Here is a 144,179-nt window from a genome sequence, read left to right as displayed (position 1 = left end):
TGTATATAATTTTTCTCCTTTGTTTTCTTCCCTTCTCCTACCTTAGAGATGGCTACCATTAGGTACAAATAGATATATATGTAAAAATATTCTGTGCATAATTCTATTTATTAGGTCTTTCTTTGGATACAGACAACATCTTTCCTCATATGTTCTTTGTAGGTAATTTGAGTATTTAAAATAGTCAAAATGACTTATTCACTCAAAAGTCATTCTTAAAACAATATTGGTGTTATTGTATATACCATTCTCTTGGTTATGCTTATTTCACTATTCATTATTTTATGCAAGTCTTTCCATATATACACACTCACACACACAAATATATAAATATATGTATATGAATACATATATTTTATACATTTTAGGTATCTTTTAATAATGAGACTAAGAATTCATGTATATTTATTATATTGTTTCTATGCTTATGAGAGTACAGGATTTTGCTACTCTGTATACTCTAAGCATCAGAAATATTGACCATAGAACTTGCTTGTTGTCCAGTCATTTCTGACTCTTTCAGTAATTTCAGGGAGAAGGGAAGACAAAAAAATCTTATTTTCTGATTTCCAGTCAATAATGCCACTCATTAAATACTAACTTCATAAAGAAATAATGCTACTTATTTTTTAAAAAAATTGATCTTTGTTGCTTAGCCTTCATATAGACATAGACTCAGCATAAGAAAGCTATTCATTTATTAGACAAAAATTACAGCATATCAAATGGAATAAGGATAGAGGTAATGGAGTATGAATATCTATTCACACTATTAAACCAATATGAGGATGTTTCACAAGTAATTACTGGTAACATTTCAAATCTCTATTAAAAGACAGTTTACAACATTTGATTAAAGAATAAATTGATCAAAAATAAAAATGGCAAGAAAGTTTTAGAGAGAAACATCAATGTGCCAGGAGCTAAAAAATGGATGATTCTGCATCAACTGATTTTAGTAGTTTCTAGGAAAGATCAAACACCAATTGGGCTATTATTTTAAACTATTTAAATTGTATTTACTTTAGAGTGTTATCAGTTGCTCATTTAAAGGGTATGAATAGCTGTTTGGAATTCTTGTTATAAATTCCCAGTCTTCAATAGATTAAAAGGAAATTGAATTTTACTGTAAAAATTCAGGCGTTTCATAAGTTATAGTTAATTTTAAATGATATACCAATATGTAACCTTATCAAGATGTGGACAGAAAGATAAACTGATGTTTTGTATCTCTGAGTGGATAGAGAGGTTCTCATTAACATATATTTTTTAAGTAGAAATAGATTAGGTAATTAATTGCATTTTACTATGTACAATAAACACATTACAGATTCAGTTTTTAATTAGTCTACTTATTATTCACCTATCAGGATAGAATTATCACCTTAATAATCAACTCCTAACAAGCACCTACATGTTTAAAACATTGAATTATATACTATAAGAAGACAGTTAATTAAGCATTAACTCCTCTAAGCTTGATCTCACATATAAAATGAGGATGCTGCATTAGATGACTTCTAATGTCACTTCACGGTGTATAATAAGTTGTCCTGGAAAAGTAAGTCAAGGATCCTTGGCTTGAATCATCTTAGTTGTGCTACCTGAGGAAAGACATTGAATTTTATGAGTCCCAGTTTTAATCTTGGTCAATAGTGGTAAAAGAAGTTAATCTACCTACATCTAAGAATTGTTAAGAGCATTAAATGGCATAATGTGTATCTAAGACCTATATCAAAATATTATCCAACTACGAGTGATAATAGTTGTGACTCAATGTCAATTCACAAAAACCTAACAAGGGATTTCTGTATACCATTAGCCAATTTTACTGCTTCTTTACTAGATAATAAATAAGGTATATCAATGGTATACCCAGATAACAGATAAGTTTTAAAGCAGATAAAGAAGCCAAATGTTTGAACAGACTTTTGGGATAGAATGACAAGTGGACATAAGGAATTTGAAACGTTGTTGGTGGAAATGTACATGAAACCACAGAATTAATGTATGAATAATTCAAATTTTATGAAGACTTTAAAAAATTAGATCAGTTGGTGTTTTGCTATTACTGTTGTTACTTTGGATTGTTTAAGAAATTTGGGTTTGATCTGCTTCTGAGAGCCAAAATGGCAGAGTAAAAAGGTACTTACTTTCACCCTCCCCTGTCAATCTCTGAAAACCCAAAAAATATCACTCCAGAAAAAAAAAAAACCTGAAGCAGCTGAACTAGAAGAAAGACTGGGAATAGCAGTACAGCAGCCCAGTAAATTGGTTTCCCAGTGCCTCAGCAAAAATAAGGGAAACAGCACTACAAGGGCCCCAGGCGTGATAAGCACCCTGCAGCATTCATCTGAAAAGCTGAAGAAAGCAACCTACAGTCTTCCTAAAGTCCCAGCCTTCCTGATTCCAACCCAACAATAGGTAAGCTGTCAGAACCCTACAGCCTCCAACTATCAACCAGGAGAAGATCCTGAAGCCTGGGTGGTAAGCAGGCAAACACACCTGGACCTTCAAGTGCCTCAATGAGGGCAGGGGAATGGTGGAAACCAGCTCAGAAAAGCATCAGGTGCCTGCACTCTACCACAAAGGAATCTCCTAGTGCATCAGCAGAAAGGAGGAGCACTGCAGGGGCCCCAGCAGATAAACACCCTGCAGCACCATCTAAAAGGAGCTGAAGAAAGCTAAAGGAAAGGAAAAGCAGGCAACCTAGAATTGCCTGAAAGTTCCAGCCTTGCTGATTCCAGCCCAACATGAGGTAAGCTGCCAAAACTACAGCCTCCAATTGCCAACATAAGAGGCCCCAGCACACAAAGCCAGTGACCAAGACCTAGGCTCCCAACACAAGAAGCTTGGGTCATGCCCTCTTTCCAGCAGGAGAGCTCAATCTCTTTAAAGGCCAGGGAATAAAGAAACACCATGAGTAAAAAGAAACATACCATAGATTCATATTATGAGAAGAGTGAAGATCAAGACAGAAATTCTGAAGAGGACAACATTGTCAACAAACCCACATCTGCAACACAAAAGGGAATATGAACTGGTCTGAAGCCCAAAAAGCCTTCTTAGAAGAGCTCAAGAAGGATTTTAAAAGTCAAATGAGAGAGGTAGAAGAGTCCTTCAAAAATACAATTGGCCAATTGGAAAAAAAAATACACTGAAGAAAACAAGTCCCTAAAAAACACAATTGGATTGAAGAAGGAAGTACAAAAACTAACAGAAGAAAACAATCTGTTAAAAACTAGAATTGGACAAATGGAAACTAATGACTCTATGAGAGAGCAAGAATCAGTCAAACAGAAACAAAAAAGTGAAAAAATAGATGAAAATGGAAAATACCTCATTAAAAAAAGACCTGGAAAATCGATTCAGGAGAGACAATTTAAAAATTATTGGACTACCTGAAAATCATGATGAAAAAAAGAGCCTGGACAGTATCTTTCAGGAAATCATAAAGGAAAACTGCCCTGAAGTCCTAGAACCAGAAGGAAAATAACCATAGAAAGAAGAACCACTCACCACCTGAAAGAGATCCCAAATTGACAATGCCAAGGAATATAATAGCAAAATTCCAAAATTACCAGATGAAAGAGAAGGTGCTGCAAGCAGCCAGAAAGAAACAATTTAAATATCATGGAACCACAGTCAGGATTACACAGGACCTTGCAGCTTCTACATTAAAAGACCACAGGGCATGGAACATGATATTCCATAAGGCAAAGGAGCTTGGATGCAGCCAAGGATCAATTACCCAGCAAAAATGAGCATGATTTTTCAAGGAGGAGATGGATATTCAATGAAATAGGAGACTTCCAAACTTTCCTGATAAAAAGACCAGAGCTCAACAAAAAATTTGATCTTCAAGTACAAGACTCAAGAAGGACATAAAAAGGTAAATGGGACAGAAAGATACAATATGTTGTTAATAAGGGGCTGTTTACCTACAAGGGAATATGACACTTGCAACCTTGAGAACTGTATTGTTATTACACCATGTTAAAGGAGTATACATAAAGGGGTGGATATTAGTTGACTTTGATGTAATGATAAAAAAAAATCTAATCAAGTGGGTTAAATGGATCCAAATAAGTGGATTCAATCTGATCTTAGAAAATGTACTGAGAAAGGAGGAGGCAGACAAGGGTAAATTACATTACAGGAAAAGACAAAAATCCTATTACAGCAGAGGGAAAGAAGGGGGTGAGCATTGTTTGAACCTTACTCTCATCAGATTTGGCTCAAGAAGGGAATAACATAATCAGTTAGGTATAGAAATCTAACTTGCCCTATAGGCAGTAGGAGGGAAAAGGGAAAAAAAGGGAGGGGGAAAGAAGGGAGGGAAAAGCAGAGGTAAAGGGGAAGAAAAGGGAAAGGGATAAAAAGGGAGGAGGACTGAAAGGCGGTGGTCAAAAGCAAAACACTAGTGAAGGGGGGAAAGGAAAGGAGAAAGAAAAGCATAAAAGGGGGAAAGGATGGAGAAAAAGACACAGATAGTAATCATAACTGTGAATGTGAATGGGATGAACTCTCCCATAAAACGGAAACAGATTGCAGAATGGATTAAAAACCATAATCCTACAATATGTTGTTTACAGGAAACACATTTGAAAAAGAGTGACACATACAGGGTAAAGGTAAAAGGCTGGAGCAGAATATATTATGCTTCAGCTGAAGTAAAAAAAGCAGGGGTAGCAATCCTGATCTCAGACAAAGCAAAAGCAAAAATAGATCTAATCAAAAGAGATAAGGAAGGAAACTACATCCTGCTAAAAGGCACCATAGACAATGAAGTAATATCATTACTAAACATATATGCACCAAATGGTATAGCATCCAAATTCTTACAGGAGAAGTTCAGGGAGTTACAGGAAGAAATAGACAGCAAAACTATACTAGTGGGGTGAACCTCCCCCTCTCTGCACTAGAAATCTAACCACAAAATAAACAAGAAAGAAGTTAAGGAGGTGAATAGAACATTAGAAAAGTTAGGTATGATAGACCTCTGGAGAAAACTGAATGGGGATAGAAAGGAATATATTTTTTTCTCAGTACATGGCACATACACAAAAATTGACCATGTACTAGGGCATAAAAACCTCACAATCCAATGCAGAAAGGCAGAAATATTAAATGCATCCTTTTCAGATCATGATGCAATAAAAATTATATGAAATAAAGGGCCATGGAAAGATAGACTAAAAAATAATTGGAAACTAAATAATCTAATCCTAAAAAATGATTGGGTCAAACAACAAATCATAGAAACAATCAATAATTTCATTCAAGAGAATGACAATAATGAGACAACATACCAAAACTTATGGGATGCAGTGAAAGCAGTTCTTAGGGGAAGTTTTATATCTCTAAATGCTTACATAAATAAAATAGAAAAAGAGGAGATCAATGAATTGGGCATACAACTAAAAAACTAGAAAAAGAACAAATTAAAAATCCTCAACTAAACACAAATTAGAAATATTGAAAACCAAAGGAAAAATTAAAAAATTGAAATTAAGAAAACTATTGAACTAATAAATAAAACTAAGAGCTGGTTTTATGAAAAAACAATAAAATAGATAAACCTTTTTGGTTAATTTTAAAAAAAGAAAAAGAAAACCAAATTACTAGTATCAAGAATGAAAAGGGTGAAGCTACCACCAAGGAAGAGGAAATTAAAACAATAATTAGGAATTATTTTGCCCAACTATATGCCAACAAATTTGACAATCTTAGTGAAATGGATACATATTTACAAAAATATAAATTGCCCAGATTAACAGAAGAGGAAGTAAAATACTTAAATAACCCCATCTCAGAAAAAGAAATTGAACAAGCCATTGATGAACTCCCTAGGAAAAAATCTCCAGGGCCAGATGGATTTACAAGTGAATTCTATCAAACATTTAAAGAACAATTAATTTCAATACCATAAAGACTATGTGGGAAAATAGGTGAAGAAGGAGTCCTACCAAATTCTTTTTATGATACAAATATGGTGCTGATACCTAAACCAGGAAGAGTCAAAAGAGAAAGAAAATTATAGACCAATTTCTCTAATGAATATAGATGCAAAAATTTTAAACAAAATACTAGCAAATAGATTATGCAGCAACTTATCACAAGAATAATACACTATGACCAGGTAGGATTTATACCAGGAATGCAGGGTTGGTTCAATATTAGGAAAACTATCAGCATAATTGAGCATATCAACACCAAAACCAACAGAAACCACATGATCATCTGAATAGATGCAGAAAAAGCTTTTGACAAAATAAAACCCCCACTCCTATTAAAAATACTAGAAAGCATAGATATAAATTCAGTCTTCCTTAAAATAATAAATAGTATCTATCTAAAACCATCAGCAAGCATTATATGTAATGGGTACAAGCTAGAAACATTTCCAATAAGATCTGGGATGCCCATTATCACAACTGTTATTCAATATTGTACTGGAAACATTAGCTTTAGCAAATAAGAAAAATAAATTGAAGGTATTAGAATAGGCAAAGAAGAAACAAAGCTATCACTCTTTGCAGATGACATGATGATATACTTAGAGAATCCTAGAGAATCAAGTAAAAAACTACTTGAAACAATAAACAACTTTAGCAAAGTTGCAGGTTGTAAAATAAACCCACATAAATCATCCACATTTCTATATACTGCCAACAAAGCCCAACAGCAAAAAAATAGAAAGAGAAGTTCCATTTAAAGTTAATGTAGACATTATAAAATGTTTAGGAGTGTACATCTCAAAACAAACCCAGGAACTCTATGAACACAATTACAAAACACTTTTCACACCAATAAAATCAGATCTAAATAATTGGAAAAACATCAGTTGCTCATGGGTAGGCCAAGCTAATATAATAAAAATGACAATCCTACCTAAGCTAATTTACTTATTCAGTGCCATACCAATCAAACTACCAAAAAATTATTTTATAGAGTTAGAAAAAATAACAACAAGATTCGTTTGGAAGAACAAAAGGTGCAGAATATCAAAGGAGGTAATGAAAAGAAATGCAGGGGAAGGTGGCCTAGCAATTCCAGATCTTAAATTGTATTTAAAGCAGCAATCATCAAAACTGCTTGGTACTGGCTAAGAAAAGAGAGGTGGATCAGTGGAATAGGTTAAATATGCAAGACACAGTAGTCAATGACTATAGTAATCTATTATTTGATAAACCCAAAGACCCCAGCTTCTGGGATAAGAACCCACTCTTTGAAAAAAACTGCTGGGAAAACTGGAAAAGAGTATGGCAGAAACTAGGCATAGACCCAAATCTCACACCATATACCAAAATAAAGTCAAAATGGGTTCATGACTTAGATATAAAGGCTGATACATTAAACTGGGAGAACAAGGAATAGTTTACCTATCAGATCTATGGAGAACAGAAGAATTCATGACCAAACAGGAGATAGAGAACATTATGAAAAGCAAAATGGATAATTTTGATTACATTAAATTGAAAAGTTTTTGCAAACAAAGCCAATGCAACTAAGATTAGAAGGAAGGTAGAAAATTGGGAAAGAATTTTTACAACCAGTCTCTCTGAAAGGCCTCATTTCTAAAATATATAGAGAATTAAGACAAATTTATAAGAAACAAGCCATTCCCAATTGATAAATGGTCAAAGGATATGAACAGACAGTTCTCAGATGAAGAAATTAAAGCCATCTATAGTCATATGAAAAAATGCTCTAAATCATTATTGATTAGAGAAATGCAAATCAAAACAACTCTGAGTACCACATCACACCTATCAGATTGGCCAACATGAAAAACAGGAAAATGATAAATGTTGGAGAAGATGGAAAATTGGAACACTAATGCATTGTTGGTGGAGCTACAAAATGATCCAACCATTTTGGAGAACAATTTGGAACTATGCCCAAAGGGCTACAAGAATTTGCATACCCTTTGACCTAGCAAAAGCACTTCTAGGGCTATATCCCAAAGAGATCATACAGACAGGAAAAGGACCCACATGTACAAAAATATTCATAGCAGCACTTTTAGTGGTGGCAAAGAATTGGAAATTGAGATGATGTCCATCAGTTAGGGAATGGCTGAGCAAGTTGTGGTATATGAATGTAATGGAATACTATTGTGCTATAAGAAATTATGAACAGGCTGACTTCAGGAAAACCTGGAAAGACTTATATTGTCTGATGCTGAGTGAAGTGAGCAGAACCAAGAGAGCTTTGTACAGAATAACAGTCACAGTATGTGATGATTAATATTGTTAAACTGACCTTCTCAGCTTTACGAGGATCTAAGACATCTCCAGAGGCCTCGGGATGGAAAATGCTATCCACATCCAAAGAAAGAACTATGGAAGTTGATCACTATCTTTTTTTTCTCTTCTGTTGAGTTTTGTTTGCTTTTTCTGATGGTTTCTCCTATTGCTTTTAATTTTTACTTACAACGTCACTAATGTGAAAATATGTTTAATGAAAATGTAAATGCATGACCTATATCAAATTGTGCACCATCTTTGGGAGAGTGGTGAGGAGGAAGGGGGAGAAAAATTATAAGCTCAAAAACATATGGAAGTGATTGCTGATAAATCAAAATAAATGAATAAAATAAATGATAATGAAATATGGGCATTGATTTTTTTTTTTGGAAGTGAGATCTGGGAAGAGAAATTTTAGTACTTGTGCAAAGAGTGTTGAACTCCATAGCTGCTGATAGGATTAATACTCAGTGAACTTGTTACCTACAGATAGTTTAGCAAGTTTGTAAAATGAAACAAAACAAAACAAAACCTTCTGAAGAAAATGACAGATTGAACAAGATTTTATGTTCTAGTGCACACGATTAGTCCCCAGATTTTGAGCTTCTTGTTTCAATATAAAAAAAATCCAAATACTTATGCAATCACATTCAAGTAACACAATTTTTATGATTCAACAAACATGAATTCTCCCCTTGTTGAAACAGTAGGAATCAAAAAGAAATGATTAATATCCAAAATCATATCAAATGAAGATACAGATAGACACACCCACCACACCCACCCCCCCACACACTATATATGTATATACACATATATATATACATATATATTATATATATACATATATATATATATATATATATATATATATTTCATAATCTGGTTTTCTTGTTCCCTTTTTATGTGTTTTTTAAGGATGGCTTTAATGCATATATAGTATTCTCAGAAACATTTTGCAAAAATTAGAAAGGAATCATATGTTTTGGAAGTTATTGACATTTTCCATAAACATTTTGCAAATAATTATATAAGTGTACTTATCTATTAACTTAGCATCTTCCTTATTTCAGGTAAAAATGGCCTGTTCCTATTCCAGATGCTTCTTAACATAACCCAATTAAAATTATGTCACCACTAGTTCAGACATACTTTTGTTCTGATTACTTCTTTTTCAGTTGTTCTTCCTCTACTTCTATACTTCAGTGTGATTGATGGATTTTTCCCTATAAAACACATTCAAGACTGTGATATTTGAATCTGAGTACAGAATACACAATTTATTAGAATAGAAGAAATTTGTTATAAACATCTATATATCTCTCTTTCTATCTGTGTATATATTTCTATTCTTTATTTGCCTATTATCTTTCCTTCAGTTCTACCCTCAAATAGCATTCAGACAACTTTGCTTATGTAGATCTTTTGACAAGCTTTTGCTAAAATATTGTCTTTTCAACTGCTGCCAGCTACTTTATGAGGTAAAATTGAACACGATTCTCCGCTATCCTTATCCATAAGATGTTAAAAATATAGGTTGATCTAAACTGTACTTGCCCTTAGTAAGAATACTTTGATAGGTGGAGCAAAAATCACTCAGACAAACTCTTCCAACATTTCCCTCCAAGTAACTTTAAAAAAAACTCCTAAAATAAAATTCTGGAGTTGCAAAAGTAACGAAAATTCATAATGAAGTATTCTTCCAGCACAAAACAACTTAGGAGTGAAAAAAGGATCCATGGCATGGGAGCAGAGGAGTCCTTGAAGCTCAGGTTGATAAAACTGTGGTACTACATGGCAGCTTCAGAAGCAGCAGCAGCTATGGAACTCTGAAGCTATAAAGAGTAAGGGGATTTGGCAAGTTGTCAGAAAAAGAGTACCAGGAACTCTTGCACTAGCACTAGGCACAAGACCAGACACTGTTGGACCACTTCATTACCTATAACTGTTGGGTCACAGTTTGATGGCAGAGATGAGAACTTTTAATACACAGAAAGTAGGTTCCCTGAGAAGCATCACTTCTGCTATCAAGAGAAAAGAAGCACTTAAATACAGTATTAATTTCAGTCCCAAGGGATCAGGGATCTGAAGGAACAGTATTGATTTCAAAACCCAGAGATTAGGGTCACTTACTGAGTAAGTACCAGAGTACAGGTCAGGAGAGCAGTAAGCAAACTTCTCACCAGGTCATGACTACTTGGAAACACCAAAAAACATCCAAATTCCAAGAACTAGTTCTGAAAATAATAGTAAGAAAGCTTTAAGTATGGGACAGTTTCCCTCTTGCCTTGTATGAGGAACAGAGCTGAACTTTAACATAAAGATATGATTGGAAAAATATTGTTGTTTAGTTGTTTCAGTTATGTCTGATTCCCCATGACCTCATTTGGGATTTTCTTTGCAAAGATACTGAAATGGTTTGCCATTTCTTTCAGCTCATTTTGCAGATGAAAAACTGAGGCAAATAGGGTTGAGTGACTTGTCAAGAGTCATACAGCTTGTAAGAGTTGACTGAGAAGGATTTGAACTCAGGAAGTTGAGTCTTCTAGACTTTAGTCCTAACACTTTATCCACTGAGCTAGCTAGCTGCCTATGGAAAAGTGAGTGAACAATAAGAAGAACAAAAGAACCTAACTATAAAAAGCTACAGTGGTCATGGAAAAGATCAAGACACAAAGTTAGAAGAAGAGAGTGAAGTCAAAACAGCTACAAGCAAAAGTTCAAAGACAAATGAGAATTGGCCAACAATTTCTGGAAGAGGTAAAAAAAAAGTGATTTTCAAGATCAACTAAGAGTGGTGGAGGAAAAATCAGATAAAGAATGAAAGCAAAAGAAGAAAATTATGAAACTATAATTAAGAGCTTGTTAAAAGAGGCACAAACATACTAAAGGAAATAATAATTTAAAAAACAAGCTGAGAAATGAAAAAAGGTAAAAAAATTTAATTAATAAAAATGATTCCTTAAAAATTAGAATTGGGCATGCAAGACATAAGACATAATAAAGACATAAGACATAAGAAACAAGATGTAAGAAAACAAAGTGAAAAGAATGAACAAAAAAGGAGGCAAAGTGAAATGTTTTATAAGAAAAACAAGTGACCTGGAAAGTAGTTTGAGGAGAGATAATTATTAAACTACCTCAACACCATGATCAAAGAAAGATCCTAGATATATTTCAAAAAATTATCAAAGTAAACTCCTCTAGTGTCCTAAAAAGAGAAGGCCAAATAATAATCGAAAGATTAAACCTCCTAAATGGAGAATAAAATGAAAAGTCTCAGGAATATTGTAGCTAAATTCCAAAGCTCCCAGGTCAAAGAGAAAATACTTCAAGCAGCCAAAAAGAAATCATTAAAATATTAAAAGCCGCAGTTAGGATCATGCAAGATTTGGCAGCTACTACATTATAGGAACAGAGGGCATGAATATGATACTCCAGAAGGCAAAACAAATGGAAATACTGCCAAGAATAATCTTAATAGCAAAACTCACTGTACACTTTCTGTGAAAAAAAACCCATAATATTTAATGAAATGGAGGACTTCCAAGCATTCCTAATGAAAACAGCAGAGCTGAGTAAAAAATGTGACTTTTATATACAAGATTCAAGAGGATCATAAAAATGTAAACATAAAAGAGAAATCATAAAGGCTTCAATAAGGTTAAACTGTTTACATTTATCTATGGGAAGATGATATATGTAACCATTAGTATCTTTATCATTATTAGGGCAATCAGAATGATTCTACATAAAGAAAGTTGTGAGATTGGGTCAATTATATTACAAAGACATACAAAATGGGTGGGTGAGCAAAATTTATGTTTTGGTTGAAGTGGGAGGATATAGAAAAATATAGACAATTATTTGACATCAAAGAATGGAGTATTTGGGGAGAGAGAAAAATTGAACCAGTCACATGTAAATTAGTTCAAAGAGGTAAATTTTATATATATATATATATATATATATATATATATATATACACACATATATATACATATATATATGTATATATATACACACACACACACACACACTCATATGTACACAAATATATGCCTATGTGTATACATGCATATTTCTATACATACTCAGATATGCATATGTATGTATACATATATATTTCCTTAACTACACAGATATATACATATATGTAAGCACATTTCTTTACATACACACAGATATACATGTGTGTATGTATGTATACGTACGCATATACACACTGAAGAGAGAAGTAAGAAAAGGCAGTAAGAGAAGGCTTTTAAAAGATAGATTGTATAAAAGAATGTAGTATTCCAAAGCAAACTAGTCTTTATAGGATGGATGAACAATATAAAAAGAGAGAATAAAGGATAAATAAAAGAAAATAGGATGGAGAGAAATGCACAGTTAGTAAATGTAACTCTGAATGAGATGAACTCAACAATAAAATTGAAGCAGAGATGAGAATGGAATAAAACCAAGAATCCAAAAAAAAATGTTATACCAAAAGAAACACTTGAAAAAGAGTGACACACACAGAGTAAAAATAAGTGACTGGAGTACAATCTATTATGTTTTACCTGATGCAAAATAAGCAAGGTTACCAATCATGATCTCAGACAAATTGAAAGCAAAACCTGACCTAATTAAAAGAGATAATTAGGAAAATTACATTGTAATTAAAGGCACCACAGGCAATGAGTTAACATCAACAGTAATCTTAAATGGAGCAAATATCAGTAACCAAATTAATAAAGGAAAAAATAAATGAAGTATAGGATGAAATGGACAGTAGAATTGTACTGGTAAGAGACCTCAGACTTCCCACTTAAAGGCAAAGGAATCTTACTGTAAAATAAATAAGAGCATGAGGAAATGAATGGAATTTTAGAAAAGTTAAGTACCATGAACCTCTGAAGAAAACCAAGTAGGAATAGGAGGTACAATGTCTTTACTTAGCTGCATGTTACCTTCACAAAAACTGACAATGCATTAGTTCATAAAATCCTCACCATTTAATGCAGCATTATTAAAGACATCCTTTTCAGATGATAATGTGATATAAATTAAATGCAGAACTGTGGAAAATAGATTAAAAATTAAATGAAAACTAAATAACTTCATACTAAAGAATGAGTGGGCCAAAGAAAAAATCATAGAGACAATCAATAATTTCATTAAAGAAAATTACAATAATGAGTCAAGATACCAAAATTTATATGATGCAGTCAAAGCAGTAATTAGGTAAAATTTTATACTTGTAAATATATACATCAATAAAAAAGAGCGCAAACAAATCACTGAATTGGACATACAACTAAAAAAAAACAGAAAAAGAAAAAAATAATATGCCTAATAAAACAGCAAAATGGAAGTCCTGAAAAATCAAAGGAAATATAAATACAATTGAAACTAAAATGAATAGATAATCTAGGAAAAGGGGGAAAGGACAGGAAGACTAGGCAAAATTATTTCATGAAAAAAGACCACACAATGAAGAGTAGAAGGTAGAATTTGGACAGGACCTTATTAACTTCATTCACACATCTAAATTGATTCAAAGAGGTAATATCTGTGTGTTTGTGTGTGTGTGTGTGTGTGTGTGTGTGTGTGTGTGTGTGTAGATCCTAAATTCACTATAGAAATCTATATTATCCAAAAGAAAAGGAGGAGGAGGTGGGGATAAATAAAATAACTGAAACTAAAATCTAGTTTTATAAAAAAATAAGCCATTGGTCAATTTGATTAAAAAAAAAAAAGAAAACAAATTCCCAGTATCAAAAATGAAAAGGACAATGTACCAGCATTGAAGATGAAATAAAAACCATTATTAAATTTATTTTGCTCAGTTAAATCACAGTAAAACTAAGATAATTGGATGAATATTTACTATACATACATACATATAGATATAGATATATATACATAAACTGTCCAGATTAACAAAAATATAATAGAATACATAATTGGTGCTATCTTAGAAAAGAAATTGAACAAACCATAAATTAGAAAATTAAGGGGAAAAAATCATTAGGGTCAGATGGTTTCAAAAGTAAATTCTACCAAACAATGAAAAATTTCATACCAATACAATATGAACAATTTTAAATAGTTATATAATTAGTCTTAGCAAATCCTTTTCAATGCACAAATATAGTTTTTATAAAACCAGAGAGAGAAAAAAATAAAGAAATATGTTGCCCAATATTTTTATTGCACTTCCATGAAAAAATAAGACACAAGGAGATTATAGCAATACATAACAAAAATTAAAGAAAATGACAAAGTGGGATTTATACCAGGAAACCAGGATTTCTTCAATATTAGGGAAAGAATCAAAATGATTTACTACATAAGTAACAAAACCAACAAAAAACATATGGATATATCAATAGATGCAGAAAAATCTTTTCACAAAATGCAGTAACCATTCATATTAAAAACACTATGTGCAAAGATTTAAGACAACTCCAAATGTCTAATGATGGAAAATGCTATCCATATCTAGAGAAAGAACTATGGAGTTTAGATGCAGATTGAAACATATTATTTTTTTTTCTTCTGCTTTATTTTGTTTCTTCTTTCTTGTGATTCCTTCTATTGGTTCTAATTCCTCTTTATAATATAATAATTTGAAAATATTTTAATAAGAATGTTTACATGGAGCTTATATGAGATTTCACACTGTTTGGGGGAGGGTGAAGGAGAAGGAGAGGAGAAAATTTAAAACTCAAAAATTCATGGAAGTGAATGTTGAAAACTAAAAATAAACTAATAAAAATTTAAAAAAACTAGAAAGCATAAGAAGAAATGGAGACTTTCCTAAGATGATAAATAGTAACTATCTAAAACAAATAGCAAATATTTTCTGTAATGAGAATAAATCTGAAGCCTTCCCAAAAAGAACAGGGATGAAAAAAAGATGCCCATTGTCATGACTATTATTCATTTCTTTTTAATTGTAAATGCTAGCTATAGAAATAAGACAAGAAAAAAGAAATTGAAGGAAAAAAATAGGGAATCAGGAAACCCAACTATCACTCATTGAAGATAAAATTATATGTTTAGAGAAACCTAGAAAATCAAATAAAAAATAAAATGAAATAATTAACAACTTTCACAAACTTGCAGGATGTAAAATAAATGCTCATAAATCACAAGTATTCATATATAATGCCATCAAAGTCCAGCAACAAGAGATATAGATAGCAATTCCATTTAGAACAACTGTAGACAAAATAAAATACTTGAGAAGCTACCTGCCAAGACAAATTAAGGGAATGTATTAACACAATCACAAAAGACTTTTCCCACAAATAAAGTCAGATTGAAAAAATTGGAAAACTGAAAAGCAGTTTGGAAGAAACTAGACGTAGACCAACCTCTCACACCATGTACTAAGTTAAGGTCAAACTAAATCAATGATTTGCACAGAAATGGTGATGTCATAAATAAATTAAGGGAGAACAGTTTAAAATGTACCTGCCACATCCTAGGACAAGAGAAGTGTTTATGACCAAAAAAGAGACAGAGGGTATCATTAGAAGTTAAATAGATAATTTTCAGTCAATATAAATAAAACAGCTTTTGCAAAAATTAATATAATGCAGGCAAAATTAGAGGGAAAACAGGAAACAGAAAAATGCATTGTTTCTCTGATAATGGCCACATTTTTCAAATATATAGGCAGCTGAAATAAATTTTATTTAAAAAATAAAAGCCATTCCCCAGTTGGTAGTCAAAGGATATGAATAGGCAGCTTTCAGAAGAATAAATCATACCTATCAATAGTCACCTAAAAAATAATTAGAGAAATGAAAATTAAAACAACTGTGAGATATTCCCTCATATCTATCAAATTGGCTGATATCACAGAAAAGCATTTTTTTGGCATGAGTCATTCAGAATTTTCTTAAATTGCTGTATTGCTGAGAATAGCTAACTCATTCACAGTTGATCATCTTACAAAATTGCTGTAACTGTTTAAATTTTTCTACTGGTTCTGCTTTCTTCACTTTCTAATAATTTAATGACATCATCAAAGCATTCTTCTCATTCTTTCTTATAGCAGAATAGTATTACAACAAAGTCATGTACTAAAACTTGTTCAGCCATTCCCTATTGATAAGCATTCCTTCTATTTCCTTTGCCAGCACAAAAAAGAGCTGCTATAAATATTTTTGTACACATATGTACTTCTCCCTTGTCTTTTGTGTCTTTGGGACTCATACCTAGGTGTGGTATTGATAGGTCAAAAGGTATGTACTTTTCTAAAGCTTTTTGGACATAGTTTCAAATTGTTCTACAGGATGGTTAGATCAGTTTATAACTCCATCACCTGTGCATTAGCATCAAATTTTCCCACATCTCCTTACACATTTGCCATTTCCTTTTAATGTCATATTAGCCAATCTGATAAGTGTACAGTGATATGTCAGAGTTGTTTTAATTTGCCTTTCTCTAATTAATAGTGAATTAGACCATTTTTTTATATTACTGTATATAGATTTCACTTTTTCTTTGGAAAATTGATTGTTCATAACATCTAACCATTTATCAGCTGGAGAATGAGTTGTAGTTTTCTAAATTTGATTATGTTCTCCATATGTTTGAGAAATGAGGCCTTAATTCAAGACACTTCCTATAAAAGGTTTTTTTTTTCTTTTTCTTCTAGTTTTGGATGAATTGATTTTGCTTTTTTAAAAACCTTTTAGTTTAATGTAAACAAAATTACTCATTTTACATCTGATAATGCTCCCTATCTCTTTATTGGTTCTAACTTGATCTGTTATCCATAAATCTTAGAGATAGACTGTTCTATGTGTCCCAAATTTGGTTGGGTTATTACTCATTATTTCTGTATTTATTTACTTATTTTTAACTAATTAATTTATTTTTACTTTTCAACAATCATTTCCACATGCTTATGAGTTTTAAATTTTCTCCCCCTCCCTCCTCACTTCCTTCCCCAAGGCAGTGTGCAATCTATCATAGACTCTACAATTACATTCCTATTAAAAATATTATCACATTAGTTATGTTTTAAAGAAGAACCAGATCAAATAGGGAGAACCACAAGAAAGAAGAAAGGAAAGTAAACAGAAAAAAAAAGAGCAAATAGTATGCTTTGATCTGTATTTAAACTCCATAGTTCTTTCCTATATGTGAATAGCATTTTCCATCATGAGACTTTTGGAGATGTCTTTGACCCTTGCGTTGCTGAGAAGAGCTAAATCAACCAGACTTAGTTATAGTTGCACACCATCTTGGTGAGGGGAAAGGGGAAGAAGGGGATAAATCTGTGTAAAACATTATTTTGGTTCTGCTCACTTCACTTTGCATCAGTTCACACAAGTCTTTCTAGGTTTTTCTGAAATCCACTTCCTCAACATTTCTTATAGCACATAGTATTCCATTACATTCATATACCAAAAACTTGTTAGCCATTCCACAATTGATGGGCATCCCCTCAATTTCTAATTCTTTGCCACCACACAAAGAGCTGCTATTAATATTTTTGTACATGTGGGTCCTTTTTTCCACTTTTATGATTACTTTGGGATATAGCCATTGAAGTGCTATTGCTGGGTCAAAGGGTGTGCACATTTTTTGTAGCCAGTTGGGAATAGTGCCAAATTGTTCTCCAAAATGATTGGATCAGTTCACAAGTACTCCAACAATACGTTAATGTACCAATTTTCTCACATCTTCTCCAAAATGTATTATTTTCCTGTTTCCTCATATTAGCCATTCTTATAGGTGGGATGTGGTATCTCAGAGTTGTTTTGATTTGCATTTATCTAATCAATAGTGATTTAGAGCAATTTTTCATGTGGCTATAGATGGCTTTAATTTCTTCATCTGAAAACTGTCTATTCATATTCTTTGACCATTTCTCAATTGGGGAAAGACTTGGATTCTTATAAATATGACTTAATTCTCTCTATATTTTAGAATTGAGGCCCTTATCAGAGAAAATGGTTGCAAAATTTTTTCTCAGTTTTCTGCTTCCCTCTTAATCTTACTTGCTTTTGCTTTGTTTATGTAAACATTTTTCAATTTAATATAATCAAGATTATCCATTTTGCATTCCATTATGTTCTATATATTTTGTGTGGTCATAAGTTCTTCTGTTCTCCATAAATCTGATAGGTATACTGTTCCTTGATCTCACAGTTTGCTTATAATGTCAGCCTTTATATATAACTTGTGTACCCATTTTCACTGTATTTTTGCATGTGTTGTAAGATTTTGATCTCTATCTAGTTTCTGCCATATTGCTTTCCAGTTATCTCAGCAGTTTTTGTCAAATAGTGAGTTCCTAACCCAGAATCTGGGGTGTTTGAATTTATCAAACGGTAGAGTGCTACAGTCACTGACTACTGTGTCTTCTATCCTTTACCCTTTCCACTGATTCACCATTTTATTTCTTATCCAATATCAAGTAGCTTTGATGATTGCTGCTTTATAATACAATTTAAGATCTGGTATGGCTCAGCCATCTTCCCTAGCTTTATTTTTCATTAGTTCCTTGATATTCTGGACATTTTGTACTTATAAATGAATCTTGCTCTTATTTTTAAAGCTGTATAAAATAATTTTTGGTGGTTTGATTAGTATGGCATTAAATAAGTAAATTAACTTAAATAGAATTGTCATTTTTATTACATTAGCTCTGCCTACCCATGAGTAATTATGTTTTTTTTCCAATTATTTAGATCTGACTTTATTTGCGTGAAAAATGTTTTGTAATTTTGTTCATATAGTTCCTAGGTTTGTTTCGGTAGGTAGATTCCAAAATATTTTAAAATGTCTATGGTAACTTTAAATGGAATTTCTCTTTCTATGTCTTGCTGTTGGGCATTGTTGGTAATATAAAGAAATGCTGATGATTGACATAGGTTTATTTTATATCCTGCAATTTTGCAAAAGTTGTTTAATATTTCATGTAATTTTACTTGATTTTCTAGGGTTCTCTTAGTATATCATCATATCTGCAAAGAGGGATAGCTTTGTTCTTCTTTGCCTAATTCTAATACCTTCAATTTATCTTTCTTCTCTCATCGGTAATGCTAACTTTTCTAACACCGTATTGAACAACAGTGGTGATAGTGGACATCATTGTTTCACCCCCAAACTTGCTGGAAATGGTTCTAACTTATCCCCATTACATATAATGCTTGCTGAAGGTTTTAACTAGATGCTACTTAACATTTTAAAGAAGATTCCATTTATTCCTATGCTCTCTGTTTTTTATAGGAATGGGTGTTGTATTTTGTTACAAGCTTTTTCTGCATCTATTAAGATAATCATGTGGTTTCTGTTAGTTTTGTTGTTGATATTAACAATTACGCTGAGTGTTTTCCTAATATTGAACCATCACTGCATTCTTGATATACATCTTACCTGGTCATCGTGTATTATTCTGATAATAAGTTGCTGTAATCTCTTTGCTAATATTTTATTTATAATTTTTGAATCCATGTTCATTAGAGAAGTTGATCTATACTTTTCTTTCTCATTTTTGACTCTTCCTGGTTTAGGTATCAGCATTATATTTGTATCAAAGAAAGAATTTGGTAACATGCCTTCTTCACCTATTTTCCCAAATAATCAATATAGTACTGGAATTGTTTGGAAATGTTTGATGGAATTTGCTTGTAAATCCATCTGGCCCTGGAGATTTTTCTTTCCAAGGAGGTCATTGACAGCTTGTTCAATTGCTTTTTTTTGAGATGGGGTTATTTAAGCTTTTTACTTCCTCTTCCATTAATCTGGGCAGTTTATACTTTGTAAATATTCATGCATTTCACTAAGATAGTCAAATTTATTGGCATACAGTTTTGTAAAATAGGTCCTAAGTATTGTTTTAATTTCCTCATCATTAATGCTGAATTCATTCAAAGTTCTATTTATTTACTATTTTCCCCATAAACCAGATCTTAATTTAATTTATTAGTTCAATAATTTTCTTAATTCTAATGTTATTATAGGTCTCCTTTAGTTTTCAGTATTATTAATTTGGTGTTTAATTGGATAATTTTTTTCTTTTTCTAGTTTTTTAAATTGCATTCTCAATTCTTTGAACTCCTCTTTCTCTATGTTATTCACGTAAGCATTTAGACATATAAAACTTCCCTAAGAATTGGTTTTCCTGTATCCCATAAATTTTGGTATGTTGTCTCATTATTGTCATTCTCTTGGATGAAGTTATTAAATGTTTCTATGTTTTGTTGTTGACCCATTCATTCTTTAGGGTTAGATTATTGAATTTCCAATTAATTCTTTGTCTTTCTTTCCATGGCCCTTTGTTACATATAATTTTATTGCATCATTATTTGGAAAGGATGCATTTAATATTTCTGCCTTTCTGCATTGAACTGTGAGGTTTTTATGCCCTAGCACATGTTCAATTTTTGATTAACTGTGATGTACCACTGAGAAAAAAGCATATTCCTTTGTATCCTCACTCAATTTTCTCCAGAATCCTACCATATCTAATTTTTCTAAAAATTCTGTTCACCTCTTTAACTTCTCTTTTGTCTATTTTGTGTTTAAATTAATCTAGTTCAGAGAGGGGGATGTTGAAGTCCCCCACCAGTGTTCTTTTGGTGTCTATTTCTTCCTCTAACTCCATGAAATTCTCCTCTAATAATCTGGATGCTGTACCACTTGTTTACATGGATTTAGTGGTGATATTATTTCATTGTCTGTGGTACCTTGTAGCAGGATATACTTTCCTTCCTTATCTTTTTTAATAAGATCTATGTTTGCTTTTGTTCTGTCTGAGCCCAAGATTGCTACCCTCTTTTTTTTTTTACTGCAGCTGAAGCATAATATATTTTACTCCAGCCTTTTACGTTTGCTCTGTGCGTGTCCTTCTGTTTCAAACATGTGTCCTGTAAATAGCATTTTGTAGGGTTATGATTTCTAATACATTTTGCCACTCATTTTCTTTTTTATGGGAAAGTCCATCCCATTTACATTCACAATTATGACCACTATCTGCATTTTTCTCTCCATTCTATTCAGCCCTACTCCGTTTATGCTTTTTTTGCTCCTCAGTGGAGTTTTGCTTTTCACAAGCACCTCCCTCAGTCTGCCTTCCCTTCTCTCATTCCCCTTCATTTTCTTTCCTTTTTTCCTTACTACTTCTTCACTCCCATTTATCACCCTTTCCCTTTTCTTTCCCCTTTATCCTCCTACTGCCTATAGGGCAAGTTAGATTTCTATACCTACCTGACCATGTCATTCCCACCTTGAGACAAATCCAATGAGAGTAAAGTTTAAACAATGCTCATCTCCTTCCCTTCTTTTCCTCTAGTGCAATACATCTTTCTTCCCCTTTATGTGATGCAATCTACCCATTTCTGCTTCCTCTTTTCCTCTTCTCTCATTACAGTTCCTTTTCACCACTTTGTTACTTTTATTTTTAATCATTACATCAAAGTCAACAAACCCATCCCCTCTGTCTATGCATATACCTTCTAAATGTCATAATCAAGATAGAGTTCTCAAGAAGTGTAAATATCTTCTCCCATGTGCCCTTATTAATAACATATTGTTGTTGGTGTTATTATTTTTCTCTCCTGTTTAACTTTTTATGACTCTCTTGAGTCTTTATTTGAATAGCAAATTTTCCATTGAGATCTGGTCTTTTCATTGGGAAAGTCTGCATAGTTAATCTTGGTTGTAATCCAAGCTCCTTTGCCTTACAGAATATTATATCTCAAGTGCTCAGAACTTTTAATGTAGAAGCTACAAGGTCCTGTGTACCTGTGTTTTCCTAACTGTGGTTCCACAATATTTGAATTGTTTCTTTCTGGCTTCTTGCAGGATTTTCTCCTTGACTTGATAATTCTGGAATTTGACTATAATATTCCTTGGCATTTTCAGTTTGGGATCTTTTTCAGTTGATGGTCTGTTGATTCTTTTGATGATTATTTCACCATTTAGTTCTAGGGAAATTTTCTTGATGATCTCCCGAAAGATGCTGTCCAGGCTCTTCTTTTCATCATAACTTTCAGGTAGACCAATGATTCTCAAGTTATTTCTTCTGGATCTATTTTCCAGGTCAGTTGATTTTCCAATGAGCTATTATACATGTTCTTTGACTTTCTCATTCTATTGATTTTGTTTGACTGATTCTTGATGTCTCATAGATTCATTACATTCCTATTGCCCAATTATAATTTTTAATGAATTGTTTTCTTCAGATAGTTTTTACCTCCTTTTCCATTTGGCCAATTCTCTTTTTTAAGGACTTGTTTTCTACAGTTTTTTTTGTCCTTGCTTTTCCAAGCTATTGACTCTCTCTTTCATGCCTCTCTTTTCTTTTATCAATTTGATCTTCACACAATATTGCTGAAACTACGTGCAATGTTTTCTTGGTTCTACTCTCTTTACTTTGCATCAGTTAATACAAGTCTTTCAAGTTTTTCTTAAATATGCCTGTTCATTTATTATTACCCAATAATATTCCATTACATTCATATACCACAGCTTGTTCAGTTACTGCCCAATTGATGGCATGTACTGAAATTCCTTTTGCTGCATTCTAAGGAAAGATTTCCTAATATAATTACCTGTCATCATAGACCTTGTGTGGGTTGCTTATGACAATATTTGAGAATTGAAATCTGAGAGTAGAGTTAATACCAGATGCCAAACAATTTAATTTCCATGATATTTGCTTGCTATGATATCATATCTTAATGGAAAAATATGAATAACCTATGCTTATATGGTGGCTTGTTGCAGACCCTGACTGTATATGGTGCCTAGCTCCAAATTTGGACATGCTTTGAAAGCATTTGGCTGTGCTAGCTGTCCAAAATTAACTTGTAGATGTGAAGACTGTTGAACAGAGATTTGCTACCATTGTAAACAAATCTGGCACCCAAATCAGGCCAGTGATGCTGCTGACAGAGGAGAGCCTAGAACCTATTTCTGAGAACAATACTTACTTCTTCCATTAGTTATAGCCAAGAGTCTGGAGCAGCTGATGACATACAACCATGTCCATGATGTGCTGTGCATATAATAAAAATAAATGATGTAAGTTGCAATCACATGACATGTGTTTTCTGTCTTGTCAGTTTTGTTAGCTGTATATGAAAGATATCTCAGGTTTATATTGTTTAAGCTCATTGGGATGTAGTTTTTTTTGAGGAAAGAAGCCTTGGAGTCATAAGAAGAATGTACTGTGGCAGCTAGGAACACTCCTTGGTACTCCTGTAAGAATTTGCTTTAATAGCTAGCATTGCTATTCCTGCAATGATTATTGGAATCATGGTGTATGTTGGATGGAAGATTCATAATCAATATGAAGACAAGATATTCAAAACACAAATGAAATTTGGCTATTGCAAGTAGTGTGATATTGTCTGTAGTAGTATCTCTGGTTATAGCTGTAGTAATTGTAGGCTATATTTATGTTGGCTACTGTGTTGGCTTATGTTTATGGAGCTGTTCCAACATCTCTGTCAAAATGGAGTTTGTGGGGCGTAAGCAGGCAAAGGAAAGGGGAGTCAGGATCAAATTTGATGATGAAAATGATATAAATATTGGTGGAACCAATATAGTGGTAGATGTGACTTCATTAGCAGAAGCATGCCACAGCCCTAGCATAGGGGAAGGCAGTGTTGATGGACTGACTGATAGTTTCAGTGCTAGTGGAAGCCATATGGATCAAATAGGAGCCATTTGTGACAACTTAAGTAAAACAGCCAGCAGTATGACACTAGCTGAAGCTAGTATAACAGGGAGTCTATTAGAAAGTACAATGGTCAATTGTTTTAATGGGTTGCAAGTACAAGTTAGCATACACAAACATTGGAACAGTCTAAGTGGAGAATCTTGCATGGTCAGTTTGGAAGCAGTTAGTGACAATGACAGTCCCAGAGCAATGGCAGAATCCATCCTGAATTCCTATATCCCATTGAACGAAGAAGACAGTAATATGGAGGTACAAGTTGATACTGAATCAAAACCAGATAAATTCCAACACAATAGTGGAAGCACTAGTGTGGAGGATGGTAGTGGTGCTCTTGTCCATGGTCATGCTGGTGGTTCATCTAGTTGTGTGCCAGAAGGTAAATCCAGTGCCTTCAAATGGTCCAATGAAACAGCAAGCAAAAAACTTAAAGGTAAACTGAGATATAGAGTAACATGAAGATAAATGAGACCAGAAAGGATACACAGCTGTTAGAGAAACAGAGCATAAACTCCAATGAATTTGACTCATTGTCTCTCAGTGACAACACTGCATCTGTAGCTGACTCTACGTAAAGGCATTTTTCTGAATTCAGTTGCTTTGATTGAAAAGCATGAAAACTTCTTGTAGTTATGGCTCCAATGATTATCATAAACATTTTGCTACTGCTAAGATTCTTCCTGAGGTAGAAAATGACTGCCTGGAAAACTCTCTCTATCCAAATAGCATCCCTGTGCTTACTACCCCTGCTGAAGTTCCAACATTGAGTTATATTGCTGAAGCGTCACAATGGCCAGTGTAGATCACTGTTTTGGTGAGGGAATAAATGCTTCACAACAGCTTATGGAATTAAATAGTATATTTCAGACTGAAATTTAGGCCTGTAAGTGCTGAAAGATATTTACCACTGAACAACCCTATCTGGAGCTGATTGAACTACCTACGATGACTGTAAGTTTCAAGTTACCAGCAGAAGCCAGGTTTCACAATAATGATTCAATTAGATTTTATATGTAACAAGGCAAAATGCTTCATGTGGATCTTATTTATCAAACTCTGTGAAGTGAAATGAAGCTTTAAAATTGCATTACAAAAGGACAATAAACGATAAGATCAAAGCTAACATATTGTGTGTTCACCACAAAACTTTGCTTTAAAGTACATACTTTCATAATCAGATAGAAATTTGGCTTAATTTATATAGGATATGTAAGTACTAATGTAGTTCTACAACAGTGTCATGAAAAGTTGAAACTTTCTCATAAATGGGTAGTGGCAATTTATTAAAAAGCACTAAGGCATAATGTTTAAAAGAAACATGAGTCTCGCAGGAACCTCGCAGATTATTCTGCAATAGCTGATGTCCTTTATAACATTGTGCTCATAACTGGGTACATTTTTTTTTCCCTTCTGGGATAGAGCATATGCAATGTTGCCATATAGAGCTTAATGCAGTCCATTAATTACTGTTTGGATAATTGTACACTTTGAGGAATGTTAAGGCAATTTTTGCACAACTTTAAAATAGAGAGACATGGTATGTACTATATCTTGTATAATGTTTATATCATCTTACTACAAAAGTATAATGGTAATTAAGTAGACAGCAACAAATAATGATAAGATATATAGAAAATGTAAAATAAGACTCCATTTGTTTATAAGCATTTTAAAGAAACAGTTACTTTTTTTCTTCAAGGGGAAGAATGTACCCCACTGATTCTTGGTATCTTTGGAATAGACTGAGTTTTAAGTGCCTGGTTGTTTGAGGATTTTAATGTGTTGTGTTCCAGAAAGTCCTCTGTGGCCACCTTGAATCATAAAGAAAAAACTACAGTATCTAAAATGACTGTGGTAGATAGGGAAATACATAATTATTATTGGTGATGATGATAAAACAGTATTAGCCTACCAAGGACTCACTTAGGCTTTAGTGGACAACTTTTACATAGCAGCAGTTTGCAAAACACATGTCTGTCTCCATTCATTGAATCAAAGCAAAGTGAAGTGCTTACACAGGTATAAAGGGCATATTCTCAGTATGGCCAGCTTCATTCTTTTTACCTGTTGCTTACAAAAGAAAGTGACACTGACCAAAATACACAAACTGTTAACTTTCCTACCTAATTCACTAAAATGCAAAGCAAATGATTCTGAAAAAAAAGTAAAAAAAATATCTCTTCTATGTTTCTTGTAAGTATTGCCATTCTTGTGTTACCAAGACTTTTAGTTTGGTTAAAAATAAAATTGCCATGGACTGCAGTTCTTTTCCATGATTCTTCTTCACCAGTTCCATTAATATGATTATAACACTAGTGCCAATTATGATATTTGATAATACTTGTTATGATATTTGTATATTAGCAACCCAATTTTGCTCAATAATATGCATATACACTGCATGACTGAAATAAAGGTAAGCACTAATACTAAAAATAAAAGTTGTTAGAGGGATTTTAGAGAGAGCTCAGGACAGTTACTCCCTTTTCTCTGACATCTTGTTCCTCTTCTCTCTTAAATGTGGCTATCCCTGAATGTTTTCTCTTGAGTTCTCTATCATTTGTTTTTAAAACCCTTTTCAGACTCCTTCAGGAATTCTTATTTGGCTTGTGCTCAATTTCCTTTTATTTTTTTTTCTTTGAGGCTTCACTTGTAGCTGTTTTGACATCATTTTGTTCTGAGTTTCTGTCTCGACTTTCCCTGTCACCATATTAACTTTTCTTAATAATTAACTTTTTTTTTGTTATTGTTGTTTGCTCATTTTGTTTTGCCCTATATCCTAACTTTTAACTTTATCTTATGCTTTTGTTCTGCTTCTTTGGTATAGGGAGTACTGTCCCCAAACTTCATGGTTTTTTGTACTACTATTTTCAGAACTAGTTCCAGGGATCTCTAGGTTTTGGGTGCTTCCAAGATGGCATAATCTAATGAGTGTTGTGGTCATTCCTCTCTTTGTCTGTGCTTCTGTTTTACCCAGGAAGCTATTTGTTTTCTGCAGCCACAAGTGCTAGCACTCCTCTTTGCCTTGCAACTGTGACCAGGGCCCTGATCCACTGATGTTGCTGCTCCTCTTTGCCCTTGAACTGCAGCTCAGAAATGCGTCTGGGAAATGCATCAGTGTCCTGAACCTAAAACCCACAAAGTGTTCTTTAGTGTCTCTTTCAGGCCAGTTGTCTGGCCTCTTTATCCTCTGTAGTCTGAGAGCTTCTGATTCCACTGCTGCAGCTGCTGCAGTCTCCTGAAAGTCCTGCTGCTGCTCCATGGTGGAGCCAATGCCACACTCTACCCATGGGTGATTAACTTTTCTCAGGAGTGACAGACCTTTTCTGCTGGCCTCCTAACTTGTCTTAGCCTGGAAGACTGTTTCATTCTAGTATTTTGTTGGCTCTACTACTCCAGAATTTGATTTGAGGTGTTTGTTTAAAATTATTTGAAGGGGAATTTGGGAGACTTCATTTGAGGTTTTACCTTTACTCTGCCATCATGACTCCAATTAGAAGTTATTTCTAATTAGTATTGAATGTGAACACTTTGTTTAAATTAATTGGCTTCCAGTAGCTTATTGCATAAATACATGTGGATATCTTCTAAAAAAAAAATCATCCTGAATTCATTCTGATTTAACCTAAATCTTTAATTGTTATTTTAGGGACTAGTCTAATATCTCTATGTTAGTTAATTTCAGTGTGTTTAGCTTCAAAGAGTCTATGAATGTGTATTTCCGGGGATTTTTATTTATCTCCAAATACTAGTAATATTAAATCAGATGTGTTTTGTTTTTCATTTACTAAAAGAGAAAAAAGATAAAAATGCAGAAAAACTAATTTTATGAATCTACATGAGATTTAAAATAGAAAATTTCACAACTAAAATGTTAGCATGAAAAACAGATTTTAAATACCACATTCACAGCTAGCAAATAAGTTAAAATGGGATTCAAAGCTGTAAACTAATAAGACAAGTGCAGTGAAGCATACAAGAGTCATGCTAAAGGGTTTTCTATGGTAGGTTCTTGTAAATGAACTGAGAATTCAAATTTATTATGTGCTAATAAATTACTTCACAACATAGTTTGAAATGAACAGTTCTAATCTGGGTTGTGTTAAATCTCAATGAAAGATTCATTCATGTTTCATTGTCACCAAATCTTTTTTGAGTTCCTACTGTGCATCAGGCACTGTCTTTGGATAACTATGCATGTATCTCTTTTTTCTAAAAGGTATGCTTCCTTTCCAGTCAAGAAAAAGTTACAAGCACTCATTAAACTTTTATTATGTTCCAGGCACTGTTCTAGGGACTGGAGATATGAAACAAAAAGCAAAATTACCCCTTGTCTGAAGTAATTTCCCTTTGTAAGGAAAGTGGTGGTGAAGAATAGAGTAAACACATAAATAATTAAAGTTAAAATAAACAATTGAATGAGAATGAATTTATTATATGTTTTGAGATAAGGATAAATTCACATGTGTGTGCATAAATACATAATTCCACATGATGTATATGTCCATGCATTACATGTATATATGTAAACATGGGTGTACACATGCATACATTACCTTGTTTGGATATGCACAGGTATGTGTCTTTATGTTCATGTGTGTGTGTGTGTGTGTGTGTGTGTGTGTGTGTGTGTGTGTGTATTCCAAGTGGGAAGGCACTGATGCCTGGGGGACCAAGAAAAGACATCTAGACTTTGGAAAGTGATAGACCCTTTAAAAGTGGCAAATGGCTCTAAAGGCAGAGATATGAAGGGCAATGGAACATCAAAGTGAGTTCCCTATGAATATTAAGTAAGAGTAAGATTCTATTTATTACAATTGTGGGGAAAAACTATCAAAAGATAAAAATATCAAAAAGATTGGATTAAATAATTGAGTGATGGATATTTGGTGATATAAAAGAGTAATATTACTTCTCACTCATGAACTAGAAACTATATTTTATATGGAAAAAAATATATTTTCTTGAATATAATCATGAATGTCAATAAAGAAGAATGAACCTTAATGAAAATGAAGCAAAGATACAATAGATGTCCCCCAGAATAATTTTCTATAATCTGTAAGGAACAATAGAGCTAAGGCTTTAGGTCAAAGGCAATCCCCATTTAAGACTTTTAAATTTATTTCTAATTCAATTGGACTACTGCCCCAAGCACAACTGGGATGAATCAACTCTCTGAATTCAGCAGATAAAAGGAGATGATTACAGAAAAGCTATAGTCTACATCTTTGACATTCTTTCCTAAAGAAAAGTCACCAAAAATAACACTGAAGTTATGTCTTCCTTTAATACTTTACAACTGAATATTTTGTTTCTTTTCATTTTATTTGAAAAAACTACATTATCAAACTTGTTACAATTTTAAAATGAGGCACTATGTTTTCTTTCCCATGACATTGTTGAACTCCTTACTGCAAAAACAAAGTTGGCTGACTATAAATTTATCCAAACATAAATAAATCCACCCCTTTCAACCTTCTCATCAACTTATATATAAATACAATGACAATCTTTTTCATGCATCCATATGGTCTTTAACTACTTCTATTAAATTCTTATTTGCTTGATCTGATAAATTGCTTTCAAAAATTGTTGCAGTTTCAAAATTGGCATTGAAAGCAATCCTAAATATAATTAGCAACAATCTACCTGAGAGGGAGAAATCTGTGAAAGAACTAGGGGACTGAGGTGCAAATTAAAATAGAATATGGAAAATAATTTGGCAGTGATTGTCAAAGAAGCTAAGACCCAACATAGATCCCCCTCCTAACAAACCACATATTGACAAGTGTCTGTTGCCCATGAATATTAATCATAGACTTTACAAGTGTACCGGATCTTTAATGTTGGTTATGAGACAGGTCCTTTTGAAAATAAAGCTTCATGTAATTTGGATCTAAATATATCATATTCATGCACTCTCCTTATGTTTTTAAAACTTCTCATGCCAGTTTTTACTGAAGAGGCATTTTTAAATGATTAACTTTTGATGTTATGCCCCATTTGAATATATATTTCTTTCATCCTTGTGAAAGGAGATATTTCTATTTTTATTTTTATCCCTTCTACCCCCATTGTTTTCCATTTTCTTTCCACTTGGTTGTGCTAATTGAGAAGCACCTCAGTATTAAGTGATCCTCAAATACCAGTCACAGTGGAGAAATTGTGCAGAACCTATTTGACTCACAACTCAACAGACAATGGTGAGAATTAGAAGGAAGAATCATGCAAGAATAAAATCTTTCTTCTCTACAGTTTATGAAAAGGAAATACATATATGTGTGTATATACATAATGATACATATGTGTGTGTTTCTACAAACAATTCTTGCTTCTTCCTCATTTACCAAAAGTCTGAGCATGGATTGGTAAATTTCCTTTTCTGAACATAAGCCAAGTTAGAATTCACCGATCCAAGTACAACCACGCTGAAGAGTAGTTTATTCATGCATATACTCACATACACACATACATATATACACATAAATTATATGTGTCATTTATATATACATATATGTACACATTATTTTTATCACAATGGTATGCATTTTTAAACAAATTGATAATAATGGATTTCAAAATATTTTATTAGCATTACCTAAAAAAGATAGAGAATTTTTATGGAGGAAATAGAACCTAAATTACTTATTATATAGGTATTATATTAACTTTTACATGTACCTTTCAAAGCTAAATGGTCAAGAAAGTTGTTAAGGTCCTTATTAACACCCAAAAAGTAAAATCCTCTTGTCACTTGTCACTTGTCATTTATCATATAAATTAAACCAGATATCCAATCCATGAAATTGTTGCTAAATCTTTTCTTTCTAATTCAAAACCTTCCCATTTTTTAAGGGCATAGATAAAATATGATTTTCCCCATAAAACTTCCTTGATTCCTTTTCCCCAACCCCCAAAAGGTAATTAATTCTCCCTCATCTTATCTCACAAAGTTTTCTTGCACTCTCTATATGTATTTCACATTTTCCAACATGGGGCAGCTAGGTTACACAGTGGGTAGAGTCCTGTGCCTTGAATAAGACAATTAATCTTCAGGAGTTTAAATCCAACCTCAGACACTGGGTGGCCTTCGGCAAGTCATTTAACCCTGTTTGCTTCAGTTCCTTATTTGTAAACTGGGCTGGAGAAGGAAATGACTAATCGCTCCAGTATCTTTGCCAAGAAAACCCCAAAATGAGATTATAAAATTGAAATGACTGAACAACAACCAGCATCACAGCATATTCTAAAATGCATTATATTTCCATGTATGTGTTTGTGTTTTATCATGAATGCTATCTGCAAATTCCATGAGGTTATGTATCATGCTTTATTTATCTTTTATCTACTCTACATATAGTACAACTCAATTCATGTTTGATAAATGTTTTTGTTCAATTTACTATAATCTAGTTGACAAGGCACATATTGGTTACTGAGGACTTAAACATGTATTTGCCAATGGAAAAATGGAGACCATTGGCAACCAGGATCATTGTATACGAATATAAATGAGAAGTTTTTAATATTGCTTTTATCACCACCTGATTACAATGAGCAGGCTATCATTCTTTTTCACTTCATGGATGAGGAAATTAAGCTTTAATTAAATTATAGATGTGCAAGTTATTTGTGTAATGTGACATCCAGATTGTGATCAGAATTTTTCCTCATTGGCCATTAACTACTTTAAATAACTCTCCTCCTTGGCTTAGGGTCCATATTTAACCTTTTATCAAAACCTGTATTTTTTCCTACATGGGTCATTTTTGCTGCTTACATGCCTTTCTTGTTTTTGTTTTGTAAACTGACATTACTTATGAAGAGATTAAGCATTAATGAGTATTAATGTTTCTCTGAATTGATAAGAAATATGTCACAAATAAATTATTGAAGTTTCAAAAATTCAGTCAGAAGAGCACCAACAATTTTCTTAAGTAATTACAAGGTGAAGATTGATTCTTATTGTACCTTTTCAACACTTTGACTTTTATTTATATTATTATAAAATCTACTAGATTATATGCCTTTCACAGGAAAAGGAAATTTTATGGTTGAATCCCATAATGTATTATCAATGGTATCTCTGTTATCAGTATCAGAATACCATTATCAATGATACTCGGAAGATCCTTTAATTGTGTAATCTTAGAATTTTCAAGCAAGAAGATGTTGAGATGACACATTAGACTGGCAAGTTCAGTGCTTTAAAAATATGTCTTGCTATAACTGTGAGGAAAAAATACCTTTTGTAAAGCTATCAAAAACATTTTTGTGAGATTTATAAAAAAGTGAAAAGTTTGGCACTTTTTTTTCCTGAATGTTTGGCAAGGGCAAAATATATCTTTCCCCCACGAGAAAAAAAAACAGCAACTTTTTTTTTGTCTAAATACTGACTTTATAAATGGGAAGGGGGTCATGTTTTGGCCTAAAGAATTGTCCTGAAATAATTTTGCTTGATTAAAATTGTGCCATAAAATAGAAAAGATATTTGTGCTCTTTGCTGTTTCTTTGAAGGATGTAAAATTAATATTACCCATCATACTCATTGTCTGTTATAAGGAACAAGGCTACTAGATTTTCCCATGTTTTGTAAAAAAACAAAAACAGAAACAAAAAAATTAACTAAAAAAACCCCTCAAAAACAAAAACAAACAAAGCAGTAATTTAAATTTCCTAAGTGTGCCATTGCCCACATATCCAATGTGATATCAAATCTTTATGCCTTTACTCATGTTATTTTTCAATTGTTTTCAGTCATGTCCAGTTCTTAGGTATAGCATTTGGTGTTTTCTTGCAGATACACTACAATGGTTTGCCACTTCCATTTCTAGCTTATTTTTCAAATGAACAAAGTGAGGCAAAAAGGGCTAAGTGATGCAAGGTTACATAGCTAGTAAATGTCTGAGACCAAATTTGATCCAAGGAAGATCAGTATTTGTAACTCTCAGTGCACTACTCTTTCAACTGGGACACCTATATATCTTTTCCTATATATCATCCCAATTAGCTTTTTATTCTTTATACCCATAAGGGTACGTGAAGGATGAAATCAAAATTTCATCAAAATAAGAAAATCTGGACAATAATATTTACTGCGACATAAATTAAAATATATTTAGCCAACAATATCATTTTCTTAATATTTACTGCGACATAAATTAAAATACATTTAGCCAACAATATCATTTTCTTGAGTGAATTTAGTGGAAATAGTGACTCTCCTTTTCTCTTCCTGGTCTGTGAAATCAAGCAATTATATATCTATGTCTATATCTATCCATATATACACATATACATATATCCATATATATGTATATGTGTATGCATTCATATACATGTGTATGTATCTGAACATGTGTATATGCATGGGTGTGCATATTGGTATGTATATATAAAAGTATATGTGTATATATGAGTGTATATATGCATATATATGTGTGTATATGTATGCACACGCATGCATGCATGCATGAGTGTATAGAAAAGTAAACTATTATAAAGCTGCACAGATACATAATATACTAGAGGGGCTTTGAAGCTTCACCTGATTCTGTGATTCCAATACTTTTTTGGAAATACTCTGGGCTCCCAAGACATTTGGTACTGTTTTTCATTTGTTTCCGAAGGGGACCATGACATCACTAAAGTGATGCCATGAGATGCAAGTGAATTGGATTTAAGTGCAGAGGGCTGTACAAAATCCCCAGCCTCATTTTTGCCTCTGCTATCCAATGGCCACATATGGATCAGAACAACTGAAGTTGGCCCAGGATTCAATGGGAGACCTGGTCATTTTCAAGCTAAGGTCTTTAACAGATCTCAGTTTGACTGAGACAGAATCCATTCAGTGATTAAGGATAATTTTTTTTAAAAAAATGAGGCAGGGAATGGCATCTTAAAAAAAATTATCTCCGAGGGGAAGACCCTCAGGGTTTCTGTCCAAAACAGAAAAAAAAATTTATTTACTCATTTACTCATTCTGAGCCAATCAAGACCCAAAAGGTGACTAAGTAGGGCTTAGACTGGGACCAGAGTGATTTGAAGTTAAGACTGATGTTTAAGAGAAAAAACAAAACTAAAAAAACAGACAAAAAAAAAGACAGGTTCAAAAATTAAAATCTACATTCCCTTTGGGCAGAGCACCAGCAGGTATGGGTGTGATACACTGTGTGAACAGAGAAGATGGGAAGAGGGGAAGAGAAGGGAAGGGAGGGGAAGCGAGGGGAAGGGAAGGGAGGGGAAGGGAAGGGAAGGGAAGGGAAGGGAAGGGAAGGAATAAATCAATAGGGTATATCTATGTATCTATGCTCACACATATATGTGTATGTATGTATATGCATGTGTGCATTTTCATATATATACATGCATACATATACCTACACATACATGTATATTACACCTATACGCACACATAGATAGATAGACAGATAGATAGATAGATAAATTACATATACATACATATACATATACAAATATGCATTCTTATATAGTGGTAGGTGCTGAGGTAAAAAACAAGTAAGAGACAAAACGACAACAATAAAATAATCCCTATGCTCAATGAGCTGATACACACACATACACACACACACACACACACACACACACACAAATTCAAGGTAAATAGCAGGTAATTTCTCAGAAAGTCACTAACTTCTAGAGGAGAGTGGATGCCCCAAGGTAGAAGGTTTTCCCTAAGGGAAGTTCAAGTTGTTTGGTTTTCTTTTGTTTTTCCTGTTCTACCTGAATTGTAAAACTATTGTGAGTACAGGTAGAGAAAAGGAGCATGAAGATATTGTGCAAGTAAAAGAGACTGTTATTTTTCTTTAATTGAGCCTAAATTCAGCTTTTATTCTATTTTTTGGTGAAAACAATTTTTTTAAATTTTTTAACATATGTTTTTAAAACTTTGGGTTGCAAATTTTCTTCCTTCTTCCCTCCCCACCCACCCTCATTGAAAAAGCAAGCATCTCAATAGAGATTATAGATATGTAGTCATTCAAAATGCTTCCATAGTATTCATGTTATGAAAAACTAAGTATATTTAACTTAATCCTATCCCACCCCCCATTTACTCTATTCTGTCTTTTGACCCTGTCCCTCCTCAGGAGTGTTTGTTTATGATTAGCCCCTCCCCAATCTGTCCTCCCCTCTATTGTCCCCCCGCTCTCTTGTCCCATTCCTCCCCCCCCCCCCCCGCTATTTTCCTGTAGGGTAAGATAGATTTCCATACCCCATTGTGTATATTATTTCCTCCTTAAACCAAATCCTATAAGAATAAGATTCACTCATTCCCTCTCACCATTTCCCATTCCCCCTGCATTGTAAAAGCCATTTCTTGTCTGTTTTATGTGAGATAATTTATCCCATTCTACCTCTCCCTTTCTCCTTCTCCCAGTATAATCCTTTCTCAACCATCAATTTTATTTTCCAGATATCACCCCTTCATCTTCAATTCACCCTGTGCCATCAATCTATCTATCTATCTATCTATCTATCTATCTATCTATCTATCTATCTATCTATCTACCTATCTATCTACACATACATATAATGTTTTTTCCCTCCTACTACCCTAATACTGACAAAGGACTCATGAGTTAACAAATATCATCTTTCCATGCAGGAATGTAAACAGTTCAACCTTAATAAGTCTCTTATGATTTCTATTACCCATTTACCTCTTCCATGTTTCACTTCAGTCTTGTATTTGAGAGTCAAATTTTTTATTCAGCTCTGGTCTTTTCCTCAAGAATACTTGAAAATCCCCTATTTAATTGAATGACCTTTTTTTTTTTTTTTACCATGAAGGAGTATGCTCAGTTTTGTTGGGTAGGTGATTCTTGGTTGCAACCCTATTTCCTTTACCCTCTGGAATATCATACACCATGCCCTCTGGTCACATAATGTAGAAGCTGCTAAATCTTGTGTTATCCTGATTGAGTTTCCACAATATTTGAATTGTTTCATTCTGGCTGCCGGCAATATTTTCTCCTTGACATACAAATTCTCTTATTTGTCTATAACGTTCCTGGGGGGGTCTTCTTCTTCCAGTAGCCAACATGGCAGAGTAAAAAGGTAGTCACTCTCACCCTCCTCTATCAACCTCTGAATATTGAGAAATATCCCCCCAGAAAAAAAAAAAACCCTGGAACAGCTGAACTGGAGGAACTGGTAGCAGCAGTACAGCAGCCCAGCAAATGGGTCTCCCAGTGCCTCAGCAAAAGTAAGGGAGGCAGCACTACAAAGGGACCCAGGTGGATAAGCACCCTGCAGCATTCATCTGAAAGGAACTAAAGAAAGCAACCTACAGTCTTCCTTAAGTCCCAGCCTTGCTGATGCCAACCCAACACCAGGTAAGCTGTCACAACCCTACAGCCTCCGACTGTCAACCAGGAGGAGATCCTGAAGTCCAGCTGGTAGAACAGGTAAACACCAACACCTGGACCTCTGAGTGCCTCAGTGAGGGCAAGGGGAACCTGTGGAAACCAGCTCAGAAAACCACCAAGTGCCTTGGCACTTTACTGCAAAGGAATTTCCCAGTGCATCAGCAGAAAGGAGGGAGGCAGCACTGCAAGGGGCCCCAGGCAGATAAATATCCTGCACCACCCATCTAAAAGGAGCTGAAGAATGCTAAAGGAAAGGAAAATCAGGCAACCTAGAATTGCCCCAAAGTTCCAGCCCTGATGATTCCAGCCCAACACAAGCTAAGCTGCGAGAACCCTACAGCCTCTAATTGCCAACATAGGAAGCCACAGCACCCAAAGCCAGTGATGAAGACGTAGGCTCCCAATACAAGAAGCTTGGGTCAGTGCCCTCTGTTACTCAGCAGAAAAGCTCAATCTCTTTAAAGGCCAGGGAATAAAGAAACCATGAGTAAAAAGAAATGGACCATAGATACATATTATGAGAAGAGTGCAGATCAAGACAGAAATTCTGAAAAGGAGAACATTGTCAACAAACCCACATAAGCAACATCAAAAGGGAATATGAACTTGTCTGAAGCCCAAAAAGCCTTCTTAGAAGAGCTCAAGAAGGATTTTACAAGTCAGATGAGAGAGATAGAAGAGTCCTTAAAAATACAATTGACCAATTGGAAAAAAAATACACTGAAGAAAACAAGTCCCTAAAAAACACAATTGGCAAATTGGAAAAAAAGAACACTGAAGAAAACAAATACCTTAAAAATATAATTGCTCAATTGGAGAATGATGTACAACAACTAACAGAAGGAAACAATCTGTTAAAAGCTAGAACTGGACAAATGGAATCTAATGACTCTATGTGAGAGCAAGAATCAGTCAAACAGGAACAAAAAAATGAAAAAATAGATGAAAAAGTAAAATACCTCATTGGTAGAACAACCGACCTGGAAAATCAATCCAGGAGAGACAATTTAAAAATTATTGGACTACCTGAAAATCATGATGAAAAAAAGAACCTTGACAGTATCTTTCAGTAAATCCTAAAGGAAAACTGCCCTGAAGTCCTAGATCCAGAAGGTAAAATAACCATCGAAAGAATACACTGCTCACCACGTGAAAGAGATCTCAAATTGACAATGCCAAGGAATGTAATAGCAAAATTCCAAAATTTCCAGATGAAAGATAAGGTGCTGCAAGCAGCCAGAAAGAAACAATTTAAGTATCATGGAACCATAGTCAGGATTACACAGGACCTTGCAGCTTCTATATTAAAAGACTGCAGGGCATGGAACATGATATTCTGTAAGGCAAAGAAACTTGGATTTCAGCCAAAGATCAAGTATCCTGCAAAAATGAGCATGATTTTTCAAGGGAGGAGATGGATATTGAATGAAATAGGGCACTTCCACACTTTCCTGATAAAAACACCTGAGCTCAACAAAAGAATTGATCTTCAAGTACAAGATTCAAGAAAGAGATAAAAAGGTAAATGGGACAGAACGATACAATATGTTGTTAAAAAGGGCAGACTATTTACATCCCTACAAGGGAAGATGACACTTGCAACTCTTGAGAACTGTATTGTTATTACACCATGTCAGAGGAGTATACATAAAGTGGGTGATATAGCATCTGAAATCTTAGAGGAGACGTTCAGAGAGTTACAGGAAGAAATACACAGCAAAACTATAATAGTGGGGTATCTCAACCTCCCCACCCCTGCACTAGATAAATCTAACCACAAAATTAAAAAAAAGAGGTTAAGGAGGTGAATAGAACATTAGAAAAGTTAAGTATGATAGACCTCTGGATAAAACTGAATGTGCATAGAAGGGAGCACTTGGCACGTACACAAAAATAGATCATGTACTAGGGCATAAAAATCTCATAATCCAATGCAGAAATGCAGAAATATTAAATGAATCTTTTTTTGAATCATGATGCAAAAAAAATTACATGTAGTAAAGGACCATCAAAAGATAGCCTTAAAAAAAATTGTAAACTAAATAATCTAATCCCAAAAAATGATTGGGTCAAACAACAAATCGTAGAAACAATCAATAACTTCATTCAAGAGAAGACAATAATGAGATAACATGACAAAAGTTATGAGGTGCAGCAAAAGCATTTCTTAGGGGAAGTTTTGTATCACTAAATGCTTACATAAATAAAATAGAAAAAGAGGAGATCAATGAATTGGGCATACAACTAAAAAAACTAGAAAAAGAACAAATTACAAATTATCAATTAAACAGTAAGTTGGAAATATTGAAAACCAAAGGAAAAATTAAGAAAATTGAAATTAAGAAAAATATGGAACTAATAAATAAATGTAAGAGCTGGTTTTATGGAAAACAAAAACAATAAAATAGATAAACATTTGGTTCATTTAATTAAAATAAAAAGAAAGAAGAAAACCAAATTACTAGTATCTAGAATGAAAAGGGTGAGGCTACCACAAGGAAGAGGACATTAAAACAATAATTAGGAATTATTTTGCCCAACTATGTGCCAACAAATTTGACAATCTTAGTGAAATGGATACATATTTACAGAAATATGAATTTCCCAGATTAACTGAAAAGGAAGTAAAATACTTGAATAATCCCATCTCAGAAAAAGAATTGAAAATGCCATGGATGAACTCCCTAGGAAAAATCTCCAGAGCCAGATGGATTTACATGCAAATTCTATCAAACATTTAAAGAACGAGTAATTCCAATACTATATAGACTATTTGGGAAAATAGTTGAAGAAGGAGTCTTACCAAATTCTTTTTATGATACAAATATGGTGCTGATACCTAAACCAAGAAGAATCGAAACAGAGGAAAAAAACCAAGTTCTATATCTATATCTATAGATATAGATATAGATATAGATACAGATATATAGATATATAGACCAAGTTCTATAATGAATATTGATGCAAAAAATTTAAACAAAATATTAGCAAGTAGATTACAACAACTTATCACAAGAATAATACACTATGACCAGGTAGGATTTATACCAGTAATGAAGGGTTGGTTCAATATTAGGAAAACTTTCAGAATAATTGAGCATATCAACACCAAAACCAACAGAAACCACATGATCATCTCAATAGCTGCAGAAAAAGCTTTTGATAAAATACAGCACCCATTCCTATTAAAAGCACTAGAAAACATAGGGCATAAATGGAGTTTTTCTTAAAATAATAACTAGCATCTCTCTAAAACCTTCATCAAGCATTATATGTAATGGGGACAAGCTAGAAGCATTTCCAATAAGATTGGGGGTGAAACAAGAATGTCCATTATCACCACTGTTATTCAATATCATACTGGACATGTTAGCTTTAGCAATAAGAGAAGAAAAAGAAATTGAAGGCCTTAGAATACGGAAAGAAGAAATAAAGCTATCACTCTTTGCAGATGACATGATGATATACTTAGAGAATCATAGAGTATCAAGTAAAAATCTACTTAAAATAGTGAACAACTTTAGCAAAGTTGCAGGCTAAAAAATAAACCCACATATGATATTCCTAGGAGTATTCCTTTGGGGATCTCTTTCAGGAGGAAATCAGTGGATTCTTTCAATTTCTCTTTTGCCCTCTGGTTCTAAAATATCAGGGTAATTTTCTTTGATAATTTCTTAAAAGGTGATTTTTTTGATCATGGCTTTCAGATAGATCAATAATTTTTAAATTCTCCTTACTGGATATATTTTCCAGGTCAGTTGTTTTTCCAAAGAGATATTTCACATTCTCTTCTATGCTTTTTCATGCTTTTTTAAATTAGTTTTGCAATGCCTTGATTTCACATAAAGTCAAAAGCTTCCAGTTGCTGTATTCTAATTTTTAGGGCAGTATTTTCTTCAGCAATCTTTTGGACTTCCTTTTCCATTTGACTAATTTTGCTTTTTAGGGCATTCTTCTGCTCATTGGCTTTTTTGACCTCTTCTGCCATTTAGATTAGGCTATTTTTTTAAGGTGTTATTTTCTTCAGTATTTTTTTGAGTCTCCTTTAGCATCACTCTTAGTTTCTCCTCTACTTCTCTTACTTTCTCCTTTTTAAGATCTTCCATGGCCTGGGACCAATTCATGTTTTTTCTTGGAGGCTTTGGATGTAGGAGCTTTGGCTTTGTTGTCTTCCTCTTTGTCACTGTAGTAAGGTAATATAGTCTGACTCTTTTTGCACTGCTTGCTCATGATCCCAGCTAATTACTTGAGTTATAAACTCTTTGTTAAGGTAAGGGTCTGTTTCCAGTATGGAGAATGTACTGTCCCAAGTTTCATGGGTTTTGTGTAGCTGTTTTCAGAGATACTTATAGAGACCTATCAATTTTCGGTTCTTCCAAGGTGCTACAATCAAGGGCAAGGTGTTTATTCCTTTCCTGTCCCGTGCTGTGGTCTATGAGTGACCATAAGCACTCTTTTCTGTCTTGGAACTATGACAAGGATTTTCCCTGTACAGCCAGTACAAGTTCCACCACACCAGTGCTCCTTTTTGTCCCAGGACAGCCTCACAAAACTGTGACCCAGATCCAAGCACAGGCAACGCAAAAGATTCCTGCACCAGCAGAGATATCCCTGCAATCCCCCCCCCATCAGACACTTGATTCCCCCTCAGTCTGTGGACAAGAAGCTCAGGAGGTAGCTGCTGCCTGGGGGCTAAGCTCCAGACTCAATCTGAGACCACAGTGCTTCTCTCTCTCACCACAGAAACAGACTTTTCCCACTGACCTTCTAAGTTGTCTCTGGCATTTGTGGATTGAGGAGCCCGGAAGTGACCACAGCTGCCAGCAATTCAGTTCTCTGAGGCCTGCTTCAGATTTGCTGAAGCCTGCCTGGCTGTGCCTCACTGCTCTCCTCACCCAGCCCATCACAATATACCTTTCTGATCAATCATCCAGGTTGTCTTGGGCTGGAAATTCGTTTCACTTTTTTTTTTTGTGAGTTCTGCTGCTTTACAATTTGTTTAGATCATTTTTTAAAATAAATATTTGCAGGAGTTTGGGGGAGAGCTCAAGCAAGTCACTGCTTTTACTCCAGCATCTTGGCTCTGCTCCCTCATTCTTTATTTATTATAAAGTATCCTAAGTTTTAAAGTATCCTACTTTTAAAAAAATCAAAAAAAAACCATATAGTGGTCATCTAAAAAATCTCATTTTATCTAAATCAAAATTCAATTATTCCATCTCCAAGGCAAGGCTCTTTCACCAGGTTTACTATAACCTCCTTACTTCTTCTCCTCTCCCTCCTCCTTCTCCCTTCTTCTTCTCCCTCATTATAACCGAGGCCCACTTTCTACTTACTCCATTTCCTTCAATCACATTTTGCATTTATTAGAACATGTAAACCAGACAGATTATAACCATGGTGAGGGGATTTCCCTTTCTATGGCTCCTCTTTCTTGCCTCTATTTTAGATGTAAGTGTGTGTGGAGGGGGAGGGGGCAATTAATTTCATTAAATTTAGACTTGAGAGGAATCTTAGAAATCATAGGATTATAATGCTTTTTTGTTTGTTTGTTTTCCAGAAGGGACATTTAATATTATTTATTTCAACCTCCTAATTTTAAAGATGATGAAGCTGAGGCCCATGGAGGTAATGTGACTTTCTCAAGGAGATAAGCTCAGCTTTAAACCCAAGTCCTCTGACTCCAAATTGAATACTTATGCCACTGTGTCTAAAAGGCCAATATTTTTAGTTGATTGTTAATATAAAAAATAAAAATTGAACATTTAATTTATTTTTAGAACACAAAGAAGTTTCTTACATGAAACAATTGAAGGAGGAGGGGAGAGAAGAAGAATTTATTTAGTATTATCCAATTTGATTCTCACGATGGTTGTGGGATTTAGAAGCTATTATCATCCCCCTTTTGTAGTTGAGAAAACTGAACAAAGAGGTTAAATCGCTTGCCAGAGATCACGCAGCTAGTAAGTGACTGAAGCTGGATTTGAACTCAGCTCCTCCTAATTAGCATTCTATCCACTGCATTGTATAACTAGCTACAATTCTATCTACCAACTATGTATTTCTGGTAAAATAAATCTAGATGTAGATATAGAGATGGAATTTCATGATTCTTTAGCTATGTTGACACTGAAGTATTTTCCCCTCTCCAATAACAAAGGTTGCATCTTCCTTGTGATCCCATGCAGTAAGAAAAAATGATTAAGAAAAATAAATTCTGCTGTGAAACACTAATTCAAAGTGGAATTCAAAAAAATTCATACACCTGGCAAGGTTTACCCAGAAGTTACTTTTCTGAGAATTTGTGAAAGAACAAAATATATTTGGTTGTTACAAAAATGTGTTTAGGGACCTATAACTAGTTTTTGAATCAGAAATATGGAATTTGAACAAGTATTCTATTTTTATTGTACATGTTGATTGTCCATCTAGTGATACATTTTTTGAGTGCACAAATCTTCCTTTTCTGTCATTTAATAAATTCATTAACCTGAGGAACTAATGAAATGTTATCATGGGTTGGTTTACAAAAAAACAGTTTACAAGTGCCCATGTGAAAATAACTATTTCTATATATATACAACTTAATTCCTTTTTGATTGCACAAGAGAAAGGAACTTAATTTATCAACCCTATTATCTCCTTGATTATGATTTCCATTTCTTCTAATGGAGACTCTCTGGCTCTTGGAGCTACTATGATAGCCTTTGTTCTTCTAAAACGGCATGAAAAATATCAGAGGGTGATAAAGGTATCATATAGCAGATTGGGGATAATTCTTTTTTCTACAAGTTCCAAGTTGCACTTGTCATTCAGCATTTCACCAAATGGGAAATGTTTGGATAAACTGTGATTAAAACCTTGTATCATTTCTACCTTTCTTTATTGGAGACTGTGGGATTGTGTACAAAAGAGGAATGGAGACTTGCATTAAAAGGTAGCTCAGCAGATAAGTATTTTAGCCAAAGAGTTTACAAGTTGAGATTTTGCGTAGAGAAAGGAGGCTATTAAGACTTAAAGCTAAGAATACAAGGATGTCTAAATCGTGTGATCTTGGTCAAAGGAGGAATTAAATGGGATGACTTACATCAAGACACTGGGTCCTTGCAGTGGCATATATATATATATATATATATATATGTAGAGGATATGATGGCCTCCATTTTTAAGAGGAGTTGTAAATTGATTAGCCACAAATTAAAATAGGGACATAAAATGGCTAATCTCTATTCTATGTCTCCAACTTGCTTTGGGTATTACTTTATAGAAAGAAAAGACATGTCTTTCAGAGAGGGCAGCATTATTATCTTCCTCTTAAACATATTTGTCCATATTCTGTACTCTTAGGGGCTATAGGAAGCAGAAACCTATCAGAAGCAAACATTGACCTCCTATGTGTGTACAGTTTGGGCTCTGTCTTTTAGTGCACCATCATAGCTAGTGTTCACATATGAAATAAGGAGAGCCTGCTTGCTGTTTGATACCTCAAAACATTGTATTGTGATTATCAATGCCTAGAACATTTTGAGAATTTTTATATCAACAAATTTTGCAATTGAAAGAGTGTTGTCCATTCTAGTCCAATTGTTACACACACACACACAAATCCTTTATATTATACCCAATAGATAATCATCTAGATTTTACTTGAAGACCTCCAGTGAGAGTGAACCCACCACTTCTTCCATAGCTCATTCTATTTTTTATATAGCTATGTTTAGGAAAGCTTTCCTTATATTATGCCTAAATCTACATTTTAGTATCTCTTGTTCCTCAGCTTTCTGCTCTCTGTAGCCAAGAAGAATAATTAAATTCTACTTTTACATGATTTTTATTCAAATTCATGGAGAAAAAAACAAATTTCGTGTGTGTGTGTGTGTGTGTGTATGTGTAATTGTTTTTAAGCTTGAAGGTTTCCAGAAATCCAGGAATATATTTCAACAGGTCTTATTTTTACAAATGAAATTATATATTTAAATTTTAACTGAAATTTAGCATTTCCTTCAATTACTTAAAAATAATAGAGATCACTGAACATAGACTCAAGAAAACCTGATTTCAAATAAACATCAATATTATGACCCTTGACAAGTCACTTAAGCATTGTCCAGCTCAGTTTCCTTAGCTATAAAATGGCAATACTAATATAACATTAAAAATGATATTTAAGTTTATATTATATAATACATATGGGCATATATATTACTAATATCTACCTCATGCTTGTTGCGAGAAGAAAAAAGCTTACAAAGCTTTAAATGTTATATAAAAGCTATTATTATCATTCATTATTTAATTATCATTACTGTTTTGTTTCTGTTATTATTATGTTCAGAAGGAATGACCAGATTGACAAAGGAATATATTACATCACAAACCTTAAAAAACTCCAGCTCTAGATAGTTTCCAAATTATTAATACCAATTGACATATATTTTATTAGTAATTTCTAAATATTTTCTGTAATTCTAGATGAGAACCATCTCCTTTGTTTATTTTTTTCCTTTCTTAAATCAAGTTTTATCTTAAGTAAATCTTAAATCAAATATTTCCCCAAAATTTTCCTTTCTACTATTCTAATACATGAAGTTGTCAGGTGAGTGAGTAGTTTTCTACCCATTCCTGCTACTTTAGATTCTATTTTTTGGAAGAAGTGCTGAATACTTGTAATAAAATTGTGCTCTAAATAAATACAAATAAGAATACATAAATACAAAATTTCATGGACTTTTGAGCACTTTGATGCTTAGGAAGAAGTTTAAGTAATTTTTCAAGCTTCTAGAATTGTGAAGACTTTTCCTTTAGGCGGGTTGCATAATCTGGTCACCTAGGGAAAGAGAAAAAGAGATTTTGAATAATCTCTTAATGTATTTGTTGTAATAATTAAGTTTTAACCTGTTTCAATTCATTTTTTTTGGCTTTTTTAAAATTTGTTTGTTGTTGGATAGTCAGTATAATCTAAGAGCGAGGAATACCTGTGGTCAAGTCATACCTTGTAGCTACTTGGAACCTTTAAATACAATTCCATTATTTTACAGATGAGAAAACTGAGTATGTGAGAAGATAAATTAAATATCTAATATCACACAGATTCTTCATAGACTGATTTTGAATCCTACCACCTACTCTAGTGTTCTATCCACTAGCATACCTATTTACTGTTATTTTGGAAAGTGTGGATTCCTTCATTCAGGGATGGCTCAATGAATATACAAATTCATTCCCTATCTCTTATCCCTACCCTGGTGAAAACAAAAAAACTACACTTACTGAACTTCATAGCACCGATAGCAACAAAAAAAAATCTATCTAATGAATAGGTCAAACATAAATCCAAAGATAGATGAAGAAGCATATGACCTTTCTTCTGATAGAAAGGTAAAAGGCTAATTATGAAGAAAAAAAGGGCTTTTTTTTCATTTTGGATCATGTCTTTTTTTAAATATTTTTTTTCTTTTCTTTCTTTAGGCAATTGGTGTTAAGTGACTTTCCCAGGGTCACACAGTGAGTAAGTGTCAAGGGTTTGGCCTGAGGCCAGATTTGAACTCAGATCCTCCTGACTTCAGAGCCAGTGTCCTTTCCACTGTACCACCTAGCTGCCCGTTGATCACATCTTGACCACATATATTTATTAGAAGACTTAGCTTCCTCTTCCCAAGGGGGAGGGAAATGAAGAATTAGTTTAATATCTCTGCCACCAACATCCTGTATCCCTCCCAAAAAGAAAAGAAATTAGAACAAAAAGATGTCCAGATGGAATAACAAAGAAGTAGGATAGCTTTGAAAGTTGCATATTGATTTTTTTCTATTCTTAAGAAGAAAAGCAAACTTTATCTAGTGGAGAGTGACAGTTTCTTAAGCAATCCTTTCTCATTTTACAATTTGTATGTAAATATGTGCTTTGCTTATTTGATAGATTCACAATGTATATTTTAAGTGAAATTCTATTTTAGTATATTGAATATGGAGATATTTCAATCCTAGAAGCCAATGAGGCTAATTTACTAAGATAGGATTGTAACTAGGTCTTCTTGATTTCAAATCAAGGATGATGGTGTAAGTCGTTGTGGACATTGACAAGGGATGCTATACAGTTAAGAATGAAATTTACCTGGACAAATTTCAGAAGTAGCAGAGTGAACCATTAAAGTGAGTGTGATATAATGGAAGAAATGAGCCTCTTAATTTGCATGGAGTTTGTAATAAGATGATTATTACTGAAATTCCTCACAGAGAGGAAATGTATTCATGAGAAAAAGAAGGACATAAAGAGTATAGAATAGAAATAGTAAGTATGTGTTAGAGAGAAAAATAAAAGGGAGGAATCTGAAAAGGTGTTCTTATGTGTGAAGGAGTCTTGACTTTGGAGGGAAGTCAAGTACACGAGACAGCATGAGTACATGTGAAGTTTAGTTATTTGGATGTAGCCGGTTCTTCGGACTTTGAAACAAGTTTGAGTGTTTGCAACAGGGGTGGATATTGGTGGGAATTTGTGCTTTACTCTGCACCATATGGCCCACCCACCCCAAGTAGTGATAAATTAGAGGACCTTTAAAAGAGTTTCAATTAGATTCTATATGACACAACATTCTAAAAGTACAACCTCTTAGCTCCCTGTAGCCTCTACAAGACAATCTAGCACATGAGACTAGTATGTCACTTTGTGTGTATGTGTGTGTGTGTGAGTATACATAATATACGTATATATGTATATTATGTATATATATATACACAAAAATATGTACTATATATATGTATATATGTATATATATATATATATATATATATACACATATCTTTTTGTTTTCATTTTTGTATACCCTGCACATGCAAATAAATTGGTGATCAGACACTGGGGAATATCAGGGGTTTACTGAGACTTTAGGGTGAGAGAAATGAGTCAGATAGTTGCAGCAAATCATTCGCAACACATTGATTAACATATCGACCAACAGTAGATGTGAGCAATTGTATTATCTGAGATAACATCTAACACATGAAATACAATCATTTTTTTTAAGGGACTGGATCTATTATGTTTCAAATGATGTTAAAAAAAAAGCAAGGGCAGCACTCATGATCTCAGACAAAACATTTTGTTTGACAATTTTCTTTCTTTTTAACATAATTTAAATAAATTTTGTTGATACGTTTTCCTTTTTAAATCAGTAGAGCAGCCTATTTATCCCTTCCCCAAACCATTCCTCTCTCTTCTGGAAAGTGATCCTGAATAACAAATTGTGTTTTTGGAGAGAAAAAAAGTACATATAACTCATCAATATCTTTCTTTAAAAATAAGTATGAAATTATGTGCAATATGTATCACCTGTAGACCTCCCAAATTCATAAAGTCATAGGTTAGGGAATGTCTTCTCATATTTCTTCATTTGATTCTTTGATCTTTACAATTTTGTCACATATACTTTTGATTTTTTGGTGCATCACTGTTCTTTCCATTTAAATTTTTGAAGTTATTTTTTATTTTTATATTTTCTCTTCTTACTTCACACTGCATTTGTTCACATGGACCTTTCTATACTTTTATATATTCATCACATTATTTCTTATAGCATAGTAATTTATCATAACATTCATGTATCACAATTTGTTTAGCCAATTCCTGATTGATAAGCTTGATTCCTATTTTTAGTTATCACAAAAAGTGCTGCTACAAATGATTTGGAATATATAGAGACTTTTTCTTAGCAACGATGTCCTTGGATTATAAGCTCAGAAATGGAGTCTCTGGACATTCTAGTAACTTCGTTTACATATTTCCAAATTTCTTTCCAAGTTACAAAGTAGGAATGAGGGACCATTTTCTTCCAGAAACAGAATTTCTAAAAAGACACAGTTCTTTAGTTATTTCCAAAATGATTGGAGAAAGGAGGGTGGACATGCGTTTCAAAACACTGTCCATGTAAGTCCACTGGTTGCTATTCTAAGGAGAGGAATGACTTAGGCAGGCTATCTGCTCCTGTTTCAGGTATGGAATTTGAGAGCTGACAATATGGAACTTACTAAGAAGTTTCTTCCAGAAACATACAAGTCAAGTCTTCTTTTTGTTTCAGCCAAGAAATTTTTTGAAAAAGAACTTGGGAAGCTCCTCCTCTATCCCTAAAGTGGGTGGGATTCAGAGAAAGGAGTCATCAGTGCAGCAGTTTTCAAAATCATAAAGGAATTCCTGAAGTTTCCATAAAAAGTGGACAAAGGTTGCCACCACCACCAAGACATGGAAAATCTGATGTGATTGGAACCATAAATCAAATTTTCCAGGAAAGACGTATTCAGGGATTCAGGCAGCATAAAGCCCAGCTCCAGTGATATGCATCACAGCCATGAGGGAAAAAAAACAAAACAAAACAAAACATCTGGTCCACTCTTGTGCCAATAATGAAGTGCATGGTGGCATAACCACACTCAAATCACATCCCAGGAACACTGCTGCTCTTGTTTGCTGGTGTTTGGGTGTGGAGAAATGGTCCCACTGGACCACAATGATGGCAGAGATGCTCAGTTCACAGACTATGGAGAGGTAGATTAGTTGTGGCTGTAGAGAGCAGTAGGAGTAACAGAGCCAGGGGCCAAAGCTCCCCATGATCAGTGGAGCAATCCCTAAATAGTCCAATGTGGAAGATGTCTGAGAGATTTTCTCTAAATGACAGTAGACTTCACTGTCTTTTAGCCAGTCACAGAGCATATCATTCAGGATGAGCAGCCAGCATCCTTCCCATATGGACCTGATACACAAATTCCTCTATCTTCTCCATGGTATGGTGAGCTTGTAGGGGCAATGTTAGTACCTGCACCTCTTTTTTTTCTTGGGGAACTGGACACGTTTGCTCTTCTTCAATTTTGGTGGAATTGGAGAGGCGGGTCATTCATTCATCCTTCTCTGTTAGTCTGGGTCCTAGCTTGGCAAGCTTCATTGTATCCATGCCCTGGTCACTACTGTGCCCACTGTCCTTCCCCACCACAGCAGACATCTGAGTGACACATCTACAAGCAGCAGTTTCACTATGGCTGAAACTTGAAGCTTCCAAGTCCTAGGGGAAGAGATATCCTTTTGATGATAGACCAGGCCAAGCTCCAGGGACAGTGTAGGCAGTTGTAGTGGCCAAAGGCTGGGACTGGCCACCTTCCCCTATGCAGGGGCAACACTGACCTCAGCTGTGGCCCCAGGAGCTAGGCAACTTCCATCCACCAGGGATTCAGAGGCTCTGATTTGGAAGGAGCGGAACAGCAAATGCAATCATTTTTATTAAATAGTAAGTTGACTTTCTATATCTTCTGTAAGAAAACAACTAAATCTAATAAGGAAAAGGAAGGACTGAATATCAAGAAATTTAAATATTTATTAATTTTAGTTCATATTAATGTATTAATATTAATGTCTATCAAGGGCTTCAATATTTACTTGTTAAATCACCTCTTTGTCTTCTTAAGGATAACAACATCCATATCCTAGAATTATGAGTATATATTTGACACTATTTATAAACTATAAGCATTCCACATGTATCTTTTCTCCACAGATCTTGATTTCTTAATATAAACAATAAGAAATCGATTTTTTTTCACTAAATTGAAATTTTTCCAGAGAAAAGCCTTAAGTGGTCATTGCCAGTCTTACAATTCCAATTCCAAATCCTATTCTAATTCCTATAAAAACTTAGTAATGGTATAGGGCTTTTGTACAGCAATGGATAAGTAAGTAAAGAAAAATACTTTAAAAAATTTGAGAGTTGTGAACTTTATAGACCTTGATTTTTATCAAAAACCTGGAAATTCTCAACTATATTTTGTGTGTTAAATTACAAAAAAAAAATAGACTTTAAGAGAATTTATATTAGACTTTGGGGAATATACTTTTTTTAAAAAAAAATCCATTGTTACTAAATAAAAACTGGGGGCACATAATAATTGACTATTTACAAACATCAGAATATATGTATTTGAGATCGTTGCTAGTAACATTTCAAAATCATAATGTATCAAAAATTCTGAAGTAATATCAGAGTATGCACTTCATAGAAAAGAGATTACATATTTCACAAGTATTTCATCCCAGTAGACCTTTTATTTTAAATTTTTTTCAATGCTAAATTTCCTGTGATTACATTTACAATGTTCAAATATTGTTCCTCAGATGAAGTTTAAACAATATAATTTATAGAAATACCATTTGAAATTATTCACAATTTTCCTCTGTATCTTGGACAATAAACACTTTATTTGAAAAGAAAGAAATGTCTACGTATTGATATGCTGTATACATATTTGAAGATGTTCTATGAGGTCCTTTCTTCTCTTCTTTTGGTTGTAAAAATATTTTGAAAGCCTACTGAATGAAATGATGAATATCATTTGAATAATGCAACTCATTTTCAATGTATTTTCTGCATAAGAAAAAGCTAGAGTGATTTGTTAATGTACAGTGTAAGTGAAAGTGACTTTTAAAATTATTGCTAATATAGACACACTAAAGAAAAATTTAAAATCCTATATAACAAGGATAAAATTTGATTTTTAAAGGATGTTTTAATGACTTGTTTCTTCTTTTTTCACTTTAAATTATTCATTTATGTATTTTTAGGTTTAAACAATTCCTTCCAAAAGATGTTGAGTTCCAAATTTTCTCCCAATCTCCCCCTCCCCCCCTCTAAGACAGCATGAATTCTGATTACCCCTTACTCTATCTGCCCTCCTTTCTATTTCCCCTGTTCTCTTATCCCTTTCCCCTTCTATTGTCCTATAGGGCAGGATAGATTTCTGTACCCCACTGCCTGTAAATCTTATTTCCCAGTTGTTTGTAACAACAATTTTTAACATTCATTTTTAAAACAGTTCAAAATTCTCTCCCTTCCTCCTTCCTTACCCACCTTCTTTGAGAAGGCAAGCAATTCAATATAGGTTACACATGTGTACTGATGCAAAATACTTTCATAATACTCATGAAAGACTAACTCTATTTCCTTCCATCCTATCCCATCATCAATTTATTGTATTCACTCTTTTGACCCTGTCCTTCCTCAAAAGTGTTAACTTCTGATTACCCCCTCCACCAATCTGTCCTTCCATCACACAGCCCCTCTCTTATCCCCTTCCTTTTACTTTCCTGTGCAGTAAGATATATTCCCATGCCCAATTGAGTATGTATGTTGTTCCCTCTTAAGCCAAATCTGATAAGAGTAAGGTTCCCTCATTCCCTCTCATCTTCCCCTCCTTACTCTCCAATGTGAAAGCTTTTCTTGCCTCTTTTATATGAGATAATTTGCCCCATTATACCAGTCCCTTTCTCCTTCTCCCAGTTTCTTTCTCTCTCACACCCCTTAATTGTATTTTTTAGATGCTATCCTTTCATATTCAACTCAATCTGTGCCCTCTATCTATCTATCTATCTATCTATCTATCTATCTATCTATCTATCTATCTATCTATCTATATATATTCCCTCCAACAACCGTAATAAGGAGAAAGGTCTCCTGAGTTACAAATATCGTGTTTCCATAGGAATGTAAATATTTCAAATTTAATAAGTCCCTTATGATTTCTCTTTTCTGTTTACCTTTTTTATACTTCTCTTGAGTCTCATATTTGTAGGACAATTTTTCTATTTAGTTGTATTTTTTTCCTCAAAAATGCAATAAATTCCTCTATGTCATTGAATGTCAATTTTTCCCAGCATTGATTACACTCAGTTTTGCTGGGTAGGTGATTGTTTGTTGTAATCCTAGATCCCTTGATCTCTGCAATATCATATTCTAAGCCCTTTGATTCCTTGATATAGAAGTTGTTAAACCTTCTGTTATCCTTATTGTGGTTTAACAATACTTGAATTATTTCTTTCTGACTGCTTGTAATATTTTCTCCTTGACCTGGGAACTCTGGAATTTGGCTATAATAATCCTGGGAGTTTTCTTTTTGGTATCTTTTTCAGGAGGTGATCATGGATTCTTTTAATTTCTATTTTGCCCTGTGGTTCTAGAATATCAGGGTAGTTTTCCTTGATAATTTATTGAAAAATGTTATCTATGCTCTTTTTTTTTTGATAATGGTTTTCAGGTAGCCCAATGTTTTCTTAAATTGTCTCTCCTGGATCTATTTTCCAGGTCAGTTGCTGTTCCCGTAAGATATTTTGCATTGTTTTTTTTTTCCATTCTTTTGGTTTTGTTTTATAATTTCTTGATTTCTCATAGAATCATTAGAGCTTAAATTTGCTCCATTCTAATTTTTAAGGAATTATTTTCTTCAATGAGCTTTTAGACCACCTTATATCTTTCAGACATTCTGCTTTGGAAGGCATTCTTCTCCTCATTGGCTTTCGGGACCTCATTTGCCATTTGAGTTGGTCTATTTTTAAGTTGTTATTTTCTTTAATATCTTGGGAGCTCCTTTAGCAAGTTGTTGGCATATTTTTCATGCTGTTCTTATGTCAGTCTTGTTTCTTTTCCAAATTTCTTACTTGTTTTGTAAAATCATTTTTGAGCTCTTCCATGGCCTGAGAGCAATTCATATTTTTCTTGGAGGTTATGTATATAGGAGCTTTTACTTTGTTGTCTTCTTTTGAGTGTATGTTTTGATCTTCCTTGTTACCAAAGTATGTTTCTATAGTCTGAGTTTTTTTTCTCCTCTTTGTTAATTTTCTCAGGCAATTATTTGACTCTCTAACTCTTTGTTGAAAATGGGTTCTGCTTCCAGTGTGGAAGGCATACTGTGCCAAGCTTCAAGGATTTTGTGTAGCTGTTTTCAGAGATACTTCTAGGACCCTGTAAGTTTTCAGTCCTCCTAAGCTGATATGATCTAAGAAGAAGTGTTTACTCCTCTCCTGGACTGTGTTCTCATCTGTGAGTGACAACAAGCACTGTTTTTTGCCCTGGTACTGTAAGGAACATTACCTCTCCACTGCTGCCACAAGCTCTACTCTGTCAGTGCTCCTCCTCATGCCAGGACTGCCACAAAGGAATTTGACCCAGATCCATATATGGACAAAGCAACATAATCCTGCCTCAGTGCCAGCAAAGAAACCCTTGTAATCTCCTTCTCAGCAGTTGTTCAATCCCCTTAATATCTATGGGCTAAGAACTCCTAAAGCAGCTGCTGTTATTGCTGCCACTCTGGGGCTGTGCTGGGTCTAAAGCTGGACTGTACTCCTCTCTCATCCAGGTTTGACAGGCCTTTCCAACTGACCTTCTAAGTTATCTTTGAAATTTGTGGGTTGAGACATCTGGAAACCAGCACACCTGCCTGTGATTCAGTCCTCTGAGGCCTGCTCTGGCTTCACTGGGGCCCAGTCTGTGCTGGTGCACTTTTGCTGGACTGGACCCCTCTCCCAGTGTTGTTCCACAGACCTTTCCTGTTGACCTTCCATGTTGTCTTGGGCTCAAAATTTGTTTTCACTCTGTCTTTTTGTGGTTCTGCTGCTCTAGAATGTTGAGCCATTTTTGCAGGTATTTGGAGGGGTTTGGGGGAGAGCCCAAGGGAGTTCTTGTATTTACTATGCCATCTTAGCTCAGCCTGACTTTTTTTTTCTTTAGATCATAGTTATTCTTGACAAAAAGTCCATTTGAACTTATAATATCAGACTGAGATTAAATCTGAATATTGGACAGGACAATTAGGAAAATAGACCTCAACATCAAAGTATATACAGGATATTATATTATGCCCTGGTATTCTGCCTTTCACTTCTCTTCTATAAGGAAGAGAGCATGTTTCACTATCTTTTACCATAACTATTTTTCAATTACTTGTACTTTGGATTTCCTTTAGCAATTATTTAATTTTTATTTTTGTTGTATATATTTTGTCTGTTTCTGCTTATTTTATTCATCATCACTTTATATAAATACTCCCATGTTTTTTTTCCAAATTCCTTATACCCTTAATTTCAATTGGTTTCTACATATTTTGCTTCTATTTTTTTTGTTCCAACAAAGTATAAGTAATGTACTTTTTATTTTATCTTTTACTTCCTTGTGGTATATGCCAAGTAGTGAAATTTCTCGGTGAAAGTATGTAGGAAATTTGTTCCATTTTCTAAACTGAAATTCAGAACAATTGAATTAATCCATAAGACCATCATCTTGGCACCAGTGCACTTGTTTTCACACAGTTCATCCTACAAAGACTGTTTCTATTTCTATCACATTTGTCAATTTAATGACATAAGACTAAAATTTAGACTGTTTAAAAAGAAAGAAAATATAACAACACACCAACAAAATATTTTTCCTAATATACCCAACTCTTGCCACGTTAAAAACAAATATTTCGTGTCTTGGTTTTACATTATTATATGTAAGTGTTTTATTTTCTTCTCTTTGGGTAAGTCTGTCTTTTGAATATCCTGCTCTCACTTAATATTATTTAAAGTAATGAACTGAATTCTTACCTTACATTTAGTGGACAATTGCTTGTTTCATATTTAGGCTTGACACTTTTATATGTATTATGGAGGTGCCAGATATTCTTCTCTCTTTCTCAGAAAATCATGTTCCATATTTCCTTTGATCTCTTATAAATATAGAATAATCTTATAAGTTTTCTGACTCATTATCAATGAGAGGATGTGAAATATTTTTGTTTTTGCTTGTTGCAAAGAATTGTTTTCCTGAAAATGTAGTTCTGATATGTGATTATAAATTTCTGGGTAAATTAGAGGGTTTTTTTTTGTTTGGTTGTTTTTCTTTTTAGTGATTATTGTGGATTCTCTTAATCTTTAAGTTGCTATATTCTTACAATATTTCTTGAATAATTTTCATATGTGACTTTTGAGGATTGATACTCAGCATTTTTTTTCATAATCTTTTTTCCTATAAGTCCTAAAATCCTTTGATTTTCATTTTGTAGCCTTTCTTCAACTTCAGGGATCCATTTTAGTAAGTTTTCTTTTGTTGTTGTTTGTTTGTTGAAATTGCTTCCCCAATATTTTGGTAAGAAGTTTCTGGGACAGTCATGTGGATTAGGTACTAAAAGACTTAATTTTTTCTTATCAATGACATAGAAAAATCATAGTAACATGTTTCTTTAAATTTACAGATGACACAAAATGGACTTGGTAGTTAATAGACACGGATAACAGGGTATGGGTTTCAAAGGTTTTCAAAGCTTAAAACTTTGGGTCCAATCTAATGAAGTTAAATTTAAGTGAACCAATCAATAAACATTTAATAAGCACATATTTTGTTCCAGGGACTCTGCTAAGTTCTGAAGGGAAAAGCAGCAAATGACAGTGTTACCCTCAAGTATATCGTAATGTAATGGGGGAGAGGAGCAAACAAACATGTCCAAACAAGTATTATGTATCCCAAACGAAAATGAGGAGGGGAAGGCACTGGAATCAAGAAGGGCTGTAAAAGCTTCCTAATATGAGAAGAGAGACCAGGACAGAACCCTATGGGAAATTCACCAATAAGAGGTATGATACGAACAATGATCCAGAAAAAGAGAAGAAATGGAGACCCAATAAACAAGTGAGAACCAAGAGAGTAAAAACAGAGGGAGAAGAGACAAGTCAAGAAAGGTAAATGTAGTCTTACATATGGGTCTAAAACATGAACCCCATAAATACAAATTAGGAAAGTAAGATTACATGTAAGTTAATCTGAAAAGAATGTGGGGATTTTAGTAGGGTTCAGGTTTAATATGCAACAAATATCTGATATGTTTTCCAAAGAAAATTTTGAGGCTTTAGGATGTAAAGGAAAGCATCACAGGCAGGAATAAAGATGTGATTGACTCACGGTGCTCTGACTCAATAAAATGTTAGGGGCTAGTGACTAGATGAGCAATTTCGTTGGTATCAGGCATTCCCATGTGTGGAAATTCCTATTACCACTTCAGGTCAACATGTAGTCTACAACTTTTAATAATTTGCCTAACACACTGAGAGATTAAATGACTAGCCCCGAAGTCATATAACAAGATTGCATCAGAGGCAGAGCTAGAAAACAGATTTTCTTGATTGTAAGGGCAGCTCACAATTTCCTGTATCATACTTTCAGAGTTTGTGGTTTTGCATTTTAGGAAGACATGATAAACTGGAATTAATTTTGAGGTAGATAATCACAATAGGAAAGGCCTCAATATCATGTCATATAAATGTCAATTGAAGAAACTTATTATATTTGGTCTTGAGGAGAGTAGAAATGGATAAATTATAATTGATTTCAAGTATTTGAATGGATGTGATGCAAAAATTAGGCTTATTTTGTTTGGTCATAGAATACAACAAATGTATGTGCAGTAGGTATAAGCTGCAAAGATACAGATTTCAAATTTCTGTATGGTAAGTCAATAAAAATAAAATAAATATTGCTAACAATTAGAGTTGGTGCAAAGTGGAACCCAATGCTTTGAGAGATAGTGGACTCACCTTCAAGTCCCCTTCTTGAATTACATAGCCTAAGTAAAGGCTAATCACTTGTGAATAATTTGGGGTTTTCTTTTTGGGGGTAGAGGTTGTACTACATGGTTACTGAGGCATTTTCCATCTCTGAAATTCTATGATATTTTGATTTGGAGAGCTAACTTCCAAATGGGAAGACTAATGAAATGTTCTTGGGAAAAGTAGAATTTGAGTAAGTTCTTCATATCTTGTTATAATTTTAATATGAAGGGGGAAAGGAGAACATTATGAATAGAAAGAATAGTATAAACAAATCAACAATGTAAGAATGCCTAAGCAGTATGAACATAGTAGCTTTATTTACAGCATAATATTTATAATAATTAGAACTGAACAATAAAATGGACTATTTCTGGAGGTAGTTTTCCTTTCATTTTTCAATAAACAGTAGATAACCTCTATGGGCCTTCTTCAGGGTTCAACTGTGCTAGATGACCCCTGAGATTCCTTACAGCTATTAGAATCCCTGAGATCAGGGAAGCCAGAAAGCAGAAGTTAAGGAGAGAGAGAACATTCCAGAAATGAGATGCAGCTAGTGAAAAATCAGAAAATAAGGATGAAGTGTCATGTATTAGGAACAACAATTAGGCCAGCTTTGCTGGATCGCATATTATATGGGAAAGAGCAAGAAAACTGGAAAAGGAAGAAGTGAGGTTATGAAGGGCTCTAAATGCCAAATAGGGAATTTTAAATTTGATCCTGAAAATAATGAGGATTCACTAGAGTTTATTAAGTAGGCAATGACTTGGTCAGACTTGAAATTTAGGAAAACCACTTTGGCAACTGAATGGTTAAGGGATTAATGTGGGGAATGGCTTGAGGCAAGGATATCAATAAGAAGGCTACTCAGTAGATAAAGTGTGAACTGATGAGGGCCTGAACCAATGTGACCACTATATCAGTTGACAAAAGGTTAAACATGTTAGAGAATTTGTAAACGTATAAACAAAAAGTTTTAAAAATAAATTAGATATGTCAGAAAAGTGCAAGTGAGGAGCCATAGATGAAATTGATGCTATAAAGTGAATGACTAGGATGATGATAATCTCCATACCAATAGCAAAGTTTAGAAGAAGGAAGATTTTGGAGGGAAAAGTGATGAATTCTGTTTTAGACATATTGAGGTCAGTAGGAAGCATGATGAGAGATTAAAGGCATTGCCCTGTCACAATGAGGACCAAGTTGAAATTATGAAGCAGAAATTTATAAAAGACCCAGTTAGTACGCATTCAAGAATTTCTCCAACTTTATCCAACATCACATAAATAGAAGTAAAGTTGGCAAACGGTGTGAGTTACCTGAGGTTGGTGTTTGGCATGGTATAATTAACAGTATAACAAAGGGTGAAGGGATTTGAGTATAGAATAAAGTTGAGTCAATTCACTAAGGAATCAAAATAGAGAAGAAAGGACAGTCATTTCAAGGGTTATGGCCTGCAAATGAAAAAAAGTCAAGTAATTGAAAGTCTTGGTTAGAATAAAGAATAGCATTACATAGGGAAAATGAAATTATTATCAAATAAAGGAATTTAAGAGGTTATGAATGTGAAAATGGAAGTTCACTTGTGGGTGATGGTAGGATCAGGGAAGTGAATCAAAAGAGTAAGAATGTAGGAAATGGTGTTGAAGCCAGATCAGAACCCTCTCATGATGATAACATTATATTCAATTTTGGGTTTTGCATTTTAGGAAGGATATGATAAGCTGGAGATCATTTAGAGGTGGGCCATTATAATATGAAAGAAATCAAATTCATGTGATATAACTGGCCCTGCTGCTTCTGGGAACATCATCTGGCCTAGAATTCTGATTCCCAGGTCACACAAATGTACAGTTCCTGGATCTAAGGATTCCACCACATGCTGCTTTTAAATTGAAGCATTTTAAAAGGTACAAATGCAAAAGGGGAATTAAAAGCATTGATTTGTACTTGGCTTTTTAAAGCAACTCAACCAATAACTTGTTATTTCTCTAAATTTAACAAGTGAAAGGTGACCACACCAGCCCTCATTAGCACACATACCATTATAATCAAGTGAAAGATGTTCTAAAAGGAGAATAATTTGCAAAATATTATTATAGGCTATTATTCTCAGATTCAAAATAAAAATAACTGTTCGGCACACAAAATAAATAGTCATCTTTTAAGTGACATTGCTTAAACTTCTTGAAAGAAAATATTTATGATTCCCTGGGCAGAGATTTGTTCACTTCTCTTTTCCAAAAAGACAGCTTAAACTAATATATTTTAATACAGAAACATTTACTTTATTCTCAATAGATGTAACAGGCCATCTTATTCAGATAAATTATTGCTCATAACACATCCTAGCTAGTGGCTCACCACATAGTGAAATAAATTCATTACCAAACTTCCTAACTTCTCTAGTTAGTTGTAAGACTCAATATTAGTCACTATTCAAGAGCTTTAACTATCTGGAAGAATAAATGGCATTCTCTCTATTCCTGGGGTGAAAATCAGTCTACAGACCCCTTTTATATATAGGTACCAAGTGATCTAGACTGTGGGCAATAATTCTGTTTTTATGGGAGATAAAGTAGATTCATTTCAGGTTTGGATTATCCTTTTTTTCTTTCAATGTTTTTATATTTTTATTTCTTTTTTATTTCTATTACTATTTTTATTATGACTATACTTTAAAAAATCTTTGGTTAATATTCTTTTTTTTCCCACTTAAAAGCATTTCCTTTTTTTTCCAATTATTTGTAAACATAGTTTTTAACATTCACGTTTATAAGATTTCAAGTTCCAATTTCTCTCCCTCTGTCCCTCTCCACACCTCTCCCCAAGACAGCAAGCAATCTGATATAATTTAGATATGAACAATCATCTTACATATATTTATACATGTGTCATGTTGTGAAAGAAGAATCAGAACAAATGGGGAAAACTGCGGGAAAGGAAAAAAAAAGTAAAAATTGTGTTCTTCAACCTACATTCAGACTCCAAAGTTCTTTCTCTAGATATGGATCACATTTTCCTTTATGAGTCTTTTGGAATTGACTTCGACTGTTGTATTTCTGAGAAGAGCTGAATCTATCATAGTCGATCATCACTTGGTGTTGCCTGCTACTGTGTACAAGATTCTCCTGGTTCTGCTCAGACCACTAAGAATTGGTTCACGTAAGTCTTTCCAGATTTTTTTCTGAAAACTGCCAGCTTGTAATTTCTTACAGAAAATAGTATTCCATTATATTCATATACCACAACTTGTTCAGCCATTTACAAATTGATGGGTAACAAATTGATTTTAATTCTTTGGCATTGTAAAGTGTGCTGCTATTAATATTTTGTAAATGTGGGTCATTTTACCTTTTATGTGATGACTTTGAGATATAGATCTAGTAGTGGTATCGCCGGATCAAAGGGTATATGCAGTTTGGTTACCATTTAGACATAGTTTCAAATTGCTCTCTAGAATGGTTGGATCAATCCAAAACCCAACTGATAATGTATTACTGTTCCAATTGTCCTGCATCTTCTCTAACATTTGTAATTTTATTTTTTCTGTCATGTTGGCAGAACTGTTTTAATTTGCATTTCCTTAATCAATAGTGATTTAGAGTGTTTTTTTAAGCCAAAGAAAGGTTTATTAGAACATCATCATATTGGGCAGACTCTTAAGGAGTCTGAACATTAGTGAGCTTTTGGCTAGATTTTAAGAATCTAAGCACCTTAATGGAGACAAGATGGATGTTATATATAGAAAGACTGTGGGAGGGATCTAGGAGTGGACAAGTGGTTTGAGGTGACTGGAGAAGAGGTCTAGGGAAGATCTGGATGGGAGTGGCCAGTAAGCTGGAGTGAACAGAACTCCTGGGATCTGGACCAAGTGGGCAAGGGAGAATGGAGTCTATCTAGGATAAGGGTAGGAAATGGCCTGGGTCCATAGGGAGGTAAGACAATGGAGGACTAGGTTAGGTTAACAGAGAATTGGGAGTTTGGGTGTAGCCAGTTGATAGGATTATAGCCTCAGGCAAATGCCAGAAATTTGGCCACATAAGAAAGTCTAGGGTTTTTCCTTTTTGGGATCCAGATCCCATCTTCATCATTCTCCCTTCAAACAAATGGGAACCAAATTCTTTTGGGGTAAAAGGTGAAGGTCTTGGCTTCTGAAACTGCTTCCTGCTGGCAAGGGTCATAGAGCTGTCCCTGCCACCAAGGGGTTCCAAAGAGGAGGTTGACTGGAACCTAGCACAGGCTGCATCCAGGGGGAGACATTGGCTGGTACCCACCATTTGACATCAATTTTAGGTGAATGGCCTGTAATTTGGAAGACACAAATCTGAGAGAAGAATAACTTCAGGGCCCAGATATGACAGGATAAAACACCTTTAGCTCTGTTTGGATTGAGGTAACTCAGTTTTCCAACCATTCAATATCAAATCCACCTCATAGATAGACTCAGGAAAAGCCAGGTGGGTAACATTCCTTTTCAAAGGAACATAATGGGGAAGCTGAGACAAGAGGATCCCATCTTAGACTGAGGCTAAAATTGTCCTCTCAGCTTTTCCCAATAGTGACTTCCCACCACTATCACATTCTCTGAGTAACTTGTGGCATTTCTCTCAGATGGTGGATTATTGATTATCAATGGATTATGACTCATCTGACAACTCAAAATAAAATCCTAGAAGTTTTTACCTCAAACATCAAGTTTCATTAATCACAGCTTAGGAAAAATTTTTCCAGGATTTACATCTCAAACTTAAATTTGTCCTGGTGTAAAAAGTAAATCATTAAAGATTTCTATACACTTGCAAATTCTCAGCAAGCCATACATAACCCAAAGCAGCTTTTTGGCTAGTTTACACATTAAAACAATAACCAACTCAATTATTTTAGCAGTAGCCAAATTATGAAAAGTTGCTTTATGTAACTGATACAAAAAGGTCACCAATTTGAAACTTAAACCCATTACCAATCATGTGGCTTCAATTTTTACAAATGCATTTCCAAATTAATTTACACAGAGAATCAACACCTCATCATTAACAGTTAAAACTACAAATTTAGAAGAGCATGCTTACCAAAGTTTGGAGGATAGCTTCATTACTTTGAGCAAGATGTGCTGAACTTGTGTGATGCTTCCAGGCAAAGGTTGCCCTAGGGCCCAAGACCATTGCCAGGGGCCCACACTGTAGCTGCTGCCTCTTCCTTCCTTCACCAGCTGGGGGAAGGTGAAATTAAAGATGAGGGGTAAAGGGTGAAACTGTCTTCTCCTATGAAAGAGGTTAACAGATATTCTCTTGACTCAAAGGAAGGGAGTGGGAGAAAGGAGTGACCAGAGCTGTAAGGAGAAGTTTCAAAACTCCTTGATGATCAATCACAAAATTTCCAGAATCTGCCAAGATATTTTAAGCTATTCCAAGTTTTCCCTGCAACCTCCATGAAGGAGGATTCAGGGATGTAGAGAAAAGAGAATAAGTAAGTCTCAGGGAACCAAAAAGCCACTGGAGTTTTCCCCAATTCCCTAGCACCAAGAGAATTGATAGAATTGGGCATATGCTTCCTGATAGGGAGTCCTACTTTGTCCTCTATGCTGTGGAAGATATACCCAGGTCCATGGCATCGAACCAAACCAGTAGATAGCCTGAGAGTGTTAGGCTGAGTGTGAGATACCCTTGTAACTGTATGCCCAAAAAGAACCTCCAAGCCTTAGTGCTTGGAGATATATCCCAACTGCAGAACGAGAAAGGGGGCAGAGGAGGCTTACATAACTTCCAGTCTTGGCTGAAGAAGAAATTGGGGTTAGGTAGTTTCCCCTGTACAGGCCACCAAAATGTTCAGGTTTAGGGGTTTTGGGGTGCCGGGCCCCCCAAATCACAATATGCAGTCCCTGCCTGATATAATTCTACCCAAGTCTTCTTTTAGCTAAAGACAAAGTTTATTAGAGCATCATTACAATGGGCAGACTCTTAAGGAGTCTGAACATTTGTGAGCTATTGGCTAGATTTTAAGAATCTTAGTCTAGAACGTATTTTTCGTATAACTGTAGATAACTTTCATTTCTTCACCTGAAAACTGCCTGTTCATATCAACTGACCATTTCTCAACTGGGGAATGACTTATATTCTTATAAATTTTAGAAATGAGGCCTTTATCAGAAACACTGGTTGTAAAAAAAAAATGTTTCCGGGGCAGCCAGGTGGCACAGTGGATATAGCACAGACCCTGAAGTCAGGAGGACCTGAATTCAAATCCGGCCTCAGACCAAACACTTGACACTTACTAGCTGTGTAACCCTGGGCAAGTCACTTAACCCCAACTGCCTAAAAAAAAAAAAAAGAAAAAGAATGTTTCCTAGATTTCTGCATTCTTTCTAATCTTGGTTGCTTTGCATTTTTGTGTAGAACCTTTTTAATTTAGTGTAATCAAAATTATCTGTATTGTGTTTCATAATACTCTATCTCTTCTTTGGTCATAAACTCTTCCTTTCTCCATAGATATGACAGGCAACCTTTTCCTTGCTCTCCTAATTTCCTTAAAGGAAAATATAAAGGGTATCACCCTTTATGTCTAGATTATGTACCCATTTTGACCTTATCTCTGTATACACCAGGCATGCACAATTTGCTGCGTGCAGTCAGCTTATAACCCTCTGGCCCTTTGTAGCACCCCAAGAGATTTCAGGCAGCCAGAGAAAAATGTAGAGGAAAACGTCCCTTGTATACAAAGGAACTCCTTCAGATTTCCTCAAGTGGCCCTGGGGCCACAAGCAGCCAGCCAGTTAGGGAGGCATAAATTGTGCAAGTCTAGAACACACTGTGAAATGTTAGTTTATGCCTAGTTTCTATCATAGTATTTTCTAATTTTTCCTACAGTTTTTTGTCAAATAGTAAGTTCTTATCTCAGAAGTTTGAGTCTTCAGGTTTATGAAACAGTGGAATACTATAAGCATTGCCGACTGTGCCCTGTTGTACCTAACCTATTCCACTGATCTACCACTCTATTTCTTCACCAGTAGCAAATATTTTTGATGATAGCAGCTTTATAATATAGCTTTAGAACTAGTATGGCTAGGCCACCTTCTTTGCCTTTTTTTTCCTTTTCATTAACTTCCTTGATATTCTTGACCTTTCATTTTCCTGGATGAATTTTATTATTTTTTCTAGCTTTACGAAATATTTTTGGTAGTTCGATTTGTATGGTGGTGAGGAAGTAAATTAATTTAGATAGAATTGTCATGTTTACTATATTAGCTCTGCCTAGCCATGGGCAAATTCATATTTTTCAAATTGTTTAGATCTGACTATATTTTATAAAAATGTTTTGTAATCATGTTTATGTAGTTCCTGGGTTTCTCTTGGCAGGTAGACTCCCAAATATTTCATCTTATCTACAATTCATTTAAATAGGATTTCTGTTTCTATGTTTTGCTGCTGAGCTTTGTTGGTAATACGCTGATTGTAGGTTTATTTTATATACTACAACTTTGCTAACGTTTTTAATTGTTTCAAGTAGTTTTTTAGGTGATTCTCTAAGTATATCATCATATTACCTGCAAAAAGTGATAGTTACTTTTTTCTTCTTTGCCTATTCTAATTCTTCCAATTAATTTTTCTTCTCATTGCTAAAGCTACCATTTCTAGTAAAATATTGAATAGCAGTGGTAATAATGGGCATCCTTGTTTCTCCCCTGATTGTATTGGAAATACTTCCAGCTTATTACCATGGCATGTAATGCTTGCTGAGGGTTTTAGATAGGTGTACTTACCACCTTCAGAAAAACTCCATTTATTCATATTTAATAGGAATGTGTATTGTATTTTATCAAAGGCTTTTCCTTTTATTTCTTTTTCAGGGCCTTTAGATAGTCTAATTACTCCTAAGTTATCTCTCCTAGATTAAAATATATTAAATAAATTTATTTGTTTATTTTTAGTTTTCAACATTCATTTCCATAAGTTTTTGAGTTCCAAATTTTCTCCCCATCTCTTCCCTTCTTCTAACCCAAGGTAGCGTGTGCAATTTGATATAGGCTTCACATATACATTCATATTGAACTTGTTTTCACATTAGTCATTTTGTTAAGAAGAATTAGAACCAAAAAGAGAAAGCACAAGAAATAAGAAACAAATGAGATTGGGGGGGGGGGATAATATGCTTTTATGTGCATTCAGACTCGAAAGTTCTTTTTTCTTGATGTGGAGAGCATTTTACACCATGAGCCTTTGGACTTGTTTTGGATCCTTGTATTGCTAAAAAGTGATGAGTCTGTAAAAGTTAGTCATCACACATTGTGGCCATTACTGTGTATAATGTTCTCCTGGTTCTGCAAGCTTCACTCAGCATCAGCTCATTCATGCCTTTCCATGTTTTTTTCTGAGGTCTGCCTGCTCATCATTTCTTACGGCAAAATTCAATTATATTCATGTACCACAACTTGTTCAGCCATTCCTCAACTGATGGGTATATCCTCAATTTCCAATTCTTTGCCACCACAAAAAGAGCTGCTTTAAGTATTTTGCACACATGGATCCTTTAACCATTTTTATGAACTCCTTGGGATACAGACTTAAATGTGATATTGCTGGGTCAAAGGGTATGAACATTTTTATAGCCCTTTGGGCCTAGTTCCAATTTGCTCTCCAGAATGGTTGCATTAGTTCCCAACATCAGTTCACCAACAATGCATTAGTGTTCCAATTCCCCACTTCTTTCCTAGCATTTATCATTTTCCTGTTTTGTCATGTTAGCCAGTCTGATAGGTGAGATGTTTTACCTCAGAGTTTTTCGGTTTCCATCTCTCTAATCAATGGCTATGTAGGTCTTTTTTTTTTTTCACATGAGTATAGATAGCTTAAATTTTTTCACCTGAAAACTACCTGTTCATATCCTTTGTTCACTTATCAATTGGGAATGATTTGTATTCTTATAAATTTGACTCAGTTATCTATATATTTTACAAGGGAGACCTTTATGAAAGACACTGTTTGTAAAAATTATTTCCCAGTTTTCAGCTTCACTCATACTCTTGGATGCATTGGCTTTGTTTATGCAAAACTTTTCAATTCAGTGTAATCAAAATTATCTATTTTTCATTTCAACATGTTCTCTATCTCTTGTTTGGTCATACATTCTTCCATTCTCCATAAATCTAACAGGTAAACTGTTCTTTACTCTCCCAGTTTCCCTATAGCATCAGCCATTAGATCTAAATCATATAGCCATTTTTATTTTATTTTGATATATTGTTAAGATATTGGTCTATGTCTAGTTTTCCCAGTAGTTTTTGTCAGAGAATTGTTATCCCAAGATGTGGAGTCTTCAGGTTTATCAAACAGCAGATTACTATAGTCATTGCTTACTGTATCTTGTTTACCTAACCTATTCCTCTGATTTATCACACTATTTCTCAGCCACTAGTAAAATTCTTTTCATGATAGCAGCTTTACAATATGATTTGAAAACTGGTATGGCTAGGCTACCTTCTTTCCCTTTTTCATTAATTGCCTTTATATTCTTGACCTTTTATTCTTCTACACAATTTTTTAAATTTTTTTCCAGCTCTATAAAATAATTTTGGAAGTTTTGTTTGTATGATGTGAATAAGTAATTTAGGTAGAATTTCATGTTTACTATATTAGCTCTGACTACCAATAGGAAAATTGATATTTTTCAAATTGGTTATATCTGACTATATTTGTGTGAAAAACTTGTAATTGTGTTCATGTAGTTTCTGAGTTTGTCTTGGCAAGTAGACTCCCAAATATTTCATCTTATCTACAGTTATTTTAAATGGAATTTCTGTTTCTATGTTTTGCTGTTGAGCTTTGTTAGTAATACATAGATGCTGATTGTAAATTTATTTTATATACTACAACTTTGCTAAAGTTGTTAATTATTTCAAGTAGTTTTTCTTTTTATTTGATTTTCTAGGATTCTATATGCATGTTATTATTTTAACTGCAAAAAGTTAGTGCTTTGTTTATTCTTTGCCTATTCTAATTCATCCAATTTATTTTTTTCTATTATTGCTAAAGTTAACTTTTCTAGTACAGTATTGAAAAGCAGCAGTGATAATGGACATCCTTGTTTCACCTCTTATCTTACTGAAAATGCTTCTAGCTTATCATCATTGCATGTAATGCTTGCTGAGGGTTTTAGGTAGATGCTACTTGTCATCTTAAATAGAACTGAATTTATTCTTATAGTCTTTAGTGTTTTAGTAGGAATATGTGTTGTATTTTTAAAGGCTTTTCTTTTACTTATTTATTTTTCTTTTTTTTATTAGGACCTTAAGTTAGCACAATTATTCTTAAATTATCCCTCCTGCATCTATTTTTTCCAATGAGGTATTTTATATTTGCTTCTTTTTTTCATTCTTTTGATTTTATTTGACTAATTCCTTTTTTTAAAATAAATTTATGTGTTTTTAGTGTTCAACATTCACTTCCATAAGATTTTGAGTTCCAAATTTTTCCTCACATCTCCCCTCCCCCACCCCAAGACAGTATGTAAATTGCTATAAACTCAACATATACATTATTTTTAAACCTATTTTCACATTAATTATATTGTTAAGAATTAGAACCAATGAGAGAAACCACAAGAAAGGAGAAACAAAAAGAGAGAATGAGAGAGCAAATAATATACTTCAATCTGCATTCAGACTTCTTAGTATATTTTTTCTGGATGTGGACAGTATTTTCCATCATAAGTCTTTTGGAGTTTTCTTAGATCCTTGAATTGCTAAGAAGAGAGAAGTCTATCAAAGTTAATCATTGCATAATGTGGCTGTTACTGCATACAATGTTCACATTCTCCTCACTTCACTCAGCATCAGTTTATTCAGGTGTTTCCATGATTTTCCTGAAATTTGCCTGCTCATCATTTCTTATGGTACAATTACATTACATTCGTATACCACAACTTGTTCAGCCATTCCTCAACTGATGGGCATCCCCTCAATTTCCAGTTCTTGGCCACCACAAAAAGAGCTGCTATAAATATTTTTTTTCATGTGGGTCCTTTTATTTGACTGACCCTTGATGTCTTATAGAGTCATTAACTTACACTTGCCCAATTCTAATTTTGAAGGAATTATTTCCTTCAGGTAACTTTTTTACATTTTTTTCCCCAATGTGGCCAATTTTACTATTTAAGGAGTTATTTTCTTCAGTGGAATTTTTCCCCAATTTGGCTAATTGTATTTATAAAGGGGTTGTTTTCTTCAATCAATTTTCATTTTTCCTTTTCTAAGCTGTTGACTATCTTGCATACCTCTTATTTCTTTTCACAATTTTTCTTCTACCTTTCTTACTTGATTTTTAAAATGTTATAGTTCCTGGCTTTTCTCTGCCATCTTGGCTCTGCCTGCAGCTTTTGATTATCTTACTTTATTTACAGTTGTATTTATGCACAAGAAAACTTTTTACTAAGTGAATTTCTGAATTGCTTTAAAGGTAATCTCTAGGGTCCCTTCCAACTCTAAATTACACAATCTTATATTCCAGTTATTCTCCATGTATTCTATATTTGTCCCCCTATCACTGTCAACATCTGACATTTATTAGAACTGTCTAGAAACTGATTTATTTTAAAGTTGGATACTAGTTTTTGCCTTTCAATACTTATATCTGAAAACTGCCTGTTTTTTTTTTTTTGCTGTAGTATGAGAGAGAGAGAGAGAGAGAGAGAGAGAGAGAAGAGAGAGAGAGAGAGAGAGAGAGGAGAGGATGAATATGATGATGATGATTGTTCAGGAAGATAACCAATAAAATTATTCTCCTTACTAGGAAGCGAGAATTTTCCCTTGACTGCAAATATAACTGTAATGATAGAGGATCATTGCCCAATGATACCTTAAGAGCTGGAAGACACTCTTGACTAAATCACAATCAACTATTCACCTACCCTTCATTTAGTGTCAGCTGAGTATTTGGTACTGAATCAGCTTAGCTACTAAGGATGTAAAGTTATATCCCTGCCACAAGGGTGCTTGGATGTGTGTGTGTGTGTGTGTGTGTGTGTGTGTGTGTGTATGTACATATCCCCAATAACTCATGAAAAGAATCACAGAATTTCAGAGTTAGGAAAAAAAATCATCAGAGGTCCAATAGTGCAATCCATAATCATAAGAATTCTCACTATGTCACACCTGATCAGTAGTCATCAAGACTGTATTTTAAGTGAATCACACAAGGTTTTCCCTCCTTGAGAATTGCTGAAAGTTGTTGATTTTCCCACCCTGACAGATGGTAGCACAATACCAGTAGCATAAATGTTCAGATATCTAGCACTGGAGAAAAGGAAGAAAAGTTCCCAAGCTGCATGACTTTTGGAGATAGATTTGCCCATGTGGCTCACATATATGAAGGAGCAAAAAAAGACTAAATCATTATATGAGAAAGAAGACTGGCATTTTATTGCTAGATAATACTATGAGTTATATGGGGAGGGCAGGTCCAATTGGGAAGAAAGTTGCCTTCCAGCTCACCCAACTTTACTTGAATTTAAGGAGGACCCACAACATGTATCAGTAGAGCTAAAAGTCTAAGATGAATGGAGATACTCAGGGACTAAGAGTTCTCATTGGAGTGTCACAGAGTGTTACTATCACGGGAATCCTCAAGTGTACTTCCATTTTGAAGGGGATTTGTTGTGATTGCTTTTCACATGTTACATTGTGGAGGATCAAATAAACCCAGTCCTCTACCTAATATCTAGTTATTACACTGAGTGGTTATATGCAAATTAAAGTCACATTTTGCACATTTAATTTTGCACATAGTGATTTAATACCACATATATTTGGAGATGAGGGTGAAAGAGGAGAGTGTAAAAACTAGCTTGAGGCTTAACATTAAAAAAAAAATAACCTAACATCATGGCATATGATCCCATCACTTTGTGGTAAAAAGAGGGAGAAGAAATGGAAGCAGTGTCAGATATTATATTCTTGGACTCAAAGATCACTGCAGATGGTGACTGTAACCATGAAATTAAAAGACATTTGCTCCTTGCAAAGAAAGATGTGGAAATTTGGATAGCATAATAAAAATGCAGAGATATAACCTTGCCAACAAATGTTCATATAGTTAAAGCTATGGATTTTCCATTAGTCATGTTTGGCTGTGAGAGTTGGACTATGAGAAAAGCAGAGCACCACAGATTTGATGTTTTCAAATTGTGGGGCTACAGAAGACTTGGACAACGAGGAGATCAAATCAATCAATATGTAAAGAAATTAACTGACTATTCATTAAAAGGACAAATACTGAAGCTAAACCTTAAATATTTTGGCCACATTGATGAGAAGACAGGATTCATTGGGAAAGACTTTGATTCTGGGAAAGATTGAAGGCAGAAGGAGAAGAAGATGGCAGAGGGTGAGATGGATAGAGAATATCATGGAAGCAATGAAAATGAGCTTGGACAGTCTTCAGGTGATGATGGAAGACAGAAGGGCCTGGCATGCTATCATCTATGGGGTCAACAAGAGTTGGACACTATTAAATGATTAAACAACAATATTTGGAAATATCCTGCATTAAACTCTTGGCAAATGCAATAGTAGACCAAATAGAATTTGGTATTTTGAAGGTTGTATTTATCATCAAATGTACTCTTGATTGTAAATAGAACTTGAGAGTGGTAATATTTTAGGTGAGGGAGAAATGGTATAGACTGGAGAGATGAAATATTTAAAAAGGAATAAAAACTAAGATCATTTTCTGAGAGCAATGAATAGAACAATATGGAGCCAAAGATAGAGAAGAGTTTTGGTGGATTAGCTGATAAAGATAGATTGGAATCAGGTTGAAGAAAGCATAAATACTTTAAGTAAAATATTTTAAACTTTCTTTAAAAACATTTTCCATTATATGGTATTTTTGGCTTTTCATTTAAATAAAATATTATTTTGTGCAAAAAAAAATGTTCTTAGCTATTTCTTCAATTTTTTTCATCCGTACTTTTATTGGTTTATTTCTTTCCTCTCTGCATTTATGCTGGCATATTTAAGAAAAAGATACAATGAACAATGAATATAATGTTTGAAACATTAATGAACCTGTTTTCAGAGATTTGATATAACTTCCTACAGGCTCAGAATGTCAATGAGCACAATCAATCATCATTATGAATAACAAATGTTATTATTATTAAATGTTGTTTCATAAACAGTTGGATATCCAGTTTCTAGATTATTATTCTGTCTCTTTCTTTGTGATGTCAAAGTTTTACTTAGTTTATTCTCACAAATTTCTTCATCTAATGACATGATGATAATATAGTCATTGATCTATATCTTAAGCATTTGGGTGAAACATGAAGATCCATAGTTTGGGAAGGGAAATCTCATTTATTTTGTGCCAAACTCTGATAAGATTCAGATTGATTATGTGTCATGGATTGAGAGAAGACATCAGTAAGATGAAAGATGAACTTGACTGGGGTTTTTAACCACAATAAAGAAACACTATTTTAAGCAGCATGGAGATGACTGCAATTAAGAGATGATTATTACCTGAAGTATCTGTTTTTAATTATGGGAATAGTCAGGCAATATATTAGTAAAATAGTCAATATTTGCTTGAAAAGTTTTCAAGTAGCAATATTTATTAAATATTTTATGTCATTTGTTCTGACAATATTTGGAGAATAAACACCAAAAAAGAAAGGAAAAAAAAGTAATTTCTACTATCAAGGAGTTTATGTGTTCATGTATATGTGTATATGTATGTATACATGTAACACATACACATACACACACACACACACACACACATATAAAACCTTTTTAGCAGGTTGCATTTTCCTTTCTTATCTCTTTTAATTGTATCTACTTTTTCTTTCTTTTCTTTCTTTTTTTGGTCTTAGATCAGGATTGCTACCCCTTTTTTTTTTCATCTGAAGCATAATATATTTTGGCAGATGGAAACTTTGGGGTCTGGCAGCTTACCCGGTGCTGTGCTAGGGTATTTGTGGTGGTGTCTAATATCTGGTGTGTGTTGAGTTCTGATGGTGCTTTTCTGCATTTCCCTCAGGGTTACACTGAGGCAAGTGGAAGTCTTGCCTCTAGAAGATTCTTATTTCCCTGGGCTGTACTGAAGCACAATGAAGTCCAGCTGCTGGAGGATGCCTGCCCCCAGTGCTTCACAGAAGCATGTGGAGGTCTGGGTGCTGGAGGACACCTGCCCACCTTGGGCTACACTGAAGCACATGGTGGTTCTCAGAACTGGAGTCTATTAGTTCTCCTGGCTGAATTAAAATGTGAGGGGGCTCCTGGTGTTGGCATTTGCCTCCTCCAGCATCATGGGGCTCAGGAACTCACACCAGTCTGCTGAGGTGGGGCTTGCTGGTGGTTTACTGGGATGCTTCCTGTTCTGATCTGTGCTCCTGATTTGCCAAATGATATGGACCATTTTTTTTTTTTGCCAGTCCTCCCATTTTCCAGGACTAAAAGACGACTCCACTCTGTCTTTCCACTGTCCCAGGATTTATTTTGGGATGCTGTTTGTTGTTGTTGTTGTTGTTGTTGTTGTTGTTTCACTGTTTGGTAGTGAATACAGGAGAGGGACAGCAAGTTACTATTTATTCCACAATTTTGGCTTCCGGAAGTCTGAAAAATTCTTCTCAACAAAACAACTTACACAACACCTTAACACAACAAATTATTCTTAACACAATGACTTACACCACATTCAGCAGTATATTCTATATGGATACATATACATTCTATACAAATATAGATAAATATATATTCTACATATAATATATTACTCATATATAAATACACATATATTATATCATAATAATATATATTGTATATTATATAATACGGATTTTCCATTAGTCATGTTTGGCTGTGAGAGTTGGACTATGAGAAAAGTAGAACACCACAGATTTGATGCTGTCAAATTATGGTGCTGCAGAAGACTTGGACAATGAAGAGATCAAATCAATCAAAATGTAAAGAAGACCTCACCTAAAATATTACCACTCTCAAATTCTATTTATTATCAAGAGTACATTTGATGGTAAATACAACCTTCAAAATACCAAATTCTATTTGGTCTACTATTGCATTTGCCAAGAGTTTAATCCTTGATATTTCCAAATATTGTTATTTAATCATTCAGTAGTTTCCAACTCTTTTTGACCCCATAGACAATAGCATGCCAGGCCCTTCTGCCCTCCATTATCACCTGAAGACTGTCCAAGCTCATTTTCATTGCTTCCATGATATTCTCTATCCATCTCATCCTCTGCCATCTCCTTCTCCTTCCGCCTTCAATATTTCCCAGAATCAAAGTCTTTCCCAATGGATATATAATATTCTAATACATGCACACACACACACACGTATGTGTGGTAATATATGTATATGTATGTGTGTATATATACATATATACATACACATATATAAGCATGTATATATGTATATGTGCATGTGTGTATATATGCATATATGTATGTGTGTGATATATACATATATGTATATATGTGCATGTGTATGTATGTGTATATGTATGTATATGTATGTGTGTGTACACACACACATTACATATATATATATACATATATACATATATATATGTATACATACATATATATGTATATATATATGTGTATATATATATGTGTGTATATATATATATGTGTATATATATATGTGTATATATATATATATATATGTATATATATATATATATATATATATATATATATATATATATATATATATATATGTATATATATGAAAAGAATGCATCAAATACCTCTCCTGGCTATGTATAAGAGATATCTTCTAAAGTAAAGAAGCCATCAAGGAAAATACACTAGATGAAAGAGAATCTTTCCTTGAAACAGAAAAGTTTCTACACATCCAACATTAATGCATCTATTATAATAAGAGAAATGATTAAATAGATAAAACAATTATATCACATTTCTCTGAAAAATTGTCAAATGATGAGAACTGACGTTTCTCAAAAGGGTAAACACAGAGGATTCACAAACAATAGGAAAAAAAAGTACTCAAGATCCTAATAATAAGAGAAATGCATATTGAAACCTGAAGTTTTATCTTCCGTTTGGATAATTGGCAGTAATGACAAAATGGATATAAATAATATAGGAGGAATTATGGGAGTATCGACACATTAATCTGCTTTTGTTTGTGATGTAAAAGAATACAACTATTTTGAAAAAAAATTGGAATTATGCAAATAAAATGATTGAAATGATGTTCTCCTTTGAGTCACAGATTCCTTTATTGGTCTCATATCACAAGGAAGCCATCAATAAAAATGAAGTCACCACATACTACAAAATATTTTTAGAATAACTTTTAGTGACAGCTAAGAATTGGAAGCAAAGTAGAGGTCCAACAATTGGGGAATGACTCCGCATATAGTAGTGAATGTAATGGAATATTGCCATGATTAAATAAGTGGTATGTGTGATGAATACATAAAAGCATGGAAAGATCTACATGAACCAATACAGAGTGAAGTAAGCAGAGCCAAGGAAACAATATACAGAGTTACTACAACATCTGGAAAAAAACAACAACAAACAAAGAAATCAAAAGTAAATGTAGCAAAATTGTAAAGATCAAGCAGGATTTGAATTTTTAAAAATGTGAAGAATTGGAGTGTCACGAGTGACATTGCGTATATATACATACATACATACACACACACACACATACATTTTTCAATCTATTAATCTGTTGTGCTAAGTTGTATGTGTGTATGTGTTTTCATTACAAAATACTATTTGTCAGATACAATAGTTTTTTGCTAGTGGGGAGAAAGAACATACTTAGGATAACTATGATAATGAAAGAAATAATAAATATCAATAAAATTATTTAAAAAACAAAAAAGTAAATTCAGATACTCTCTACTTTATTATTTGTTATCTGAATGGATCATTTAACAGAATGAGTCTCAATGTCCTTATTTGTAAAACAGGAACAATAATTTTCCATTTCAAAAGAGTCTGTTACAAAAACCCTTTGTGATTTTTAATAAACAATATAAATGTGAGTTGTTGCAATAATTACTAAATAAAGTATGGAACCTTTATATTGGCGTTTAGAACCATCGTTGTGTGATTCTGTTCCATCATTACAGTGTTTTCTTATACTGCTGGAATTCTTATTTGCCCAAGTTTCCTTATACCCTGTCATGCTTTCATGCTTTTGCTTATGTAGTCTTGAATGCCTAGGATAATTAACCTCTGTTTCCCTATTTCTGTCCAATAAATTAGCTTCCTTTCTCCAGGCTCTAATGCATCTGGCTCATTCATAAAGTGTGCCTTGATGCTTGTAGTCAGAAGTGATCTTTCTTCTACATTCTCACTTATCTTTTTTTCCCCCTCATAATACCACAAGAGACTTAAAGAAAGAAATTGTGTCATATTGCTCTTGTATCTATCCCTAGAATAGCACAACTCCTTTCCTAATAATAGCAATAGAAAAATGTTCCTGGAAAGATGAAATAACTTAGTAACTACCAAAAATGTTTGGAAAAAATATATCAGAATTCATGGATTATATAGTAAAATAAGATGAATATTGTATCTGGAGGGAAAGGCTGTATTTTCAAACTTCATTCTGAAACTTAATACCTGCTTAACTTTGGCCAACTTACTTATCTTCCCTAGTACTCAGTTTCCTTTTCTGTAAAAATAAGGAATTAGATTATTGGCCTAAGAAAAAAATACTATTCCTTTGTGCATTAAAAAGACAGTAGTAATTCATGGCCTTAATTTAAGGTCTGAAAACATATGCAGCTCCCCCCTTCACAAGCACACGCACACACACACAGACACACACATACACACACACAAGCACACAGGAGTGATAGATCAGGCAAAGCAGCTTAAAAATCACAACAGACACTTGACACCAAAATAATGAATATAAGTATGTTTTGTGTAGAATGAAATTACTCTCTCATACAAAGTCTCATTGGCAAACTTAAATAGAACTTATATTCAGGACTTTTGAAGATATACTCACATTATAAAAATCTAATTATATAAAGTAGTTTCCTAATTATGGTCATTATAAAAATATATGGATGAAATATCAATGTCTCAGAATGTGAAGATTGATATTATTTTTCTGAATACATTTTTGTGGTGTAACTTTTAGATTTAACAACAGATTTTCAACTCATGTGTGCACATAAACATGCAAACACACATAATACCACAAGATGAATCTTGAAAACTAATATTTGTTTGAACGTTGGTTGTCTTTGGAGAGATATGTATCTATGTATCAAACTCATGCACATGGAATACAAACTCATTGTATGTGTGTATCTAGTCAACCATCTCTATATTTCAGCACTTAAACTATTGAATTACAAATGAAATCTCTGGCAATATGGTATACCACTGTTTTCATTTAATAAGATTCTTTTAATACTCATGAGATTTATAAGAAACTAGATGCAATCTGAACAGGAAGGATTTGTAATAATGGCCCAGGTATTATAAGGATTAGAAGAATTTGAATGAACAATCCCTCAGCTCATAAAGAAAATGATAAAGGATAAAGGGAAGAATTAACTGTTCAGGGGTGTTGAAAATACATTATATGTATAGCTGTATCAGCTCAGGTGAATAAGGCAGATTTTTCTTCTAAAGTAGGAAAAAAGGCTTTTTATGTTTAGAAAACCAATGTTGTGAATTACATTTTACTAAAAGTTTTGCCAGATATATTTGATTTGCTGGTCAATTTCTTTAATTAAGATATAATAATTTTATTATATTCATTCCCTATGTATTTTAAGAGATTAAATTAGAGCTATTTAGTAGATTTTATAACCCCTAAAAACAATAACAACAAATATTTGTAGAGAAGCAAATGCAGTTTTTCACATCAGTCATTTTGAACAAATCTATAACAATTTATGAGATGTTTCAAAATTAGAAAGAGGAAGACAGAGAGAGAGAGAGAGAGAGAGAGAGAGAGAGAGAGAGAGGAGAGAGGAGGAGGAGGAGGAGGAGGAAGATAGAATATGTGGATGATAAAAGAAGGAGGAGAAGAAGGGGAAGAAAGAGGAGAAGAAGGAGAAGGAAAAGAAGGAGAATGAGAAGGAGAAGGAGAAGGAGAAGGAGGAGAAGAAGGAGAAGGAGAAGGAGAAGAAGGAGGAGAAGAAGGAGAAGAGGAAGAAGAAGAAGAGGAAGAAGAAGAAGGAGGAGGAGGAGGAGGAAGAAGAGGAGGAGAAGAAGAGGAAAGAGGAGGAGGAGGAGGAGGAAGGAAGACAAGCAAAGGAGTCAAGGAAGGAAGAAAAGATGGATGGAAGGAAGGAAGTAAGGAAGGAAGGAAAAGCTACAAACACTATTTGTAGGTCTGCCTCTTAAAGAAGATAGTTTTCTGCAAGTAGTTTTTTTTTTTTGGAAAGTACAAACAACCCAAACAAAATGCAACTTAAATATGTTTCTCAGGAAAAAAAAAATTGAATAAGTTAACCCTTTCTCCCACCTCAGCTCATTCCCTCAATTTGCCTGTAAGACTATGATTTGCATTATTGAAAACCAGTAGTTCATTTTATTGTAACACAGTTTCTCTAGCTTTATCATCATTATATCTTTATCACCTTCTACGCTGTCATTCAAAGCGCACCTACAAAATACACACACACAACCCTCTCATTTATCCTATAATATCTCTCTTTCCTTATTCATATAAATATTTTGTATATTACTTTTAAGAAAGAAATTAAAAGAACTACTGTAATTTATCTTTATTTTTTTTTCATATACTTAAATGTTACTTCTCTAATCTTACTTCAATGTATATATCTATGCTTTCATTGTTCTTGGTACTTCCTCAAAATAAGGCTATCATAACTCCTACAGACCTAATGAAAGAGAATTAACAACTGCTACAGGTGAAAAAAAAAGTCCTCATTTAGATCATCAACCCACAGTCAATCATCAGAATAATATTAATCCTGCTATATTGTATTGACATGATAATTTACCTGTAACAGTATTTAATATTCCTTAGTCGCTGTTTTGAGACATTGCTTTTGCTAGAGAGTGAGCCAGTGTGTTTTCTAGCATTTCAAATTGTTATGGAAATATCACATATATGTAAAGTCCATCAGTTTCCTAACATGGCATCACCCAGGTGGAAGAAAATACAGAGCTGTTGCCAGAAGAATCAGGAGGTATGAAGTATGTACTAACATTTCACATTGCTTTACCTTATAGTTTGAAGGACCTTTTTATTTTTCTTTGTCTTCCATTGTCTTTAGAGGTAGAACTGTCAAGCATTAAAACTAATTCAGAGCTGAGCAGTGTGATTTTATGTCATTCACATCTTAGGATAATGAGGATATTTATTCACTAAGAGTTTGCTGTGAAAGAACTGCGTTACATAGAAAAAAAGATTATGAATCTTTTGCTCCTCCTCTACTAGGCCCAAGGTACTATGATCCTAGAGAAATAGGCTTGGGCTTTTCTCATTTTCATTTCCTCTCTTTAGTTCTAGGTGGAGTAAGTAGAATCTCCTATCTAGACCTGGCACATAATCCAGTGATCTTCAGATGTTCAATATTTCTATCCAGGTGTTGCAGCCAGCCCAAAAGTGATGTCCTGAGAAGCAAGGGCCTGGGACTCCAGATCAGCAGAAGCCAATAATGATGTCAAGTTGGGACATGAACTTGAAGGGACCAATGCTACATAGGAATTAAGTTGTCAAACTAATCCTCCCCCAACTCTTACTAAATTGGGGGTGAGGTGTGACTATGCTGTTATTGGGTTAAATGTTTATAATTTGTTAGGCTATTTCTTTGAAGTAAATCTTCCTTTATAAAAGCTATCTGATTTAAAATATTTAAATGGAACTCTGCTTGTCACTGGGTACCTAAAATTAGGGGTAACAAAATCATTGGGGCTTAAGGTCCATGGAAGATTAAAGAGAACTCCACAAACTCTTCCATTGTACCTGAGAAGCTTGAGGATGACATGAGTCCCTAGACCTGAGAGAGTGAGGCTACAGTCATTATGTTACAAATTGAAAATCTTTCCAAAAATACTATTTTTTTAAAAAAAATTGTCATTTGTATTACATAAAGAAATGTGCAAGTTGCATGAAACAATTCAGTTGAAGATATATGAAATAGCAATTAAACTTACGTCTGCATATGTATATATATATACATATATATTATACATATATATAATATATATGTGACATGTTAAGAAATAAATCAGCAGTATGAAAGAGGAGAGCTATGGAAAGCACAGCTTTTTCTAGCTTTTTTTGTGTATGTATATATATATATACACTTCAAATTGTAATGTAAATATCACATATATGTAAAGTCCATCAGTTTCCTAACATGGCATCACCCAGGTGGAAGAAACTACAGAGCTGTTGCCAGAAGAATCAGGAGGTATGAAGTATGTACTAACATTTCTCATTGCTTTACCTTATAGTTTGAAGGACCTTTTTATTTTTCTTTGTCTTTCCATTAAGTTTCACAACTTAATTCACATATATAATATATATGTGAACATGTTAAGAAATAAATCAGCAGTATGAAAGAGGAGAGCTATGGAAAGCACAGCTTTTTCTAGCCTTCTTTGTAATATTTCTGCTTTTTAAGAGCTATTAAATGTTTAAGTATTTCATATTCTGAGTGTTTTGCTATTTTTATATGTATATTTTCCTCATATAGGTTTCCCAAGCAATAATTTACACAGATTATTTTGTCATCATGTATCATTTATTTTTAAATTTTTTTTTATTTTTAATTTTTAAAAAATTTATTTACTTTTAGGTTTCAACATTCACTTGCACAAGATTTTGAGTTCCAAATTTTCACCACATCTCATCCCTCCACCCATCCCAAGAGGGCATGCATTCTGAATACCCCTAATCTGCCCTCCCTTTTTTCTATCCCTTCCTTTTCTTATCCCCTTCCCCTTCAATTTTTTCATAAGGCAGGATAGATTTCTATACCCCATTTCCTGTGCATGTTATTTCCCAGTTGCATGTGAAAACAATTTTTTTTAACTTTTGTTTTTAAAATTTTGTGTTCCAAATTTTCTCCCTTCCTCCCTCCCCACCCACCCTCACCGACAAGGCAAGCAACTTGATACAAGTTATACATGTGTAGTCATGCAAAACACTTCCATAGTAGTCATGTTGTGAAAAACTAAGTGTATTTCACTTCATCTTATCCCATTACCCATTTGTTCTATTCTCTCTTTTGACCCTGTCCCTCCTTAGAACTGTTTGCTTCTGATTACTACTTTCCCTAATCTGCCCTCCCCTTATCACTCTCCTGTCTCTTGACACCTCCTCCCGTCTATTTTCTTTACGGTAAGATAGATTTCCATAGCCAATTGAGTGTGTATATTATTCTCCCCTTAAGCCAAATCCAATGACAATAAGATTCATATATTCCCTCTCACCTTTCTCCCATTTTCGCTCCACTGTAAAAGCCCTTTCTTGTCTGTCTTATGTGGGATAATTTATACCATTCTACCTCTCCCTTTATTCTTCTCTCTGTCTAATCCTCTCTCACCCCTTAATTTTATTCTCCAGATATCACCCGTCATCTTCAACTCACCCTGTACCCTTTATCTACTTATTTATCTAGCCATACACACATAAACACATACATACATATATTTTTCCCTCCAACTACTCTAATACTGACAAAGGACTCGTGAGTTAGAAATATCATCTTTCCATGCAGGGATGTAAACAGCTCAAATTTAATAAGTCTCATGATTTATCTGTCCTGTTTACCTCTTCAGGTTCCACTTGAGTGCTGTATTTAAAATTCAAATTTTCTGTTCGGCTCTGGTCTTTTCATTAAGATGCTTGAAAGTCTTCTGTTTCATTGAATGTCCATTTTCCTGTGAAGGATTATGCTCTATTTTGCTGGGTAGATGGTTCTTGTTTGTAATCCTATCTCCTTTGCCCTCCAGAATATTATATTCCAAACCATGCAGTTCCTTAATATAAAAGATGCTAAATCTTGTGTTACCCCGATTGTGTTTCCACAATACTTGAATTGTTTCTTTCTGGCTGTTTGCATTATTTTCTCCTTGACCTGGGGACTCTGGAATTTGGCTGCAATATTCTTAGGCATTTTCTTTGGGTATCTCTTTCAGGAGGTGATGGGTAGATTCTTTCAATTTCTATTTTGCCCTCTGGTTCTAAAATATCAAGGCAGTTTTACTTGATAATTTCTTGAAAGATGATGTTTAGGCTCTTTTTTCATTCATGGATTCCAGGCAGTCCAATAATTTTTAAATTCTCTTTCCTGGATCTATTTTTTCAAGGTCATTTTTTTGCAATGAGATATTTCACATTATTTTCTAATTTTTCTTTCTTTTGAATTTGTTTTACAGTGTCTCAATTTCTCATAAAGTCACTTGCTTGCAATTGCTGCATTCTAATTTTTTTAAAATATAAATTTATTTATTTTTAGTTTTCAACATTCACTTCCACAAATTTTTCAGTTCCAAATTTCTCACCCCTCCCCCACCCCAAGATGGCATGCATTCTGAATACCCTTTCCCCTGTTCTGCCTTCTATTCTATCTCTCCCCCCTCCCTTATCTTATCCCCGTCCCCTTCTATTTTCCTGTAGAGCAGGATAGATTTCTGTACTGAATTTCCTGTATTTCTTATTTCCCAGTTGCATGTGAAAGTATTTTTTTAAACATATGTTTTTAAAACTTTGGGTTCCAAATTTTCTCCCTTCCTCCCTCCCCACCCACACTCATTGAAAAGGCAAGCAACTCAACATAGGTTGTACATGTGCAGTTATGTAAAACACTTCCTTAGTAGACATCTTGTGAAAAACTAACTCTATTTCCCTTAATCCTATCCTTCCCTCCCATTTATTCTATTCTTTCTTTTGACCCTGTCCCTCCTCAGAAGTTTACTTCTGATTACCCTTTTCCCAATCTGCCCTCCTCTCTATCACCCCCTTCTCTGTCCCTTCTCCCCCTATTTTCCTCTTAGGGTAAGACAGATTTCCATACCCAATTGAATGTGTATGTTTTCTCTCCTTAAGCCAAATCCTATGAGAATAAGATTCCCTCATTCCCTCTCACCTTCCCCTGTTTCCCTTCCACTGTAGGAGACTTTTCTGTGAGATAATTTACCCCATTCTACCTCTCCCTTTCATCTTCTCCAAGTATAATCCTCTCTCATCCCTTAATTTTATGCTCCAGATATGACCTCTTCATCTTCAACTCACCCTGTGCCCTATCTTCTATCTATCTATCTATCTATCTATCTATCTATACTATCTATCTACATATATTTTTTTCCTCCAACTACCCTAATACTGACAAATTGCTCATGAGTTACAAATATCATCTTTCCATGCAGGAATGTAAACAGTTCAATCTTAATAAGTCTCTTATTACTTCTCTTTCCTGTTTACCTCTTCATGTTCCAATGGAGTCCTGTATTTGAAAGTAAATTTTCTGTTCAGCTCTGGTCTTTTCATCAAGAATGCTTGAAAGTCCTGTATTTCACTGAATGACCATGTTCTCCCCTGAAGGATTATACTCAGTTTTGCTGGGTAGGTGATTCTTGCTTGTAATCCTATCTCCTTTGCCCTCTGAAATATATTCCTGCCCTGCGGTCCTTTAATGTAGAAGCTGCTAAATCTTGTGTTATCCTGATTGTTTCCACAGTACTTGAATTGTTTCCTTCTGGCAGCTTGTAATATTTTCTCCTTGACCTGGGAACTCTGGAATTTGGCTACAATATTCCTAGGAGTTTTCCTTTGGGGATCTCTTTCAGGAGGAGATCTGTGGATTCTTTCAATTTCTATTTTGCCCTCTGGTTCTAATATATCAGGGCAGTTTTCCTTGATAATTTCTTGAAAGATGATGTCTAGGCTCTTTTTTTGATCATGGCTTTCAGATAGTCCAATAATTTTAAATTCTCTCTCCTGGATCTATTTTCCAGGTCAGCTGTTTTTCCAATGAGATATTTCACATTGTTTTCTAATTTTTCATTCTTTTGGATTTGTTTTACAGTGTCTTGATTTCTCATAAAGTCACTGTCTTCCAATTGCTCTATTCTAATTTTTAAGGAAGTATTTTCTTCAGTAATCTTTTGGACTTCCTTTTCCATTTGGCCAATTTTTCTTTTTAGGGCATTTTTCTCCTCATTGGTTTTTTGGACCTCTTTTGCCATTTGGGTTAGGCTGTTTTTTAAGGTGTTATTTTCTTCAGTATTTTTTGGGTCTCCTTTAGCAAGCTGTTGACTTGTTTTTCATGATTTTCTTGCATCACTCTCATTTCTCTTCCCAGTTTTTCCTCTACTTCCCTTACTTGCTTCTCAAAATCCCTTTTGAGCTCTTCCAAGGCCTCGGACTGATTCATGTTTTTCTTGGAGGATTTGGATGTAGGAGTTTTGATTTTGTTGTCTTCTTCTGCTTGTATGTTTTGATCTTCTTAGTCACCGAAGTAAGATAATATAGTCGGACTCTTTTTGCGCTTCTTGCTCATGATCCCAGCCCATTACTTTAGTTTTAAACTCTTTGTTAGGGTAAGAGTCTACTTCCAATGTGGAGAGTGTGCTGTCCCAAGCTTCGGGGGTTTGTGTAGCTGTTTCCAGAGATACTTGTAGGGACCTATAAATTTTCAGTTCTTCCAAGGTGGTATGATAAGGGGTGAGGTGTTTACTCCTTTCCTGGCCTGTGACCAGACGTACTCCTTTCTGTCCTGTAACTGTGAGCAGGGGTTCCTCTCCACAGCCACTACCAGCTCCACCATGCCAGCCCTCTTCCTCACCCCAGCTCGGCTGCCCAGAACTGTGACCCAGATCCACACACAGGCAAAGCAAGAGATTCCTGCCTCAGCACTGGCAAAGAGAACCCTGCAATCCCTCTCTGAGCAGCCACTGGATTCCCCCTCAATCTGTGGGCCGGAAACTTGGGCAGCATCACCCCCCCTCCCAGGGCCACGCTCTTGGGGAATGGTTCTGAGACCCTGCCTTCCTGTCTCAGTACCACAGAAACAGACTTTTCCCACTGACCTTCTAAATTGTGTTTAGCATTTGTGAATTGAGGAGTCTGGAAACCTCCACAGCTGCTCGAGATTGAGTCCTCTGAGGCCTGCTCCAGGTTTGCTGCGGCCTGCCTGCCCACACCATGCTGCACTTTGCTCCCAGAGCTCCACGATATACCTTTCTGATCAATCATCCAGGTTGTCTTGGGCTGGAAATTTTTTTCACTCTGTCTTTTTTTGGGTTATGCTGCTTCAGAATTTATTTAGAGCTATTTTTTATGAGTATTTGGAAGGGTTTGGGGAAAGCTTAAGGAAGTCACTGCTTTCACTGTGCCATCTTGGCTCTGCCCACCAATAGCATTTTACGACATGAGTGTTTTGGAATTGTCTTTTATCATTTCATTGCTCAGTAGAGCTAAATCTAATAAAGTTGGCCATTGCACAATATTGTTCTTACTGAGTACAATATTCTCCTGGTTCAGTTCACTTTACTCACCATAAGTCCATGCACGTCTTTTCAGATGTGTGTGTATGTGTGTGTGTGTGTGTGTGTGTGTGTTTAATCTGCCTGCTCACCATTTGTTATGGAACAATACTACTCCATTACATTCATATGCCATAACTTTTTTCTGTCATTCCCCAGTTGATGGGCATCCCTTCAACTTCTAATTCTTTGCCACTAGAACAAAAGCTGCTTATAAACAATATTGTACATGTGGGCCCTTTTCTCTTTTTTTATGATCTCTTCGAGATACAGACCTAGTAATGGTATTGATGGATCCAATGGTATGCACAGTTTTATAGCCCTTTTGGGCATCATCCCAAATTCCTCTCCAAAATGGTTGGCTCATTTCACAACTTCACCAACAGTGAATTAGTGTTTCCATTTTCCCACATCTTCTCCAAAATTTATCATTTTCTTGTTTTGTCATGTTAGCCAATCTGATAGGTGTGATGTGGTACATCAGGGTTGTTTTAATTTGCATTTCTCTAATCAGTAGTGACTTAGAACATTTTTTCATATGACTAGAGATAGCTTTAACTTCTTCATAAGAAAACTTCCGGTTCATAGTCTTATTCTATTTATCAAATGGGGAATGACTAATATTCACATAAATTTGCCTTAGGTCTCTCTCTCTCTCTCTGTCTCTGTCTCTGTCTCTTTCTCTGTCTCTGTCTCTCTCTCTCTCTGTATATATATATATACATATTTAGAAATGAGGCTTTAACAGAGACACTACTGCAAAAAAAGGCAAAAAAAAGTTTCCCAATTCTGTGCTTCCTTTGTACTCTTAGTTATATTGACTTTCTCTGTTTAAAAACTTTTTTTTAATCTAATGTGATCAAAGATATCATTCTTCATTTCATTATGTCCTCTATTTCTTTTTTCATCATAAATTCTTCCCTTTACCATAGAGGTAAACTATTCCTTGCTCTCATAACTTGGTTATTTTTTTACCTTTAGTGTACCCATTGTGTACCTATTTTGCCCTTATCTTGGTATAAGGTATAAGATATTGTTCTACGCCTAGTTTCTGCCATATTATTTTACAGTTTTCCCAGTAGTTTGTTTTTTTTTTTCTTTCCAAACAGTGAGTTCTTATCCTAGAAGCTGAGTCTTTGAGTATCAGAGAGTCAATTACCATAATCATTGGCTACTATGTCTTCTGTATGTAACCTATACTGCTGCTTCACCACTCTATTTCTTAGGCAGTACCAAGTAGTTTTGATGATAGCTGCTATATAAGACAGTTTGAGGTCTGGTATGGGTAGGCCACCTTCCCTTGTATTTCTTTTCGTTAATTCCCTTGATATTCTGGAACTCTTGTTCTTCCAGATGAATTTCTCATTATTTTTTTTGAGATCTATAAAATATTTTTTTTTTGCCATTTTATTGGTATGGCGCTGAATAAGTAAATTAATTTAGTGGAATGGTCATTTTTTTTTTATTATTTTAGCTTGGCCTATCCAGGAGCAACTAATATTTTTTTCCCATTTTTTTATATCTGATTTTATTTGTGTAAAAAGTATTTTGCAATTGTGTTCATACAGTTGCTGGCTTTCTCTTAGTAGGTAGAGTCCAAAATGTTTTATATTGTCTCTAGTTACTTTAAGTAGAATTTATCTTTCTTTGTTTTGCTGCTGGGATTTGTTCATAATATTAAAAATACTGATGATTTATGTGGAGTTTATTTCATATTCTGCAACTTTGACAAATTTGTTCATTATCTCAAGTAGTTTTGTAGTTGATTTGCTAGAATTCTCTAAGTATACCATTGTATCATCTGTAAAGAGTGATACTTTTGTTTCTTTTTTTACCTATTCTAATTCATTCAGTTTACTTTTCTTCACATAACTGAAGCTAACTTTTCTAATACAATATTGAATAACAGTGGTGTAAATGGGAATTCTTGTTTCACCCCTGATCCTATTAGAAATGCTTCCAGCTTTCACCCATTATATATAATGCTTGCTGATGGTTTTGGATAGATGCTACTTATCATTTTAAGCAAGACTCCATTGATTCCTATGCTCTCTAGTATTTTTAATAGAAATGGGTGTTGTGTTTTGTCAAAATCTTTTTCTGCATCTATTGAGAAAATCATAAGATTTCTATTAGATTTATTATGGATATGGTCAATTATGCCCTGCATTCCTGGTATAAATCCCACCTGGTCATATTCTATTATCCTCATGATAAATTGCCATAATCTCTTTCCTAATATTTTATGTAATTTTTGCATCTATATTCATGGAAATTGGCCTATAATTTTCTGTTTTGACTCTTCCCCGTTTAAATATCAACACCATATTTGCATCATAAAAACAATTTGGGGAGGCAAAGAAGCAGTCCTGCCAAATTGTTTTTATAATATTGCATTTATAATATTTGAATTAATTGTTCCTTAAATGTTTGTTTGAATTCACTAATATTTTCCTTCTGACTACCGAATCTCTTAACCTGCTGTCTTTTCTATCCACTGCCTTCATTTTCTTTCCCCTTTCCCCTCCTACTTGCTATAGGGTAAGATAGATTTCTATATGCAATTGTGTGTATGTTATTCCATCTTTGAGCCAAATCCATGACAGTAAAGTTCAAATAATCCTTGTCTCTCTCCCTTCTTTCCCTCTATGGCAATGTGCCTTTGTGCCTTGGATTGTTGTGGAATTTTCCCCTTTCTGCCTCTTGCTTTCCTCTTCTCCCGGTACAACCTTTTCTTCATCCCTTAATTGGTTTAATTTTTCACCATCACATCAAAGTCAACTTATATCCATGCCCTCTGCCTATACATATCCTTCTAAATGCCATAATAAAGATATAGTTATCAAAAGTTATAAGTATCAACTTCCTGTGTAAACATGTAAGCAGTTTTACGTTTTGTAATAGCATTTTATTCTCCTTTCCATTTTACCTTTCCATGCTTCTCTTCTGTTTAAAGATCAAATTTTCTGGTCAGTTCTGTTTTGTTTGTTTGTTTTTAATCAGAAATAATTTTAAACCCCTTTTTTATTGAATGTCTAGATTTTCCCCTGAAAGATTAGAGAAAATGGTGCTGGAAAGTTGATTCTTGCTTGCAATTTAAGCTCCTTTGCCTTCTGGAATATCTTATGATTTTGATTTTATTTGACTGATTCTTGTTGTCTTATAGATTCATTAGAATCCACTTGCCCAATTCTAATTTTGAATAATATTTTCTCCAGTTAGCTTTTGCATCTCCTTTTCCATTTTGTTCAATTTTACTTTTTAAGGAGTTACTTTCTTCAATTTTTGTCCTTCCTTTTCCAAGGTATTGACTCTTGCATACCTCTCATTTCTTTTCCCAATTTTCCTTCTACCTCTCTTATTTAACTTTTCAAAAATTTCTTGATATTGTAGAAGGAGGTTTTTTGGGCTTGAGGGCAAATCTTATTTCCCTTTGAGATTTCAGATGTAGTTATATTGACAATGTTGTCCTCTTATGAGTTTGTGTTTTGATCTTCCCTGTTACCATAATAATTCTCTATGGTCATTATTCTTTTCTGCTTTTTGTTCGTGCCTTTTAAGGTTGAGACCATCTGCTGGAGCAGAGGGTTAACTATCCCAAACTTCTTGTGCTGTGGGCCAGGTGCCTGGTCACTTTGTGCCCTGTGACTTTAGGTGCTGACCTCTGGAGACTGTGGGTTTCTGGCAGCTTACCTATTGATGAGATTAGGTCCTAGCAATAGTTTCTGGCATGTTCTGTGGCCAGGTGGGGGTTTTCTGCTTCCCCACACTACACTGAAGGACACGAATGCCTGGGTGCTAAAATTCACCTCCCCAAATAGGTCTGCACTAAAGCATGGGGAAATCAGTTTTTGGAGGACGCTTGCCAACCTGGAGCTGCACTGAAGCACAAGAAGGGTCTGCTTTTGTTAAACATCTGTGTGTTAGGACTGTGCTGAAGCATGGGGAGGTCTATTGCTGGAGAATGCCTGCCTGCCCATCCCTGCTTGGCACATGGTGGTTCCCCAAGCTGGAGTCTGCTGGTATTCCTGGCTGTGCTAAGGCACATAGAGGGTCCTGGTATGGGCCTTTGAATTTTCCACTACTCTAAGGCTCAGGATCTCCTACTGGTTTGCTTAGATGGAGCCTGCACCAGCTTGCTGGGATGCCTTCCGTCCTGGACTACGCACTCCCTTTTTATCCAAGTGATACAGACCCTTTTTTGCCAATCCTCTAAGTCTCATGGATCAAAAGAGTGTTCCACTCCATCTTTCATCTGTTTCCATTCTTCTGGAATCTGTTTTCTGGTGCTATTTTATAGGTGTTCAGGGATGAGAATGGACAAATGACAGCAATCTGATGTTTCCTTTGTGATCTTGGCTGTCAGAAGTCTTTCTCTCATTTTTTCCCCATTCTTTTTGCTTTTATTTTGGTTTTATTGGGTTTTTTTTGTTTTCTTGATTTCTCATAAAGTCATTAGCTTCCACTTGCTCAGTTCTCATTTTTAAAGAATTGTCTTTTTTCTTTTCAATAAGCTATTTTATTCCTTTTTCCATTTGACCAATTCTGCTTTTTAAGACATTCTTCTTATTATTGGCTTTTTGGAACTCTCTTGCCATTTGGCCTAGTCTGTTTTTTTAAGGTGTAATTTTCTTCAGTATTTTCCTTTTGTGTCTCCTTTAGCAAGCTGCTGACTCATTTTTTTTTCATATTTTCTTGCAGCACTCTTATTTCTCTTCCCAATTTTTCCTCTTCCTCTCTTACCTTTTTTCAAAATTCTTCTGAGCTCTTCCATGGCCTGAGAACAATTCATTTTTTCTTAAAGCCTTTGGATGTAGGAGCTTTGATTTTGTTGTCTTGTTCTGAGCGTGTGTCTTGATCTTCCTTGTCACCAAAGTAACTTTCTTAGTCAGAATTTTTTTCTGTTGTTTGCTCATTTTCCCAGTCTATTACTTGGCTTTTAATTCTCTATTAAAGTAGGACTTTGTTTTCAGGGTGGAGAGTGTACTGTCCCAAGCTTCAGGATTCTTATGCAGCTGTTTTTAGAGATACTTCTTAGGACCTGTATGTTTTCAGTTCTTCCAAGGAAGTATGATCTTATGAGAGATATTTACTACTCTCCTGGCCTGTACTCACATCTGTGAGTAACCACAAGCACTCTTTTTTTGATCTGGAACTGTGAGGAGGTTCTATGCTCCACTGTGGGTGCAAGCTCTATTGTGCTAGTGCTCTGTCTCACCCTGGAACTGCCATCTAGAACTGTGACCCTGATCTGAGTGTGCGCAAAGCAACAGAGCCCTACCTCAGTGTTAGAAAACAAATTCCTGTAATCTGCTTCTGGCCAGTTGTTCCACTCCCTTACAGTCTGTATGTTGTGAGCTCAGGAAGCAGCTACTGCCGCTACAGATCTAGTGGCTACCAAGGCCTGCTCCTGATTTGCCGTGGCTGGTGCTCTGTTGCCAAGGCAGGTGCAGGATTGTGCTCCACCATTGCCTACATGTGAGAGACCTTTCCTGCTGACCTTATAAGTTGTCTTGGATTGTCAAATTGTTTTACTCTTTCTTTTCGTGGGTCCTGTAACTCTACAATTTGTTTAGAGTCATTGCATATACATATTTGGAGGGGCTTAGGGGAGAGTCCCTGCCTTTACTCTGCCATCTTTACTAATACATTTCAAGTTTTCTTAAGTCATTCTATACCAGATACTTTTTTCACAGTTGTTAAAACCATTATTATCTTGAAATATCTTATTTTTTATGATATGTTCAGATGAATGCTCCAAGAAGTTATTTGGAGGTGAAATGAATCCCTACCCTTCTGAGCAATTATTTACATATCTCTTAAAATGGAGATGATAGATACTTGACTGATTATACTTGACTGTATATTAAGAAAAATTTGCTTGATAAAAAAAGTAGGGAGCTACTTAATAAGGGTAAATAAAATAATTCACTTTAGTGAAAATTTCAAGCTTAGTAAACAATACTTATTCTTATCATTACTGTTTCTTTAAGAAAGTTAACAATGTAAAATGACTTCCACAATGATACAATTGTTCAAATGTACAGTTGTACAAATTGCTATAAATTGAGGATTTTTTTTGAGCTGCAAAGACCTGAGAATGATCAATTTATTAGTGTAGATAGCAAATACTGATAAAAAGGATTTGACTCCTCTGTAGTCAAGGTTGCATCTGACAATTAGAGCAGGCTTTATTTTTACTTTTTTATAAATTTACTTTTAGTTTTCAGCATTCACTTTCATAAGATTTTGAGTTCCAATTTTTTTCAGACATTTCATACCTCCCCCCACCTCAAGATGGCACGCATTCTGAATACCCTCTTCCCCTGATCGGCCCTCCCTTCTGTCTCCTCCCTTTTCTTATCCCCTTCCACTTCTATTTTCCTGTAGGGCAGGATAGATTTCTATATCACATTACCTGTATACCTTATTTTCTAGTTGCATGTGAAAACAACTTTTAACATTTGTTTTTAAAACTTTTGGTTCCAAATTTTCTCACTTCTTCTCTCCCCACCTACTCTCATTGAGAAGGCAAGCAACTGAGTACTGATTATAAATGTGTAGTCATGGAGAATACTTCCATAGTAGTCATGTTGAGGAAAACAAACTATATTTCCCCTCATTGTATCCCACCCCCCCACTTATTCTATTGTCTTTTTTGACCCTGTCCCTCCCCAGAAGTGTTTGTTTCAGATTACCCCTTTCCCCAATTTGCTTCCCCCCTTCTGTACCTCCCCTGATCTCTTATTCCCTTCCTTTCTATTTTCCTGTAGGATAAGATAGATTTCCATACCCAGTTGAGTGGCGTGTTATTCCCTCCTTAAACCAAACTCAATGAGAATAAGATTCATTCATTCTCTCTCACGTCCCCCCTCTTCCTCTCCACTATAAAAGCCTTTTCTTGTCTATTTTATGTGAGATAATTTGCTCCATTCCACCTCTCCTTTTCTCCTTCTCCCAGTATATTCTTTTCTCACCCCTTAATATTATTCTCCAGATGTCATCCCTTCATCTTCAACTCATGCTGTGCCCTCTATCTATCTATCTATCTATCTATCTATCTATATCTATCTATCTATCTATGTATATCTATCTATCTATCTATCTATCTATCTATCTATGTATATCTACCTATTTATGTATATCTATCTATCTATCTATCTATCTATCTATCTATCTATATCTATCTGTATTTTTTTTTCTCCAACTACTGTAATACTGACAAAGGTCTCATCAGTTCTAAATATCATCTTTCCAACCTTAGTCAGTCCCTTATGATTTCTCTTTCCTGTTTATCTTTTCATGCTTCTCTTGAGTCTTGTATTTGAAATTTTCTATTCAGCTCTAGTCTTTTCATCAAGAATGCTTGAAAGTTCTCTGTTTCACTGAATGTCCATCTTTTCTCCTGAAGGATAATGCTCAGTTTTGCTGGGTAGGTGATTCTTGGCTATAATCCTATTTCCTTTGCCCCTGGAATATCAAATTCCAAGCTGTCTGTCCCCTTAATGTAGAAGCTGCTAAATCCTGTGTTATCTTGATTGTGTTTCCACAATACATGAATTGTTTTTTTCTGACTGCTTGCAATATTTTCTCCTTGATCTGGGAACTCTGGAATTTAGCTATAATATGCCTAGGAGTTTTCCTTTGGGAATCTCTTTCAGGAGGTGAATGGTGGATTCTTTCCATTTCTATTTTACTCTCTGGTTCCAGAATATCAGGATAGTTTTCTTTGATAATTTTTGAAAGATGATGTCTAGGCTCTTTGGATTTCAGATGGTCCAATAATGTTTAAATTATGTCTCCTGGATCTATTTTCCAGGTCAATTTTTTTTAATTACATATTTCATGTTCTCTTCTATTTTTTCATTCTTTTGGTTTTGTTTTACAATGTCTTGATTTCTCATAAAGTCACTAGCTTCCATTTGCTCTATTCCAATTTTTAAGGAAGTTTTTTCTTCAGTGAGCTTTTGAACTTCCTTTTCCATCTGGCCAATTCTGCTTCTGGAGGCATTCATCCCCTCATTGACTTTTTGGACCTCTTTTGCCTTTTGTACTAGGCTAATTTTAAGGTGTTATTTTCTTCAGAATTTTTTTTTTGAGCCTGCTTTAGCAAGTTGATGGCTGGTTTTTGATGATTTTCTTGTATCACTCTCCTTTATATTCCTAGTCTTTCCTCTGCTTCTCTTACTTGCTTCTCAAAATCCTTTCTGAGCTCTTCAATGGCCTGGGACTGATTCGTATGTTTCTTGTGGGCTTTGGATGTAGGATCTTTGACTTTGTTGTCTTCTTCTGGTGGCATGTTTTGATCTTCTTTGTCACCAAAGTAAGATTCTATGGTCTGACTTTTTTGTGCAGTTTGCTCATGTTCCCAGCCAATTACTTGAGTTGTAAACTCTTTGTTAAGGTATGGGTCAGCTTCCAGTGTAGAGAATGTACTGTCCAAAGCTTTGGGGATTTTGTACATTTGTTTCCCGAGATAATTCTAAGGACCTGTAAATTTTCAGTTCCTCCAAAGTGGTATGATCAATGACAAGATTTTTACTCTTTTCCTGGTCTGTGTTCTTGTCTCTGAGTTACCACAAACGATCTTTTCAGCCTTGTAACTGTGAAGAGGATTCCCTCTTTACCACCACTGCAAGCTCCACCATGCCAGTGCTCCTCCTTGCCCCAGGACCTCCACCCAGAACTGTGAACCAGATCCAACAACAGTCAAAGCAAGAGAATCCTGCCTCAGCATCAGCAAAGAGATCCCTGCAATCCCTCTCTAATCAGCCACTTGATTCTCACTCATACTGTGGACCAAGCTCCAGAAGCAACTGTTGCCCAGGGGCTATGCTGAGACTGGGGCTGGAACTGAGTTTCTTTCTCACTCCATTCATAGACCTTTCCTACTGACTTTCTAAGTTGCCTTTGCTGTTTGTGGTTTGAGAAGTCTGGAAAACAACATAGCTGCCTGTGATTCAGTCCTCTGAGGGCTGCTCCAGCTTCAATGAGGCCTGGTTTTTGCCTACACCCCCAAGCTGAACTGTGTTCTTTTCCTAGTCTGGTGATATAGACCTTCCCAATCAACCATTCAGGTTATCTTTGGCTGGAAATTTGTTTCACTCTGTCTTTTTGTTGTTTCTGTTGCTCTAGAATTTGTTCAGAGCTGTTTTTTACAGGTATTTGGAGGGGTTTGGGGGAAAGCTTAAGCAAGTCACTGCTTTCACTCTGCCAATTTGGCCCAACTGGAACTTTTTTTTTTCCTAATAGTTACTGAAAAAATACAAAATACTCAAGTACACAATCATTCTTCTAGAGACGGCATTACATTATTTATCTTTAGGTTTTGTTGTTGTTGTGGTGGTGGTGGTTGTGGTTGTTGTTGCTTTTCCCCTGGATCTTCTGATTTTTTGGATTTTAACATCATGCCTCAGTTGCCATCTCACCCTAAAACTTACCTCTGTCCCTCCAACAAACATCTCCCATTAGTGATTTTTGCCCTAAGGTCTCCATTCTTCTCTTCTCCATGCCCAGGCATAACCATTCTTTCCTTTTTGACTTTGTTTCTGATTTTATGATTCTTTGGACTTCTTTACCATGTTCATGGGTAATTTCCCACCCTCCCTTCTCACCAAGTCACTTTTAATGTGCTTTTTTTCTTTTTTTTACTCCACTAGAGCATAAGACTTGAGGACAGGGCATGCATTTTTTTAACTTACATTTGTGTCTCCAACCATTGGCATGTTAAAAATTTATTAAATTCATGTCTCAACCTTGCATGAGTCCAGTACAATTGGGCTTCAATTGACCTAAAGTTATGAAAGAGCAATCATTTATAAGGAGTCATTAATCAGCTATGGAAACGCAACCATCAATCCAGGGAGGAATCTTCCTTTTACATTATTTTCATAATGTAATTTCTCTGCTCACAAAATTTCAATAGGTTCTATTTATATATTTTATAAAATATAATCTTCTCTGGCTGTGTTTCAGCATATTCCATATTGTGATACTTATTGTAGTTGACCAATTTTCCCACATTACCTCCCCCGCAAAAAAAAAAAAAAACAGCCTACAAAATATCTTGGAGGAAAATCTATTTCCAAGTGTGTGGTTTTCTCTCCATCTGCCCATTTTAATCCTACTCAATTTTCAATATTTAGCTCAAGCTCTACCTTCTCCTTGAAGGCTTACCTGACTACATTGGACTTTATTCATATTCTTATCCTTTGAAGTAATAGAGAATTAATAATCAATGTCACAAAATTTGACACAATTTTACACTATTTTGTCTTTTTCATGTTCATATAAATATATGTTAAACTAAAAACAACACTCCCTAAAGCAAAGTGTAGGAAAAATAATATTGCACATGAAAAGGTCATTAGAGAGAAGTTCTGTTTTTTTTTTTAATCAATTCGTGTTTTTTCCATTAGGTGATGAATGATATCTTTCTGTGGGTTGATGTTTGATCCAACATTGCATATGAATTAGAGATTTTGATAATCTGCTTTCAAGTCGTATAAGTGTAAGTTGTATTTATAAGTCTTCATGCTGACATTTTTTACCATATTTTAAGATTGATTGTGAAATTTAGACCAATTCCCTGCTTATATTTTAGTTTCCTTTTTCTATTCCCTTTTTTCTTCAAATTGGAAAATTTTATAAAACATTTTAAACTATTTAAAGTACCAGAAATTCAAATAGTTTCTATTCTTCTTTCCAATGGGGGAAAATCATGCCTGAAAAGTAATGGCTCTTAATTTCTTTACCAAATCATTTCAGTGTAGGTGACAAAAACTATCACCCAGCTTTTTTTTTTTAAATCCTTAAAAATAGAGATAATCATTGAGTGGTTGTAAAGAATCCAAATTAAGAAATAAGAATGCATAAAAATTAACCACAAAAGCACCAAGATGGGACTCAGGAACAACGACTGAATGTTACATAAGCATATCAATACTTTTTGACCCAAGCACCCAGGATAAGCATGCTTGGAAGAGAAATATTTTTGGCTACTTGCGTCTTTGTCTAATGAAACTGTTGTATACAAAATTAAAACAGAAAAAAAATGCAAGTCGACAGTAATAACAGCTATTTATAATGAAATGTAATCTCATAGAGATTCTTCTTCTCTTTTGAATAATTCTAACTTTTTTATAAAAAAATTAAGATAAGTATACTTCTACAACACAATTTCTACCATGAACAGGTCAAAGAAGAAAAAGACCAAAAGCAATACTAGTAGTAGATCATCATAAGAAAGATTAGTTTGAGACACATGAACTTCCTTCCCTTTTCATCTGAGAACACAGTAGTGGGTGTTTCTGTATGCTAATCTGCTCCCATAACTTCCTTTGGCTACCTGATTATTCATACTTCTAAAAGATTCTATGAGAAAGGGAGAAAATTTGAACTGTGCCACAATGATGTTTCTTTCTTGGAAACCAATGTGATTTATCTCCTCCATTACCTTTTTATGTGTGATTTTGTTTGAGATTCAGAGAAGAATCCATTAGGGGTCAATCATCGATTTCAGGCTAGGCAGAAGTTCTTTATAAAGAACTTCAAAAACAACATAACCATTTAAAACAATATAAAATTGAGAGATATAATACATATTATAATCCTTTAATCACTTCTCTTCCTATCTTTGGGGCTTCATTTTCCTGAAGAATATAGTTGGTGGAGCTTTAAGCATATTATATGACTCTTTTTCCTAACTTTTATCCTGTCTTCAAGTTTCCACCAAAGTGAAAGGAATTGACACTTCACAAAATTATTAAAAATTTAAAAATATATAACATATATGCATTTTTTTTCATTCTGTCACATCTGAAATGAGTGCTGATGTTAACAGCTTACATGGAGCACTTTAAACTTTGTCAATCTCTTTGAAAATATTATCACATTTAAATCTTACAACAAACCTATGAAGTGGGTCTTGAAGATGATATTATTCCTATTTTGTAGATAAGCCTCCCTTAGAGGAAGAATTTTCATCTAAATCATTCAGTTCTAAGTCTGATTTATGTTTCCATACAACATGCTGCCCCTCTCAGTGTGTGTGATTAAGTTGTCTTTCTTAGAGTGTTCCAGATTCTAAGAATTTGGCAACTAGGTGGTTCAGGGGATTCAATATTGGATCTAGAATCAAGAACACCTGAATTCAAGCTCTATTTTAGAAACTTACTGCTGTGCAATGTTAAACGAATCTTTTAACCTTCAGAGTCTGAGTTTTCTCATCTATAAAATGGGGATAATCGCACCTACCTCACAGGGTTGATGGGAAGTTCAAATGAGACGTCTGTGAAGCATTTTCTAACCATGAATCATTAAATAAATGTTAGCTATGTTTTATTTAACCTTTCTCTTCCTGTTCCATAACAAAATAAAAATCTAGAGGTGTATTATTGCTGCTTCTAATTTTTTTTTAGAAAATATCAAATGGATTAATTTATATTTTAAATCATGCCATCAACTTTGGTTCCTGGTATTATTTAACTGTCAGATTTTAGGAAGTGTAATGGCCATGACAGTATAATAGGAAACCATCGAATTGAAAACGGTCTAGCCTACCAGAAGAATTGCTGGTTACAGAGGAAATATAAAAGATAATTGTTAGGTGTGAAATGATACACTCTAGAAATTTCTCCAGAATAAGAATTTGGCCAGATTATATTTATTTATTTATTTTGCAAACATGTGGGTACAAAAGAAATGATGTGGTGATAATTGATTTCATAGTAAAATTGGAGATGAAATTTTAATTCTGATATATACTGCCTTTGTGATTTGGGGTAATTAATTTAACCTTTCAGAGGCCCAGGCAATCTGTTAAGACTATAAAATATAGGGAATTTGACAATCTCAATTAATAGAATAAGTTTTTATTTTTAATTGGGAGCTCCATAAACCAATGAAATCACAAATATTATTTTTAAATGCATATAAAAACTAACTCATCAAGTTATTCAAATGATATACTTCAGATAACAATAAATTAGTGTTAGGCCATTAAAGCTCTGTAGTTAAAAACTTTCTTTCCCATAATCACATTTCATTACATGATTCAAAGACTATAGCAGATTCTGCTGTGTTCAATGATTCTAACCAACTATTGGGGAAATTATCTCACGAGTACACTATCCTATACTCATATTTATCTTCTACTTTTCAAGTTAGGTTATATTATATTATATCATATTATATTATATCATATATCATATCATATCATACTATATTATATTGTATTGTATTGTGTTATGTTATGTTATGTTATGTAATGTCATGTTATGTTATGTAATGTTATACTATACTATACTATACTATACTATACCGTACTATACTATACTATACTGTACTATACTATACTATACTATACTATGCTATGCTATGCTATGCTATGCTGTGCCATACTATACCGTACCATACCATACTGTACTATACTATACTATACTGTACTATACTATACTATATTATTTAGGTCTATATGGAAAAACCAATATTATTTCATATATATGAAATATATATACACACATATATACTCATCTAATACATAAAATTCACACAGCCATATATACACATATACACATATGCATGTGTATATATGTATATCTGCTTATCATATATATAAATATATGAAATAAGAGATTAACAAATGATCACAATGTCAAGATTACAGGAGACATCCAAGGGACATTAGCTATAGGCTGTCACTGAAAAAAAAAAATATTACCCTTAAAAATGGTCATCTAGAATTTGGCTGAATCTTACTAGTGAGGGAAAACTCATTTCTTTCTACTTCAGCTCATTCTGTTTTTGGAACTGTTAAGGTTTTGATTGATTTTTTCTATGACAGTTCCCTATCCCTCTTCTGTTATGTTCATTCACTTGCCAAATTTCATATATTTCATCTCTTGCACCTGTCCTTTTCAATCCATTCACATACCCAACATCCTCACTTACAGCCTCATTGCCTCTCCACCAGGAAAATAAGAAAATTCTTCTTTAACAAATCATCCACATTGTTGCTAAGATAATCACAGTAAGATGCAGATAAGACTATGACACTCTGCTACTCAAAGCCACTAGGTCTCCCTATTTACTTTTAAGATACAACATAAAATCCCTGGACTGACATTTAAAATTCTGACTCTAATCTAAGTTTTCCATTCTTATTTCACATTACTCATTTTTATTCAGCCTATATCCTATCTCAACCAGAACAATACCTGTTTTCTCCAAGCTGAGTAATACAACTCCCATCTCTATGCACTTACAGGAGCTCCATTTGCTCTCCTATTTGGAAAGTAGTCCCTTTTCATGCCTTTGTTTTCTACTCAGGCCTCATACTATGTTCTCTGTGGAGCCTTTCTTGATCCCACAGGTGTAAATAGTCTTTCCTCAAAATAAATGCCTTCAATTTACTTAGCTGTGTACATATCAAATATAGCAAATATGTTCTTTATTTCATCTGTACTCTCAAATTAAGCCCTGAGAAGTGGTTCTATTAGTGACTGATAGTCTCTATTCACTGTTTCAGTCCCCAAAGGACACAACTTCCTTTATTCCTTTCTACATTTCCCCCCCCTCTCCTTCCCAAAATGAAGAGATTCAGATCTGAAAGACTCATACAACATGTAATATCTTAACAACAATAATGGTAGTTTCCAGACATCATCTAAAGTACCCTTAAAATGACCTTTTTTAGTTACTGTAGATGTTGTTCCCATCTTACAAACTGAAGAAGTAAAGTTCAGAAAGATTGACTACTCATATTTCCAAAGTTAATAAACATAGGAGGTGATATTTGAAACACATTTTTTTTCTGAGAACAAGCCATATTAACTATTCACAATAAGATAGTTTTTTCTGCATCATCTTTAATAAGTGTCTTTATATACACAATGCATGCATACAAACAACACATATATACATAGTCTTGTGTGTATTTACATACATGTGTATATGTATGGATGTGTAAGTATAGGAGTGTGTGCATAGAAAACATATACCACATTTTTTTCTGTGGTATATTTTATATGTGTATATGTGAATATATATTCAGATATGTATGTATGTAGTCACATTAACCAACTAGATGATTTCAATTTGACAAATCATTGAATATTAACACAATAAGTAACATTTTAAATAAGTACAACATGTTGGAAGCATTTATTTACATAAATTTAATCCATGTATCTTAATAACAGTTGACAATACCTATTGTTTTCTCATTCTTAAAAGTAATATAAAAGATTATATGAGGTCATAAAACAAAAATAAAGACATAAATAGAAACCATGTTTAGTGCCCTCAAGGACTTTACAGTGTAGCCAGAAAAATAAGACTTATTCATCTGAAAAAAGCCATAAGCATGCAGAAGGAAAATATTGTACACATTTAATTGAAGAAAACATTTAAGTAATTTTTATTATATCTTGAAATAGGAGACCAATACATTATCAATGAAACCGAATTATGAAGTTGTTATAAAAATTTTCATAGTTAAAAAGTATTTCTTATTGCCCCAAACACACATACACTGTAGAAAATACATGGAGTAAAAAGTATATGTAGCAAGTCACCAAAGAGAGGCATTTGTATACTACAATTCAGTAGTATATCATGCAAACAATTCAAGGTTATTATAGTTTTGTGTTAAGAAAAATTTCATTTAAAATTACAGAATCTGAATTTGATTACTATGTTTTTGTAATCTTTGAAAAGGTACAATTCTCTTTATCTTGGTTTCTTCATCTTTTGTATCAGAAGGTTGGATTAGAGATTCTTTACGGTCCTATCAAGTGTGAAAATTCTATCAATCTGTTTACTCATCTGAGATTCTTAAACATTTTTGCAAGAGAATATAATTTTATTAACTTATTAGTCATCTTTATAGTTAATTCTTTAAGTTGAATCAATAAAAAATTATGTAACCATGGAGTGGACCCTTAAGTATCTTAAAAATATTCTCTCTCTCCTCTCATCCTCTCTTTTCTTTAAAATAGATGTGCATTTCTATATGAATATATTTATTTGAACACAGATGGATGCATATATAGATGTTTGTGTATATATACATAAATTATCATGTTCAAACTATATGTAAAATATATACATGTTAATGCATTCTATATATTATCATATCACTGATGATTATAATGTGGGTTTGAGCATTACTATAGGTAACAATGGAAAATTTATTTAATTAATGATGCTCCAACTTTTCAATCTGTATATTGCAAGTGGCCATGTTTTTAAATAGACAGGTTATTTTGATAACTGTTTACATATTTATATTTGTGTTTACTCATTTTTGTCTAATCAGGCCTTTGCGCAACATATGTCTTGTGGGCTACTTTTGGCTGCCAAAGGATTTTGGGCAGCCCACAAAAAATCTAGAGAATGTAAAAGGAAGTAAAGATGTAAGGAGTGCTTTGTCTACATTCCTCTTAACCTTCCTTCCACTGGTCATTATTATGCCCATAATGTAACTTGGTGAGTGGGTTGCCACTGCGCACTCTCTCCTGTTTGTCACATGTTCCACAGAAACCAACCATCATTAGTCTGTCTCTGGTCTGAGAGGCGAGTCTTATCTTTTTGCTGTTTTCAGTTGTTATGACTTTGAACAGGGAAAAAGTGAGGCAGCCATGCACCAAGGTAGCTCGCTCCCACTATGCCATGAGCAGCAGCAACATAAGACTTCTCCTCCTTCACTGAGTGACCACCCTCCAAGATACATGAATGTCTGGTGATTTCTCCAAAGTCAGAAACTCAGTTCAATATTTCCTTGTATGTGAGTAGTTTCTGAGAAGAATTTTTGGTTCTAATATTAAAATTTTGGGGGCGACTTTGTAAAATGGGTGATAAAAAGAAACAGAAAAATGAATCAGAACATAGAATGTTTAATCTGGAGTAGACAAATGGATACTTGTTTACTAAATGAGAGGCAAAACATTGTGCCTTGTTTCCCTAGAAGTTAAAGCCATTCCTAAGGAATACAATATTTGTCAAGATTTCAAATCAAAACATCCTTACTGAAGTAAGTAGGACACCAAAGAAAATCAAATTAAGCATCCTAATTGTTGAAAATTCTCAGTGTTGAAACAATGGTTTTTCAAGAAAGTAAACTCAGAAAACGAGGTGGCTACTAAAGTTGGTTTTCAGGTTTCTAAAGAAATTGCTGCTTCTGGGAAGTCTTTCACTGAAGGTGACTTCATAAAGAAGTTTGATGACTGTACTTTCTGGAATATGTCGCAATAAAAAAAAACTGTTTTTAAGAAATAGTTTAATCAGTAATTCTAGTTTTACTTGGAAAGTGAGCTGCTCAAACCTATGTGTGGCCTGTTTTAATTTTGGCCCCTACCTACTGCCAAGTTGTGCAGATTTGGACTAAATCAAAGGATATTGATGTATTTATGTTATAGTGCTAGCCTATAATATGTATAAAGTAATATTATAGAATTTCATACATGCATGTAAACTGTTAGTCATATAATATATAACAATATGGTATGTTATTTAATATTTATATCTATAATTTGCGTGATGTAAATATATATGGTATGTAATACACAGGGCTTATATGCATGTTTGCATATATATCTACACAAATGTAAATTCATTATTTTAATAGTATATGATGTATAAACACATTATATAGTGTATTATTATTATGTGTGTATATATGTATATATATATGTGTATATGTAAATTATATATATATATGTATATATATAGACTGCTAGTAAAAGTAATCACTATAAAATATAAGTTGTTATGATATACATTTATGCAGAGTGGGGAAATCATTGATTATGTAGATTATGCATTTACCTCTACAGCAAAGTTTCAAATGCACAGAATAATTGTTAGCAATATGTTAGTATATAAGATGGCACTAACATGTATATATGTTTAATATAGATTTAATATAATATTTTGTACACACAAAATATTAGAAAATTAGAAGCAAAACACAGATCCTCAAATATCTCAAATATCCCTTACACTTTTTTCTCTCTCCTCTTTATTCTTCTTTCCCTTCCTTCTTTTACCTATTTTTCTCTCCTCCATTACTCCCTTTGCCTTCCCTCTCCTCCTCTCTTTTTTCTTCCCATCTCATTAATCACCTTTTCATCCCATGTATATATTAATAGCACTCACCTCTTGATTGGTATGTAGGTATAATAACATCCTGTGCTGGGGGAAATGTCAGACCTTATGTACATTTGTGAGCATCTTGCCCTCTAGTGGCTATATCAGACAGAAACTCTAAGTCCCTGTTCTCCTGATGCTATGGGAATTAATGTTTTCCCAAGTATTTGTGTGTGGGAAGGAAAGAACCAAATACTTACTTCTGGATTGGTTTAGATGGAGTTCACAAGACTAAAGGCCTATAATACCAGAAGGAAAGAAAACATGCGGGCCCAACAAACATATGCATTTCTTATCCTTACTTTGAAAAAAAATATATTTTAAATAATGCAGGAATATTACATTAAAGGAACAGAGTACATCAGCAAAATTAATGAATTATAACAAATTAGTCAGTTAGTCAATCAACATTTACTATGTGCTGTGATAAGCATTGGAAATCTAAAGAAAGGCAAAAGAGTCCTTGCCCTGAAGGACCTACCAATATTATGGGTGAGACAACATGAAAACTAAGTACAAATTCTCTCCCTCTCTCTCTCTCTCTTTCTATCTCTTTCCATATATGTATGTATATATAATATATTATATATATGTAATACATACATGCAATAACACACAAGATATTATTGAGACTATATTGTTATATTATATATTAATAGAATTGATATATCAATTGTGTATATATATATAGTATACATATATGTCTATATGTTAAATGAGAAATAAGTAGAGGGAAACACATGAAGTAAAGAGATTTTGGGAAGTGTCTACTATAGATGGTAGAATTCAATCTGTCACTTGAAGGAAGTCAGGGAATCCAGGAAGCTGAAATATGGAGGGAGAACATTCTAGACATAAAGGACAACCAGTGAAAATGCTCTAAGTTCAGAGATACAGTGTATTGTGGGAGTTCTAAAAGGACATCGGTGTCACTGAAACAAAAAATGCATAGGGAAGAGGAGTTAATGTATGAAACTGGAAAGGTGGTTGAGGAGAGCTAATTTGTGGAGGACTTTAAATGACAAACAAAGGATTTTGTATTTGATCCTGAAGATTATAGGGATGCATTGAAGGTTATTGAGTAATGGGGTCACATGTGTCAACCTGAATTTTAGTTAAATTACTTTGTTGGCTGAATAAAAGGTGGATTGGATTGGTGAAAGATTGAGGTAAGCAGACCCACTAGCAGACAGCTATAATAACATAGGCATGAGGAGATGAGCACACATAACAGAGTGTTAGCCAATCAGAGGAGAGAAGGGCACATATTTGAGAGATATTATGAAAGTGAAATCAACAAGCTTGGGCAACATAATGGATATGGATGGTATAGATAAGCTAGAAGTAGAAATTAGTATTTTTTTTCAATTTGCATGTATGTATACGTAGGGAGTATGTGAGGTGTGTTGTTTTGCCCTTGTGGACACACTACATATGCATACAGCTCAGCAGATAATCAGCAAAAGAGCTTAGGCTAACTCAAAAAATATAGTTTTTTTTCCTTTGCATTTTGATTCTATAGTTACGCTGATCATTTAATATTTATAATAATTTATAATTCTAATTTATACATGTTTTATAATAGATACATATTATTTATACTTTTTGTATAATAAATACATGTCCTCCATTATTCAAATAACAAAAATGTTTATTTTCTATTCCATTTAAAGCATGAATAATAGCATCAAGTGGTGGTTACAGAACTTAGTAGGGAGTCAGGAATATTTGCATTCTAGCTAAGTCTTTGAGATTTTAAATTGCAGAGATAGTGCCTTAGTACATGCAGTTTCCTCAGCAGGAAGGTTCCTGTTCCATTCAAATCATTAAAACACTTAAACCTGTTCATTTTAAATATTATGTCTGTTGCTCCTTAAGGTTATTGGGAGGATTCGATTCTACCTCAAATTCTTGATCATTAACTTTCAATGATTTATTGTATGAGTCATGTGAATGACAGCATAGAAAGCAACATAGAGTGTGTTGAGCTTGGAGATAAGAAAATTTTGTTTCAAATCATACCTTTATCATAGACCATATGACCACTGGTAAGTAATTAAACTTCTCTGAACTTCAGAAAACTTTCTATGATGATATGCTATAGATAATTTGGTGTCTAATTTAATGGTGAAAATTCTTACACTGGAAATTTCCATGTGGATCCTTTATTGTTGACCTCTTGGTAAAATAGAAAGAGCAAAGAAGTTTGAATCAGAAAAGCTATGCTCTAATTGTAATGCCTTTATTGACTAGCTGTAGGAATTTACTCAATTTACTTCACTTACCATATTCTTAGTTTATTCATTTATAAAATTAAAATTTGGACTAGATATGTGTAAGAACTCTTCTAGCTATAAATATCTATTTCTTAGTCACTTCATCTATGCGTCAAAGAGATTGTTTATAATGGGGAATGTGGAAATATAATTGACTCAACTGCGAACTGAGTCCAAAAATCAAATACCAATATCTAGAAAAATGTTATACCAATGAGCAGTTATTCAGACACAGAGTATAATCACAAATTCTTTATCCCCTCCTCTGACATTCTCAACTGCTTGTCTTCTGATTAGTGACAACAGGGTGATTATGTTACTTCTTATATAAACATTTCTAGTGGGCTGATTGATATGAGAGCATAATCCTGTAGTGCTATAAAGCTATGAGAAATAAAACTTCTTGGCTGAAGTACAAAGTATAACCTATCACCTTGGGTGCATCTATATTTGTGCCACAGGTATTAATTCTCATACTGCTTGAATTTCTAAACTGGCAAAATGATAGCAATCAAAATTAGTAGAAATTGATTAGTTTTCAATGGAGAGCAATAAACTCAAGAAAAATGTCAAATGTCAGTAGAAAACATAAGCATGTGAAAAATACTAACCTTCTTCCTCCTTCAAAAATCATGTGGAAAGCAACATAGAATCAACAAACAAAGAAATTGAGGAGTAGCGGCGAATGGGGAAACTATATTGTCTAATGTTATTTATCTTGGGGAAATCACGTGCTGTGTTCCTCCATTTGTGAATTACCACACCCCCAATTCCAAGTGAACACAAGCCTTGGAAATCCTTGTTTTTACTGTTTTCCTCTTTAACTCATATAAGCCATTAAAGGAATCTTACTGGCCATAGTTGATAGTTAATTTAAAAATGTTGGAGTAATTTGAGCATGGAGAACCTAAAACAAAAGCAATTGGTATTCTTCATTTCCTTGGGAAAACAAAAACAAAAACAAAACAAAACAAAACAAAAAACTGCAGAAGAGTGAAATACAGGTTGAGAACAGAATCTTCTCTTTATCAATGATTACAAGCACAATGGCTAACACAATGTAAATAGGAAAAGGAAAATAGTTACCATGACTGAAGACATTTAATCATAGTCCCTGGTAAAAGGATACAATAAATACTAACAGAAAATCTGTAACTTGGCAGCACATTATTTACTGAAAAACAATAAAGGAATATGAAGAACAAATCATGCCAGTACTAAGTAGCTATTTCAGTTGGATATTTATTAATTATACTCATACACACACACACACACACACACTCACTCACACACACACACCAACTTTGTGAAAAAGGAATGGAACAAAGATCAAATACATGATGTTTATTTTAGTAAACACTTAATGCAATACCTAGTGAAATTTTATTTGCAAGCTAATTTAGAATTGGCTTATGCATTAAAAATGTCATCACATGAATTTAAAAAAATGATGCAAAATTATTGTACTGCATAAATATGACATGTGAGGATGCCAAGCAGTGTTGATTATGCTATCTAAGACCAGGATATAAGACATTAGAGAGTTATAGTAAAGGTCTACCAGTAAAACATCTGTCAATAGGATAGATAGTTTACCTATGCTCGATATACTCCTTGTCTGTTTCCTAGGTGCTTTACATAGTGCCCAGGTTACTATGGGTTCTAAATTAATAATGATGCATGATCATAACCTTTAAAAAAAAGAGTCAAATGAGGGGCAGCTAGGTGGTGCAGTGCATAGCACTCTGACCTTGGAGTCAGGAGGACCTGAGCTCAAATCCAGCCTCAGACACTTGACACCTACTAACTGTGTGACCCTGGGCATGCCACTTAATCTCATTGCCTCACTAAAAAGCCAAAAACAATCAAACAGAAAAAGAGTCAAATGTTAGCCCCAGATGAATTAATTTAGTAAAAGCAAACCTAAAATCAGGGCAGTAAATTACTAAGCAGGATAGATTTCAGGGCTTGGATAAGCCTTTTGAAGTTGTGTACTAAAACTCTCACTTGCAGCATGAAGTCAGTCAGTCAATAAATGTTTATTATAAGATTTTATAACAATTTCTTCCAAGTGGCTCTCACTAGAGCTGTAATTAGTAAAATTGGTACCTGTGGCAAATTTAGTGGAGCAGGGCTAGAGTGTGGGAGGATGGTCTAAGGCAGTGCTTCTTAAACTGTGGGTCGCAACCCATGAGGTCAGGACCCACAGTTTAATAAAGGGTGGAGGAATAGCCACATTTGTGTAACACAGAGGTGAATTGAGTCAGTAAATCAATAAGCAATTATTATGCACCAGTTATTGCCAAGCACTGTGTTAAGCATTGGTAATACAAAGAAAGCCAAATGGCGGTCTCAGCTCTTAAAGAATCCAATCTAATGGGAGATATACCAAACATCAGTATATAAAAAGTAAATATAAGATAAATTAGAGCTAATCAACAGAGATAAGATGCTAACATTAAAAGGGGAATTTGAAAGGCTTTTAGCAGAAGTTAAGATCTTAGCTGGGACCTGAAGGGAGACAAATGGACCTAGAAATAGGAGTTAAAGAATTCCAAGCACTGGGCAATGCCAGCAAAAATTCTTAAAATATTGAAATGAACTCTGTTGTGTAAAGAACAGCAAAGTTGACAGTGCTGTTGGATTATGGGGTGTGTGGTGAAGAGAAGGTATATGAGACTCAAAAGTTAGGAATGGGACAGGTAATGAAAGGCATGGTCAGACCTATGCTTTAGGAAGGTTGATTTGACAGTTAAATGGAGAAGGAATGAGAATGCAGGAGAGACTTTTGGAAAGCACATAAATCACCAGCAGCAGACTTGCAATCATTGAAGAGTGAAGCAATGAGGAACCACATTAGGGATGGCAGCATTGTCAGAGGAAAGAAGGGTATATATTACAGATGATATAATGATAAAATCTACAGGTCTTGGCAACAGATTGGATATAGTGGGTGAGAGAGACAGTATTTCTGGATGCCACCTAGGCTGTTGCAAATTCTCCCAGCAAATGGTCTATCACTTTAATTATGTTTTGTAAACCTAGCTTCACAAGCAGGTGCTGTTGATTGTATTTTTTTGCTGTGTCGTCTGGAACTCAATTCTATTGTTAGCAAACTGCCTGCCATGTGAAATCTGAGTTCTGCATCTCCCCACTACCCCAATCACTCAATATGTATTTTATATTTAATTTCATATGCATGTTGTTTCTTAACAATAAAATGTAAATTCCTTAAGGACAATACTTTTTTCTTTTCGTTTTTGGCTTTGTATCACCAGCTCTTAATCCAGTGCTTAATATATAACAGGAGCATCATAAATGCTTATTGAAACAAACTAAATTAAATTAAATTTAACTCTGTTGAACTGAGAGCCACTTGTCCAATCTTATTTGGAGATTAACCTCTCCTTTCAGAGAACCACTCACCTGTATGGTTTAAATAAGAACTACTGGTAAAAGCTTTGACTAAGTATCTTGCTGAATAAATAGAGTAAATGTATGTTTCTAAGAGAGTCAATGATATTCTGTCTGTTAACTTCATCTCCCTCTGTAGGGCAAGGACTTATTATTAATGGATGTATGGAATTACATATTTATCTAAATGGAAATCAGCTCTTAGCATCCAATTACTGGCAAAACCTCACCTTCTTTCCAAATTATATATCACTGAATTAATATTTCAACTGAAAATTATATGGCTTGGTATAATGTTTTGTCTTGGACTGTAGAAAACATTCTTTGATTCCATATGCCATATTGTTATCCCTGCCATAGTATTGAAAAATAAGTTCAAAATATGTAACAAGTAAGCAATGTTAAAAAAAAAAAAAGAAACCTAAGCAGTGTCTGTAATACTATCACTCTTATAGAACTCAAGCATCCTGGAGACATAAAATCAATTTGGACAAAGAGGTTCTAAGTAATGCATAATTTAAGTTTGTTTAGTTCCATACGCTTATGCCTTTCCTGCCCCTCCAAATGCTGGTGAGGAAACAAAGAAATTTAATCAACATGGTTTCTTTAGTACATTGGAATCACATATCTACCACAACTACTTATTAAATGAGAACACAGAAACTCTGGACTCAGTATTTTGTCACTGCCTGAATCATAGAACTTGGGATTTGATATGAATCAATCTCTCATCCTCCCCAGTAATATCTTTTATACTTCTTTTCACCATTCCCCTAGCAAATTCTATGGTTCAGTGTATCAAACTGGGAGAGGATCAGAGGAGGTTAAATTTGTTAAAGATACAAGATTTCTATGACTATGATAAATTAAATTCTTTTGATCTTTATTAAGAAACATTTTAAATGTTTTTAAAATGATATTTCAAATAAATCTCAATTAATTTTATTGGTGTGAAGTAAGGTTTGAAATAAGAAAATTGGAAAGTTTTGGCTAATGTTATACTCACTACAAAAGACAAGCAAAGCAATATAAAACTTTACTGAACTAAAACAGTAGCATGAATATAAAAATTATAATTATTTCCATTTATGTAGTATTGTCTAACAATACCAAGGAACTTATCAATACAAATTTCACCAATTCACAACCTCATCTCTTCTCCTTCTGCAGGAATATTCAAGAGACATAATTAGACAAATTATGAACTTGGCTTTCACTCTCCAAAATTGACATAGGTTAAGTAGTTATTTAACCAATCAATTATCAACCAAAGGTAACTTTTATGCTTATTATGTACCAGAAACTGGGGCATACAATACAAAGATGGTGTTGTGGATAGAGAGACAAAAACAAAATGATCCTTTCCATCAAGGACCTTCTGTTATTTTAAAGGAGATGACATATATGTATACATGCAGATAGACAACAAATATGAGGTAATTAGTGGAAAGGGAGAATAGCAGCTAGAGGAAAGGTGATTACATATGAGCACATATACTGATATACATATGTGTGTGTGCGTGTGTATGTGTGTAGATATAGATATAGATACATAGATAGCAGTCATTTAAAATTAGCCCAGAAAAGTAGGTTCAAATCAGATTGTCAAGAATGTGTTTATGTTTAATCCTAGAGCTAATAGAAAGCCTCTGCAATTTATTGAGGAGAATGAATAGTAAAACTCATACTTCAGGAGTATCATTTAGGCATCTGAAAGAATGGATTGTAGAATGGACAGCATTGAGACAGAGTGACTAATTAGAAGGTTACTTATTGAAAAGTCCATGAGAAAAACGATGAGGGCCCAAATTGGATCATTTCTTGTGTGAAGTAAACAGGGCAGATTGAGAGAAGTTGGAAAGACAGAATGGACAAGGCTACATTAACTTGTCTAGAATTCATCAATTCCTCTCCCCTTATCAAACATTCTTAAAATGCACAGATTCATTTAGAGCTCAGCTTATAAGCTGTCTCATGTGAGAAAAAAATTATTTTTGTAAGAAATTTATTTATTTGATTTTAGTTTTCAGCATTCCCTTCCATAAGATTTTGAGTTCCAAATTTTCTCCCCACCTCTCTCCTCCCCCTACCCCAAGATGGCATGTAAATTGATATAGGTTCAATATATACATTCATATTATTTCTATTTTTCACATTAATCATATTGTAAAGAAGAATCAGAACCACTGAGAGCAACCAAGAGAAAGAAGAAACAGGAGAGAGAGAGAGAGAGAGAGAGAGAGAGAGAGAGAGAGAGAGAGAGAGAGAGAGAGAGAGAGAGAGGGAGAATAATGTGCTTCAATCTGCATTCAGACTCCATAGTCCTTTTTCTGGAAGTGGAGAGCATTTTCCATCATGAGTCTTTTGGAGTTGCCTCAGATACCTGCATTGCTAAGAACACATAGGTCTATATCATACCCCCCCATTCACACTTCTATTTCTCTTTTATCTCTTTCCCTCTTCACTAGAGTTTTGCTTTTGACTACCACCTCCCTCAATCTGCCCTCTCTTGTATCAGCCCCCTCTGTTTTCTTGCTCTTTTCACTTACTACTTCTCTCCCTTCTATCCACCCCTCCCTTTTGTTTCCCCTTTTCCCTCGTACTGCCTATAGGGCAAGTTAGATTTGTATACCTACTTGACTATGATATTCCCTCTTTAAGCCAGATCCAATTCAAACAATGCTAATCTCCCTTCTCTCCCTCTACTGTAATATGTCTTTATGCTTCTTCATGTGATGTAATTTACCGTTTTCTGTCTCCTCCTTTCCTCTTCTCATATTACAATCCCTTTTCATCATTTAATTAGGTATTTTGTCATCACATCAAATTCAGTTTATGCCCACACCCTCTTTCTGTTTGGATCCTTTCTAAATATTACAATAAAGATAAAGTTCTCAAGAGTTACAAGTATCATCTTTCCATGTAGAGATGTAAACAGTTTTCCCTTCTTGAATGACATGTTTGTTTGTTTTTTTTCTTTCCTGTTCACCTTTTTATGTCTCTCTTGAGTCCTGCATTTGAAGATCAAATTTTCTACTGAGCTCTGGTCTTTTCATCAGGAAGGTCTGGAAGTTCTCTATTTCATTGGATGTCCATCTCCTTGCCTAAAAGATTATGCTAAATTTTGCTGGATAGTTGATCCTTGGTTATAACCCAAGCTCTTTGCCTTCTGGAGTATCATGTTCCAATCGCTCTGATCTTTTAATGTAGAAGCTGCAAAGTCATGTATAATCCTGACCCTGGTTCCACAATATTCAAATTCTTTCTTTCTGGCTGCTCACAGTATTTTCTTCTTAACTTGATAATTCTGGAATTTGGCTACAATATAACTTAGTGTTTTCAATTTGGGATTTCTTTCAGGAGGAGATTGGTGGATTCTTTCAATGATTAATTCACCTTCTGATTCTAAGACCTCAGGGCAGTTTTCTTTGATGAATTCTTAAAAGATGCTTTTTTGGTCATGGCTTTCAGGTAGAGCAATAATTCTTACATTATCTCTTCTGGACCTATTTTCCAGGTCAATTGTTTGTCCAGTGAGATATTTCATGCTTTCTTCTATTTTTTTTATTCTTTTAATTTTGTTTGACTGATTCTTGATGTCTTATAGAGTCATTAGCTCCCACTTACTCAATTCTCATTTTTAATGAAGTGTTCTCTTTAGCTAGCTTTTTGTACCTACTTTTCTATTTTGACAATACTACTTTTGAAGGAGTTTTTCTTTGGAGTACTTTTTTTTTTGCATTTTGTCAATTGTATTTTTGAAAGAATTGTTCAATTTTTCTTCTACCTCTCATATTTAACTTTTATAATTATTCTTGAGCTCTTCTAAAAAATGCTTTTTTTTTTTTTTGGCTTGAGACCAGTTCATATTCCTCTTTGAGGTTTCAGATGTCAGTATATTGAGTATGTTGTCTTCTTCTGAATTTATGTTTTGATCTTCTTTGTCCCCATAAAAAATAGTCTTTTGTCTTTGTTTTTCTTTGCTGCTTTTTGCTCATGGTGTTTGCCATTTTCCTGGCTTTTAAAATTAATGTCTTCTTCTCTGGCACGTGGGCATTGTCCCAGTGTTCTTGTGCTGAGGACTAGAGGCCTGAGTACTGGCATTGTGTGCTGGAGCCTAAGATACTGGCTGCTGGAGACTGTAGCAGTCTGGTAGAATACCTGGTGTTGAGCTGGAGCTGGAGGTGGTGGCTGCTGTGTGCCAAAGCCAGATGGGGTTTTTTTTCTCTGTATTTCCCTTGGGTTACACTGAAATTCATGGGGGCATGCACCTGGGGGTGGTCTGGCCACTGGAAGTTACCTCCTCTCCTGGGGCTGTGTTCAAGCACGGGTAGGTTCAGCCGCTGGCAGATGTCTGCTGAAGCTCATGGTGATTCTTCGCACTGGTGTCTGCCAATTCCCTTGCCTGTGCCAAGGCATTCAGTGTTGGCACCTGCCTGCTTCTCCATCCTAGGGACCAGAATTTATCACTGGTTTGCTGAGGTTGGGCTTACTGCTGGCTTGTTGGGATGCCTCCGATCTTGCACTACTCCCCTTCAGCCACAGCAAGAAGGGCCTTTCCTGTTAATGCCCCTACCCTCACAAGCTAAAAAACTATTGCACCCCATCTATCTGCTGATTCCACTGTTACAGGATTTTTCCTGGGGCAGTATTTTCTGGGTTTTTCAAAGCCAGTAAGGGATAGTGAGAGCAACTTACTTCTTACTACTTCATGTTGGCTCCTGAGGAAGAATTTCTTTATATGTATATGTATATGTATATATTATATATATATATATATATATATATATATATATATATATATATATATATATATATATATATATATATATATATATATATATGTATATATATATATATATATATATATATATATATATATATGTATATATATGTGTGTGTGTGTATATATATATATGTATATATATGTGTGTGTGTGTATATATATATAGACATATATATCTTCATTTTTTTACTCTTTTTAAAATGTTTTTTTTATTATTTTTATCTTTTTAAAATATGAATTTATTTATTTTTAGTTTTCAACATTTGTTTCCACAAGATTTTGAGTTCCAAATTTTCACTCCATCTTTCCCCACCCCACCCCAAGATGGCATGCTTTCTGAATACCCTTCCCTAGTCTACCCTCTCTTCTATCTTTCCTCTCCCTACTCTTATCCCTTTCCCCTTCTATTTTCCTGTAGGGCAAGATAGACTTCTGTACCCCATTTCCTGTATTTCTTATTTCCCAGTTGCATGTGAAAACTTTTTTTAAACATGTATTTTTAAAACTGCGTTCCAAATTTTTTCCCTTTCTCCCTCCCCTCCCACCCTCATTGAAAAGCCAAGCAACTCAATATAGGTTATACATGTGCAGTTATGCAAAACACTTCCATAGTAGACATGTTGTGAAAAACTAACTCTATTTCCCTTAATCCTGCACCCCATTTATTCTATTCTTTCTTTTGACCCTGTCCCTCCTCAGAAGTATTTGCTTCTGATTACCCCCTTTTCCAATCTGCCCTCCTCTCTATCATCCCATTGCTCTCTTGTCCCCTTCCCACACCCCATTTTCCTTTAGGGTAAGACAGATCTCCATACCCAATTGAATGTGTATGTTGTTCCCTCCTTAAGCCAAATCCTATGAGAATAAGATTCACTCATTCCCTCTCACCTTCCCCCTTTCCCCTCCACTGTAAGAGCCTTTTCTTTTCTGTTTTTTTGTTTTTGTTTGTGATAATTTACCCTGTTCTACCTCTCCCTTTCTTCTTCTCATAGTAAAATCTTCTCTCATCACTTAATTTTATTCTCCAGACTTGACCCCTTAATTTTCAACTTACCCTGTGCCCTCTATCTATCTATCTATCTATCTATCTATCTATCTATCTATCTATCTATCTATCTACATACATATAATTTTTCCCCCTCAACTACCCTAATACTGACAAAGTCTCATGAGTTATAAATATCATCTTTCCATGCAGGAATGTAAACAGTTCAACCTTAATAAGTCTCTTATGATTTCTCTTTCCTGTTTACCTCTTCATGTTCCACTTGAGTCTTGTATTTGAAAGTCAAATTTTCTATTCAGCTCTGGTCTTTTCATCAAGAATGCTTGAAAGTCCTCTATTTCACTGAATGACCATTTTTTCCCCTGAAGGATTATACTCAGTTTTGCTGGGTAGGTGATTCTTGGTTGTAATCCTATCTCCTTTGCCCTCTGTAATATTATATTCCATGTCCTGCAGGTCCTTAATGTAGAAGCCACTAAATCTTGTGTTATCCTGATTGTGTTTCCACAATACTTGAATTGTTTCTTTCTGGCAGCTTGTAATATTTTCTCCTTGACCTGGGAACTCTGGAATTTGGCTACAATATTCCTAGGAGTTTTCCTTTGGGGATCTCTTTCAGGAGGAGATCAGTGGATTCTTTCAATTTCTATTTTGCCCTCTGGTTCTAATATCAGGGCAGTTTTCCTTGATAATTTCTTGAAAGATGATGTCTAGGCTCTTTTTTGGTTTCAGATAGTCCAATAATTTTTAAATTCTTCTCCTGGATCTATTTTCCAGGTCAGTTGTTTTTCCAATGAGATATTTCACATTGTTTTAATTTTTCATTCTTTTGGATTTGTTTTAAGTGTCTTGATTTCTCATAAAGTCAGTAGCTTCTAATTGCTGCATTCTCATTTTTAAGGAAGTATTTTCTACAGTAAGCTTTTGGACTTCCTTTTCCATTTGGCCAATTTTTCTTTTTAGGGCATTCTTCTCCTCATTTGCTTTTTGGACTTCTTTTGTCATTTAGGTAAGGCTATTTTTTAAGGTGTTATTTTCTTCAGTATTTTTTTGGGTCCTTTAGCAAGCTGTTGACTTGTTTTTCATGATTTTCTTGCATCACTCTCATTCTCTTCCCAGTTTTTCCTCTACTTCTCTTACTTGCTTCTCAAAATCCCTTTTGAGCTCTTCCAAGGCCTGGGACTGATTCATATTTTTCTTGGAGGCTTTGGATGTAGGAGCTTTGACTTTGTTGTCTTCTTCAGGGTGTATGTTTTGATCTTCTTTGTCACCGAAGTAAGATAATATAGTCGGACTCTTTTTGCACTGCTTGCTAATGATCCCAGCCAATTACTTGAGTTTTAAACTCTTTGTTAAGGTAAGAGTCTGCTTCCAATGTGGAGAATGTACTGTCCCAAGCTTTGGGGGTTTATACAGCTATCTTCAGAGATACTTGTAGGCACCTGTAAATTTTCAGTTCTTGCAAGGTGGTATGATAAGGGATGAGGTGTTTACTGCTTTCCTGGTCTATGCTCTGGTGTGGTAGTGACAACAAGCCTTCCTTTCTGTCCTGGAACTGTGAGGAAGGTTTCCTCTCCACAGCCACTACAAGTTCCACCATGCTAGCACTCCTCCTTGCCCCGGGACTACCGCCCAGAACTGTGACCCAGATCCACACACGGGCCAAGCAAGAGATTCATGCCTAAGCACTGGCAAAGAGATCCCTGCAATCCCCATCTTATCAGCCACTCAATTCCTCCTTGGTCTGTGGGCTGGAAGCTCAGGACTCAGCCACCACCCTTGGGCCTTCATTCTGAGTTCTATGCTCTGGAACTGGCTCTGAGACCTAGCTCCTCTCTCATCACACAAACAGACTTTTCCCACTGACCTACTAAATTGTCTTTGGCATTTGTGGGTTGAGAAGTCTGGAAACCACTGCAGCTGCCAGTGATTCAGTCCTCTGAGGCCTGCTCCAGGTTAGCTGAGTTCTGTGTCCCCAAGCCACACTGTGCTCTTCTACCAGTCTTATGCAATATACCTTTCCAATCAAGTATCTAGTTATCTTGGGCTGGAAATTTGCTTCTCTCTGTTTTTTTTGTGGGTTCTGCTGCTTTAGAATTTGTTTAGAGCCATTTTTATAGGTATTTGGAGGGGTTTGGGGAGAGCTCAAGCAAGTCACTGCTTTCACTCACTCAAGAAGCATTTCTTGATCACTTTTATTAATTGCACTCTTTCACTCTTCTGTCCCTTTAAATTGTCATTGCTATATTTATTGCTAAAATATTTTATTCTCCCAGTAGTATATAAATTCCTTTATGTCAGGTTCTTTTACTGTTTTGTTTTTGTCTCCCCAGCACCTAGTCCAATGCCTTGCACATCTTAAGAACATATTAATGTATGTTGTTTTGGATAAATGGATAAACATAAATGCAGACAAGATATACCTATATATTTAGGTAGCAAAATATGCAAGTTCATATGTAGATATATTCAAAGACACAGATAGATTAACAGACATAAAAGATCTCTGTTTAATCATTTGTTTACTTGTAACTTCCACTGTTACATTACAGACAAAGATAGAGATGATTTGGTAAACTTTCAGTCATTCTATGAGAGTTTCTGGGATTCTTGTCTAAATCAGTTGGACATTAAAAAAAATGTTCTGAAGTTCATTGTTCCAAATGGAATTGTACCTACAGCTTCATTGAACATATTCATCAAAGAGCAGTGATAATTACATATCTCCTATTCTCATGTTCCCTGATAAAAAAAAAAGAGAAGCAAAAGAAAAGAATACGAAATAAATGTTATTATTTTACTTATTGGAATTTCTGAAATTCATATACAATCTTCATATTAGCATATGTATATATAAATGCACATATATACATATGTATAAATTTATATATATATATATATATATATATATATCATATGGTTAAGTAGAAATCTGTGAAACTTAGAAAGAACCATCAAATAAGAAACTATTACCACCATTGTATTAAAGCAAGCCAAATATTTAAGATGATCATAGTAAAAATGATAGTGTCTTTTTTTTTTCTATAGAATACTTGCTAAATTTCACTACATACTTCTGGATTGTGCATGTGTGTCTTCTCTATGAGCTTGAATCTATCTGGAACAAGAAATAATTTACAAGACCTGAACATAGAGAAGACAGAAAACTATCTAGGATTCTCTGTGAACACCCATTACATGAAGGCCTTTAAGAACAATAATCTTCCTTAGTATCCTTGCTGCTTCTGAGCAGGGTGTTATTTGTTACATAAGATAATTTGGGAGCAAGCCATTAGGGATCATTACTTTGTTGCCCAGAAGAACATCCATGGATTTCTTATGCCCTTGATTTTCCTAATCCTTCCCAAGATTTCTAGCTTTTCATGTGCCACTACTCATGAGAACAAATTCTTAGAAAAGTCAATACTTTTGCTTGTTATCAGTTTTGATTTTAAAAAATGAGAGAAGAAATCAGTTGCTAAAATGTGGATTGGGAATTAAACATCGATGACCCTTGGATATCCCTTGTCAAGAGGGGAATGTAGCTTTCTGTTACTCTTTTTTTCAGATATGTAAACTAAAATTCAGACACGTAAAATTATTTAACAAGCATGACTCAAGGTATTTGAACTTTCTATCTGTATGGATCCAGACACAAATTAAAAAGCCTGTGTACATGATCACTAGGGTCCTGAAAGGCCCCTCTCCCAGTTTAAAGAAAATGGGCAGGTTATTTCCTGCTGTATCCAAAGTGCTGGAGTCTACCAGGAACAAGGGCTGGGCTGTTTAGTGGACCACCTGCTTCCCAGATTCTGCACCAGCTGTTTCATTCTCCAGAGGCTTTGGTTGTTCCTGGGAGGAGAGGAGATACTGGTAATCTGTAGCATGTGCCACAGTTACAGATCATAAAGTTTGAGGTGAAAGATAACTCAGATATTATGTATTACAAATCCCTTATTTAATAGATGTGGAAACTGAGGGAAGAGATATTAATTTATTTACCCAAGATAATGTAGGTATCAAGGAGTGGAGACTGGATTTCAATTCAGGTCTTCTTAACTTCAAGACCAGCATTAAGTCTTCAAGTGATGCAAGTCTCTCATTGTTGAGAAAGGAAAATCACCTTACCCACTCCTTTCTGCCACTGAAGTTTAGAAAAAAGGCCTGGCCTACTAAGAGAACATTAGTTATAATCCTTTATGTAAATGTCACAGATGATAGTATTTTTGTATCTTATTGTTACCATTTAACATTCTAAAAGTCCATTATATGTTGGGTGATAAATATACACATAACTCATTCTTTGTCTGGAAAGACAGATAGAAGTAAGCGAAAGTGTTGAGAGAACAGTGTATAGTTATGGAATAAGTAGGACTTAGAGATTTGAAATGAATTGGCAATCCTCTCATCCTTCTTGACCTGCTTGCAGCATTTGTCACATTTTTAGGTACACCTTCTCCCTGAGATTTCATGACATGTCTGCTATGTCTTGTAACTTCCTGCCTCACTGATACTCCTTTTCTTTTCTTTTTGTTTTTGTTTTTCTAGTGTTTTACTTAGCATTTTATTTTTCCCAACTTACGTGTAAAAACAATTTTAACATTTGCTTTCAAAACTTCAAGTACTCTCCCTTCCTTCCTTCTCCCACCCCATTGAGAAAGCAATTCGATTTAGGTTATACATGTGCAGCTGTGCAAAGCATTTCCATAAGAGTCATGTTGTGAAAGAAAACAGAAAGAAAAGTGACCAAAGCAACAACAAAAAACAAAAACAAAAACAAAACATCATTCAATGTGTATTCTGACACCATGAGTTCTTTGTCTGAGGATGGACAGCATTTTTCCTCTTAAGTCCTTCAGAGTTGTCTTGGATCATTGTATGGATGAGAATAGTTTTCATTCGCACAGATCATCACACAATATTTCTATTGCTTTGTACACAGTACCTTCCACTGTGTATCAACTCATGTAAGTCTTTCCAGGTTTCTCTAAGAGCATCCTGTTCATCATTTTTGTTAACTGTGAAATCATAACCATCTAGCCTCTCTGTGGCTATATATGTGTATATATGTATGTATGTATGTATGAGTGGAATCTTCTCTCATGTAAAAATTCAAAATACAATTCTATCAACAATCAAAGGGGTCAATACAAAGTGTAACCAAGAAAACCCCAAGCCAACAAACAGGAGAACATACTGAGCCAGGGATGGTGAGTTGGGCAAGCATAAGTTGCTACCCAGCAGAGCCACAGGAAAATGTGAGAGGTAGTGGGCAGGGACCTACCCCATGGCATATATGGTATTGGGGTTGGGGTCCTTTCTCTTGTTGACCTCTGCTCACCTGGGGCTGCTTCCATTATATCAAGCTCTGTCCAGAACAGCACCTTGGGCATCCACTTGTTCAGATGGGCCTGGGTCCTATCTGTTGCCAGGTTCCCTCCAACAAGCTTGTCTGGCCCCAATTAGATTTTTCTGCAACTTCTCTGAGCACAAACACAAGGGACAGTGCCCCTCTCTCGCTCTCAGAAAGGCTGGCAAGGAAGGGAAGGTGACCCTGATGCCTCGATCATCTGCCTCCCAGAAGAAGAGTGTCCTTAGGAGACTGGCAGGGTCCTTGGCCTTGGTGGGCTCATAGCTAAACAGCTGGGAGATAGTGGGGTAATCAGTGTAGAAATAATAGGAAGGCCTTGAAGAAGTAAGTCCCCTCCCCCCAGTTCAAAGAAAATGGACAGGTCATTCCTTACTGTATTCAAAGTGCTGGAGTCTACCAGGAACAAGGGCTGGGCTGTTTAGTGCACCACCTGCTTCACAGATTCTGCACCAGCTGTTTCATTCTCCAGAGGCTTTGGTTGCTCCTGGGAGGACAGGAGATACTGGCCAGGATGCTGTCCAGATCAAGCAGACTCATTTCTGTCCCAGACACAGAAGCTAAAGAGATCTAGTAGGGCACTGGTTTCTACACAGAAGACATGGGTGGTTAGCATGGTCTGTAGATTATCCAGGTTGGAGTCCGTGGTATCCAGGTGCTCACTAAGCTCATTTTTGTCAAGGCAGGCTATGCTGAGGCACTTCTTGGGAGTCTGGAGGGGACCTGGAGATGGAGAGGAGATGGCCCCACCCATAGTACCAGAAACAGAGTCGGCAGTGCTGGGCTCACTCTCCTGAAGAATAGAGTTGATGAGGGACAAGGGGACAGGGGAGTCTCCACTACCATGGAATAGGGGGTTGCCTGGACTGGTCATCTTGATCTGGGGGATTCATGGAGGGGGTGTGGCTCCTCCTTGCTTCATATTATTGGGCTGATCTTCTCACCTACATTGCTACTGCGGTAGGCCGAGGGGCTAGATTGGGCTACCTCTGTGACATCTGAAATGATGGGTCCACTTTTGGCTGTGGAGTCTGAGGAGGATAGGTTTTAGCCACTATAGGTTGGGGAAGAAGCCAGGTAAGGAGAGGAGCCATAAATGTGCTATAAGGAGTACTGGTGGTGGTATGTGAGTATGGAATGAGCTAAGCTGCTACCATTCAACATCACGGAGATGTTCCTCTTTACCCCCAGGATCCAGTTTGACTAAATGAGAGAGACCAGGAATTGGATCGGCTTATTGACTACTTTTTGCTGTTGGCCATGCTTTTGCCAAAGTCTGGCAACGTCTCTACATAAGGCTTCTTTCTCATGTTTCATGGCCATATTTTGAGATCACACTCTCCTGTTTGCCCTTCATCATCTGAACATCTGTTAGCATCTTGGTGACATTGTTCTGTTGGACCTTTATATCCTCATGCTCTATGCTGGAGACACGGTCACTTTCCTCTTGATGCTCCCTGGGAACTGCCCTCAGCCCTGATAAAGTACAGGTGCTGAAACCCTGTCTCTCTGTCTTCACGAGGCCGCCTTGTTCAATGTGGACAACCTTCTGAATACATATTGAGTCGCCTAATGAAACTGGCCATATTGTTGTGCTTGAAGTACTTTGGCAGCACCTCCTTGGCAAACTGGCCTTGGTCAAAAGCACGGAAGCTATTCCCACTCAGCCTCCAGCAGTTTAGGGGGTCTGTTTCTGTATCTCTCACTAGGGTCCACAGCTTGGTCAGCAAGGCATGGAGATTTCTGGGCTGTGCCAGACCGGGGCCTCCAGTCAACTTCACTCTGGGGGATAGCAGGCTGGGGAGGGAGGGAGGTGAGCACCTAGGGAGACAGGCAAGGAAGAGGCAGAGAGGGGAGGAGAGAGTCAGCCTGCTGCAAAGGGACAGCTTAGGGAAGGAAGGAAGGCTGCGGCTTAGCACTGCCGTGGCTTTAGCCATAAGGGATCCACTGCTTTGGCCTCAGAAGCAATAGCTAACTCAGTCACTGACCTACCTGATAACTGCCACCCACTATGCAGACAGAACTCAGAGGCCCAGCGTGGCTGCCATTGTCTTGCAACTGGCTCCCCGTTCAACATTTCTTACAGCGCAATAGTATCCTATCATAATCATACACCACAATTTGCTCAGCCGTTCCACAATTGATGGACATCTCCTTGATTTCAAACTCTTTGTCACCAGAAAAGAATGGCTATAAATATTTTAGGATATTTAGGTCCTCTTCCTATTTTTTAAATTTCTTTGGGGATACAGATCTAGTAGTGGTATTGCTAGGTCAAAGGATACACACAGTTTTATATCCCTTTGGGCATAGTTCCAAATTGTCCTATAGAATGATTAAATCAGTTCACAAATCCAACAACAGCATATAAATGTCTCAATTTTCCCACATTCCCTCCAACATTTGTCATTTTCCTTTTCTATCCTATTAGTCAATCTCATAGGTGGTGCATCAGAATTGGTTTAATTTGCATTTCTCCAATCAATAGTGAGCTAGAGCATTTTTACTATATAGCTACAGATTGCTTTGGTTTCTTCATCTGAAAATGTCTTATCTTTTGATCATTTTTCAGTTTGGGAATGGCTTTTATTTTCATAAACTTGACTCAGTTGTACATATGTTTGAGAAATGAAGCCTTAATCAGAGAAACTTGCTTCATTTTTTTTTTTACAGTCGCTACTGCTACCTGTATTTCCTTCCATCCCATTCCCTCCATTTATTTTATTCTCTCTCTCTCTCTCTCTCTCTCTCTCTCCTCTCTCTCTCTCTCTCTCTCTCTCAGTGTCTGAGGGCTGAAAGGTTTGGAAACTGCTATTACTGCTACTGATACAGTCTCCCTGAAGCCTGTTCCTGGTTTGCTGAGGCCTGGTCTTCACTGGCAAGGCCTGCACTGGACTGCGTTTCTCTCTCATCCTGGTGCAATATACTTTCTTGATGAATTTCCGAATTATGTTTAGCTGGGAAAAATGTTTCACTTTGTCTTTTTGTGAGTTCTGCCACTCTAGAATTTGCTTAGAATCATCACATAGAGTCATTTGGAGGGCTTTGGGGGAGAGCTCCGGTAAGCCTCTGTGTTTACTCTGCCATCTTGGCTTCACCTGATATCTAACTTTTAATCTATTTTATGGAATCATTATCCATGTACTCCTTATGCCTGAGAGAATCTTAGGGCTCTGACAAAGTTGTTTCCCTGTGTATTCTCTGTATTTGCTGTCTTGGCAATCTCATCAGTTCTCATGGACCAATCATTATTCAAATAACTTCAAAATCTACATATCTTGGCTCTTAGGCTTCTCCTGAGTTGCAATGCAACTCTTCCAAGTTCCTGCTAGACATGTTTACCTGGTTATATCTTAGGCATTTCAAATCCAACATGTACCTTAAACCAACCTCTCTTAATTTCCCTTTTTTATGTTGAAACCACCATTCTTTCAACCACTAGGCTTGTAAACCTTATGCTCCTCCTTGACTCATTACTTTCTCTTGTCCACTCAGGTGCTAAGATGGATGCTTCAAGGTATTTCTTCACCAATCATGACACAACAACCTCAGTTGAGGTCATCATTACCTTGTACCTGGATTTTTGTACTAAGTTCCTAAATATTCACTATACATGTAGCCTCTCCCTCTTACCAATCTGTCCCTCACAGGCCTTTAAAGTTTGAAATTCTAAAGGCCCTGTCACCAGCTTACTTGATAAGTATCAGTAGTTCCCTACTGTATTTAGAATAAAATATGAACTCCTTTCTAAAACTTTAAGCCCTTTTGAAATGTGAAACAATCTGTTTTCATTCTGTCTTTCCAGGTTCATTCAATTTTTTTTTTCTCACAAATTCTATTTCAAGAGGTGGAGCTAAGATAACAAAGAAAAGGCTAGAAGTTGCCTAAGTTCTCCCCAGTTTCCCTCAAATCAATTTAAAATCATGCATAGAAATGAATTTTGAAGCAGCAGAATGCACAAAAGGATGAGGTTAAACAATTTCCAGAAAGATAACTTAGGAGGATTATAGGAAAGGTCTGTCTCACTTAGGTAAAACGGGAGCACAGCCCAGCACATGCAGCATCTGAGCAAGCCAGCAGGAGGCCCCTAGGCCCAGCACATATAAACAACCAAGGCCCTAGGGTCTGCACAACAGGTTAGTGGCACAATGGGCCTTATGCGAAGCTTCCATCCCTTGCAAAGCAGGCTAGTTGACAGGTCCAGCAAGCCAAGAAGTCCCAGAGTAGTTGGCTAGAGTAGACTGGGAAATCCCAGCACACATAGTAAATGGCCAGCCTTAGAAGCCACAGTGCAGAAAGAAAATTATCAGTCCCTCCTTTTCTCTCAATTCCACTCCACCCCTGCAAGATGCTTGGGACAGTGCTTCTTGTACCATAGGAGCAGAGCTCAGCTTTAAAAATCATTAAATAGTCTGCAAAATGAGCAAAAATATAACTCAATAAAACTCTAATGATAGAAAGCTACTGTGGTGACAGGGAAGACCAAAACACAAATTCAGAATAGGACAACAGTATCAAAACACCTACACATAAAACCTCAAAGAGAAACATGAATTAGTATCAGGACCAAAACATCCCCCTGGAAGAGCTCCAAAGGGATTTTTTAAAGCAAATAGAAAAGGTGGAAAAAAAAATTGGGGGAAAATGAGTTACATAAGAGAATCAGGAAAAGGAAGCACAAAAACAAAACAAAACTAAACTAAAATGAAACACCTCCTTCTCCATCAATCGGGGAATGGCTGAACAAGTTGCGGTATATGAATGTAATAGAATATTACTGTGCTATAAGAAATGATGAGCAGGCAGACTTCAGAAAAACCTGGAAAGATTTGTATGGACTGATGCTAAGTGAAGTGAGAAGAACCAGGAGAATGTTGTACACAGTAACAGCCATGTTTTGTGATGACTAACATTGAAAGACTTTGCCCTTCCAAGCAATGCAAGGATCTAAGACATCTCCAAAGGTCTCATGATGGAAAATCATCCAAAGAAAGAACTATGGAGTTTGAATGCCATACTATTTTCTATTTTTTTCTTCTGTTTTGTCTTGTTTTCTCTTTCTTGTGGTTCCTCCTATTGGTTCTAATTCTTCCTTACAACATCACTAATGTGAAAATATGTTTAATAGGAATGTATATGTATAGCCTATATCAGATTCAGTGTGGTCTTGGGAAGGAAGGTAGGGAGGGAGGGGGAGAAAAATTTAAAACTCAAAATTTTATGGAAGCAATCATTGATAAATTAAAGTAAATTAATAAAAATACACTAGTAGGACAAAAAAAGTAGAATTGGTCAAAAGGAAAAGGAAATACAAAAGCTACTTGTAGAAAATAATTCCTTAAAAATTATAATTTGGCAAGTGGGAGCTAATAACATTATGAGACATCAAGAATCAATCAAAAAATTAGTAAATAAAAGAAAGTGCAAAATATATCATTGGAAAAGCAATTGACCCAGAAAATAGATCCGGGAGAGATAATTTAAGAATTGTTGGACTACCTGACAGCAGAGAGAGAGAGCGAGAGAGAGAGAGAGAGAGAGAGCATCTGGATAGCATCTTCCAAGAACTTAACAAGAAAAACTGCCCTGGTGTCTTAGAACCAGAGGGTAAAATAGTAATTGAAATAATTCAGTAATCACATCCTGAAATAGATCCCAAACTGAAAACTCCTAGGAATATTACCACCAAATTCCAGGACTCTCAGGTGAAGGAGAAAATAGAAAAAAAATTACATACTGAGGAACCACGGGCAGGACTACACATAATTTAGCAACTTCAATATTAAATGATTGGACAGCTTCAAATGTGATATATAAGAAGGCAAAGGTGCTTGCATTATAACTAAATATCACCTATATAGCAAAACTGAGCATAATCCTTCAGGTGGAGAAATGGACATTCAATGAAATAAGAAACTGTCAAACATCACTGATGAAAAGAGGAGATATTAATACAATTCAGATAGAAGACTCAAGTACCATAAAATGTTAAAATGGAAAAAAAAAGATATTCAAGAAAGTTAAATTGTTTATATCCTTACACAGAAAGATGAGACTTATAATTTTTTTTTGGGGGGGGTGAGGTAATCGGGATTAAGTGACTTGTCCAAGGTCACACAACTAATGAGGATCATGTGTGTGAGGCTGGATTTGAATTCTCATCCTCCTGACTATCAGACCAGTCTTCTAGTCACTGCACCACCTCGCTCCCCCAGGATTTGTAATTATTAAGAACTATATCACTATTAGAGCAGTTAGAAGGAATATATATAGAGTGTATGAGCATAAATTAATTTGATGGGATGATACAAAATATTTCAACCAAGTTGCCCTAAATATCATTCCCCATTTAGAGCATCATGTTTCCTTCTTCTGGGCCTTTGAATACATTGCCCCCCTCAAGCTCTTAAACATTTTAGCATTTTATTTCTGTTTATAAAATCAATAAATCCCTTCAAACCTGGCCAAAATGCCATCTCCTATATAAGAACTTCCCTTAGTATGCTAATTGTAACTCTCTCTGAACATTTTGTGCTCAAATCATATGTATTACATACCTTTTTCACATATCTATATGTATATTGTTTTTCTTATTAGATGGAAAACTTTGTAAGGATGAGGGCTTTTTTTTTTTCAAAAATTTGTAGCCCCAGCACCAGGATAATTCCTGGCTTATAAATGGAATTTGATAAATTTTAATATGGATTGAAACATCACTAGCTTCCTCCTCTCTTTACCCCCTCCCACAAAAAGACACACAAAACTGAGATGTGTGATTTTTCAGATCTAAAGCAGACTGTAATAATTCCTTGATATAGGAAGATGACACTACTGAATTGCCCCCTTATAGTAGCTAATATTTATATACTGATGTAACATTTACAAGCACTTTACAAAAATAAGGAAGGTATTATTTGGAGCAAAAGAAGTGAAAATATATATCTATATCGATATCGATATCGATATCGATATAGATATTGATATAGATATAGATATAGATATAGATATAGATATAGATAGATATAGATATAGATATAGATATAGATATAGATATAGGTATATTAGATATAGATATATTAGATATAGATATAGATATAGATATAGATATAGATATAGATATAGATATAGATATAGATATAGATATAGATATAGATATAGATATAGATATAGATATAGATATAGATATAGATATAGATATAGATACACATACAAGCACCCACATATATATGTGGGAATGTGAAATATACACACACACACACACACATATATTTCCCACAGTGCCAGGCACAGAAATCTTAATGAATGGTAATTCATTTATTCATTGAATCACTTATTCATTCACAGCATTTACAATATTCTTCCATGGTCACATAGAGTAATTTTGAGTAATGTGATTTAAACTGAGCTTTCCTGATTCTAGAGGCAGTGATACTTCTCTTTTATTCAGTGCTTTAGTAATGATAGGTGGTAGCAAGCCACCTATCTATACTCTGTCTCTTGGTGCTTCTTGTGTGGTTGGTTTGTTCAGAAGATAATCTCTAATAATGGAGATTTTTTGCCACCCCACCAAGTTTTCTCAGGTTTTGTGTCATCTGAAAATTGAAAAGTTTGAACAAAATAATTTCTAATGTCTATTCAGAATCTAAAATCACAAGATTATAGTATTCCCTTCATATATCGTTCATTGTAACTGTAATTACAATATCTAACTGGCAAATTTGGTTGAAAAAGGAGTGGGGTATAGAAGAAAGGTCTAAATCAGTGATGTCAAATTCAGATAGAACTGGGGACTACTAGGATCCTTATGGATCACATTTTGATTGATTTTAAAATAAAATATTACATATATTTTATTTTGTAAGATATTTTGTAATTATGTTTTAATTTGCATTTGCCTTTGGAAGAGGCTTTTTTTCAGTTTTTTTTAAATTAATTTATTTTGAATTATCAGCAATCACTTCCATAAGCTTCTGAGTTTTGAACTTTTCTCCCCCTCCCACCCCACCTCCCTGCTCTAGATGGAGTACAATCTGATATAGATCATACATATGTACTCCTATTAAACTTATTTTCATATTAGTGATGTTGTAAATAAGAATTAGAACCAATAGGTGGAACCACCAGAAAGAGGAAACAAAACAGAAGAGAAGGAAAAAGATAGAAAATAGTATGCTTTGATCTGCATTCAAACTCCAAAGTTCTTTCTTGTTTGTGGATAGCATTTTCCATCACAAGTCCTTTGGATATGTCTTAGGTACTTCTGTTGCTGGGAAGGGTCAAGTTTATCAATATTATTCATTTCGCAATGTGGCTCTTATTCTGAACAATGTTCTCCTGGTCTTGCTCAGCATTAGACCATACAAGTCTTTCCAGATTTTTCTGAAGTCAACTTGCTCATCATTTCTTATAGCATAATAGTATTCCATCACATTCATATACCACAACTTGTTCAGCCATTCCCTAGTTGATGGGCATCCTATAAATTTCCATTTCTTTGCTACCAAAAAATGAGCTGTTATAAATATTTTTGTACATGTGGGTCCTTTTCCCATTTGTAGGATCTCTCTGAGATATAGCCCTAGAAGCGTTATTGCTGGGTCAAAGAGTATGCACAGCTTTTAGAGCTCCTTGGGCATAGTTCCAAATTGCTCTCTAAAGTGGTCTGATCACTTCACAACTCTTCCAACAATGCATTAGTATTCCAATTTTCCCACATCTTCTCCAACATTTATCATTTTCCTGTTTTGTCATGTTGGCCAACCTGATAGGTGTGATGCGGTACCTCAGAGTTGTTTTGATTTGTGTTTCTCTAATCAATAATGATTTAGAGGATTTTTTTCATATGACTATACATGGCTTTAATTTCTTCAGCTGAGAACTGTCTGTTCATATCCCTTGACAATTTATCAATTGGGGAATGACTTGTAGGATTTAAATTTAATGTAATTCTGTCTTTATTTTAAAAAAGAGGTCATTATCAGAGACACTGGTTTTAAAAATTCTTTCCCAATTTTATACTTTCCTTCAAGTCTTGGTTGCATTGGCTTGCTTTGTGCAAACACTTTTCAATTTAATGCAATCGAAGTTATCCATTTTCCTTTTTTAATGTTCTCTGCCCTGTTTGCTCATGAATTCTTCAGTTCTCCATAAATCTTACAGGTAAACTATTCCTTGTTCTCCCAGTTTACTTACAGTATCAGACTTTATATCTAAATCATGAACCCATTTTGACTTTATTTTGGGATGTGGTGTGAGATTTTGATCTATGCCTAGTTTCTGCCATACTCTTTTCCGGTTTTCTCAGTAATTTTTGTCAAAGAGTGAGTTCTTATTCCACAAGCTGGGGTGTTTGGGTTTATCAAATAATAGATTACTATAGTCATTGACTACTGTGTCTTACATACCTAACCTATTCCAGTGATCCACCACTCTATTTCTTAGACAATACCAAACAGTTTTGATGATTGCTGCTTTATGATACAATTTAAGATCTGGAATAGCTAGACCACCCTCCCCAGCATTTCTTTTTGTTAGTTCCCTTGATATTCTGGACCTTTTGTTCTTCCAAATGAATCTTGCTATTATTTTATCTAAATTTATAAAATACTTTTTTGGTGCTTTGATTGGTATGGCACTGAATAAGTAAATTAGCTTATGTAGAATTGACATTTTTATCGTACGAGCTCGGCCTACCCATGAGCAACTGATGTTTTTCAATTATTTATATCTGACTGTATTTGTGTGAATAATGTTTTGCAATTGTGTTCATATAATTTCTGGGTTTGTTTTTGGAGGTAGACTCCTAAATATTTTATAATGTCTACAGTAAGTTTAAATGGAATTTCTCTTTCTGTCTCTTGCTGGTGGACTTTGTTGGCAATATATTGAAATGCCAATAATGTGGGTTTATTTTGCAGCCTGCAACTTTGCTAAAGGTGTTTATTATTTCAAGTAGCTTTTTCACTTGATTCTCTGGGATTCTGTAAGTATATCATCATGTCATATGCAAAGAGTGATAGCTTTGTTTCTTTGCCTATTCTAACACCTTCAATTTCTTTTTCTTCTCTTATTGCTAATGCTAAAGTTTCCAGTACCATACTGAACAACACTGGTGATAATGGACATCCTTGTTTCACTCCCGATCTTACTGGAAATGCTTCTAGCTTTTCCCCATTATATATACTTGCTGAAGGTTCTAGTTAGGTGGTATTTATTATTTTAAGAAGATTTCATTTATTCTTAAGCTCTCTAGTGTTTTTAATAGGAATGGGTGTTGCATTTTGTCAAAATCTTTTTTCTGCATTTTTTAATATGATCATGTGGTTTCTTTAGTTTGGTGTTGATATGATCAAGTATGCTAATAGTTTTCCTAATATTGAACCAGCCTTGCATTCCTGATATAAATCCTACTTGGTCATAGTGTATTATTCTTCTGATAAGTTGCTGTAATCCATTTGCTAATATTATATTTAAAATTTTTTGCATCTATATTCATTAAATATATGAGTCTATAATTTCTTTCTCAGTTTTGACTCTTCCTAGTTTAGGTGTCAGCATCATATTTGTATCATAAAAAGAATTTGGTAAGACTCCTTCACCTATTTTCCCAAATAGTCTGCATAGTATTGGAATTAACTGTTCTTTAAATGTTTGATAGAATTCACTTTTAAAGCCATCTGACCCTGGAGATTTTTCAATAGGGAATTCATCAATGGCTTGTTCAATTTCTTTTTCTGAGATGGGGCTATTTAAGAATTTTACTTCCTTTTCTGTTAATCTAGGAATTTTATATTTTTTTTGTAAGTATGTATCCATTTCACTAAGATTGTCAAATTTATTGGCATGCAGTTTGGCAAAGTATTTCCTAATTATTGTTTTATTTTCCTCTTCCTTGGTGGTGGATTCATGCTTTCCATTCTTGATTCTGGTAATTTGGTTTTCTTTATTTTTTTTTAATTAAATCAACCAAAGTTTTATTTATTTAATTGGGTTTTTCATAAAAGCAATTCTTAGTTTTATTTATTAATTCATTAGGTTTCTTAATTTCAATTTTATTAATTCTTCCTTTTTTCAATATTTCTAATGTTTTTTAACTGAGGATTTTTAATTTGTTCTTTTTCTAGTTTTTTTTAGTTCTATGTGCAATTCATTGATCTCCTCTTTTTTCTATGTTATTTATGTAAGCATTTAGTGATATAAAATTTCCCCTAAAAACTGCTTTAGCTGCATCCCATAAGTTTTGTTATGTTGTCTCATTATTGTCATTCTCTTGAATGAAGTTATTGATTGTTTCTATAATTTGTTATTTGACCCAATCACTTTTTGGGATTAGATTATTTAGTTTCTACTTTTTTTAGTCTATCTTTCCATGGCCCTTTATTGCACGTAATTTTTATTGCATCATGATTTGACAAAAGGATTCCTTTAATATTTCTGCCTTTCTGTATTGGATTGTGAGGTTTTTATGCCCTAGCACATGGTCAATTTTTGTGTACATTCCATGTACCGCTGAGAAAAAAATTTATTTCTTTCTATCCACATTCAATTTTCTCCAGAGGTCCAATATAACTAACTTTTTCTAATATTCTATTCATGCCTGTAATTTTTTTTCTTGTTTATTTTGTAGTTAGATTTATCTAGTTCAGAGAGGGGGAGGCTGAGGTCCCCCCAATACTGTATTTTGGCTGTCTATTTCTTCCTGTAATTCCTGAACTTCTCCTTAAGAATTTGGATGCTATAGCATTTGGTGCATATATGTTTAGTAATGATGTTACTTCATTGTCCATGGTGCCTCTTAGCAGGATGTAGTTTCCTTCCTTATCTCTTTTGTTAAGATCTGTTTTTGTTTTTGCTTTGTCTGAGATCAGGATTGCTACTCCTGCTTTGTTTTTCTTCAGCTGAAGCATAATATACCCTGCTCCAGCCTTTTACCTTTAACCTGTGTGTGTTGCTCTTTTTCAAATGTGTTTTCTGTAAACAACATATTGTAGGATTATGGTTTTTAATCCATTCTGCTATCTGCTTCTGTTTTATGGGAGAGTTCGTCCCATTCATTTTCACAGTTATGATTACTGTCTTTGTCTTTCTCTGCATCCTTTCTTCCCAACCCATTTATGCTTTTCTTTCTCCTTCCTCCTTTTCCTTCCTCTCTAGTGTTTTATTTTTGACCACCGTCTCCCTCAGTCCCTTTTCACTTCTGTTAGCCCCTTTCCCTTTTTTCCTCTTTACCCTTCTTCTTCCCTCCCTTCTATCCCCCCTCCCTTTTTTCCCTCTTTTACCTTCTACTGCCAATAGGGCAAGTTAGATTTCTGTACCTTGCTGATTATGTTATTCCCTTCTTGAGCCAAATCTGATGAGAGTAAGGTTCAAGTAATGCTCGTCTCTCTCCCTTCTTTCCCTCTGGTGTAATTTGTTTTTGTGTCTTTTCCTTTAATGCAATTTACCCTTGCCTGCCTCCCCTTTTCCTTTTATCTCAGTACGTTTCCTTAGATCAGATTAATCCATGTACTTGGATCCATTTAACTCACTAGATTAATTTTTTTTAATCACTGCATCTAAGTCAACTTATATCTACCCTCTTTATGTACACTCCTTTAACATGGTGTAATAAGAATAGAGTTCTGAAGAGTTACAAGTGTCATCTTGCATTGTAGGAAGGTAAACAGTTTGCTCTTATTGACAACATATTGTATCTTTCTGTCCCATTCACCTTTTTATGTCTCTCTTGAGTCTTGTATTTGAAGATCTAAACCTCTGTTGAGCTCTGGTCTTTTTATCAGGAAGGTTCGGAAGTCCCATATTTTGTTGAAAATCCATCTCTTCCCCTGAAAGATCATGCTCATTTTTAGTGGGTAGTTGATCCTTGGCTGTAATCCAAGCTTCTTTGCTTTATGGGATATTATGTTCCATGCCCTACTGTCTTTTAAGGTAGAAGCTGGAAGGTCCTATGCAATCCTGACTGTGGTACCATGATATTTAAATTGTTTTTTTTTTCCCCCCTGGCTGGTTACAGTATTTTCTCTTTGACCTTGTAATTTTGGAATTTGGCTACTAGGTTCCTTGCTGTTTTCAATTTGGTATGTCTTTCAAGAGGAGATTGGTGGATTCTTTTTATGGCTATTTTACCCTCTGGTTCTAGGACCTCAGGGCAGTTTTCATTTGTAATTGCCTGTAATATACTGTCCAGGCTCTTTTTATCATCATGATTTTCAGGCAGACCAAAAATTTTTAAATTGTGTCTTCTGGATCAATTTTCCAGTTCAGCTGTTTTACCGATGAGGTATTTTACATTTTTGTCTATTTTTTTTTACTATTTTTTTTGTTTCCATTTGACTGATTCTTGCTCTCACAGAGTCATTGGCTGCCATTTGCCTCATCCTAATTTTTAACAAATTGTTTTCTTCTATTAGATTTTGTACTTCCTTCCCAATTTGGCCAATTGCATTTTTTAAGGATTCATTTTCTTCAGTGTACTTTTTTTCCCCAATTGGCTAAATGTATGTTTAAGTACTTGTTTTCTTCAGTGAACTTCTTTTTCAGTTTGTCAGTTGTATTTTTTGAGGACTCTTCTACCTCTCTCATTTGACCTTTAAAATCCTTCTTGAGCTCTTCTAAGAAGGCTTTGTGGGCTTCAGAACAGTTCATGTTCCCTTTTGAGGTTCCAGATGTGGGTTTATTGACAGTGTTGTCCTCTTCAGAATTTCTGCCATGATGTTCACTGTTCTCATGATATGAATCTTTGGTATGTTTCTTTTTACTCATGGTTTTTTGTTTTGTTTTATTTTGTTTGTTTTTTATTCCCTGGCCTTTCAAGAGATTGAGCTGTCCTGCTGGGGAGTAGAGAGCACTGACCCAAGCTTCTTGTGTTGAGAGTCTAGCTCTTGATCACTGGCCTTGTATACTGGGGCCTCAGAGGTTGGCAGTTGGAAGCTGTAGAGTTCTGGCAGCTTACCTAGTACTGGGCTGGAATCAACAAGGCTGGAACTCTAGAGCAACTCTAGGTTGCCTGCTTTTCCTTTTCTTTTGCTTTCTTAAGCTCCTTTCAGATGGATGTTACAGGGTGTTTATCTGCCTGGGGTCCTTTGTAGTACTGCGTCTCTTATTTTTGCTGAGGCACTGAGAGAGCTGATTGCTATAGAATTCCAAGGCACCTGGTGGTTTTCTGAGCTAGTTTCCACCAGTTCCTCAGCCCTCACTGAAGCACTCGGGGATCCACGTTTTGTTGTTTGCCTGCTCCACCACCTAGGTTTCAGGATCTCCTCCTGGAATACTGAGGTGGGAGTGGGATTTTCAGCTAGTTTTCTGGGAGGCCTCAGGCTCAGTACTACTGCTCCACTTCCCCCAGGGCAAGAAGGGCCTTTCCCGTTAATCCCTCATGCTACCTGGGCTACTGGACTGGTCTTTCTTCTAGTTCAGTTGTTCCAGGGTTTTTCCTGGAGCTGTATTTTCTGGGCTTTCAGAGGTTGATACAGGAGAGTGAGAGAGAATTACTTTTTACTCCACCATCTTGGGTTCTGGACCTTTGGAACTGTTTTGAGCTGCATACAGCCTGCTGTCTGTGTGTTTCACACCTCCAGTATAAAAGGATGATCCTTCCTGTATGTCATTTAATTAATTAGTCAGTTAATAACTCAATAAATATTTAGTTAATAGCTATATATGCCAGTCATTATTCTAAGTGCTAGGGATGCAAAGTAAGGCAAAAGATAGTCCTTGATATCAAGGAAGTTATTTATCTAATGGGTAAAACAATGTGAAAACAACTCTGCATGAACAAGACATGTACAAGATTATTTGGAGATAATTAACAGAGGAAAGGCATTTACATTAAGGGGAATTGGGACATACTTCTGGTAGAAGGTGAGAATTTAGCTGACACTTAAAGAAAACAAGAGAAAGTAATGGGCAGAAATAAGAATGGAGAGAATTTCAGGCATTAGTAGAGCCTGTGTAAGTGTTTAGATTTGGGAAATGAGGTGTCTTGTGTGAGGCACAATGAGTAGACAAGTGTCACTGAATATCAGTGTATGGCACACATTACAGATTGAAGTTTAAGAGATTAGAAAGATACAACAGAGTTAAATTGTGCTGTGCTTTGAATGTCAAGTAGAGGATTCTGCATTGGATTCTGGCACCAATAAGGAATCATTAGAATTTATTTGAGAACTAGAAGCAGATATCGTGAAAATTGAGGAGTTTGATGTTTGACCCAGGAGTACAAGGTACTTAAACTGGACTGGAGCTGGGGTGGAAATGAAGACAACAACCAGGGATCTGAAATTATTGTGGAGGGGAGTATGACACAGAGGCCCAGAAATGATAACAAGCTTCTAGTGGGGATGGTATAAACTTTAGATGAAATAACTAATGCTGTTAGGTGGAAAGTTTGAAAGTGGAAGTTGGTAGAATAGGGATATGACAACTCAACCTCTCATTCTGTTGATTAATGATATGAAAGAAAGTGTGACCAGCCTTGTTGAAAAAGCTAGGTTTCTGTGAGCAACAGGAGAAAAAAAATATAAGAAAAAACAGTGTAGATAAAAAGTTATTGTGTTAAAAAGAGCATTTCAGAAGACAGATGGGGATAGGGACTCAGGAATGCTAGTATTAAGCTGGATTGAAATGACGGTGAGGGGAGAAATAGCAATAGAAAGGCATTTTGAAGACTTGGAGAAGCAGTTAGTATTAGGAAGGACAAACTCCACCACAAACTTGTCAGTCAGTAAACATTTATTAAGCACCTGCTTATGTGTCAATTACTAAACTATGCTCTAGGGATAGAAAGAAAGGCAAAAGATTATTCCTGGTTCCAAGAAATTCAATTTAATGAGGGAGCAAGCAACTGTGTACAAATAAGTTATTACAAAACAAATTAGAAATAATCCAACAAAGAGAAGCCACTAAAACCAAAGGGATTGGGAAAGACTTTTTCAGAAGGTAGAATTTTACTTTGAATTTGAAGGAATCCAGAGAAGGCAAAGTCAGGGATAATGAGAGAAAGCTTTGTAGGCATGGGAGACTGCTTGTATAAATGCTTGGAATGAATAGAGGGAATAGCAAAGTGTTCAATGTCACTGGATTGTAGAATATGTATGTTGGAACTGGGAGTGTAAGGTTTAAGAAGACTAGAAAGTGGAAAGGGTAGGTCATGAAGAATTTTGAATATCAAACCAAAGATTTTATATTTGATCATAAAGGTAAATGAAAGCTATTAGAGTTTATCGAGTGTGTGTGTGGACATGGGAAATGGCATGATCAGACTTGCTCTTTAGAAAGATTTCTTTAACAGCTGAGTGGAGGTCAGATTGAAGTAGTGAGAGATTTTTAGTAGGCAGACTCATTAGTATGATTTTAAAATGGGAAAACTTATTGCCTGTTTCTTTCCCCCTGCCTCCAATCTCAACTGTCAACAATCTCACTCCTTCATTCTCCTCTGCGTAGCATCCCTCCAGTAAACCCCATGGAAACATAGGTAGAAAATTTGGGAACACAAGAAAAAAAAGGACTTAGATCTTAGGCTCAGAAAGTAATATCTACTCAGAAGAGTGTATATTCAGGGTAGGAAAAAGTTCTACCCTAGTTAGTTCTCTGTTTCACAACTAGCCCCTCCTTGTTTATTCACTGCCACCTATATAATCCAGGAACTTTACACTGTGTGCCTGGATAAATGTTGTTTCCCATTTCTTATTCATCAAATTCATCCTGCAACATCAAAGTGAAAGGTGAGTGTTTGAGAGTAGAGCCAAAAAAAAAAAACAATCTTTAACTACCTATGTAGCATTCTTGTCTCCAGATTGTTTATCCTCTAATTTCCACATTTGAATGGTTTCCTGAATAAAGCACACAAAAGAGAATGCTGAAACATATTTATTTCAAACTTCAGAAAGTGATGTGAGCAACACAGATTGAACCAAAGAACATGTAATTGGGGTAAATGTTAAAAATACATTTATCCCTTCGATTCAATTCCACAGAAGGAAGTGGAAAAAATACTATTAGGTATTGAAGATTGATCATCTAGTCTGGGAAATGACTTACAAAGGAATGCTACCATGCTGCCAAAAAAAACCACATTCATAATGTCACTTTCCCAAATTCTCTTACAATCTCAATGGATATTTCCAAGTCTCTTATTACATCTCTGCGCATGAAAGATTTACAAACCATGTGGAAATAAGATTAGGAAATTTCCTAGTATTAATGGCATTGTTCAGCATGCTGTTTTACAATCCTATGTTAAGAATTATATTGTTATACAATAATAATGAAATACAATGCAAATATTACTTGATAAATGAGCACTAAACTTTTCATATTGCATTAGCAGTATATGAAGTACACTACAGTGTAATATTAATACAACATGATCAATGAGATTCATATTATTGTCTACACTTTTACGCACTGAAAAGAAAAAAGAAAACTTATACACAGGATATCCACAAAGTCTTAGTGTTATTAAAATGCCACATGTCCCAAAAGTCTTAGTGCAGTTAAAATCCACCAAGACTTTTGGGACGCTTTGTATTTTACACTGTTGCACATACCATATATTCTTATGAAGGTTGTCAGAGTAAAGCAAAGTTTATTTTGTGATTGTTCTACCCTATAAACTCTGGAGATGTTTGCTGTGTTTGCCTGTTGTGAGACACACACACATACACATACCCATGTATGTTGTGTATATGTATATGCAAGTTAATCCATATACATACATATATCTCATATATACGTATATGTAAGTACACACAAATACACACACACATGTATATGTATAACATACATATACACAAATATCCATTCAGTAAGGGACTCTAAGAATTCTCTTCATTGATAGTTTTCCTCTTTTCAAGTTCTTAATATTCCCAATCAGTTTGATTACTAAAGGAAATAAGCATAAAGTGCTTTGCTCTACAGTATTGAAGGTTTATTTCCTATGATGACTGAGTCTCATCAAAAACATCACAAGTAGGTTAGTACAAGTCAAGTTTGTAGTGGATTTGGAAAGAACATAGGCTGGAATATTTAATTATCTTACTTCACATAACAGTATAATCACATAAGCTGAAATGTCTTTTCTTTTTTAAATCTCTGCCTTTATGAACCTTATCCATCAATTCTTCAATCCTATCCCAAAAAATCTTGAATAATATTTTGGGTTGGAAGACATCTTAAATGCCATTTTATCCAAGCCTTTCATTTTATTGTTTATGGAACTGATGCCTAGAGATATTAAGTGACTTGTACAAGATCATAGAGGTTATCAATGATAAAGACTGAGCATATTAATTAAAGTTCTTTGAATAAAAATGCAATTATTTTTCCATTAGGGTACTGCATTGTCTCACTGACATCTCTCTTCTAAAGACTTTCTGATTATACTAATGTAATAGTGGAAGAAATACCTATGTCAGAGATCATGAATCCATATATATATATATTTTTTTTAATTTGTGCCCTGATTCCTCAACTACATTCTGGAAGTATTTTGTATTCTCTTTCAGCCTCATTTGGAATGATTATACATTGTAAATGCTCAGTATATAACCTCCTATTCAATAACCTAACTTTAGAATCAAACATAAAATAACATATTTAGTTTTTAGCCCTTCAAAACAGGGCCCTTTCCTACTTTTCCATTCTTTTTATACCTTACTTCCTGCAACCTGCCCTGTAATCTAGTAACACCAGCCTCTTTGCTGTGTTTCACAGACTTTATCCCTTAACTCTGAGAATTCTCACTTAGCTATTCTCCATATCTGAAATTCTCTTTCTCTCTGTCTGTCTGTCTGTCTGTCTGTCTTTCTGTCTCTCTCTCTCTCTCTCCTAACTTCTGTGGATTCCTTCAACTCTCAGCTAAAGTTTTACCTTCTGTAAGAAGCCTTTCCCATCCCTCCTTACTTACTTGCAAGTCTAAATTCCCCTTAATGCTGAAATTATTCTCAATTTATATTGTGTATCTCTTGTTTGAGTATAGTTGTTTACATGTCTTTCCCCCATTAGAGTGTAACCTCTTTAGGTGAATATTAATTAATTTTCTTTGTATCCCTAGGTGTTTAACCCAGTGCCAGGCACATAATAGGTGTTTAATGATTCTTAATTGGCTGACTGACAAAATCAGTCCTGAATAATCAGTAAGGTTGTTTTAGGGAACTTGATTCAGACTGTAATGCAATGATAATCATCAAATGAATATGGAAAAATTCAATTTTTCCTTAAGGATACTGAAGTCACTTGAGGGCTCAAGTATCCCTTGTATTCTTAATAGTTACAATAGTAGATCATACTAAGTAAAATTCTCCCAACTGGAGCATATCCTATTCTTCATTCAAGGTTTAACTTAAGCACACTTCTATAGCCCCAAATGCATGGAATCCCTCCTCCCATTCATTCATTGTCTTCACTTAGTTTACTCTGATTAGGTTTTCTGGGATCCTAAAACTTTCTAATGATGTACAAAAATCTTTTTTTTTTTTCTGATTCAGTTTGACATCAAAGTCATCCTCTTCTCTGTATAACCCTTATATCACTTATGATAACAACTTTCTTGAAAAACTTCCTATCATGAAGGTTATTTGCTCTCGCATAATTGTTCACTTAGTTGTGTTTAGAATAAATTGACAATGAATTCATTGTGAACTGACACATTATAGTTCTTCACTTACTGTGAATTTTTCTGCTCACCTTAAGCTTCACACCCTGGGAGAAATTGGGATGGGGTCAGATATCTGTGATGATTCCATCACGTCATTAATTTATTCGGCTTATTTTTCTTTTTAAAATCACCACATCATGATTAATTTTCAGAGTTTGGCACACCTTGGAAGGTATTTTGTGAGTCATATTTTTCCCACTAAAATAAACTGAAATGAAATGTGCCCAAATGTTTGGTAGCTAATTGGGGCAGCTAATGAGCATCATCTTAGAACCTGCAGATTATTATATCTCTTTTTTTTCTAAAAGGCATTTGTTATCAAAAGAGTCATTTGCTACTGTCAAGTAGTGCCCTTGTGGTTGAAAAATGTTGTTCACAGCTTTGCCTCAGAAAATTGTGAGTTCCATACATAATCAGCTTATGTGTAGTCCCTTTCTTCTAAAGAACTTTGCAAGATATAATTCTGTGACTCTCCAGAACTGTAAAAATTCTCAGTATATGAGAGCAGATTGCATGTTACCATTTGGGTATCAATGAAAATAAATGAAGTTAAAATTCTACCATGATGCAATATAAATGAGTAGTAGAACTAAGTATGGAACTAATGTCTCCCCAAACCGGTCCTGATCTCAGTCAAAAAGAGTATAGATGCATTTAGGCTTCCTAATTAGTGCAAATAGCTACTTTATGAATGTCTTCAGTGCCTGTCCAGTTGAGTGGGTGGGCCATCTAATCCTGCCATTTTATCATCCTTTTTATTGTTAAGTTTCTACCTACAATTTACATTGCATGTAATATATAATATGAATTTATTAAATGCTTACTAGGTGCCAGGCACATAGTTTTTATTTGGTTATATTTCAATTATTATTGTATATTCAATTATATTTTGTATTTTGCATTTAAATACAAATGCAAGACAGTCCAGTTTCTCAAGGAACTTACATTTAAATAGTGGGAGACTATATATTACCTACTACATACATAGGAGAGTATATACATAACTGAGAAGGGCCATTTTCTTTAGGGAAGTCACAAGGATGATGAGTGAAGATAAATGGAAGTTAATTTGCACACCTATCTAAAAGCAACTGTGGCATTAATTTTATTTCCTGGAGCAAGAGTAATGGCTAGACTACTAGATAGGAAGATCTGTGTTTGAATCATCTATCAGACATTTACTGAACATATTCACCTGTGTAAGTCATTTAGTCTTTATGAACCCCAGTTTCTTCATTTTAAAAATAAGTATAATAGTGCTATTGTGAGAAGCAAGTGATAAAAATCAATTATGTATTAAAACAAACATATGGGTATACATTTTGTACTAGGTTTTGAGGATACAATGACGAACAAAACATTTTCTTCTCTCAAGACATTTATTATGTTGGGGAAAATAAGATTTTGCTGATATAAGTAAAAACAAAATATGTATTTGGTGATTTGGGAAAAATTAGGAAAACATCATGGCAAAAATATTGAGCTGAATATAGAATAATGCTAGAAATTCTAAAGGATGGAGGGAAGCAATGAGGAAGTGTATCAAAAATGGCACAGAGTCAGGAAACATAATAATGTGGGTTGGAAGCAGTAATAACATGAACTTAGATTCACTGTAGAATGTGTGAATAGGAGAAATATGTAATTAGACTTGAAAAAGAAGGCTGAAGCTAGATTGTAAAGGGAAATAAACGTCAAACAGAAAAAAATATATTATATTTTATACTAGAGATGAGGAGGAATATTAGAAATTTTTGATAAGAACAGTGATCTGGTATTTAGAAGTTGTGTGAAGGATATATTGAAGAAAAGAGAGACCTGAGTCAGGGAGACCATTTAATATATTATTGCAATAATCCATTTAAAGTGGATGAAGGCCTGCTAGGATGATGGTAATTTGAACAAAGGGTCAGAAGTAAGAAATATTTTGGAGTCACAATTATTTTAAAACTTCATAAATGACAAAGATGAGAGAATTAGAGAATGAGAAATGGTAATTATTGTGGAAGGTTCACTTAGGAAATTGGGCAATCTGACATGCTTGGATTAGGAGAATAAGAGGGAAAAATGATTATGTAGTACCTTTGTATTAAGAGTTCCACCCTCTATACTCCTTTGAATTGTAGAGATAAGTGTCAGTTATATTTCAAATATAAGGCACAAAAACGAAAAGACTTTGGTTTTGGTTTGAGTAGCCTTTATTATGTATAAATTGTTGTAGAAAGACTACTTCTACTACCACTATTATTATTCATTATTAGTATTACTTTATTAATGAAAAGCTTGTGATAAGAGGGTGTTGTGTGTGTGTGTGTGTGTGTGTGTGTGTGTCTGTTAGTGTGTTCAGTTGGATATTGTCCTAGAGCCGTGTTCTGTTCACCCATCCATCCACCCTCGTCATGGTCCGGTTCTGGGTTCACCATGACCACCACCACCACCACCTTCAAGGGCCTCGACCCCAGTGGCAGAAATAGCTCCTGGGTGTTAGGTTCTCCAGGTGGTGGGTCTAGTTATACTTTGGGCTTTGATGAGCCTACAAAGCAACCAGTGAGAAAGAACAAAAAGGCATCTAATATTTTTGGAACATCTGAAGAAAATCAACCTTCTTGGCCAAGTCAGCAGCAGCTCAGTCTAGTAGATATAATTCTGACCTGTCTGGACTCCAAAGAAAAAACTTCTGAAGCTGGTTCTGGAGATTTTTTTAGGTCCAAAGGGGAAGGTGTTGTTTATGAAAATGTGGAAGCAGACTTCCAAGTTGACCTGGGACAGAACAAAGAGAAATCTGTGCCTGCTGCACCTGTTCCCAGTCCAGTTGCATCAGCATCAGCACCAGCACCAGCACCATCCAGAAGAAATCTACCTGGTGGCAAGTCCAACTTAACCCTTGGTTAAATATGGCTTTTTTTTCTTCTCTCCATACTTGTGAATGCACAACTTGAGCCTAACTGTACATCTCTTTAAGTTTTCTTTCATTAAAAAAGTATTTTAGGTAAAAAACAAAACAAAAAAAAAAAGGATAGATTTTGAAGAGGAATCACAAGCAAAAAGAGTGTAATGCTGCTCATATTATGTACCCCTTCTCCTTCAAAGCTGTGAAAGAAAATCTGGAAATTCCTCTGATGTTACTAGTCAACAGGCTACATGTTTGTGTAAACTGATCCTTAGATATATGTGACAAAATATGAAATGGAATTTTTATGTACATAGTATGAAGAGTTAGAGTTTGATTTGAGTATCTGCAAAACAAAGGCAGATATATGGCATTGTAGATAGAGAGGTTGACTTCAAGTCATGAAGACCTGAATTCAATTCATACTTCAGACACTTACTGGATATGTAGCTAGGCAAATCATTTATGTGTCTCTGCTTCAGTTTCATTTTCTGTAAAATGGGGATACTTCACATGATTATTTTGAAGATCAAATGAAATAATATATGTAAGATGATTTATTAAACAACTGAGTTGTAAAATGCTTACTTCTATTAATATTATTATCATTATCATTACTTTTATTGCTACTTTATGAAAGCTGAAGAAATAGTAAGTTTTAGTCACTGTGCATATCATTCGGGAATAGGGCAAGAGTTAGTCCTAGAACTAGAGGAGGACCAATGTTTTATGATGGTACTTCAAGTTCTAAATTTGAGAATGCACTGGGACTATAATAACAAAGCCATTTCAGATTTACATGTCTGATTGGCATAGTTACCAGGATTATTGGCAGGGAGAAAATTTTTTCTGTGGGAAATTGACAGAATATGTGAAATTATCTGTTTCATTTTAGAATAAATATTTGTGGAGAAATTTACCATTCAGCCTTTAGTTACAACCTGGTATAGAATCTCTTTGTGAAATCTACTACCTACTTCCTCATTCCCTACCCACTTTTTTTTTTCATTTGCCAGTTTATTGACTTTAATAATATGTTGCAAAAGTTACTGAGGCAAAGTGCACAGAAAGCTTTTGATTTCTTTTGGAAAAAAATAACTTCAATACATTAGTACATATTGATATTTCATTTGTTCATTCATTGAACATATATTTTGGAATATAAAGCATGGTTTTATGAATATAATAAGTGTCAATATCCTTTCTGATTGCTGTATCCTTAAAATTTAGTAATTTTCAATATTTTTGTTTTTTCTTATATATATCCTGATCATAAGGTTTAGGGCTGCAAAAAACCTTTTAGAGTATCTGGTCCAGAGGATATTAAACTATTTTGCATCATGGTAGTCAAGCAGACTATAGAAGTATTTTCAGAATCATGTTTTAAAATGCACAAATAAAATACATAAGATTACAAGGAAAATATTTTAAAATGAGTAAACATGAATTTTCAACATTTAATCTAAATTTTATTATCTGGAGGATAAGAAACATTGATCTAGTCCAGTTTCTTCATTTTACAGATGAGAAAGCAGAACCCTGATGGATTGTCTAAGGTCCCAAAGAAAGTACAAAGAAGAAGTATTAGAACCTCAACCTTCTGATTCCTACTCTTCTCCACCATTGAGAACATTTATCATGATTCATTTAATATTTATGAACACACTTACGGCCTAACACCATTTGATCATTCCTTTCCTAATGATGTTTGTTGTTATCATGGATCAGGTATTAACTACTGCATCAGCATGTAATTAACAGGAAGAAAAAAAAAGAAGCTTCCAATTTGTGGAAATCCTGCTGCTGAAACATTGTCTTATATCCACCTATAATCTTCAGCTAATTTATTTTCTTGTTCACCTGAAGATCTCTCTATAATTTAGGAAAAAAAAAAGGGTGTGTGTGTGTATACATGTACATATATATATATATATATATATACATATATATACACACATATATGTATATATATGTACATATACACACATACATACATAAAATCCATCTATCTATATCTATTTCTATATATTTCCCTTACTTCAGATGATGGAGTAAAAAGTAAGATTCAAAAAATAAATTTATTTGTTTTGATGAAAAAATAATAATTTTCTCAGAATCTTCTATTTTTTATTTCTCACTGCTAGAATTAGATGGAACTGAAGAAACATTGTTAAATACTGAGGAAGTTTATTCATGGTTTGGGGGAAAATTCTTCTAAATAAAAGTCATTTCAACTGCCATAAATGGAATAACAGATTTGAGCAATATAAGTTAGTTCAGGAGGCAGAACCAAGATGGCAGATTAAAGGCAGGGATCCCACCTAAACTCTCCTGCAAACCCCTGCAAATAACTTTAAATGACTTCAAATAAATTCTAGAGAAGCAGAACCCATAAAAACAAAGAAAA

General features: G+C 34.7%; 4 pseudogenes; 2 read left to right on the top strand and 2 right to left on the bottom strand.

The window, feature by feature from the left end:
• Window positions 1–22,784: 22,784 nt before the first annotated feature.
• Window positions 22,785–24,831, top strand: LOC110207859 (E3 ubiquitin-protein ligase RNF19A pseudogene; annotated as a pseudogene).
• Window positions 24,832–48,477: 23,646 nt separating this feature from the next.
• Window positions 48,478–49,044, bottom strand: LOC110207858 (adiponectin receptor protein 1 pseudogene; annotated as a pseudogene).
• A 181-nt stretch (window positions 49,045–49,225) lies between these two features.
• LOC110207857 (heat shock factor protein 1 pseudogene) lies at window positions 49,226–121,165 on the bottom strand (annotated as a pseudogene).
• A 20,138-nt stretch (window positions 121,166–141,303) lies between these two features.
• On the top strand, window positions 141,304–141,774 carry LOC110207856 (jupiter microtubule associated homolog 1 pseudogene; annotated as a pseudogene).
• Window positions 141,775–144,179: the final 2,405 nt, after the last annotated feature.

This window comes from Phascolarctos cinereus, unplaced genomic scaffold (genome assembly GCF_003287225.1).
Source record: "Phascolarctos cinereus isolate Bilbo 61053 unplaced genomic scaffold, phaCin_HiC Scaffold_4;HRSCAF=312, whole genome shotgun sequence".
Taxonomy (NCBI): Eukaryota; Metazoa; Chordata; class Mammalia; order Diprotodontia; family Phascolarctidae; genus Phascolarctos; species Phascolarctos cinereus.
Note: the sequence above shows the minus strand (reverse complement) of the source record. Positions and strands in the feature narration are given on the sequence as shown.